Here is a 144,179-nt window from a genome sequence, read left to right as displayed (position 1 = left end):
TTGCCTACTGGCATTTGAAGCTAACTAGCTTTGTGGAATTTTCCATTGGCAATGTGCCAGGCCACTTGACAATGGCCTGCCACTTGCTGGAGAGTTGCCTGCCAGCAAGTGGTAAGCAAATCTCATCACTTCTCATAGTTTATAAGCTGATGTATAATACCCGGACAACGCCAGGAGGCACAGCTAGTATAAATCTATTTACAACATTATTCTATATCATATACCATTATTCCATTTCTATTACTTTATATACAAGTGTACATTCCCCATATACTTTCCACTCAGATCATTCCTAACATTTTTCTATACTTACACTTTTAAAATAGAACTCTTTTACCTTTATATATCTATTTATATTAAAATACCAAATACAACTGTAATATCAACAATTAACCAATTACTCATATACCTGGTTTCAACCCAACTTTACCTCCAAAATAAATTGTTAGTTTCACCTTTTTGGAGTTGTGCTTCCTCAAATTTATTTTATATCATCTCGAACAACTCTCATTTACACTACACTCTGTCAATTCCTGCTAACAACTACTTTTTCAACAACCAGCACTACCCTTTCTTTTTTCCATTATCACTTTGGTCGTGGGCTGTATGACAGAATTTCTAGTATTATTATTAATACTATCAAGCACCATTTCAAATCATAAATGTTATATTAAGCAACTTTTCATTTGGTAAACAGCCAAGAACTAATGAAAAATGAAGAAAAAGACATAAAAATGGTTCAACATTATACAATTGAATATCTATTAAACAGAAAGCAGAAATCTGTAATTTACGGAGGAGTTCAGGAGGTGCCTCGTAATCAAGATTTTCAGGTAGAGTTCAGGACCAATTGCAACCAAATGCTTTTTTCTAACAATCATATTAGATCTCATGAATAGTGATTTCGCATGCTACAACACCCCCCCCCTCAAAACATGCTAGTTATTTTAGCAAGTACAGCATATATCAACCTATATATAGCATACAGATAAGCATTTAACCTGCTGAAGAACAACACGTTACGAATCAGATTTTAAATAGATCTGTTAAAAAATGTTTGTATTATATATACCATAGCCAAATTCCGACATTGCATAAGTAGTAAAATAATTACCTAATAAATTTGAGTAATTTACCTCGTAAGCTAGTAACTTGAGCTAGTCTAAATCTTTACCAAAACAATAGCTGTGTTTGAAGCCAGCCTAATAAATGTTAGTTACTAGTACTAGTTAGCTGTAGTAGTTAATAACCCCAAGCGCTTTAAGGGTTAGTATTGTAACTGATTTTAATCACAATCTTCATCGGTACGGTGAGTTGAACCAATGATATACAGCCCCCCCCCCCCCCCCAAGAATAGCCGACGGCTCTCATATGGGTGGGTTTTAATGATGGAGCTCTGTTGGGATGAACCCAAACACGGCACCCGAACAAACAAATATGCTGAATAAAGCCCTTTGTAAATTTACAAATATTATGAACTATAGCGGTTATCTTACTTATCTGTTGAATTCATGTTGTTGTCAAATAAATATAGTATCCCAATATTGTCACCATTATGATCAGTCAGTTGCCATTCGCAAGCATTCGTGATATTAATAGTCACAATCATAAAATAGCCCAAATTCGGCTTTGTATTTAGATTTTTAGTATGAAAACGACACTGCACAACTTTGCCTGCTGTCCCATATTATTGGCCAGGTCAAACAATGTGACAACGATAAAAGACTTTGTCATTCTATATTAGGGGTGGCAAAATATTAATCAAAACTAGGAAAAAAGGCCGTTGTTCGGGTAATTTCGGGTAAATCATATTCAACTTTAAGCACATACTACGACTTTTACCAATTTTAAAATTACTTAAAGTAGGTAATTTAAAATGTTCTATATTGCATGGATCCATTATTTTGGTTAGGTATCACTCCTACTTTGTAGAAATTCAAGGTTTGCTATTGTGAACTGCGGGGTCTACTAACTGAATGAGCTAATGAAACGATAACAGCGAGTCATGTTTTCCAAAACCTAACCAGGCAACGCGACCGCCCCGCGAGAGTTGTGTTTGCTCCGAAACCCAGACTAGCACAATCCTGACAGAGCTCCATCATTAAACCCCGTCCTTATGATAGCCGTCGGCTATCCTTGGGGGCTGTATATCATTGGTTGAACGAATGCTGGGCTTCAGACCTGGAGGTTTCGAGATCAAATCCTCCGCAGAGCGGATTTTTTATTGTTAGATTTTTATATCTATATTTGAACACATGAACGACAGACCAACAAACAAAAGACAAATATTGAGATTTATATATAGATATATATACGAGGTAAAGAGATTTATATATATATATAGATTATGAATTTTTATGACAACTTAGAACTTAGATGAAATTGTTTTAGATTACATGAGTTACATAAGTTACAACAGCTATTTAAGTCTATGACATAGTTGAAAGACATTTAAATTTTTTTACTAACAAAAGCACAAAACAAAGCATGAGAACAAACAGGCCAAATGAAATTATTCTTATTAATTGCCTTTTTATAACAAACTTTATAGAGAGAACAACTCCAAAACAAATACAAACTGGTACTTTTGATTGCCAGTTCAACATGCACGAGGTAAAGCCAACACATTGAAATCAGTGTATTATGCACGCATTTTGCTTCAATTAATACATAGACTGAGTTTTAACCTATAGGAACTACACAATGAATCAAATGTTTGTACAATGGTGTCTACTTACCTTCCTATGGTTAAGGATGGCTCTACCCAGACTACTCATCGAGTTCTTCTTTGAAAAACTTTGCTTTTTGCTTGCTTCAGTTTCTGGAGACTTCTTCCTGGACCTGTTGTTTGTCATTAATTATTAAAAAGGTTTCAAAATATAACTATTATAGCTCTATGGACTGAAGCTAGTGGTGTGCTTACAACTCTATGGGCTAAAGCTGGTGATGTGTTCACAACACTATGGACTGAAGCGGGTGGTGCGCTTACAACTCTATGAACTGAAGCTAGTGGTGTGCTTATAACTCTATTGACTGAAGCAAGTGGTGTGCTTATAACTCTATGCACTGAAGCTAGTGGTGTGCTTACAACTCTATGGGCTAAAGCTAGGGATGTTTTCACAACTCTATGAACTGAAGCGGGTGGTGCGCTTACAACTCTATAGACTAAAGCTAGTGGTGTGCTTACAACTCTATGGACTCAACAGTTTAACATGTTTCATGTTACAGCTGATATTAAACTGTATGTAAGCCTAGCAAAAACCTGCTAGCATGCAGACTGTCACGTCTCACTAGATCTCTAGCAACAACCTGCTAGCAAACTTTCATGTCTCACTAGATCTCTAGCAACAACCTGCTAGCAGACTGTCACGTCTTACTAGATCTCTAGCAACAACCTGCTAGCAGACTGTCACGTCTCACTAGATCTCTCCAATCACAAAATAATAGGTTTTATAAATATTCTAAAATGCAGACCTTTTGTTAAGGTTAGACCTCATGACCTTGATGCTTCTGCCTTGCTTGCCCATAAGTGCCTCCATCATGTTCAGTTTAGATTGTACTCCAGGCATAACCAAGGCTCCTAATCCTGAAGCCTTGCCGGAGGAATTGAACAACTGCATATATATAAAAGATCTGCTACTATTTAAACTCAATATTTCAAAGAGACTGCTTTATCGTGTTTGGACCATAGAAGTTGAAGAAAGGTGTTTCACCCAAAGTAATACTGATGATAGTTTTGATAACTGAAATTAATGAAGAAATTTAATGAAGAAACCATGAAAATTACTCCAGCCTTTGATAAAACTTCATATTTAATAATAGTAAAATATGTTTATATTACTTTTTTCCATAATTCAAACCTGTATAATTTAAATTTTTTTGAATAAAAAAGTTAAAATTGAAAAGTGCAACCCTTTTTGAAAAAGACTGAATACTTCTGTTAATTGTTAATTTATAGTAATGCCCTCATGGAAAATATCTTTTATAATTTAACAGCTGTCCTATATTTTTATATATAAACTTTGCATAAAAACCTTAAAGCGTTGAAATATCAAAAGCTGTTTGTGTTACCTTAGAAAATTGATAATAATATTATAAAATGTCAAAAGGTTTTTTGATTTATAATTTCAGTGTCATGCTCTTATCGCAGCATTACGCCTAATCGATTACTTTATTTTGTAGAAGGTAATAAGAAATTATTCATATTTTTGAAACCACAAGAAAGTAGGTAGAGATACGAGTAGACTAAGGAAAGACTATAGGTTAATATTGACTGAGCTATAGTTTCATCTGTGGGTTACCTGCTAAGCACAGATTGTGCAAAAACAGTAGCTGCTAAACAGTAGCTGCAAAAACTCTACCAACTGTAGTAAACTAAGCCTATTGCTAATATGAAAAAAAAAACAAATTGAATGTATTGAATCAAAGCATGTTGAGTAAAGACAACATTTGTGCTGATGCATTTTAATAAATAATTATATCAGCAGCCATAGTTAAAAATAGAGAAACAGGCAAGAATCAGTACTGCTACTGTCTCAACTTTTAGAACTTGTTAGCACCTACTGACAGCCATTATATTCTGTGAAGGCTGTCAGCAGCTACACTAAAGTTTATGGAATTTCAATTAGTGGTGACAAACAACTTGCCACAGAAATAACATCATTTTTCTGGCTTGTTAAATTAACCCAGACTTGTAAAAATCCTAGTAGAGAAACGAAACAAGTTGGTTGAAAAATGATCATTTAGTAAGCCAGAAGATTTAACTAAAGTAGTTGTTGTGCTGATAAACTAAATACCGGTAGAATGAAAAGTATTTCGTTTTGTTTTTGTAGCAGATACAACACAAACATACTATTTTAAGTTGAGTGTACGGCTGTTTTCAGTCAAAACACCAGCCATGAAAAAGATAAGGCATTTTAATCAAAGCATAGTAAAAACTAATAAATGCATTAAAATGCACTTTAATGGCAGTTTCTATGAAAAACACATTATAGTCATGAATTAATTCGCAGTGAACTGGATTAAAATGCATGAACTAGTCATGTGCATGAGTGAACAACTCCTAAACTATGACTTGAAACACTCATTCCCAGCTCGTTTCTACAGATTTCCTATTTGAATTTTTTTGCAAAGCATGGAATTTGGTGTAATTTTTACATTGACAAGTTACCATGGTGACATTATTAAACTGCTCACGTTAACTACACGTATTACTGCGCTTTCTAACCAAAATAAGTCTATTTAGTAAGTGATATAACTTACCCCATTTAACTTACCAAGGAAATAATATTATTAAAATGTTAAGTTATAAAAATTTTAATAAAGATGCTATTTAAATTATTAACAGTTAATATTTAAATAATCATTTGGTGGAATTATGAAGCCTAGAGAAACCACTTACATCGGTGTAGCAAATCTATGTATTTGCTATTAGAATGTTTAGTTATGGAAATACAAAGTGTAACCAAGGAAAATAGCCTGTAGTTTTATAGATAGCAGCCTTTAGTCCATGTCTGATACATCATTGGGTAGAAACCTAAAGAGATGTAAGGTGAACATCAGATTCTGTTCATGTATGTTTATGGATATAGAGAAGACAACTACAAAAGGTTATACTATAAATTTACAGGCAGTAGCTTGAGGGTACGGCTAAAGCTTCACGGTGTGGCTGTTTACTTGCTTGGTGGCGATTTCTAAGGTAACCGATTTAGAAATTCCCATTTAAAGAGATGTGTGCTAATTGTATAATCAATATAAGTATGTAATGGCAATTTGTCACCAATTTGTCACACACCTGCGATTTTTAGAGTGAACCAATCTGGAACTAAAGTGCACTAGCGTTCTAGTTTTACGATAAGCTCACTCCACAACGTTCCATGCACACAGGAATTGATGAAATAGATGTTTCTGACAATCACAACTATAAAATACTTTTTTTTTAAATTTAAAACATACAAAAAATTACCAATAATTCACAAGTCTTTTTCCATAGAAATATTGCAATATATCCCGACATTCTGCAAATCATCTGTTTGCAATATCCAATTCTTTGGTGATTTTTGAAAGTTTCGAAGCCCTAGTTAACACTTGGTAGCATTGCACTGTATTCATATATAAATTGCATAACTGCATACCGAGTTATTCAACCAAATTGAACATGTTGATGTGGATAAAAAACAATGATATCTAAATGATCTTGCAATGAAGATTCAAGCAGAAATAACTTTACTATATGCTGTGGTTGCTTATGCAACCAGACAACATTATTTAAAGCGCCATATAACAGAGACGGATAGAAAATTAAGAAAAGAGGTAACATTTTGGCTCATACCATATTTAATTCATCTCTAGAGGATGCCAGCAGCGCATCTCTTCTCAGTTGATAGCCATCCTCGTCATTCAGCCTACTATCAGACCTCACTACAATTATAATGAGGTCATAGCCAGCTGCCATGGTCTGATGGAAATTTTTGTTTTTTCATCTTAAAAGTATAGCATTCTAAATTTTGCTTAGTGGTTTTAAGCTGAACTGCTTATGGAATGAGCTAACCTTTCATATTTCAGTTACTGCAAGGTCAAGGATAATTATAAGCATTCTAAATCTTTTTTTTATGTTTTCTGTCAATCTGATTTTCAGGTTGAATTAAAAAATGTTGTAGCTTATAAAATTAATGGTAAATGTTCATAGAATTTTAATGTTGCAAGCATGGCATGTAAAACATGTGATCTTTATCAAAAGCTTGAAGGCAATATTCTAGGTAACGGATTACAAAACTAAATGAAATTTACTTATAATTTTAGTAAATTTTATCAGAAAGCAACAGTATTTTTCTACCATCTGTGATTTTTTTTTTGATGTTTGACTGCTAAGATGTTTTAAGAATAAAATCGGCCAAATCTAATTACACCCAAAAGGTTTAGATTCAAAAAAGTGCAATTATGACACACATAGTGCTGTAATTTAACGCAACACCCAATAGTAATAACAAAAAAGACAGGCATCCATATTTTTCTTTTCAGCATTTTAATCGCATTCAAATTTTTGATTTAATTTTAAAACATTCTGGCAGTCAAATAACTTCAAACACCAAAAATTATAAGAGATGAAAAAAGAATATCGATACTTCACGATAAAGTCTTCTAAAATTATTATATGCAATCTTTAAAAAAGGTTTTGGAAACTCTACAGAGAGTTGGAAAAGTTGTTTCTTTAGAAGTAAGAATTTATTTGTGTGGCGTCATTATTGTTAAGTTATTTCTACTGTAGATTGTCACTGATGCTACTTGGCCATCCTTGATCTAAAATAATTCATCTTTTATATTAATATAAGCGTAAATATTTTTATGTTGCATATTATATTATCACTTTAAATTACAAGCATTATATTAAAGACAACTCACACGTATCTTCCTCAGGCCTGAGAGAAGAGCGGGGTGTGGCACCAATAACATGTATTGCTACGTCCCTGAAAAAAATCATACAAGCTTTATAAAATTGCCAGCTTTTCGGTGATTAACATAATACGAAGGTTTGAATCAAAAAAATACAAAAAGTACAAAAAATGAGCACAAAAATTGTCTTTTGACACAAACTGCCCATCTCGCTAAAATACTAGGTCAGCAAATACACTTTGTTGTAAAATTTTTAAAACAATCGCAACGGCAATTAACTCCTAGCTGACTAATTTTGACAATTGCATATAGCAAAATCATGTATGATGTTATGATGTTATGATGTTATGATGTTATCATGTTATGATGTTATCATGTTATGATGTTATCATGTTATGATGTTATCATGTTATGATGTTATGATGTTATCATGTTATGATGTTATCATGTTATGATGTTATGATGTTATCATGTTATGATGTTATCATGTTATGATGTTATCATGTTATGATGTTATGATGTTATTATGTTATCATGTTATGATGTTATGATGTTATGATGTTATGACAAAAAAATTCTTATTTGCTAACAATTAATTTTGTGGATTTAACTTTATTACAGCTACATACAACATTATGTAGCAATTTCTAAATATTGTAAATATTTAGTGACGGTAAATAATAATATTATACTAGTATATATTAAAAACTAGTAATAAATAGTATATTAACCTTAATAACTATATTTAACTTATAGTTAACGTAGTAACTCTAGCTTCATTGCCATGGTAATCATTTTTTTGCTTCTGCTGTTAACGCTATTATCAATCTTAGAACGCATGGCTAACAACTGAAAGTTATAGATATAGTTACATAGTTATATACTTATAATGAATTAAACTTTACAGTAAATATTATATTAAACTCAAAAAAGCACGATAAATTTTTACTTTTGTTTACTTTTTTCCAATTTCCACAATATTCTAATTTATAATTATTATTAATATAAATTGTAATATTCTAATTCACGCAATATCAAGCATTTACAAAACACACAGAATGCTGAGAGAGAGCAAGGATCATATCTCCTTTAGGTGTTGCAAGAGAGATTTCAGCAAATAGCACATCAGCATCTTCGTGATTTTGACAAATTCAGCACATCGACTGCCAAATTTGAAATCTTAGAGAAATTTTGTTGATTTCGTGTGACCAAAAAATGCCTTACGAGAGAATAAAAAACATGGTGTTCCACATCGTTCGATGGAAAAAAACAGCATAGCATGGTAGTGCACTCTATTTGATTATATTCAAGTTGTCTACTCTTTGATTAATTCATTAGGTTGATACTTTTCGCTATGTTAGAGTGAAAAAGAATTAAAAGACAATAAAATTCCTATGTAAAATCTTTTTGTTGATAACCATGCATTGACAACATTTAAATGCCTAGCCAATGTCATTATACGGTATACCACATATATTATATATATATATATATATATATATATATATATATATATATATATATATATATATATATATATATGGTGTTCAGCAGCGGCTTAGGTCATGAACTTCATGCCTCTCCCATATAGCATTAATTTTTCTGATAAAAAGGGCTTATATATTGTATTCTGTGATAACATAAAACTGCATCAGCCAATAATTCTAAAAAGCATAACTGCTTCGAAAATATGGATTTTAAATAACCTATAATAGTGTTATATTTTAGTAAAGCGTGATCCGATAATACTATAACATATTTTTAAATAATCTATAAGATTACATTATTATAAATGTCAAAATTGTTGATAACGATAACTGAAGGTGGAATATCCTAGGTACAAATTGAGTTAATTAAGAATAGGCCCTATATAACATTTTTGAAGAACCTATTTCAATATTTCCCACAAATCTAAAAGTATAATAAAAATAATAATATTGATAATAAAAATAATGATGTGATTAAAAAAGCAAGCAGCTCTCCTTTTTGAATCCATCATTAGTTAGGAAAACAACCACCTAACGCAACAATCTTAGCCAAACATCTAAGGTTACACAGAGTTGACAATGAGCTTATATAGTGTATTTATTATCATCCGATGAAACTAATCAATAAAACAGCTCACAATGTTAAAAAGATGGTTGATATTGGTCAGAAGAACATCTCCCTGTATAGATGTTTAACATACATCTTTTATTCATTTCTAAAGCTATAGAAATAATGCAAAAAGGATTACAACATATTATAGAATTTTGAATGTTTTTGTCGTAAATAGATCATCGTAAATGGGGACCAGGCCATAGCTTTAATTAATTATTATTTGTTCTTCCTCTTTCTTAGGGGCTTAAAACTTCAATTATTTTTTTCAGAGCCATAGGATTCCAAAAAATAAAACCTGCGATATTTAAATAAAATATAGTCATTTTCAAACTTACTTTACATCATTAGTATGATAGTTTAATATGATACCAAATAACAATATAGTTTAATTATATTTATATTACTCTCAAATACTATCACTTCTCATTATATTATATTATACTCTACCCTAGGACACTTATATTTTGCTAGTATTTAGTTTCGTGAGTAGCATACAGAGTAAAATTTCACTGCAACTTAATTTCGCAGCGCTGATGAGTGCTGATGAGTGCGAAAATATAGTGATGTGAAAATAAATGCAGTGGAACAAATATAATTAGACTCCTCAGGTCCAGTTCACTGGTCAGAAAAAAAATCTTATTTGGGACTAGCTTGTAATTGTGAACCGCAGGTGAAATTGTGTGGGCGAGATCAATAATGCAATTCGATCGCTTGCTGCCAATTTTTTCTTGGACTATCAATGAACAAAGCTAATTAATTTCGCGTTTTTGCTCGTTCGTTATAATAGTTTAGTTTCGCTCAAGAATTTTTCACGAGAGGATGACTCCACGAAAACACGAAGGTTAAATGAGGCGAATATTTAAGTGTCGTAGGGTATTAGGAGCTGGAAAATGTCATAGTATTCTATATAATACTTACTTTTATTATATTATGCTTGTTATACTAATATAGCATATTCTATTAAATTACACTATTTTATGTTGCCATATTTATAACTAGATAAGGTATATAAAATAAACTAATAAACTCACGGAATATTTCTAAATACCTCGTGTATTATCATACAGCAGCACAATAGATTGACTGTATTAAAATAACAAAATACAATATTTAGATATTGAGACGTACGCCTGTTCAGAATCATTCTTAGCTCTCATATTCATCAGCTTGTTTTTGACAGCCATAGGAGAGAACAGCTTCATAACTTGCAGCATACTGCGCATCTTGTTGAAATTGCTAGCAGAACTTGACTGTAAAGTTCCATCCTGGGGTCTGAAGTATTAGAGACACACATGTTTATAGTTCTGTTATGTAGTCTAAATTATCAAAAACAGACATCTTTTTAGTTCTGTTATGGAGTCTGAAGTATCAGAGACAGACATGTTTATAGTTCTGTTATGGAGTCTGAAGTATCAGATACAGACATGTTTACAGTTCTGTTATGGAGTCTGAAGTATCAGAGACAGACATGTTTACAGTTATGTTATGAGGTCTGAAGTATTAGAGACAGACATGTTTATAGTTTGTTATGGGATCTGAAGTATCAGAGACACACATGCTTATAGTTCTGTTATGGGATCTGAAGTACCAGAAACAGACATATTTATAGTTCTGTCATGGAGCATACTCCATGACAGAACTATAAATATGTCATGTAGCAGAGGTCGACATGTTTGAACAAAACACGAATATCTGAGTACTAGTGCTAGGCGTATAATTAGCTTCTAGCAATGCTAAATGTATCTACTTTCTATAGCTAGACAACATAAACAAGCCTGAAACGTTCAAGGGACACAGATATGACATACTTATCTATAGAGTGTCCTGACAGATATGATGTACTTACGTTTATTATGTACATAATTATATGATGTAGGCCTACACTTGTAATGATGGGGCATGAGAAACATTTAAAGTGATAGAATCATCACCCTGAATACTCTATGTATAAATAAAACCTGTTCCTTTCAGCTTCCATAATACGGAGTTGCCTTCTCAAGAGTCATTAACTGAACACTCTCACCCTCTGTGTATTTTGTAGCAGTAAGCTATCATCTAAACAAGACTTATAGAACAAACATAGCCGATAGTATGACTTTGCAGTTTTTAATGTATGAAGTCGTTTAATCAAGGATTACAAGCTAACACCGTAGACCCAAAGTTTGTTCCACACAGTCCTCAAGGTTCACAGGCTAAACTCAGCCAAATTAAAGTTTTTCTATACAACTTTGAATGTAGCAGTTGTCCTATCAATAGTCACTACACTCACTACGTGATGTTTGTTTTGGTTACAGCTTTTAATTTTTTCTTGTTTTGTCAAAAGTGTCTGTCTTATTAAGCTCTTCCCATATAACTGTCTGGCAGCACATAGAGACACTAGCTTGTTGATTCATTACTCTCTTTAGGCAACTTTAAGGATGCATAAAAAGGAGCTTAAAAACTTAAACAGATAAAAAACATACCTCAAACTCTTCGATGAATCCACACTACCTCTTTTCTTGAGAGGGCGATAAGAAGAAGCGCGATCTGAGAATGTCACATCAAAAATGGGAGAGCTTTGTTCTTTGATATTTGATTGACTTGATCCGCTCGGTGCTACAAATACGTATAGTGGTTTAATGTAGTCAATTACCTTTCCACGGTCAAAATTAATAGGACAACTCTCCACATTTAAAGCCGCATGGCGGGAAACTATGCTAAGTAAATACTAAGTCAATGCTAATTAAATTCTTGTAATTATCATCTCCTGACACAAGTTACGCAAACTAAAACATAGCAGGTTACATATGAACGGGTTGCTGATTGGCTAGGCTTGTTTATTGGTTGCCTGCATTTTTATTAAATAGCAAAACATCAATCTCTTTCTTATTGATAGGCTTAAAGAATTCTTATTGGTTATTTACAAAAAGATGCAAGCACACATGCCTTTTTTGGTAAAAACATACAAGCACACATGCCTTTTTTGGTAAAAACATGCAAGCACACATGCCTTTTTTGGTAAAAACATGCAAGCACACATGCCTTTTTTGGTAAAAACATGCAAGCACACATGCCTTTTTGGTAAAAACATGCAAGCACACATGCCTTTTTTGGTAAAAACATGCAAGCACACATGCCTTTTTTGGTAAAAACATGAAATTGCTGGCTTGTTTCTTCACCAACTCTTTAAAGACATTTTTTCACATAACTAGAAGTCATTAAAATCAGTTTCTAGATATGACTTTTTGTTGGAGTTGTTAGAATTTGTGTTCAGAGTCAAAGTTCACATGTTTTGAAAGCTTTCACTAAGTTTGTTTCCTAGTTGTAGCTCATGGAATATTTACACTAACTATGGTGAAACACGTCGACAAGTGTGGGTATATTTGACACAAGCTGATAGGTGTGGATTGCGTATTTGACACAAGTCAACAGGTGTCAGTATATTTGACACAAGCTGACAGGTGCGGGCATGTTTGTTATCTATTAAATGAGAACTTTATGAATGAGAAGATAATCGTTACTAATTGACATTCAGTTCAACCAATCTGTCGTTTTTCATAACTTTATAACGCAACGCTAAAAACTCAACTATTCTTATCGTACACAACATTTTTATTAAAATTTTATTCAAAAGCCTACAAGAACACACGCACACGTGCTGATAACATTTTAAATAAATATCTAAAGTTCATCGAGTAGCAAGACAAGCGCTTTTTAATTATTTACCTTGCATTAACTATTTCTCTGTTGGGCACCTCCATGAATAAACTATTTTCTTACTGGATGACGACACACCCAAACTATTTTGCTATTGGACACTAACATACATAAACTATTTTCCTATTGGACGCATACATGCATAAGTTGCTTTCCTATTGGTTGGCTCATGCATAAACCATTTCCCTATTGGACACGTACATGCGTAAACTATATTCCTATTGGGTGGCACATGCATAAACTATTTCCCTATTGGACGCTTACATTCATAAGTTGTTTTCTTTTTGGACTCACACGCATAAACAATTTCTTTATTAGACTTTTTACATACATAAATTGTTTCTCTATTGGGTGCATACATGGAACAACTTTTTCCCTATTGGAAGCATACCTGCGAAAAACCATTTTTCTATTGAATGCCAAAATGCATAAACTATGCTCTTATTGGACACCTACATGCCTAAACTGTTTTTCTATTGGATGCCAACATCCATAAATGTTTTCTATATTTGTCGCTTACATGAGGCAAGGGAGAGAGTGTGTCATCAACTAACTTACTAAGTATCGAAGGCAGTATCAGGTTAAGGGTAGTCGGCTGTCCTTTATCAATGCTGCCGATAAGAGGGTTGGGTGAGCTCTCGGAGAGCAAGATACCGGAAGGTTCCAGAGGGGATGACTGACTCTCTGTAGAAGGTGTGACATTTTCCCTAAAATATCAATATTACGTTAAATATTAAATTAGTGCGATTTTAGTGTGTTATTCAGTCTTCAACCTAAAGTTTCATTGACACGTCCGTGTCAATGAAATTTTAGGTTCTCAAGATCACAGACCACTTTTTACAATGTCTGTCAGCACAAGTATTACAAAGGGTACACTAGTACACGAACCAGTCGAGCAACAATATTTTATTCTCTTTCATTTTTAGTAAAGGGTTTGAGCGTTTGTTATGTATCCTGAAATACATACAAACTGCACAAAAAAGTTTTTAATCCAGTTGTGAGAACTTTGTCAGCAACCGTCATTCGATTGTAATGAATAATTAAAATACATCTTCAGTTGTTTACTTACAGTTTTTGTTTGTCTTCTTCTCTATCTTTCGTCTTTGCATTATTATTTTTGTCTTTACTTTTGCTGATTTCTTGGCTTCAATAACAATAATGACATCAATAATAACAATAATAATAACAATAATAATGGAGTTGAAGAAGATGTTGGATCCTTTGGCCTTTTGTTAAGACCCAGACTCAACACGGACTACAACAAGTCACTTACCACCACACGACTGTGAAGAAAAAATTTTACAACAATAATAATAAAACATAGTTCAACCAAATTCTATCCTTCTCACCTAAAAGTTACGACTAAATTCAGACCACTGAACTACTGCATACTGTTAAAAGTGTTCTATGTATCATGATCATGATACGTAATGCCTTTCCTAACAACTTATATAATTTCATATACTGAACGATAGAGAGGGATGCAAAGGAAATGCTATATCAAAGATTTATGAATTTGAAAAGATTTACCAATTATTTAATGGCGAAACAATTTTTCTTTTAAATTTAAGAAAAATAATATACAATCTTTGAGGAGTGTCAAGTTGCAAGAAAATTCAAACATTTATTATGTCAAAGAAAAAATAGATCGTCTGGGAAACTTGGCATAAAACATTAAAACATATTACGAAAAGCATTTTTATTTGACTTCAACATCGTTGGCAAGCAGCTATTTCTTATTTCCTATTGCTGACTTACCTATCTGGAATTTTATCAGGCGTAAGTATCTTGTTGCTGACTTACCTCTCTGACTTTCTACCCGGTGTATGTGTCTCATTTCTGACTTACCTCTCTGACTTTCTACCCGGTGTAAGTGTCTCATTGCTGACTTGCCTCTCTGACTTTCTACCAGGTATACATGTTTCACTGCGGACTTGCCTCTCCATTTTTCTACCCGGTGTAAGTGTCTCGCTGCGTTCAATGTTGAGCTGCAGACCACTCTTTTCATTCCTTGAACTTCGTTTCATTCTTGCTCCAGCTTCCAGGTACTGTTCTGGCTTTTTCTCAGAGTATTTGGTAAAAAAGGTGCTCGCTTCTCTTTCCTGTATATTCCAGTCTGGGTAAATGGATGATTCATTGCTGTTCCTGAGTCTACTCAATGTGGATGGATGAGTAAGTTTCAGTGACAAGGCTTGATTCTTTTTCATCTGCCTACAACAAGTAAAAAAGAAAGATAATTTGTGATTGTGTCTCTAGTTTTACAATCATAAATGTTTTTTTGTTGAATGAGTATGATTTTAAAGTATAAGTGCTTAATATAGACGTAAAGACAACAACTAGGTACATAGGTATAGACAGCAACTTACATGACTCAGGTACTTAGGTACAGACTTGACACTTACAAGGTATAGGTACATGGCATAGGCATAAAAACTTACATGTAATAGGCACTTTGATGCATGTACACAGACTTACATGACTTGAATACTTAGACACAGACCTGACAACTTACATGACTTAGTTACAGACTTGACACTTACAAGGTATAGGGATTTAATCTAGGCATAAAAACTCACAGGTAATGAGTACTTTGGTGCATGTACACAGACTTACATGACTTGGGTATTTAGACATAGACTTGACAGCTTACATGACTTAGGTACTTAGGTACAAACTTGACACTTACAAGGTATAGGTAACTATTATAGGCATAAAAGCTCACATGCAATACGCACTTTGGTGCTTAGACACAGATTTACATGACTTGGGTACTTAGACACATACTTGAGACTTTAAAGATGAAATAACTAGTAAGTATAGATGTAAAAAAGGGAAATGTATTTAAAGACAGGCATAGAAACTTACATGGTATAGGTACTTAGGTTTAGACAGCGACATACATGATTTGGTGGTAGACCCAGAGACTTACAAGGTATAAATAGTTTCATGTACTGTAAGTAAAAGTATAGATACACGCAAGTCATAGATACTAGAACACTGTGGTAGAGCTATAAAAGGTATAGCTGGTCATAACAGACAAAGAATCTTACGATCCAAAGGTGCTCTTTTCACTGCTCAAGTTCTGCTCCTCTGTTATCACAGAGTGATCCAACTTAGAATGCCACTTGCTGTAAAACTTGACTCCGTCCTCAGTATTTGCACTGTCTACCGACCTGTCAGAAGAGAGATTACTCCAGCTCTAATAGTCTGTGTAACATTACAGTTTTAACGTCAGAAGAACCTTTCATTATGAAATTATTTTATTCCGGAAGCCGGTTGATAAGCAAAAAATTTTATAAGTAAAAACTGGTTTTAATATATAAATGTCAGAATTTATTTCAGCCTCCTCAGAACTTAGAATCATTAAATTGTATGAATTATAAATTTGCGTAAATTATAAACTTGCGTAATGGTTAAAATCTGTAAGAAATACATGTTAGAATATCACTAGTACTTTTTTAATCAATTAAAAGATATTACATAGAAAGAAGAAAAAACATATAAGTAACAAAAAATATGAATGGTATAATTGTATTTTTACCTTTTGCGTTTGCCACGAAAGGCAAACATGCCAAAAATACAAAACAAAGGCACAAAAATATGACAAAGCCTTTTGGATCTAGAAACATCTTTCAAAAGTGGAAAGAAATTTCTACCAAAGGATGTTTCGTAACTTGAAAACTTCATATGTAAACTTTTTTATAAGTAATAGTTTCGATGTACTTTTTAGATTCCTGGCTCAGTTTAACAAACATTTTCAGGGTTGCTTGAAGTGGCTCATAAAGTTACAGAAATTACCAGATCAAATAGACTCACAACTTAAAAGATTTGGTTGGCAGTTGTCTTCCTTTTCTCCATCCTGATTTATGCATGAGATCCTCACTTTTCGAGATTAGTCTTAAGATGGTCTTCACTGCGAGTAAAAACAACTGCTTTGATGTAATATATATGAGTTCTAACCCTGTATATTGATAGTCGGTGTATTAGGTACGTGTCATAACTGTCCCACCATACTGATAAACATGAATTTATACAAAATTTTAGTAAGTTTTATCAAAAAGTATTAGCATTTCTTAATCATTGCTTTTTTGGTGTTTGTGGTGATTTGACTGCCAGGATGTTTCAAGATTAATGTCACAAAACCTGATCATAGTTAAAATGTTTTAGCTTATATGTTTAAAATTAATATACGTTTAACCATGATCAGCCATGATCAGATTTGGTTGATTTCAATCTTGAAGCATCTTAGTAGTCAGATCATCTCAAACTTCAAAAACAATTGCAAATTATTGAAAATACTGATATTTTTTGATGGAATCTACTAAAATTTAGTTTATTTTTAAAAACAAGAGCAAAAGCAAGTTCATCTTTAAGAACACAGCGATTGTAGTAAGCGATGTATTATGTATTATTAGTTTTTATTCATCGATCCCACTTTGTCATCATGTGTGTGTCTGTCTGTTAGTGTGCATGAAATCTACGCAGTTCCACATTTTTGTTTGATTTTGTCAAGTAAATGTAAATGTCTACTTCACATGTACATGCTCTGCTCCTTCTGCTAGGTCACTAAAATATTTGGTCTCGACAAAACCTCAGATTTCTTAGAACCAGCCTCTCAAGCACTTATTTCGAGATATCTGATCAAAAATTGAAAAAGATTCAATGCGGGTTTAAAGTAAGTAGCAGTTAGTAAAATTAACAAGCTAAAAATAGCATGAATAGGAGTAAGTGAAATGGGATACACCTGAGTGCGCAGTGTCCGTCTTTAGATAATTCAATGATCAACCAGCAGATTTTAAATAGAGCCAGAACTTCATTTGCCTGCAGACAGACAGACAGACAGACAGACAGACAGACAGACAGAGCATATCCAAGCCAAATGCCCTTTCTACCACCTACTACCTTCTCAGAAATATCATCCACCTACATATACTTTTAAACTATGATAGCTTTTTAATTTGTCAGATATCAGTAATGATTGCTCTGTTATTTGATGTTAGCAGTAGTCACTACAGATAGCTACAGTAATCACTACAGATAGCTACAGTAGTCACTACAGATAGCTATATTAATCGCTACAGATAGCTACAGTAATCACTACAGATAGCTACAGTAATCACTACAGATAGCTACAGTAGTCACTACAGCTAGCTACAGATAGCTACAGCTAGTTGTTAAACCTATGTTTTCACTAGCGCCATACTTACCGTGACGTCTCTCTCGAGGAGCCATGCTAGAGGAATTTATGCGAAGATCAATCCATCTTTGGTCTGAATATTCTGAAGCGAGTGTATCTATAAAATTTGAGCGCACATACAGACCATTATTGTAGCAGAAAGAAGACAAATTTTAGTATATTTATCAGAGTTAGTGATCATGTTATCTGCCTTCTTCACCATCCCAGCGTTATAAAACATCAACAAAAGACTTTCTCTAACCGATTTTTAATGTGGTGAAATCTCTAGAGTTCATTCATATGTCTCATATATTATATTATATATTAAATTGAGTTGTATTGTATATTTTATCATATTGCAAAGGGTATTACTTAATATAATTTTTGCTAAATTGAGGTAAAATTTATTATGTCATATTATATTCCATTTTAATATACATTGCATTATATCTTGATGTTTCTATTCTATTGCATAATATTGTCTTGTATTCTAATAAACTATATTGTAGAATTCTGTTATAGTACATAGAACTGTGTTATATTATGTCACCTAATATTGTAGGTTATAACATTTTACAATGCTATCTAATGTAACAGTAACATTACATTAGAGTACATGATATTTTCGATCAGGATATTTTGTATTATATCATTTAATATTATAGTTTATTACACAACAATACTTTATATGGTATTTAATTTCAATATATTGTGTACCAGCATAAATATTATAAGATATTATACTGTCTAGCATTATTGTATGTGACTATTTATCATAACATATAACGTTTTTCTATCATATTAGATTATAATTTATCTGTTCCGTTCCGTTGATTATATTTCTTAAGAGCACTTTAGTCATTTCAGCATAACTTTTTAGTCATTTCAGCATAACTTTTGGTAACTTCTGACTAAAAATGAGAAGACAACTCTCAAACTGTTATTACGTATTTTTAGCTTACATTGGCTAGGAGAAGGTGAATGTTTAGTAGCTGCTGAGAGTACACTCTGAGATAGCTTCTTGTCCTGAAACCTCTAAAAATAATAATGTTATTATATTATTATTGATTTTTATATCATTTTATATGGATATTATTATATTTTGCATCTGAATAGATGGAAAATAAAAATAATTAAATTGAACAAAAATAATACTTCAAAAGTAACTAATAACCTAATCTACAGTTTAATTATTGTATGATTCTACATTATTACTATTATTATTATTATTAGTATTATTCAACGCATAAAGTGCTGTTAACTGTAGATCATTAGGGCTAACTATTAAATTTTTATTCATTACATGAATAAAATAAATTTAAAAACACAACAACACATACCGCCTGGCATGTGATGAGTCTACCTATGCCTACTGTCTTGTCCTTACACTATCAAAGACCAATGAAATGTCTGAAATGTTACTTTGACTCGGCTGCTTACAGTGACATGGGTTACAGTTTCAGTCAACAGCACGGTCAGCTAGTTATTTAAGAATTAATGGAAATGATTGGTTGTAGCCACAGCACCATTTAGGTAGTCAGCATTGTTTAATTGCTCCTTTGTGACTGGCTCTATATTTACAATTAGTTTGAAAAATTACTAAAAATTAATTAATAATAAAATCACAATGTTTTTAAATAATTAAAATAAAATATTTTGAGATATAAATTGCTTTAAAACAAAATAATAACATATATAAAAAAGGTTTTTTGTTTTAGTTTGGGTTGTATTGCTGTGGCCATAGCACAGACATTATTTGCTCCATTTTAAAATCTTACACTTCATTTTAGTGATCTTCTGTAACAGTAGTTGTCATGTACATATATTTATATTTAGCCATTTATTATATCATTTTCTTTGTGTAGTAAATAGCATCTCACCACAACTCATGTTATTGCTATCACAAGTTTGACCATGCTATCTTATGTAACATGTTGCTGTTGTCATAGGCCAACCATATAAAAAGCTGGCACTTTTTTGAGATTGCAAAGTAGCCTTTGGCTGCGTTTGTGCCTGTTATATGTAAATATACACTAAAGCACTCTACTGTCATGCGTGATTATTTCTGAGCCTGAAAAAGGGTAATTAGCAAGTGTGCTGAGGAAGACCGCGCAGAATCTTTTACAATACTACAAAAGCAAACGTCAACAAAAAATATATAAAACGTACTTTTATAGCAACAAAACTTTTAATGGGCAAATCACAATAAATCTAGCACTTGAAACGGAGCTGTCGTTTGCGACGGTGCAGGAATAAATTTTTACTTCTTCTCTTCATCAAAAATAAATATCGTAGCATTGTCTGCCTTAAAGATAATTTGCATGTTCTATTTGTTGTATTATTAGGAGTCGTCTACCCCCCCCCCCCATTTATATTGCTGTCAACTACACCCACAGTGACTGTTCTGGAAGTTTCTAGTGACTCATGTTCATTCGTGTGTGACTTATAAAAGACACTCATTAAATGTTGACTGTCAGACAAGCTGTGTTGTTTATCTAACTGTAATAATTGAACACTATTCATCCAAAATAAATAATTGATAGATAATTGATAATAGTAGATAATTGCAGAGAAGAGGAAGAAAGACAGTCTAAAAACATAAAGCGAGCTGTTTTTATAAGTTGACACCATGTAAAAATGTTAGACTCTTTGTTAAATAACCTTGCAATAACATATTGTTTTCATATATTCCAAGTATTTTTAATTTCAAATGTTTTTATTGTGTTTTGAGCCTTTTTGTTTCATTCAGAGCAAAGAGTGTGAGATTTTCATTGTCAGTTGTACGGAGTATGACAATAAAATAAAACAAATAAAAAAACACTGGGTTGTACGATATGAAATTGGTTAGGCTGGTGCCAATCCTCAGATTTGGAGTCGTCTTCTACGCGTCACTTTTAATGATTTGCATTCAACATAGTTATAACCAATAGGGAAGCACTGACTTTAGCCAATCATAGTCTTTGTTTAAACAAAACTAAAAAATATTGATACTCACCCAAACTGGCTTGCCTGTCTCTGATTCTGCTGGTAAGAGATGCAGAAGGCTGCTGAGCTGCCGTGACATCCTGGGGGTGATGGCAGGGTGGGAATCTAAATAGCAGATAGTTGCAACTAAATATGTGTAAATGAATATGAGATACTTGGGACAGTTTTCCAAAAATCATAGAACTCGCATTAGCCTCTGTACCACAGCACAGGCACAACCAATAGCTAATCAATGGTAATGTTTAAAGGAAAGGCAGTTTTAAAAAGATACTCCTTGAGCGCGTGCAAATACTTACTTATATTTTCAAATGCGTTCAAACTATTTCAATTACTCTCCTTGCTAGTAGGTGTGTCATAGGCTCTATCTACTAGCTACACAGTCATAGCAACAAGACAAATATACCAAGATTGCTTTTAAACAATGATAAGTACGACTGGCTTAGCAAAGGCAGCGGTCACATGATCAATGGATTATAACAAGCAGCTCAACCCAGCAGATCACAGAACATAACATTTACTCTGAGTGTTGTGATCACATGACTTATTGTTTTACTATTTTTGTTTTCACTTCATATGTTTTTATATAAAGTTAGCAGACTCTATTTGTCCAACAAAATATTTATGTCATTTATTTGTTTTAAAACATGCTTCAATAATTGTAATATATTTTCTATTACTATAGTTGCAGGCTTTTGCATGGCAGGTTGAAAAGACAGCGAATGAGTTAATGATTAGCTTAATTTCTACGCTCTTTCTGTCTTCCTTACATGAAGTGCAAATGTGGAGTTGCTCGCTCATCGCTACTCCTCATCTAATGCCCTCATTCGGGTTTTCCCAAGCGTGTGGCTGGCATTTTAGTTTGTGTTAAAAGCCAGTCAAGCAACCACGTTATTTACTATTTATTGGAAAATAAGAAAAAACATTTTTGATACAAAAGCAATGCTTTTCAGCATTTTGCTCATCATTAAATAGCAAAATAAAAGATAGAATTTCCAGTTTTTTGTTGGTTGTATTCAGTCATTGGCACTGCAATTTGTCCAGGTGTGTGGCCAGGCTTTACAGTATAGACTACTTTGCTATACTGTTCAGAATGACCGATAGCCATCTGCTATCTCCTCAACCTTCGTTGTAAAAGTCTGCATTTATAGTAATAAAAATTCCGCATTACACCCATATTCAGTCACATTTGTGTTTCATTCTAAAAGTTTCAACTTACGGCTTGAAGTTTGGAGGTCAGAAAGACTTTTTCTTCTCTTTTCTTTTTGTGAGTGCGCTGAGTTCTAAAAAATCAGATATGCATTAATTTTATGATCGGAAAAGATTCATCGAAGACAAGATGCCTGTAAAAATCGAAAGCGCTTCTTTCGCTAAAACTAGATTTTACTAGTACCCTGACAGTCTAGTGCCCAGTCAAGTGTAATAACTCTACACTTATTCCTAAACACTGCAAGGTAGTGGATTGGTGCTGGTAGTAAAGCGCTTGAATGCGCAGCCATAAGGCGTGAGTTCAAATCCTGTTGTATGCATTTTTTTATTGATGCCCACGAGTGGTTTCATCCGGACAGATGGAGACAGTAAGGATTTGGTGCTTGCTCTAGTTAATGAGACATAACTAAGCTTTGTGTCTCTGTTAGGCAATAGTTGAATTCTCAAACATAGGTAGCATATTGAAGTACACAAAAATCCTCACAAGTGAGCAGATTCATGTGTCAAATGGTAAGGGGTACAAGATACAAGACCCAAGATACATACAAGTAGTTTTAAATATGGACACTTTTACTCAAAATACAAGACTCCACATACTGAGCTAATCCATCAATTTTCACTAAAAAACACCTGCTCCAGATACCGACGCAGATCATTTCCAGGGCACATAATTTATTATTTGTTACAAAAAATATGTAAAAGAATGCACATTCTTCTTATTTTTTAGTAATTCAGAAAAAAATACAATAATTTTAGTTTATTTTGTATTGCTAATAAACAAAAATAATATACCACTTTTTCAGTCTGTGATTGGTCTGTCTGATTCAGTCTGTGATTGGTCTGTCTGATTCAGTCTGTGATTGGTTGTAACAACTTTCATTACTGCGAACAGTACAGTAGGAAATGACCAATATTATTTATATTACTACTAAAGCAACACAAATTATTAACTGAGTATATCAGATGTGTTATTAAAGGATTAATAGCAAATTTGTAGAAAATAATTGAAATTTTTGAATGATTTAGGAAAAGATTAGTCAGTAACAACCCGTATAATTTTAAATAGTTCAAAACTAAAAATTAGTTCAAATTTTAAACTATTCATATAAATTTTATATCGATTTTAATACCAGACTATAGCTCATTTTAAAAAACACAACATTTTAAAAACAAATAGTTTGTTTTCTTTGACTAGCTTTTTCTGTGAAATCTCCTAGCAACATCATCAATATGTGGATGTTGATCAATGTATATCAATGTAAGTACTATTATATTGATTGTATTGATATAATATTTTGATATTAAAATGTTTTTTATCAACATATTAATAGCGTATCAACTTATATATTGTTGCATTATTATATTGATATATTATACTATTATATTAACAAGTAATATCAATATAATGGCTACCTATATTATAGTGGGTTTATAACAGCTCAAAAATCAACAGAGCTTAATTTTAGCAAGCAAGATTTTCTTTGTTAGCAAACTTGATTAAATATTATGAAACTTCCAATGTTTAGTGTTGATTAAAAAGGATCCAATGCGAAATCTTTTGCAACAATTTTGAGGTATTGAGTGATCAGCAAGTCAAATGCGATGCTGTCACAGTTCACCGAGCACAAAATACATGTAATTTTTTAATATGTAATATATATTTATATTAAATGTTTAGTACTTAATACAAATACCTACTATATTACTATTAAATTTTAGAAATAATATATAATATGTAGTATTTTGAAATATTTAAATATATCGAATATTTATATTTAATATATTAAATACTTATATTTAATATTAATATTTAAAAATAGTTTAAAATATATTCCAACAATCCAAAGGGCAGACCAAAGAAGGCTGACCGATAACTTGTCATGGCATAAACGCAAGCACTTGAAATATTACTCTATAAAGTTGCCATGACTCTCATATTGCACCTTCTTACCTACAGTCTCCTCACTGACACCATCATTCACATATTATTAAATCAGTACCTTGAAACCGAAGATGTGGTCTGCAAAACTCTGGCGAGCCACATCAGAGCTGGGGACGCTGGGTAAGGAATATGAAGTAGATTTGAGTACTATGCCATCATCCTCACCTACAAACAGCCAGCGTTAGGAGTTTTTCAAAATACATGACAGTGACTTAAAAAGCTTATAATAAAAATTTCTTTATCTTTTAGCTACTGATTGTTTCTGCTTTTAATTTTTTTTTGTTTACCATTATGAAATGTTTGATAGACCAACAACTCTATGTGTACAATGGCCTTTAGCTAAGATGACAGTCGTATATCAAATAACATAATATTTACTGGATTGTTCTCAAATAAGCAAACTGTTATATTAATAATAAAACAATTATTCTAATTGTTTTTAGGTTTACTTAGGTGCAAATGTTAGGATTCTGTATAAAATTTGCTTGTATCAAAAGGGAAAAAATCATCACATCACAGCCCGCCATCTCAACGAACTTATGTGATATGTAGTATACACTAGCGGAACGTCTGACTTCGTGCAGGTATTAAAAATCAGCTTATAAACAGTATAAACATTGGCAGGTAATGTATTGCTTGCCACTTGCCATTAGCCTGACGCATTGCCAATGGCTAAGTTGAGTAAGCTAATTATATATGGCGCTTACTAATAAAAGTCGTGAGAGCAAGCATACAATGACGTTGTGTCACCCAAGGCAGTATGCGTATTTTAACCCACATAGGAACATATATCGCCTCAGAATGCAATGCATCTTGTGTGGCTTAATTGCTGAAATATTTGCCTGGTAAACGGGAGGTTCTGAGATCAGATCTGGCATGAAATGGATACTTCGTTCCTGAATATTAATAGCAATAGCTAGACAAACCAAAACACACACACAAACTATGAGATTTATATTTATAGATACAAGTTATATAATTTATATGGTTTTCCTAAAATTAATTTACTTTAACATTTTTGGACTATTACTGATAAAAATGTTTGTTGCTGATACAACAAACTATTTTTAAACCAGTAAATGAATATTTGCGAAAACTTAATTGCAATTACAGTAACACTTTTGGCAGATTCCTATTCAAAGTGGCCACAGAACAGTAAACTGGTGCCATCCTTTGGAGCACCCATGACCAACCTGTTGTTTTGTCGTCTGGTGCTACTTTCCAAGGAAACAGCACACTGTGTAAACTACATTGTAGATATGAATGAAATCAAACGGTAAGATAGTAAACCTGTGATCTCTTCGGAGAGTTGTGTAACAAAAGGCGTGCGAGTTACATAGATCTGGTCCCCGAGCTCCACAATTTCCTTGCTCATCTCCCTTATTACCTCTGCACTCTCTAGTTCTTCCTCAAGCTGAAAGCGAAAATGTGATATGAAAATTTATACACCTATTTTTATATTTGATAGCTTGAAGGCATCAATAATAGTTTCCAATATTAAAAATATTGTAAACTAAATGGAAATACGTACTGTATTCTAAATATTGGAAATAAAAATATTGGCTGGAACTGTTTCACAATCATGCTTGATAATTGGGCTTGCACGAGATGAATGAGCAAGTGAACATTGATCACAAAAGTTAAAGGAAATATTTTGTTATTTTTGGATGTTTAAATTCAAAAATACAACAAATACAAAAACAAAAGCTCACTTTGGAATTTTTGGTTAAATTGCTAAACAAAAAAACCATTAACACAAACAATTTCTCTATTATTCTAACAGCTAATGTTGTTTAATTTTCTATTGTGTTCTATTATTCTAGTGTTCTATTTTGCTCATCTTTTTTGCTTTTTTTAAGAACCTTTGTTCAATGTTGTCAGTTGTTTATACATTGTGTATGAAACCTTCATTACCAACAACATATGATAGCTAGTGCTAATAAAAACCTTATGTAGCCATTTTTGTCAGACAACGCTACTCTACAACAATGGTTTCTAAGTTACCAAACTAACTATACCAAAAATATTGCTTTTTCTTTACCTTACTGCGCAAACGCTGAAAGTTGGTAATGAGCAGAGCTGGAAAGAGGTTTCCAAGCAGGAAGGCTGAGAGAAAGACCCAGGTGAAGATAAAGATTGAGGACATATAGACATCATGCACTTCTATGAAGCTTTTATAGAAATTGTACCAGCCATCCAATGTGAACAGCCGAAATATTGTGATTATCGAATGACCCAAACCTAAAATCAATAAAAAAAACAGTGTGTTTCAATCCATCTATATATTTTCGAGTCAGACAAACAGCAAAAAATGCATAACTATAAAGCGTGTAAACTTTGCTGCCAGGTGTGATGTAAAAACAATGTTACACAATCATAGACAGCATATGTTACGTATTGGCTATAAGGTTATTGAATGTACAAAGGAACCGCTACCTACGGAATTAATTCTAGAAGCCGGTTCATAAGTAAAAGATTTCATAAGTATGAATTGATTTTATTATAGAAATACTGTGATAATATCGAGCCTGTAGGCTAATATAAAAAATAAACACACACTAATAAAAAACATACATAATAAATTTAAAATAAACACACATACAGTAAAATTAAAATTTCTTTTTATTCGTTTGCTGTTTGCTGTTTGCTGTTTTGCTTCTTTGCTATCTATTGCTTTTAGATTTACTGACTTTGGCTAAAAATGAAATTGAATGAGATTGATTGCACTTGACCACGAGAAACAAAAATACCAAAATACAAAAGGACTCTGGTACAAAAGGCAGTGTGTATCTATAGTAGAAGCAACTTTCTTATGTAAGTTGGAGTAATACCTCTATGCAAAGATGTTTTATAGCTTGAAAATTGTGTATGTAGAGTCTTTAGTAAGTAGATTCCATTGTACTATCTAAATTATTGTTAGGTTAGAGGACATACCTCCCCACAATACAAATTATACTGGAAACTAGGCAGCAAGGCTATATAAAAAACATGTTAACAAGCCCTGGCTTTATAATAGGCTGAGTTCTTTAGCAATCTTTAAAAAGTCGGCTGCTAACAACTGCCTTCAATCTAAGAATACTTGATCAACCATAGCCTAGCTCTAACTAAAAAGTATATTTTTAGGTTTTGTCAGCAAATCATATTACACATAATTTCGAATTTTGTCACATTTACTATAACACAATTAACTATTATAATATTTTTTAGCAAGCTCGGTATGATAATACATGATAGTCTAGCCATAAAAGTAAAAATAATAATATTAATAATAATAGTAATAATAAGAATAACAATAATTACAATAATAATAGTAAAAATAATAGTAATAATATGTTGAAAGAGACCAAGGAGGAAGAGGATTAATGAGTGTTGAGGAAACTGTGAATTACGAATGTCACAGTCTGAAAAAGTACACAGAAGGCAGCCCAGTCGAATTTATAAGAACAGCCGGTAAGATCATAAATACCAACAGTGAAGATGGACGACAAGAGTATAGAAACCATCAGAAAACTGAACGAAAGCAAAACTGGCATGATAAGCCAATAAACGGACAACATCTAAGACAGGCAGAAGATCAAGCAGCAAAGGAAACATGGCAATGGATGAAGAGGGGGTGTCTCAAACGAGAGACTGAAAGCCTGATCATTGCTGCCCAGGATCAAGCATTAAGAACCAACTATAGGAAGGCCAAGATAGAAAAGTCAACAAACGATCCGAAATGCAGATTGTGCAAACAGAAAGATGAAACAGTGTCCCACATAGTCAGCGAATGCAGTAAGATTACACAGACAGAATATAAAAGGCGGCATGACAAAGTGGCAAGTGCAGTGCACTGGAGCATATGCAAGAAACATGAGTTGCCCCACACAGAAAAATGGTACGACCACCGTGCAGAAGCTGTATTGGAGAACGAGAAAGTGAAGCTGCTATGGGACTTCAATGTGCAGACAGACAAGGTTATTGAAGCTAGAAGACCAGACCTGGTACTAATAAATAAAGAAACCAAACAGTGTCAGGTCATAGACATAGCAATACCTGGAGACACAAGGGTAGTACAGAAGGAAGGTGAGAAGATTGGTAAATACAAAGAGCTTGGGTTCGAGATAAACAGACTGCGGAAGGTGAAGACCGGCGTGATACCAATAGTAATTGGTGCACTCAAAACAATATCAATTAGGCATATAGCATACTTGGCGGAGGTGGGTATGAATATGTCTTTTGAGACTATACAGAAGACGGCCATCTTAGGAACAGCTCACATTTTGAGGAAGGTCCTCTCTTAGTGGAGTTGAGGAAGATGTTGGATCCTTTGGCCTTTTGTTAAGACCCGGACTCAACATGGACAACAACCAGTCACCTACCACCACACGACTGTGAAGAAAAACTTTTATAACAATAGTAATAATAATAATGACAATAATAATAGTAAAAATAATAGTAATAATAATAATTACAATAATAGTAATAATAGTAGTAACAGTAATAGTAATAGTAATAATAATAATAGTAATAATTATAATAATAATAATAGTAACAGAAATAATAGGAAAAATAATAATAATAATACTGATAAAACAAGAGAACAATACCGAAGCTGAAGGCATAAGGTGGTTCCCATCTCAAGGGATGTGTCATCTCCGTGCTGCTCGAGGAGCTGTTCAAATACACTAGTGAAGTGCCAAAGAGGGAGGCTCCAATAAGGCTGCACAGGTAAGTCAGTATGATTATGAATATGACTACATAGACCTGTAGAAACATGAGACCAGAACTTGATGGAACTGTGAAGTACAGGTAAATGTTTATGTCTGAGCTGAATCAAACACCATTCGTAGTTGTCATGACACAGGATATACTGTGGTGTAGTTAAACGTAAAGCTTTCTCAGTATAAAAACAAACATTAGGAACAAGTTTGGTGAACATTTTGGGTTTTCCAACTCTTTCACCACCAAGAATTGTATAGCACGCTTTGATAAAATCGTTTGCGTATGTATGCTGCGGCTTTACCAGATTTTGTAAGAATCCTTTATGATTAATGAGCAATTAAATAATTAGTCTATTGTATTTGTACATAAATGTATATGAAATGAGACTATTTTTTAGTTTTCGCATGTTTGAGCCAATACAAAAAAAAACATTTACAACCTATTTTGAGCGAATTTTTCTTTCCCAAATACTCCATTTTATTTCACAATTTTTTTCTAGCAATGACCAGTCGTGTCAGACACTTACAGCTACAAAGGTTTCACTAATTTTAGATCTAAAAACATTAGGTGATTTTTATTTTTATTGACCAATCATATTACTGAGAGTTATAGTTTTAACAGTAATAATAATAACAATGTCGTAAGCTGTAATAAGATTGATAAATTATCCAATTTAGGTATGTCCACAGTCATAGCATAAAAATCAAAAACAAGTGTCCAATTGTCTGAGCAACTTCTCGGAGATGAGTAGGATGTCTATATAGCTTACTGCAAGCAGGGGCTGTGCATGTTTTTAAGAACATTGTTACACAAACAAAGGCTCTGTGATCTTGGATGGACATCTCCGAGTCCAGTTACAAAGGAACCTTGAGACTGGAAACATGCCCAGTTGCAGAGAGCAATTTAAGGTTGGCTGTCATTTTTATCACCACAAGAGACCTGTTTGGGGAAATGAACCACATTGTCTTTGTTGGTGCCTGTTGTTTGCAGGTCAGGTGACTTAGACCGCTATCAGGTGGGTAAGGTCTCAACCTGTCGTAAGCCATTAGACTCTCTAGTCTCAGACTTAATTTATTTGCTTTGTAGCAAACCTTTTTGCCTTGCTCTTATTGTTTAGAAAAAAACGGTGGTGACTTAGTTTTTAGATGGCTTGCTGCTACCTTACAAAACAGGTTTGCAGTGCCCAATCCATGATTGCATAAGCAGCAGAAAATTTGACTGTGTCAGACAAGCAATTTAACAAAGACCTCTGCGACCTTGCAGGGCAGATTGTCTATTTAACCCATAAAAAACGGCTATACGCTACTGGCAGAGTGAGAGCTGCAAGTTTACATCAACCGGCATCTGTTTACAGGTGCTATAAAGATAGACTCTTGTGTGAAATTCATAAACAATATTTATTTATTCCGGCATAAATGACACTTGGACCGCCTATTGTTAAACCGGAAACAGCCATTTTTTGAGCTTGTTACCGGTAGGAAATGATCACAATATGATTTTCTGATTTAATTACTCTTCATTACTGTTGTGAAATAAAAAAGTTACAGAAAGAATAATATAATTGAAACAATGAAAAGCAGTGTTGCTTTTTGTATCAAGGAATACTAAAATGCAGTATCATAACTTAAATGTTTGATCATGTTTACTGATTAATCTACATAATATTATTATATATTATGTTATCATATTATTGATTATCAGTTGTAACAGTGATGTCAGACTTTTTGCCCTACAGCCCATGAGATCGGGTCGCTTGTGGTTAAGATGGCAAATGACGTTGACTTGATTAAGTTGTGGTAATCTGAAATTGGCTGCGAAATTGACAATGCCCTGAGATTGGCTGCTGAAATAGATTGTTTTTTAATTTCACCAGACTCTCGTTTAATGACATGGGGTGGGGTTGCCCTCGACGAAATTGACTTTTTGTCAAAGTCGTTCCCTATCAGAATTGTCAGTTCCCGGATTGGCTTACTGCGCCGCAATCTACCTTGCCAGGTCATCACGAATATGCAAGGTACAACGACCACCAAAACTTCCAAGGATACGTTGAGCATTTGAATACTCTGGGCTGACCGGCACCCCGAGTGGAAATCCCTCAAGCTGGCCCGAATGTGACCGTTCGCCTGCCACGCCGGTGTTTGGGGAGAGTGCAATGAACACCTGCAAGACCGTCGTGCAGTAAAGATACTACACTTTGATTTTAGCCAATAGGCTGAGAAGCGGTCTACGGCGCTATAAAGATAGTCTAAGCTTTAAACTCATGATCAAGTGTCATGGAGGTAAAGTGATTAACAGGTAAATTGATAGGGTAATATATTTAAGGGTCATTATCTAACAGGTGCTGTAAGGTGTAAAGGCTATGCTTAGACTCACCATACTCGCAACAGTAAGGGCAAGCAGCTCAAATACTGCCTTCATAGCGTTCAACTCGTGGATTAGTTTCAAGGCTACTAATGTTCTGCAGGCCTGTATTGCGGTCTCTCCAAAGTCCAACGTATACCAGCCATAAAAGGTGCCCACTAAAAATTATATATATATTTATTGGTTAACTTATGATCAATACATTCAATATTAGAATTGTATCATGTCTAAAAATAAGCTCTGTGATTAGGTCTTGAACAAATACCATTAACATAGCACCACGTATTCTGTTAAAACAGAGGTGAGCATACTGTTCACACCCTCTATGTTTTCCAAAACGTGTCAGACAGCAGTCTTTACAGATAGCATTCTTTACAACAAAGTTGCATCAGTCGACGACATGAAACCATCCTATAGAGTTGGAAGACTTAGCGCCAATTAGCTATGCTAATATTACTAACTAGCAAATGTATATTCTGAGACGCCGTGCTAAAGTACAAACTAATTTGATACATACGTTGTATATCTACTCTCTGTTTCTTGCCTTTTAAATAGTATACCATAGAAGTATACCATAAAAGTATACTATAAAAGTGTACCATAAAAGAATATCATAAAAGTGTACCATAAAAGTGTACTATAAAAGTATACCATAAAAGAATATCATGAAAGTGTACCATGAAAGTGTGCCATAAAGGGGTACCATAAAAGTATACCATAGAAATATACCATAAAAATGTAATATAAAAGTATGCCATAAAAGTATATCATAAAAGTGCCCCATGAAAGTGTACTATAAAAGTATACCATAAAAGTGTACCATAAAAGTGTACTATAAAAGTAAACCATAAAAACGTACTATAAAAGTATACCATAAAAGGATATCATAAAAGTGTACCATAAAAGTGTACTATAAAAGTATACCATAAAAGGATATCATAAAAGTGTACCATGAAAGTTTACTATAAAAGTATAACATGAAAGGATATCATAAAAGTGTACCATAAAAGTGTGCCATAAAGGTGTACCATAAAAGTATACCATAAGAATATACCATAAAAATGTACTATAAAAGTATACCATGAAAGTATACCATAAAAATGTAATATAAAAGTATACCATGAAAGTATACTATAAAAGTATATCATAAAAGTGTACAATAAAAATGTACCATAAAAGTATACCATAAAAATATACCAAAAAGGTAGACCATAAACGTATATCATAAAGTGTACCATAAAACTAAACCATAAAAGTGTACCATAAAAATATACCAAAAAAGTATATCATAAAAGTGTACCATAAAAGTGTACTATAAAAGTATACCATAAAAATGTACAATAAAAGTATACCACGAAGATATAGCAAAAAGGTATACCATAAAAGTATATCATAAAAATGTACCATAAAAGTATACCATAAAAATATACCAAAAAGGTAGACCATAAACGTATATCATAAAGTGTACCATAAAACTAAACCATAAAAGTGTACCATAAAAATATACCAAAAAAGTATATTATAAAAGTATACCATAAAAATGTACAATAAAAGTATACCACGAAGATATAGCAAAAAGGTATACCATAAAAGTATATCATAAAAGTGTACCATAAAAGTATAACATAAAAATATACCGAAAAAAGGTATACCATAAAAGTATATCATAGACGTGTACCATAAAAGTGTACCATAAAAGTATACCATAAAAATATACCAAAAAGGTAGACCATAAACGTATATCATAAAGTGTACCATAAAAGTATACCATAAATGTGTACCATAAAAATATACCAAAAAATTATATCATAAAAGTTTACCATAAAGGTGTACTATAAAAGTATACCATAAAAATGTAATATAAAAGTATACCATGAAAATATAGCAAAAAGGTATAGGGGTAACGGGGGCACAGTGGGCCGTTTTTTACCTTACTCAAAATTTCCCTGCTCATAGTCGATCAACTAAGTTTAAATTGATATGAAAGCAAAAGAAATATGTTCTCTAACATATCTGAAAGCCTTCTGGCTCTATGCCAATCCTTGTAAAAAATATTGCGTATTACATAAGATAAAAATTGTGGACCACTGTGCCCCATGGCTGGGGTACAGTGGTCCATGACACGGGGCACGCTGGACATCACTTATATTCCGTCATAATGTTATCAAATCACAATGATTTTAATGTGATTATTTATCTTTGTGAGTTATATGAAACTTTATCTATTTTTACTGGATAACAAGCAAGCATGAGACAAGAAAAATCAATGTATTCAGCTAAATGTCACTCTTTGTGTCTTTTCATGTACCCGTTTATTCGGTCTTCCCCGGCACATTTGTTCTCATCCCATCTGGGAGGATAGCTACAATGGTTTTGTTTAGCATAGTTCCGTGCTAACTTTCTTAGTTGTTTCTCTGTCAGCCCTCAATGATGCCTTAAAGCTGTGAGCAGGTATTCTTTCAGTAAAAATTCTTGATGAACTGTAAAAACTGTTCTATTTGCTTCTTTTTGGAAATGGACTCAACATTATTTATTCCTTTGCATTTTGCCTTATTTACATAACGAGTCATAATAATTCTCAAGATCTTCAGGTTCTCAGCGACCCTGTGCGCTGCTAGGCCTTCCTCAAGCACCATCTTTATGGCAGTCCTAATTTCAGCAGCAAGGGTTCAATTTTTATCATGGCTGTCAGCCATTTTCTTATATGTATGCACTATCTCTCTCTTTTTTCAATAGCACTATCAATCTTGATGCTTTTATTTAAAAATAACATATATAAACAAATGCCTTTTAAAGCCTGTCTCAAATATGAGGGCAAGTAAGTTTGAGCAACTAAACTTAGTGGGTTGAGGAGATTATTATTGGTACAAATAGCGTTGGAGATCTGAGGCGAAAGCGTTTCAAAGTTAGCCTATTTGTACTTTAGCTTAAAATTGCCTTTTTATTACCCTTGTTTTGGTGTAGGAGCATTGAGAATAAAGCGGGGTATAGTAAACCATGTTCACTGTGCCCCATTTCAAATTGTTCACTGTGCCCCAACCATACCATGTGAGAAAAATTGAGCTGAAATTTTCACAGCTTCCATCCATTGTTTATGTTGAATATTGAAAAAAGAAGAGAACATTTATGCCTATCTCTGTTCACATTAAGAGATACATACCTATGACGGTGTAATGCATATGTTCATTTTTAGCTTGCATGTCATACATTACTTTTACTATGAAAAATTACATTTTGCTTACCTGAGATTTTCCTTTTTTAGCTATCTATTACCAAATAATAATAGTAAACCCCTGCCATCATTTCCTATTAACTATAATTGGTGTGACAACACTCAACTAATTGTATCTCTGAAAAAAGAGGGGTGTTCACTGTGCCCCTATGTCCACTGTGCCCCCGTTACCCCTACCATAAATGTATATCATAAAACTGTACCATAAATGTATAACATAAAAATATACCAAAAAAGAATATCATAAAAGTATATCATAGACGTGTACCATAAAAGTTTACCATAAAAGTGTATCATGCAAGTGTACCATAAAAGTGTACCATAAAAGTATACCATAAAAGGATACCATAAAAATATACCAAAAAAGTGTACTATAAAAGTATACCATAAAAACGTACTATAAAAGTATACCATGAAAATATACCAAAAAGGTATACCATAAAAGTATATCATGAAAGTGTACCACAAAAGTATACCATAAAAGTATATCATAAACATATACCAAAAAAATATATCATAAAAGTTTACCATAAAAGTTTACTATAAAAGTAAACCATAAAAGGATATCATAAAAGTGTACCATGAAAGTGTGCCATAAAGGTGTACCATAAAAGTGTACCATAAAAGTGTACCATAAAAGTATGCCATAAAAACTTACTATAAACGTATGCCATAAAAGTATGCCATGAAAGTGTACTATAAAAGTATACCACAAAAATGTACTATAAAAGTATGCCATAAAAGTATGCCATAAAAGTGTACCATAAAAGTGTACTATAAAAGTAAACCATAAAAGTATATCATAAAGGTTTACCATAATAGTGTACTATAAAAGTAAACCATAGAAGGATATCATAAAGGTGTACCATGCAAGTGTGCCATTAAGGTGTACCATAAAAGTGTACCATAAAAGTTGCCATAAAAGTATACAATAAAAATATACTATTAAAGTATGCCCTAAAAGTATGCCATGAAAGTGTACCATAAAAGTATACCATAACAGTTAACCATAAAAGTATACTATAAAAGTAAACCATGAAGGGATATCATAAAAGTGTACCATGAAAGTGTACCATAAAGGTGTACCATAAAAGTATACCATAAAAATGTACTATAAAAGTATGCCATAAAAGTGCGCCATGAAAGTGTACCCTAAAGGTATACCATAAAAGTTTACCATAAAAGTGAGCTATAGAAGTAAACCATAAAAGGATATCATAAAAGTATACCATGAAAGTGTGCCATAAAGGTGTACCATAAAAGTGTACCATAAAAGTATACCATAAAAGTATGCCATAAAAGTATGCCATAAAAGTATGCCATAAAAGTATGCCATAAAATTATGCCATAAAAGAATACCAAAAAACCAAGAACTACTTCTTTTTGACTAACAGATTGGCTGTCATGTTGAAGTGAGACGATCAGAAACAATTGGAGACTATTTAGGTACAGAGTGGTGAGTGTCAAGTCATAGAGGTCTTGTTGACAGTGGATACGCATAGGTCTCTATGATGTGTTGTTGAAACATTTGGCAGGTGATCTTCAACAACATTGATTATTTGTAGACTGTTGAAGAATCTTTTATCAAAATAAGACAACTTTAACCGATGCGTATACTACTGTTAACAGGATATTAGTCAGGAGTTTCTTTCTCTATCACGGAAAGTAATGCTCATTTCTATTGGCTATTGTTGAAGGTGAATTGTAGAGTATAAATCCTTGTTTAATTGAACCATGGGCCTAAAAAGTTAATTATTGCCCTTGGTAAAAGGTTTTTACTTTCACTTAAAAAGAAACTAAAAATATGTGATTATGGAAAATATCAAAAAGCTACCTTTTTAAATAAAACAACTAGTTTTTTTGACAAAATGCCATATTGAAAAATTGTCACTTTTTCAACAGTTGTTGTATGAACAATATCCTCTTGATGACTACCATAGTCGATAATAAGTTATACATGCAACAGGCAAAAGCAACCTAGCTAGCTCCCAATGACTCAAGTCAAAGAAAACACATAAAAGGCTTGAATGAGCACATACGAAATGGTGTAGTAGTGATTACGACAAAAAAGTCCACATAGTTCCAGAATCTCTTCCAGTAGCCCTGCAATAGAACTAAGCTTGTTACATGGGTTCTAATTGAATTCACTATGTTTCCATGAAGGGCATGATCCGATTTTAATAAATTATCATATGGTATGTAAGAATGTTTGTAGAAGCCTGGTATAATCACAAAAATGTTAATAGACCCATGTCTAAATGGTTAATAGACCTATGTCTAAATGGTTAATAGACCCATGTTTAAATGGTTAATAGACCCATGTCTAAATGGTTATTAGACCCATGTTTAAATAGTTAATAGACCCATGTTTAAAATGATTAATAGACCCATGTTTAAAATGGTTAATAGACCCATGTTTAAAATGGTTAATAGACCTATGTTTAAATGGTTAATAGACCCATGTTTAAATGGTTAATAGACCTATGTTTAAATGGTTAATAGACCCATGTTTAAAATGGTTAATAGACCCATGTTTAAATGGGTAATAGACCCGTGTTTAAATGGTAATAGACCCATTTTTAAATGGGTAATAGACCCATGTTTAAATTCTCAATGGACCTATATTTAAATGGTTAATAGACCCGTGTTTAAAATGGTTAATAGACCCTCTTTTGTTTAAACAAAATTATTCTTTTATAGAACTAGACCAGTAGCACCTGGTTAGAAAATTCATGCTAAATTGCACCAATAAACTTTCATTCAAAGTGGTTGCCATTAAATTTTCGAAGTTAGTGTTCTTATCAAAACTCATAAAGAAAGTGATTAAATTCAATAATATCTCTATTCTTTTGCTTGAAATAGGAAAATGTTTTATGGCATACACTGTCTACAGTTTTTAATGTAAAACATCCTCTTAGTTTCATTAATAACTAACCTGGGTTTTTATGACTATTTGACTGCTAACGCAGAGACAAAAACTGTTTACCATAAATATTAAAGTTTTGCACACGGTAACTATAAGCATTTCATATTGTGTGTATTACTTGCCTTTGTACACTCAGTAAAATATTTAGACTTATAACCTCTGCGTAGAGTCTTCCAGCCTTCATCAAATTGCTTCAAACAGTGATAAAGATGTTTCAAAGTGTTTTTCTAGAAGCGCGATTGCAGTTAAAAGAAGTTCTGTTGAGATTATTCGAGATAAGACGCATTAGAGTCTCTTCATTAATTTCTTTACAATGATGAAATACGCTTCTTTACCCTATCGTTTGTGCACTACCTATTTTTGCATAATGTATGCTTGACTTAGAAACTCGCAATAAATACCCAGAAGTCAAGAATCCATTTGAAGATGAGTTCAAGAAGAAGGAGAACACCGAGGGTGCTCTGGGCAATGGCTAGGTTCCACCTGACACCTGTCACAGAGATCAACCAATCAGTCATGCTTCCATCAAAGGCTCGACCATATTCCACATCTAACACTACAAAACCGTGATTCAAAAATGTAGTGTCCAAAAACTGACTCTAGTCTATAATAATATTCTACAAGAATCATGAACATTCGTTATGCCAACCAAAACTTTTTTTAAATCAGTATAAACTTGTGTGCATGTCTGTATAACTCATTGACACATGTTATACAAAATCCTTGAAAAAATATATATACTATTTGACACCTGGTTACAGCATTCATATTTTATATGACACCTGGTATAACTGTCATATTCTGTATGACACTTGTCTGCAGTTATCATATGCTATATTACACTTGCCCCCAGTACTCATAGTCTATATGGCACTTGCCTACAGTCATCATATTCTAAATAAAACTAGCCTACAGAAACCAAGTTTTATATGACACTTTCCTGCAGTCATCATAGTAAATATGACACTTGCCCACAGTCATCATATTCTATAGGATACTTGATCACTGTCATCATATTCTATATGTTACTTGCCTATAGTCATAATATTCTAAATGACACTTGCCCTCAGTCATCATATTCTAAATTACCCTGGCCTTCAGTCAAAATATTCTCTATGACACCGGTCTACAACAATCATAATCTACATGTATTTGACACTTGCCTACAGTCATCATATTTTAAATGATAGCAGCCTATAGTCATAATATTCTATATGACACCGGCCTAGCCTATAGCAACCATAATATATATGACACTTGCCTACAGCAACCATGTTCCAAATGACAACGACATAGAATATCCTCATAAAATATTTAGTAGCCAGCAGCCATCTCATCCAGTCTCTAAGCACGTTGGAGGAGGAGCTAAACTTGTTAGCAGCTCGATTCTTCCAAACACGGTTCTTTCGAAATGTTTTGGTGTGCATAGTTCGACTTCTGTTCTTTTTTAGCGAATATTTCACCTTTTAGATACAAAAGAAACAAACAACAATTACATAAATGTGTGTGAGCTGTCGGTTATTAGAATTAACATACTTTTTTAGTTTCTGAAGTCGATACATCTATATATATATATATATATATATATGTATATATATATATATATATATATATATATAGCAACTCGTAAACTGCTGACCATGCATGGAGCACTCTACCTAAAATCTGATACTACTAGATTGTATCTTGATAGGAAATATGGCGGTAGGGGACTCAAAAGTGTACAGCAGACAGTGAAAGAGGAGGAGCAAAGCATCAAAGCATATGCAGCCTCCATGGCCATCTCAGATAAGTTGCTAGCTGAATTTCAATCAGCTGCTCTTACAACGGACCTACGCCCTGATGATGAGGAAATTGACTGGCACACGAAACCTCTTCATGGTGCTTACCACCAACAAATATCTAAGGTTGGCGATCTTCATCAGACATATATGTGGCTGAACAAAGGAAACCTAACGGCCAATACAGAGTCGCTAATCATGGCAGCCCAGGAGCAAGTTCTCCCAACAAGGCAACTCCAAACGAAAATCTATCACACTAGAGACGATCCTAGATGCAGACTGTGCAAAGATGCACCTGAGACCATCCAACACATCATCAGTGGATGCAAGCAGCTAGCAGGGAACGCATACACCGAGCGACATAATCATGTCGCAGGTGTTGTGTATAGAAGCCTATGTGATGAGTATGGCCTAAATAAACCACAACACTGGTGGGAAGCTCCTGGTAAGGTCAATGAAAATGACCGCGCTAAGATCCTCTGGGACTTCTATATCCGAACTGACAAGCATGTCCTAGCAAACCAACCAGATATAGTGGTGGTAGACAAGGAGAACAAGAGGGCTACTATAATAGATATAGCAGTACCCAATGACTACAATATAGCCAGCAAAGAAAAAGAAAAGGTAGAGAAATATCTCCCTCTCGGAGAAGAAATTGAAAAATGCTGGAATGTAAGGTAAGAACAACTGTAATCCCAGTAGTCATTGGGGCCCTGGGCGCAATAACACCGGCGCATAAAATGTGGCTTCCCCAAATACCAACAACAATCAACTCAGGTGAGTTGCAGAAAAGTGCGCTATTGGGAACCGCTAAGATCTTGAGGCGAGTGCTCAAACTCTCAGGTCTCTGGTAGGAGACCAGAGCTAGAGCAGAATTTACCACCCATACGGGGTATCCGGGGTGAGGAAACAATTTTATACATATATATATACTGAATTTAAACCCAGCGCTAACTGTCCAGGAGACAGGCAAGCTAACCCACTACACCACCCTGTCCTTACCATACTATGGAATAATATTGCACATGCTTATGCAATGCTTGTGAAAATACTAGCAAACTTTAAGCCTATGATTGTGTGAGAGATCAATATGAGTGACGTAACATTACAAGCTGGCTTCCGATGTAGGACATGGCTCTTTTTATAGTAGGTACTAACTTTACTAGCTTATGTTACTCAAATTTACTGGGTTTTCATTTTATAACTGTGAAACGTTGAGCATTTAGCGAAAATATACCGGATTGTCTGTTTTAGAGTTAGGCCAATCGGATTAAAGCGAAAGTAGTTTCATTTTAGAAAATCGATCAATCATAAGAAAAAAGAAAATTTTTACATAGATCCTCATTTACAAATACAGGCAAATTTTAAACGTGGTACATTCAGCGCACCCATAATATAGCAGAACAAAAATCCTTCAGTGTTTGTGGTGTAGTCTCTAATTACCTTGATATCCTACACCTATTGCCTACATGAACAGCTTAGTGACATGCCTAATATAGCCTAAATGCTTTGCAGCTAGCAGAGTTAATGAAGAATTAATCCAGAGTTCAGAGTTCAATATCTCGCCAGCTTTAGCCACCTGTAATGCAAGACTTCCTAAAATTAAACCTTTTGAAATTTAGGAATTAACTTTCAAAAAGTTGCGGTAAGTTTGAAATAGCCAGTAGATTCTAGTACCCAATTGAAATATATTAAGCACACACCAAAAATAGTTTATGGTGGGACTTATTAATTTACTGTGATTAAGCTCTTTTCTTCATTCCTTTCTCGCTTACAAGAATAAGTAGTTAGAAGTACTAACTTTGGCATCTGGACTTTCTCGCATCAATTCATCGAGCAGGGCGGTGTTCTCTACAAGGTCACTGCAGGTCGCTTTGCTAATAAGTATCTTACTGCCAATCTTGTCAGCAAGCCTAAACTTGGAGATGAGTACATTCTGTAAAACGATTAACTATTGTTAATGGTATCATGATTATTTTTAACTTAAAGGAGCAACTGTAAGTGTTGTAATATCTCAAAACTTGCTGCAACTCATGTGGTTTTGGAACCAAATTTTAAATTAATTTTTGTTTATTTCTTTTATTTGAATTTTATTTATTTTATTTATTTATTTTATCCAACTTTCTTAGTTCGATACACATTGTTTTTGGAGGCATAGAATCACAGTTGTTTGAGACTACATTTAAACCAAATGTAGTCTCAAACCAAATGTAGATGTTGGTAAGTGTAATATAATGTCCAAACAATGCATATCATAGCTTTAGCACCTCGGATTTACTACCCAAAGACCTTTACGAATAATCAAATCAAGGCTTTAGAGTTATCTTCCTACATATATGAGTCGATAGGATACCTTAGAGTAGAGCTGTCATAAAGGGTATATGCAGCAAACCGTTGTAGAACGTTTTTATTGGTAGGCACGAGCTCTCGAGAAATTTATATGCACACATTGCATGTGTAAAAGGAGAAATATCAATGTATTTTGCAGAGGTGGTTGCCTCTTTCTGTTTGCCCGTTGCTAGTATTAGCTCGAGTGTCAACGGTAAACTCTATTTTTTACGCGTGACAGATAAAACCTGCAGAGCGATCGCATAAGGTTAATTATATTTTAGTCGATACTCGTCATTCATGTTTTTAAATTCACCTTCACTAACATTCTAGCCCGAAGTTTTGAGAAAAAGCGAAGGACTGATACAATACGCTGGTGTAATATATGTAATTATTTTTAAACCCAGGACAATACAATACAGTAACAATAAATAGTTTGTCTTTTGTTAAAGAACTACTGCTAAGTTCTATTTTTAGTCACTTTTAGAAACACCTTTAATTGTGATTAAAAAGCCTTGTTTAACACTCCAATAGGTCAATAGGTCAAACATGACTTGAAGTGATTCAATGTTTTTCTGAGTTATAAGAAATCCTTAAACCATCACAATAATCGTTATGCAAGACGCTAACAAATACAATGAGAATAAGCTATATATTGTATTGATTTGCATTTGTATAGAACGTTTAGATAATAGTTAGACAGATAGCAATTTTCAAACCATCTACATGTGCACAGTAGTGTATTATAGTGTATTTGTGTACCGTAGCAATATTGAAGCGTGTAGTGTATTATAGTGTATTTGTGTACCGTAGCAATACTGTAGTGTGTGGTGTATTATAGTGTATTCGTGTACCATAGCAATACCGTAGTGTGTGGTGTATTATAGTGTATTCGTGTACCATAGCAATACCATAGCGTGTGGTGCATTATAGTGTATTCATGTACCGTAGTAATACCATAGCATGTGATGTAATATAGTGTATTCCTGTACCGTAGCAATACCATAGCGTGTGGTGTATTATAGTGTATTCGTGTACCGTAGCAATATCGTAGCGTGTAGTGTATTATAGCGTATTCGTGTACCGTAGTAACACCATAGCATGTGATGTATTATAGTGTATTCGTGTACCGTAGCAATACCGTAGCGTGTTAATGTAAAAAACTACTGGTTAAATGCAAAATGGTACCAGTAGTGCAAAATATTTATTATAGGATTAACGACCTCATCATGTGACCTGCCATATTTCTATTGTACCATACAATTTCTACCTTTATTTTGGTATACAATATGTTTATTAAAAAATGTTGTCTATACAGTAGTAAAGAAACATTTTGAAATGATCCAATGCAAGCGCTCCATAGTAAAAATCATCAAAATGTTGAATAGCAATTTTACATATTAAAAACTAGTAATAGTATAGTATGTTAACCATAAAAGCAATAGTTAGCTACAGTATATTCAGTGTATTGATCGTATTAATTGGTTATGATCTGCAATAAAATGCAACGTTACAAATTACTTTGATGTAGGGCCGTAGCGCCATATGGAGTTCTTACTTTTGATGCAGCTGTGCCCCATAAATATTGAACTTAAAGTTTTATCATTTTTGCTTATTAAACACATACTTGAAGCTATGTTTCACCATGAATTATACTAAATTTCAACTTTGTCATAAGTTAAAATTTTATCTCTCACATGTACTTGTTTTCGATTTCATTTTTATTCCATCTAACAACGAATAATTCTAAAATAAAAAGGTTTTATGTGAGAGAAGTTTGACCTTTGTTGTAATCATCTCTTATAACTTATAATATATATATTGTCATATAATTATTATATTAATTAATTAATCTATAATTCTAAAATGGCATTTTACGCATCAACGAGCTTAGATATCTAAAATTGGTATAGCATGTGACATTGACTAAACTCAAATGTCATCATCAAAAGCGAAACTATTTGTCATGTTTATTCAATAAGAAATACAACCAATTATAGTAAATAACATAATTTGGCAGTGTGTACAATATGTTTAGCTGAGGTCAACATTAAAAGTAGTTTATCAGCATCTAAGAGGGATGTCTGAATTGCAAAATTCTGGTTACAATTTAAATTACTTTTGTCACAACATTGTTTTACATACATTTAGTTGCTGCACTGTTGGCCACTGTTAGAGGATGACGGATTTTTTTAATGAGAACGAAATGATGACCTTCACAAAAAACTGCAGGTAAAATTATTATTATTATTATTATTATTATTACGATCCGCTCAGCCGGCTTGCACATTAATGAATTTGTGAAACATCGGAGCACTGTGATCAGAGCTGTAGCGATAGACCTCCTGGCCACCGTGATTGTAGGAGGTACCAAAGAAGGCTCGGCCTCTGTTAAGAACTCGGACTAACAAGGGGAAAGCACAGGGAGAGAGAAGACCAAGATGAAACCTAAACAGAAAACAAAGAAAAATAGCGGAGCCTAGGCTGTAAACAAAAATATAAAAGGAAAAGAAATCGTTCAAAGAAGGAGAGTCGTACTGCGCGCATGCTCTTGGTTGATTACATGTCATGCATGTATACTTATATATTTATTCAGTTAATACATATTTAATCGGTGTTTTTGTTTGATTGCCTTGTGGAGAGTAAAGGGAACCGGCAGTTTCCTTTACACTTGCACAAGTTATAATCTTATTTGTTGATACATGCTAATTATAATCATAACAGTATACCAAGTTGCCTACTGCAATTGTATATGAATATACGAATATTCATATAATATATATTGATATGTATACTATATTAATTTAAAATATTCTATTAATTAATATCTGCTAACATTTTTATTAAATATAATATTTATATAAATATAATATAAATAGCCTATATTAAATTTATATGTAATATAAAATTAATATATTTACATCATATATAAACATATACAGTGTATTTATATACAATGTATATATAAATAAAATATATAATTTAATTTGTATATATGTTATATATAATATATAGTAAACAAATTATATAATATATTTGCATATTTTATGATGTATTTATATAATGTACAAATATAGTTCACAGTAGTCTGTTTTTGCATATTGATCATCGTATGTCTCCACATTTTGGTATATAGACTTACATTGTGACGCTATTGCGACTCAATCTTTGTGACGGTGGGTAACATCCATGAAAAATAGTGATACCAGAACATTTTTTGCAAATGTTGTATACCTTTTGCCAACAAAAATGTTTTTATATTTTTGTAAATTTAGTATGTGTTAATAGTGCGTAACATAGAAAGGTGTTCAAAATTTCATTGCAATCCATTGAATAGCACAAAAGCCACAGGGTAAACTAGGTGACCAAGCATGATAAAAAAAGTCACGCAACTTTTGAACGTTTGATTATATAATATTATATATATATATAATATTATAATATATTAATATATAATAATATTATATATTATTATATATCAATAATATAAATTATAATAATATATATAGTATAGTATTATAATATAATATTAATATATTATATATATATATAAATTATATAATTATTAGCATTTAGTTGTTATGAGATTATATAAGAACATAAATTATAACACACGTATTATTCCTAACTTTCTTATGTTTAGAATTAAAAGTTAGCAGTTTAATAAAAGCCAATAAAGCAGAGAGATTACCGATGCTCCTTCTGTTCTATTGTGTCAATAATTTTTACCAGTTTGCTCATTGATATACAATAATATATTATACACATTGTTTTCAGATCTATAGGTGTTTCCATCTTTGCTTCTATTGCATCTCTGGTCTTAAGAACCATCGTTCTCAATTTTGTTGTTTGAACTCGGTCAATGAAATGTTGCTACATGGATAAGTAAGTTATCCGCCGTAGATCGGTAGTGCTCCACATCTTCTGGGGACCAGCTTGTATTTGAAGACGACAGAGATGGTTTTCTGAACTGCCAACATGTGCTCAAAAAATTGGAATATCTGGCGAACAGGATTCATGGAGATCTCTCATTTACCTCTTTGCTCATTTGAAAGGAATGGATAGATGCGTGCTGTTATAAATCTGACCAGTGGGTAGTAACCATGTAAGTACATTAACACAGAAACGCAGAAGGAATTGTCTGCCCTCTAATAAAAAGGTTGAAATACTGATTGATGAGTTCCTTACCAACAGCTGAGCAGTGCCCGAGTCATATGTATGATAACCATGACACTTGCCAATCACGTGTCATGATAACCATGACACATGTCAATCATGTGTCATGATAACCATAAAACTTGTCCATATTGTTACATTATATCAAAAGCTACAAGAAATGCAAAAGCATAAAATATGCCATATGCATTGCATATTATTGACAGGAAAATGGCGTTAGCAACATTTGATCTAGTTTTCCAGTGACTGCTATTTGTCGGCATTGGGTAAACCTTATGGTTGACAGCCATTTGCTTTCTAAGTATTCCGACACCAAGGTCCAGCATCTACCATTCGTTAGAATTGCCAAAAACAGTAATTAAATTAATGTTATTGTTATTTGTGCAATTGATAAAAAATTGATTTTGTTTAATTGGCAGAATTGAATAGAACTCATTCATTGAGGTTATGATAACTAAAGAATTGAAAAATGAATTGTGATGTTTTTGCATCAAATTGTAAATTGAATCGATTTTTACACGACTGATTAGGCAAAATAACTGGGATTTGAATTATTCCTTTTTGGATTAAAATTGAATTAAGACACTTTCGAAGCTTTAAAACACATTTAGTCTTAGATAAAAACTATCATAAAGCCGGCCTAGATCTTCTTTTGACAAAGTATGTTTTACTTCATTTAGCGAGATGAAACAAACCAAAAAACTATTTCTAAGTAGAGGAATTCAATTATTATTTACCTTAAATATGGCAGCACGTTTGTTTATCAAGTCTGCATCTTGCACGTCATCATCAAGATCCATTTTTAAGCCTTGAACACAATTATTACTTCCGAGCTACGTTAGATATCTGAAAGCATTTACGTTGTGTTGATGACGCGCTGATGACGCATTGCGTAAGGTCTCTTACAAGCAGTCCCATTTTCGTATTTCACAACTCTTTTTCATTGCATCATGCAGAAACATGATGTTAGCTGTTATCTGTAGGTGAACAGAATCAGCAACTTTCAAGTTTTTATTAAATTTCAATTCCTAAAAACTTATGCCAATTTATATTAGCAAGTGATAGATATTTGGACAGAAGCCTGAATCAAATATAAATTCTATATCAGATGCAATCGTAAGCTAAGTGGCGTTATGTTGCCCATAGAAGTTCAAAAGCCAGGCTGAAAACATTGCTTCGTCTAAATTGACTATCAAGCAAATATTCTACGTAAATTAAATTTTTTAATTAAGAGTAAGTTTAATTCAATTTTAAATTAGAACTTTTAAATTAGAATGTTGCTTAGCAAGTTGTAAGTGGGTCTGTAGGACACTCGCATAAAATGGGCATCACAAATAAAATAATTTGGGAGTTTCAAGTCTTTTCACAGATGCAGATAACTCTGAATAATGTACACATATCAAGATAATCGCATTAATTTTTATTTCATACACAAAAATAAAGGTTAAAATTTTGCCGTATTTACATTTAAGGTGCGACAGTGAATACAGTTTATTTGATATAGAGAAATGCGCTTGCTGATGAGTTTTTATCTGATCGGCTCAGCATTTTATGATGCACAGAAACATATTTTTGTAGTTTAGCTTCAGTTGGTTGGGTTTATTTTTTTTAGGGGCAGATATAATTTTTAGAATAGTAAATTTTACATGATGTAGAAACCTATATATGGGTTGCCATCTGTTTCGCATGGTTTTTTTTATCATGGTTTTCCTTATAGTGGATGACCAATGTGAAGAGAGTTGTTATCTGTAAAAAGAGAATTTTGTACTATTTAATGTTATATTTTGTCTAATAATCAAATCTTTACATTTTTTATTTTTTTAAAAGTTTATAATTTTATTGTTCTGCCAAATTAAGTTGAAAACGCAGTATCCCAAGCGCAGTATCTTTGTTTTTTATATATTATATATAAAGAAATTTTATTATATAATATTACAACTATATTATTAAAATAATATATCATTATATTACAATTATATATATTATATTATCATATAGGCAATATTGTTACAATATATTATATATGCTGCAGTTGATTATATATGTTGTGAATAAAGACATTTTTTATCTTGTATACTTTTGCACTATATCTTGTACATGATACTGTGCAAAAGTATACAATATATACCATTAAAAGTATAAAGCAGATTTTCTAGTTGAACCAACACAAGGGGATAGATAAACAACTGGGCGGTTTGTTTTGGAAGATCAGTTAGCTTGTAAGCCATGGTAAGGTAGATTGAATATTGATCTTATTGATCTTATATTGAAGGGAAGTAGAGTAGAAATTCAGCTCCTATCTTTACATCAGTGTACATATTATAAATATATATTGTATATAATATATATTTTATATATAATTTATATATTATACTATATTATATATTTAATCAGTAATATTTAATTATTACAACAGTGTACATATTATAAACTGTATACTTATAATAGATATTGCAATATCAACAAATAACCAATTACTCATATACCTGGTTTCAACCCAACTTTACCTCCAAAATAAATTGTTAGTTGCACTCTTTTAGAGTCGTGCTCCCTCAAATTTATTTTATATCATCTCAAACAAGTCTCATTTACACTATACTCTGTCAATTCCTGCTGAGAACTACTTTTTCAACAACCAACAGTACCCTTTCTTTTTTCCATTATCACTTTGGTCGTGGTCTGTACGACAGTGGAATTTCTAGTATATAATATATATTTTATATATAATTTATATATTATACTATATTATATATTTAATTAGGAAGTCTGACAGAGTCCTCTAAGACAACATAGAGGCAAAAAATCAGAACTATATTAACATTGAGTTTATTTCACAAGTTTAGTAACACTCTAATTCACCCTGTTAAATTGATTCAAGCTAATATATATATTATAAATAATAGAGAAAAACATTTTTAAAGAATGTTAAAATTTGACATTGTTAACTAACGTAGAATTTAATCTATGCACTTTTTTGTTGTGGCTTCACAAGCCATTCATTTCCTAAAGAACCATGGCTGAACAAGAAGCAGACCTGCAAGCTGGGCTAGAAGCTGAACAACAAGATGGGCAACAAGCTGAACAACAAGATGGGCTAGAAGCTGAACAACAAGATGGGCAACAAGATGGGCAACAAGCAGAACAACAACCTGAACAATTTAACTTAGACTTCGAGCTCCGGGACTTCATGAAAAATGTCAGTAAATATTTTATAAGAGCTGAATGCCGAATTGGAGACACCATTCAATACCTAGTCTACAGAGAAAACTTTCATGACGAGTATCGAGACGGGCGCGTAATGTTTGGTGTAGTAGTTCACGAATCCTGTGAGGAAATACGTTTCTCTATAACTGAAACAGCGAATTTGATAGCTCGAGGTGGTGTTGATCCTGCAAAATCAACTATGAATTTATACAATCCATGCACTGGTGAAAATATCGCCACTATCAATGCCCAAACTCTCAAGTACTTTTTCATGAATGCACCTGAAATAGTTTTGGAGTGTACTTTGAGGCACGCTCAGCATCCTCACAGTGATGTTATAATAAACCGTCCCGATGATGATCCTGACAAAAATTCAGGTAGAATAGCGCTATTACCAAGGTCTCTCGCTATCATGGTTGGTATAAAAGGCTCGTTTAATAACTACGAAAGGCTTTTAATATTTGCACAAGCATTCAGAACACTCCATTGTCGGTTTATGCTACAGGGAGCTCCAATAGCTAATGGTCTGATTAAAAATCTGCCACCAGGAGTGCCGTGCAAGTATATATTCGAGTATGCCCAATTTAGTAAAAGTTTAAGCATTCGGCCATCCTACAGTACCTTCGACACCGGCCATTACTGGGCTGAACTACTCGACAACCAAACTTCACAGCCTGTGATGCTTCTAGAGTACTCTGTGCAGTCGGACCAGACATGGATGGTTACTCTTCGAGATATTTACGGCGATGGCTTATACACAATGGCACACGACTATGGGGGTATGAAGTGTGTGCTACGTGATAAGCTGTCAGGCATCCAAGGAACGTATTGGTTAATCGGAGGTACATTTGCAATTGGATCGGAACTGCTCCCAAATGTAATGATTCGGAAGAAATTTTCACAAACCAACACCAAGTATAATAGTAACTATGACGTCTCCAGCATATTTTACACGAATGAACACTGTACCACCTTTGAACCCGCGGCTACCTATTTCATGGATCCTCACTGGCCCATATATACTATTGAACTCCAACCCAGCGTTATTGATCTCATACACAGAGCACTCATTATAGCTCAAGGAGCCCTTTGCGCAGAGTTAGACTTTCAGGTTATAAGCAGTAGTTTCAACATGCCATTCATACAAAAGTACCCCGTCAGACCAACTCTTGATCCATTTGAAGCCGCTGATCAGTAGTTAGAAAGCAAAAACTATTCGTCTAGTTTTTTTGTTCAGCATCTAAATTTTCGATTAATTAAGTCGATTAATAAATTAGTCGATTTTCGACTTTTTCCCATCATGCCTTTGGTAATTGGTAAACTCGCTTCGCTCTTTCAGACTATCACCATATTGTGCTAGACTGTATGCATTGGATTCCAAGGGTACACAAACCTTAACCTGGTAAATATATTTGAACCCAATAACTTACTTTGCCTCAAGATACTTATATTTACATTTCTGATACTCTTGCCTATCTATGGCACCTCTACAGCTCTCATCTATGATCCTTTTACTTATGACTTATGTCTATGCTAACCATATCTGCCATGATAACTTAACCATACATCTATCAGACTAAAGTTCATGATACTTATACCAGAATCTCTGGTATGTGCACTGAACATTCCACAGACAAGTGAAGCTGTAATATATTTGATTATTGGTTTCTCTGGCATAACCGGCAAATAGTAGGAAAATAGAGAATAAGTATACAAATCGGGTACCCATGATATGAATATATGAACACAAACTATTCTCTGCAATATAATTATACAACTATAATTCCTTGCAACTATAATTCACTGCAATAGTCTTGCAAACGGCATGAAGCGAAAGCATATCACATGTGCAAGGCATATACAGACCATTTTTGCATTTACCATTATATTATAACGAGACAATATTTGTTATGCAAAGTTCAAACCAGTACATCATAGTACATCATAACAGAGTCATGCAACATACATTTAATTACTGTTGGGGCCATACCATATGACTACTTTTAAATAATACAAAACGAAGACCCACTGGTTGGTGTGATCTTCTATGCTATTGTGCACGCAGAAGCGAACAGCGACGGCTGGTTAGTGAATCTAGTATGAAAATTAATTCGTCGGACATGACTACTGGTCATATGCGGCCATACATAGCATTGCTCAGGAATAGTGAGCGGAGTGAGCGAAGAGTCATACAATAATTCATTGACAAACATTGAGGTTTATTCTATTACATCAAATAACAATTTAAGCATGAGTCTATGAACTATGAAGTCTATGAGTCTATATTGAACATCTACTTGATAAAAAGCGCACAATGCCTAACATGTCCTTAGCAAATAACAGCCAAATATATAGGCTTATTGTTATACATAGTTTATAGCCCCGACTGTCACCTGCTATACTAAAGAGAGCGCAACTACAGTCATCTATTTAACCTAGCTTCACGACACTTGCTGGAATCTGTCAACTGCTGCTGTTACTTAAGGGAAAAGTAAAACTCTGAACACGGAGTAAATTCGAAGCACGTGCTACCCCCTGTCAACAGCTTTTGCGAGTGTCAATGGTCTGAGAAGAATGGATGTCATCAGAAGGTATAAAGTCTAGTTACAGAGGTGTGGTACAACGCTGAGCTCATCCATAGCGATGTCCCCATAAGGCCCACTTCTAAAGACTGCATCAAACGCAATCTAAAAATAGGAAAGTAACATAAATTTTTTCCGGCTTGAAAAAAAAAATAAATTTTACAAAAAACAAATTCATATGTAAGAAAAACTATAAATATATTGAACTATTGTTATATGTATAAGCTGTTATATTTAGTAAAAACCTTACCGACGACTTTGGTTTAGGTGGAGATTCATAACGCATTAGCCAATAATATGCTATTATATTTTCTAGGTCAGTAATTTAGGCATGTAAGCAACCAATCAGACAAGCAATAAGCTTTATCTACATGGTTCAGTATTCGAATCTTATTGGCTATAAGATTGCAGCAGACTAACAATAATTCTAGTTTAAAATAAGTATTTTTATTATGATGTTTAACAGATTTATGATATTAAGATAGAACCCTAACCTTTCATGTAAGCCTTGGTATGATTGTTGCTAAGGAAACATATTTTACAACCCTTGATATGATTGTTACTATGGAGACATTTTTACAACCCATGATATGATTGTCGCTATAAAGACATATTTTACAACCCTTGATATGATTGTTACTATGGAGACATCCTTTACATCAGTAATATGATTGTTGCTATGGAGACATCTTTTACAACCATGATATGATTGTTGCTATGAAGACATCTTTTACAACCCATGATATGATTGTTACTATGGAAACATTTTTTACAACCCTTGATATGATTTTTACTATGGAAACATATTTTACATCAGTAATATGATTGTTGCTATGGAAACATCTTTTACATCAGTAATATGATTGTTGCTATGAAGACATCTTTTACAACCCATGATATGATTGTTACTATGGAAACATTTTTTACAACCCATGATATGATTGTTGCTATGGAAACATAATTTACATCAGTAATATGATTGTTGCTATGGAGACATCTTTTACAACCATGATATGATTGTTGCTATGAAGACATCTTTTACAACTCATGATATGATTGTTACTATGGAAACATTTTTTACAACCCTTGATATGATTTTTACTATGGAAACATATTTTACATCAGTAATATGATTGTTGCTATGGAAACATCTTTTACATCAGTAATATGATTGTTGCTATGCAGACATATTTTACAACCCATGATATGATTGTTGCTATGGAAACATATTTTACAACCCATGATATGATTGTTGCTATGGAAACATATTTTACAACAGTGATATGATTGTTGCTATAGAGACACCTTTTACAACTGATGATATGATTGTTGCTATGGAAACTTATTTTACAACCCGTGATATGATTGTTGCTGTGGAGAAATCTTTTACAACCGTGATATGATGTTTGCTACGGAGACATCTTTTACAACCTCTTCCTGACTGTTTCTTTATATTCTTATGTATTATTGTATGTTCTTTTCTTTATATCTTAACATTAGCCGGTTTGAAGCAATAAAAACAATGTTTAAAACAGCGCAAGTCTTTGTAGATCAAAGGCTGCCTATGTGTGCAAATATATTATAATCAGAGTTTTATTATTTTAGTTTCCAATCTGTAGCAAAAATATCATAAAATACCTATTATTTGTCAGCATCATAAGACAAATTAACACAATTATTTTATTTTTGTTATTTAGTGTCAACAACTTGTATCAATTTTCGTTTTTAGTAAAAACCGTAAAAAATGATAGAAAATGAGGCCTGTAAAACTACACATGTCATAGTTACATTTATCCCTTGTAAACAGTATACAAACAGAGCTCATAATAGCAATACATTTAAATACAAAGAGCAAAGGCTAAGAACGCTAATCCAAAAGTGCTGCTCTACCAAGGCTGACTATGTATAGACATAAAAGGGCAACTCATTACCTGCACATTTTGGAGATCTGTTGTAGGCCCAACAAGATTATTGGCAACAGATATTTTGGCTTCCTTCCATCTGTTATCACCATTTCTATAGGTGTTTACGCCCTGCTTAGACCAGAGAGGTGAGGGCTTTCTCACGCCATCAACCATCATAAACACTTTCAATCTGCCGATGCTACAATATAACATATTTTATATACAGTAACAATATTATATAAAATAATATGCATGTCTACACTTACAGTGTGAACAATACTACAGCACAGACCTTCCTTCTTATCAGTTTCTTACAAAAATAAATATATCATATTATATATAAGATATATGATATTATATATAATATTATATACACATCGGTATCTCTTTCTAAGAAACATAAGAAAGCTTGTCCTATTTTGTAGTGGTGTTTACACTGTGGGAATGGACAAACTATATACTACGTATGTCCATTCTTAACAATAGTGCCTAAGTTTACCTCTACTACCAAACAATAAGATATTTAATACTGTTAGAAAACATACAACTTGAGAATTGTAATGATATCCAAAATATGGTAATACGCATGTGTATACTTATAATAACCTTCTGAAAGCAATAAAGAAAATTTTTACTACAACTGACTCTGAATGTTACAGGAAGTAAATAGTAATTTAAGTTATTTAATTCTGAACACAAGTAGTAATTTATTTCAATACAAATAAGAACTAAAATAAATATAACATAAATCAGTAAATAATAATAAATAAAATGACAGATTGCAGTAAGGAGAATATAAGAATCAGATGCAACAGAACGTTAGCTTGAGCACCCAATACCTGGAGAACAAAGCTGAGACATGACTATGGTGTCAAAGCTTAAAGGTTGACTTGCAACAAAATTCACCTTACAGTTATTTGGTATCAAAAGATTCACCATGTCTTACTCTGTTGTGTTGTAGGTGCAAAATATGTGGAAATGTGATTACAAGCTCTTAAAATCTAAAAAACGAGCAGTTAGTCGCAGCCATCACAAAACTGCCGTAGATTGGAACCAATTTGGAATCAATTGGAAAATTTGGGGTGGCTTAGCCAGCTAAGCCGCCCTAAATTTTTAGTGATTTTCGGTTAATAATTGCAGTCTAAGTTCATTCAATTGGAAATTCCAGCAACTAACTAGCTAGCAACTAGCGTTCTATATTGTTTTCGTGGTGATCTCGCCAAATGAGTGATCTTGTGAGACTTCATTTAGATTTGGAAACTGAACTTTATTGCTTATAGTAGGGGTGTGAAGGAAACCCCTTGCATATTCCTAATCATAACATAACCGAATCAAAACATCGATGACCAGCGCTATGGGGCAGGCTCGTCTAAATAATCTTCTAATATTACACATATATAAAAATGCTGAAATAGATACAGAATCAATTGTGAAAGATTTCTGTCATGGACACATTAACAGAACAAGAGCTATTGCAATAAAGAAGTAATAGCTCTTGTTCTGTCGATGTCTCTTACAGAAATCTGTAGTGTCATGAGTTTTATATCGTAATTTTATTATCGTTTGTTAAATAAAGAAGTTTTTTCTATCATGAACCACAAACAATATATTTATGCAGATTTTAATATTTACAATTATTGCGTCTATGCATACTTTGAGGGTTGTTGATGCTTAAGAGGTCCAGAGCTTCAGGGCACTGCCCCAAACCTCATTGGAGGGCTTACACCGCCCCCAACCACCAGGTGTTCATAACTAGTCACCTAATATTTGCCGCCCCAACTTGCAACCAGGAAATACAGGCCTGAGTCCAGTTCTGCTTTGTGGCACCACTCACACAAAAAATACACCTATTTCGGAAACATCGTTTCGGCTTCTATCTAGCAAACCCCTAAGAGACAAGGGGGTCAGCACGCCCCCCTAATGTCAGCATGCCATATCTCATGTTCTCATAATACATTGTATAGCTGACCTTTCCATAGAACAGTTGATACCAAAAAATACCTAACTTAATGTAAGTAAATAGGCCAATGAGAAAACCAACAATAGACTTACTCGGAGCCATACATATGATACATGAATGTAATACAGAAGTCTGTGCCACCCTTAAGAGGCTGAGTTAACATGGTAGCAGTGCCTCCATAATTAGATGAAGCCTCAGCATAGATGTAGTCATCTCCTTCGTAGCCATTGTTGGGACCTGACAAAACGACCATCGAATTGAAAGGTTAAATCTTAGAATATGTAAGCAACAAAAATCGAATTCCTTTATCTATAAAACATTCTTTCATAAACACTTCATGGTTATGTGTAATCTGACAGACCACCCAACGCTTAAACCAAATGCATTAAATATGAACTTATACAAAATTCTACAGTATAACTTTTTATCAGAGAGTATCAGTATTTTTCTATCAATTGCTATTGTGTTTGACGTGATCTGACTGCCAGGATGTTTGAAGATTAAAATAGACAAAACTTGATTGGAGTTAAAACGCTCATATGAATTTTAAGTGCGATTATGTCGTCTATAGATGCAAAGTGATCAACAGAACAGAGACTCATAACGCTGTAACTTAACACAATAGCCTATACCAACTATAGCAACCATAGCAACTAGTGATGTCATTCAGCACATATTTTTCTTCTGAGCATTTTAATCACAATCAAGTTGTGTCGATACTTTCTGATTGAATCTATTAAAGTTTGTATAAGTTTTTCTTTAAGCATAGACATATATGTCTACATATGTATATGTCTACATATATGTATACATATACATATGTCTACATATATGTCTACATATGTATATGTCTACATATATGTATACATATGTATATGTCTACATATATGTATACATATACATATGTCTACATATATGTCTACATATGTATATGTCTACATATGTATATGTCTACATATATGTATACATATACATATGTCTACATATATGTCTACATATGTATATGTCTACATATGTATATGTCTACATATATGTATACATATACATATGTCTACATATATGTCTACATATGTATATGTCTACATATGTATATGTCTACATATATGTCTACATATGTATATGTCTACATATATGTATACATATACATATGTCTACATATATTGTATACATAGTACTTAGTGTAAACTGCATGCTAGAATTATTTAGCTCATCGCAAATAGTATGTTTAGTAGTAAACTCTGTGAGTGTAGATGCAGCACAGTCAGTCGTCACAATATTGCAATCGCTGTAGAGCAAGGCTAGATCATTGTCTCACCAGTGTATGCAGTTGGAGTTGTCCCCCTGTTAGGAAACCAGCGAGCCGTAGCGCCAGGCTGGAGGCTAATATCAACCTGTGGAGAGGCACGAAAACAGTCTTCGGCGAAAGTACAGTTCACGTGATCATCTCGCATCAGACAGCGAGGTCTGCCTGAGCCCGTAGGAGAGCATTCAAGTGTACCGCAAGGAAAATTGGTGCACTCCCCTAATAACACACGAGTCATATACATGTACATTACGTAAAATTAGCAAAAAATGTATGTGATAATATCTATATATATATGCAGATCGTTATTTTTAACCATTAAAAATAAATTGTTCAAAAATTAGACAACATAATTATTCAATAATATAATTTTGTAGATGTTTGGTTCAAATGTCTGCAATTGGGTCAAAATGAGGATTAATTTAATACATAATTTATGACTATTGGCTAAATTCACACTGAGTAACAATGTTAATGAGGATTTTTTAGTTTTCCAGCAAATGGGTCCAGTTTATTAGACACACAGCTGTATAGAAAGTCGTGTAAATATCTATATACACGTATATATCTATATATACGTGTATATAGATATATAGATATATATCTATATACACAACTCTCAGTCTCCGTCAGTCCAGTTATACAGATTGAAATCTAGCAACACAAAATCTGCCCCGCAGAGAATTTCAACTGAGATCTTTCAGATCTGGAGGTGTCAAGCTTATCCATTAGACTACATAGTTCAATAGAACACATTGATCAATAACGGTGAATATATTCATTACATCGGCTAACAGACGCATAACGAAGTTGTCCATGTAACGATTAGCAACTGGCCTCATTAGGTAAATGCCTTGCATTGCACAGGTAATGTAAAAAGCTTGTCAACAACTGCAGGTAATGTAGTGTGAAGGTAATGTAATAGGTGCCGTGATGTGATGTTTATAAGCTGTTTTTATATCACCCGCGCAGCGCAGGGCATTCACCTAGTTTAACATATAAATAATGTACTTATAATAAGCAATTTGTGTCACGACTGTCCCTAAGTAACAATGGTAATAATAACTAGTGTTGCAACATATGCCATGCAATCAGTTACAATAGTAACATGAAACCATGGCTGAGCCAGCCAGATGAATATAGCAATCAAGATACAAGCGGATTCTGAATGAACCAAGGTCTCCCAGCGTGTTATCATCTTCCGCTAATAATTACGTTTGGCTGGTAATATTCTTTGAAATGTCTTTTTCAGACATTTGGTCAAGCCTAAGTGTGACTGTGACTGATTTCAGTATACCAAGGACATTGCGTCCACAGCTAGTCCACAGCTAGTCCACAGCTAGTCCACAGCTAGTCCACACAGCTAGCACAACACTATCAGCTGCATAAGGCTTCTCTAATATATCATCTTTTATGGGCTTTTTAACAAAGCTTCTGTCGGGTGCCTTTACCAACTCTATGAGGTTGGCCATCTTCCAGCACCGCGACTGGTCTCATATCCATAGACACACCGATTCAGTTATACTAATATAAAAAGAAACACAACAATTTTCTTGCTATAGCAATGACCAAAGAATGAGGTGTATTTTAAGTTGGAGGAAGAGGGTGGCAGTGATACTGCTGTTGTAATCCGTCGAAGAGAACGTAACCTCAGCATGGCTATGATCATCTTTGTGCATCCTTTTCGGCTACTGACCCGAGTAAAAGGGTCCTTGTTTTAAAAATGGCATTAGAGTAGTGATAATTCAGTTTTTGCTTACAAAGTGTACAACATGCTAGACAACTGCTTCCGTCTTAGTCCAATGAAAACATTTCACTCACTAACGACTTATTCCGCATGGCAGCCATCTTGAGAGAACCTCAAACCAAAACCATGCGATTTTTTATTGGATTTTCTAATTTCGACTCAAAGGTTTGAACCTAACAAATAAAGGAAACTTGTAAGCTTAGTAAGATTAGCGTTAATCCATTTTATTTCTAAAAAACTAATTTGATAATAATTGTTTTTGTTTAATTCACTTAAGCAAACGGAAGCTCTGGTTGTTAGCCTAGCCGACTTGAGCCAATCAAGATGCGACTAATAGAGTGGTTACCTGTTGGGCAGCTGTCGGAGATCAAGTGTACCTCATGAACGTATATTGGAGTATTATAAGCGAATGGTTTAGAGTTATAAAACTCAAACACAATCTAAAAATAAAGGAAATCTTTTATTCTCAACTGAATATGCATGATAAAACGGAACGTAAATCAGCAGGATAAGTTTCTGAAATTTCCTTTAAACATTGAGAGATGAATAATTTATGACTAAAACTGCACAAGAAATATAAATATTTAAAGGCTTTGCACCCAATCTCAAGCAGTCAGCTAGAAATGGAACTCTGGGACACTGACTTGACAAGCAAAGGCTTAAAAAAATTGACAAGAGAGGTAAATGAAACTGTTGGAATTTACAAAACAATGACTTTCACCTGTAAGGTCCAAAACTATTTAGGAATAACCAGTTAAGAAGATTAATGTATCGGCCAGCATTTAATAAAATGCAGCAGTTTGAGAATCGCCTATGCATAAAAAGTGCAAAAAACTCTGTGCTGGGGACTCAGGCTATTAGTGCACTACTTATTTATCCCCATCAGTTTAAAACTCTGTGCTGGGGGACTCAGGCTATTAGTGCACTACTTATTTATCCCCATCAGTTTAAAACCCACCCTAAAATATTTTTTCAAACTAGCTATGATTTCTAACTCCGGGAACTGGACCTTTTTTGTATCTAACAGGATTTGTGACAAAAAAGCACCAGATATTAAAAACAAAGTGTAAGACACGCACCTCAGTGAGGTCTCTGTTTGAGGCAGTAAAAGGAACTTGCACGAACCCAGAACCGGCAGCAGCTGTGTGGGTTCTGAGAGTTGTGACATTTTCACCATCCCGGTACTGGTGGACCTTGAGAACCCCGGTATCGGCATCGGTAAGGTCATACCGGTAACCGACGCAGCCGACATCTGTAATCGCATGAAAAACTTAATAACGTGAGTCGCTACAACAAGTGTTACATCAAAGCTTTTTTGAGATAACATTGATAACACTTAGATGATTAACGATGAACCTGCCCTAAACTGGATTTAATTTTTCAAAAAGTATCAGTATTTTTTCATCATTTGTGATTGTTTTTGATGCTTTAGGCGACCTGACTGCCAAAATGTTTGTAGATTATAATCGACCAAACTTGATGCGATTAAAATGTTCAGATCAGGCAAAAGTGTGATTATGATATCTATAGTTGCGAAGAGACCAGCAGAATAGAGACGTGTAACGCTACAACTCCAATGCAATAGTCAATATCAACTGTAGCTACGATAGCAATTAGTGACATCATATCATACATTGTTTTCTGAGCATTTTAATTGATCATTTTCTGATCAATTTTCATAGATTTTAATCTTGAAACATCCTGGCAATCAGATCACCTCAAACACCAAGAGCAATCGCAAATGATAGAAAAATACTGATATTTTCTGATAAAATTTATTAAAATTTTGTGCAGGTTCATCTTTAACACAGATGTATAGACAACAAGCAGCGAGTCAAAGCAAGTCCTCACTTTAAACCATATCCCTCAGGTAATGCTGCCACTGCTGTATCCGCTGCCTTCATAAACATAATAAAAACATTCTAAATACATCTCAGGTGTATACTTTGCCCAGATCAGTCATATTACTGAGTAAAACCCGACTTTCACAGTGAATCTGATCCACATAGTAAAATCCCATTTTATTACCAATTAAATACATTAACTAGAAATTCTGTACATAATGAGACAAAATTTCAGTTTGTGATATATTAGCGAAGCCTGGATAAATATTCAGAAATTTTAATTTTAATCTTGGTGAGATTTGTTTCAAGAGTTACCCTCTCCTTCATCTCAGTAGATCCTTGAATCAAATGCAACAAAGAAGGTGACATTGGAAACAACCAAAGCCCATATACAACTGAATATTAATTAAATGAATGAACAATAGTTTTGACTTTAGAAACTGCTTCCAAAAATAAAACAAGCGCTGTGGAATCATTGAAAGTGATTGGGAGCATAACTCCAACAACTGTTAACTATTCAATAGTGATTATGGGCAACTTGAGTGAATTAGCAAAAAGAGAAGAAGTTCTATTTCTATATCACCTGAAAACATCTAAACCTTCATCCGATAAAGGTTTAGATGTCATTGATTAGTGTTACCCCAACCTCTAAAAGTGTCTGCCATTATCAAAAGTATCAAAATTACATGATAATTTTGATAACTTGTTCAGTTCAGCAAAGGTTTTTTATCTGTCATCTGTACAAGTTTCTAAGGTCCACTATAATACCATTGATAAGATTGTAGCAATGGAAAAAGCTGTTAGATGATAATAGGTCATCCTTTGTTAAAAATTCTATTACCTTAACTGATGCCAGAAAACGGCATTTTATGACCGCGCGGGGAGGGACAACAGCATAAAAACAAATTAATATTGAAAATGTGCAGCCTTTTCATATTGCTAGATAAGATGCGCTGTTCAAACATTTTAAAAATTTATTTCAATAATACACCAGACGACAGCGTCAGCAAATGATTGCGTCAGCAAATGATTGCGTCAGCAAATGATTGCGTCAGCAAAAAATAGCGCCAGCACATGATAGCGTCAGCAAATGATTGCATCCGCAAACGACAGCGTTAAAAAATCCGAGCAATGGTGTGCCAACTAGAGCCATTGATAGACTTACTTCTGATCTTTTTGCCAGCAGTTTTCATGGCACCGACTTTAACTTGACGACTCCAGTCGGGGAGGGCCCTGACCCCACCCTCGATGAGAGAGAGTGGAAATGGAGTCGTAGAACCATCAAATGTAATATTGTTCAGTTGAATGTCTGAGCATGGTCCTGCAAGGCCGTGCTCGAACAGGCAATGGACCTCAGCTACAATAGCACAATTCAGAGAACTGATTTCTTCTTTGATAACATTGAAGCGATTCAATGTTTTAAAGTGATTGAAGTGATTCAATCATCTTTTTTAAACAAGCTCTAAAATTTCAGAATTACATTATCACGACTAGGTGAACAACTAGTACATCATGGAGAAGCACATGATTTGGTTGCAAAATGCCTGACACCAAAATGTGCATTTCCGAATAGCACACAATTCCTTTTGCCCACCATGTAAGATTCAGATTCCACCAAATAAGTTTTGTGCAATTGTAGGTATTAGTTGGGATTATGCAAATGCAGTCTCTGCCACCAGGAGCAGATAACTCTATAACTTTGCTGCCCTTGTTTAGAGATTGTTTGTAACCTGAGATTAAGCATATGTGACCACATAAAAAATCCCATTTTTATGCTTTTTACAGACTTCTAAAATAAGCTGAATTATGAACATGGCCTAATTCTCCATTTCACAGTTTGATCATAAAATTAAAAATACTGGCTATTTGAGAAGAAAGGCAATATGAGACAATAACTGATTATAGCTTTAGGACCAATTGTACTACTTAAAGCAGCAGTACTAAATTATAAACAATGGGTTGTTAAGTTAGGGCCACAAGCTACAGTAATGCTACAGGCTTCCAACAATTGGTCAGTTCATCATAGTATTTCACTAGTACATTATTAAAAATTAAAAAAACACATGGTGGCTTGACTACTCCTATTGCGTCGATATAATACAGTAAGTCTTTCAGCCACCTTGACCTTCAAGGGAAAGGGCTTTGATAGGGCCATTCGTCATAAATGTATAAACAATCTTGGAATAACTGATGAAAAAAAAAATAATTTCTAAAATTAGTGCAAATAGGAAAACAAAAACAAGAAACGTCTTACCTGTACGTCTACATTTGAATGTGCTTTCACCAGGAAATGACTTGCAGAATGCACCGAGGCATGGATTCCCCACACAGCCATCGTAGTCTGTTTCAACAGTGAGGCTAAACCCTTTAACTGCCTGTTGAGCGCTGCTGGTGTCCAGCAAAACGAGCATTAGGTTGCTCTCTCTATAACGGCGTGTTGATATGGGCGGTGGCGCCACGTCTCCATAGTACACCCTGCAAGTAGTAAATACCATCAGTTCACTAGCTATTTTTCACACCATTTAATAATGCCAGACACTTATTTGTTGCTTTTACAATAAAGAAAGCTTAGCAAGGTAACTTTGAAATCCAATCACTGCCAACAAACAAGTTAAACAGCAAGTTTTCGAATAAGATTAGCTGGGCACTCAACAATATCTGAAGAGTTGCATCGAGTAGACAACTTCTCATTCAAGAAGTCAACGGATTGAGCTGACTTTTTTACTTGCAAATATCATAACCGCAAATTGCAATAACAAAGATGTCATGATTCTTTTATTTATTTAAAACTAATAATAATCGTTAAAATGCTTAGAATGTACTTTTTTGTGATGTTATTGCATAGCTTGCGAGTTAAAATTTATTCCCCCATTATATAGTACTCTCACGCGTCGCGATCTGCTCTGCATTAATGAAACACTGATAGATGGCAATTCTTTCTTTCAAGCCATTATGTTAAATTCTTTGACGTTTTCTCAGATGTTTGACATTTCTACTTCCCTAGCAGTATAAATTCAGTCATTGTTTAAGCACTTGTTTCTCAAAATAGCATTTAATAAAATATATCCACATTTAACACTGTTAGCAACATAACAGCCAAAGTGTTGTTTTTGAAGACTAGTAAGTAATAGAAACAGATGTTGCAATATTAGCAGTCAAATGGCACTGCAGTGCAATAGGATAACTGCAATGGTAGCTGTAATGTACTGGGTGTGAGTGTTATTATATACAACAAACAGCAATAATGAAAGGAAAAGATTATATGTTTATATCTCTCCCCCTGCATTAGGAGAAATGCAATATTGGCCAATATTAGAAGTAAATGCACTGATATTATTAGAATAACCAATATTATTAATATAGTAATAATAGAAAACCAATGCAAAATTTTGTTTACATTTCAAAACGTCATAGCCAACAATATCAAGAAGCTGTAATAGGTATATTTATATGGACTTTTAGAAAATCTATTTAACAAAACTATTTAAAAAAATAATAACAGTAACATATTGCCCATCATCGATGTTGTTAGTGTGACTATAACACTTCAATAGTCATCCCAATTTATAATTAAATATTGTAATAATCTCATAATCGTTAGAAAAAAATATCATCGTCATTCCCTTTACTTTCACTGCTTTGGACATCAGTTAGAATACCAAAGTACTCAAAAGTTTCCAAAATGCCAGTTACTTTGAAACCGGCAAAAAAAACGATTTCAGTACTGCTATGTTAATTACAGAAACCTTCGGCAATTCGCCAATGTCATAGACTGGTGAAATGTGCACGTTAATCTTTCATGAAATGCGCACGACTTAATCGTTCTATTCTTTGCCGCTCGGCGTTTCAATTGCCGGTCTTAATTTTGATAAAAGGCTTAGCAAGTTTTAATAACGATTTTCGGCCAAATTAATCTGTCTATTTATGTATGATCCGTTCAGATGGGTAAGTTTTAAGAATATGTCGACACTTTTCAAAGACTTGATAAAATATTTAAATAGGTTTATATGTGTTTTGTGTCGTTATTGCATTTAAACGACTCCACAGAAAAATGGTTAAATTTGTTGATGAGATTTCGATACAAGGGTTTGCGACGTTGATGAATAATTTTCGTGAGTTGTGTGCACATGCATTTATCATAAAAACTCTCAAACATTCGCTCCGCTCGTTTGGTCGTGGAATTATTGTGGGAGGTCCTAGACTATTGCGCATGACTGTGGGCACTAAAAAAAGTGTCAGCAAACGAACATCAGTCCAGAGAAATCGGTAAGAGACTCACGAGAAGTAGAGACAACCAAGTGATGAAAGACAACAAATAATGACGGAGTCCCAGAGGGATTAGCCGGTCAACTGAACTCATAAGCTCGTGTAAAGCATACAAATAATCCCAGATTACACTGATCCCTTACAAGAGATAATTACCGAGAAACAAATTAAATATGAGGATTAGTGGATTGTAATTGAATGATGAAACGAAAAGTAAATGACACCGTGACAGTTCGTATCACAATTGATATACCATCTATACTCAGTAGATATCTTTCAAATGACTCATGAATATGAGTCATCGATTTTTGTACAAAGTATTTTCTTTGTAATATGTGAGTTTCAGAAAGTCAGTCACCAAGCTAGGAGACATGATAATGGTGTTAAATAACATAAGAAATTATAAAACAGCTTTTATACTATTTACAGTACTCTCTCATAACCGAGATTTGGAATTACCGATTTGCTGCTAAAAATTTAAAATAAGCCATTCATAATTAACAGCTTTTACCCAGCAATTTGTAATGAGGAATGAGGAATTAGCAATTAGTAATAAAATAATTTATAATTGGCAACTTGTAATCAGCAACTTGTAATTACTAATTAGTTACTAGCAGCTGGTAACTAGCAGCTGGTAACTAGCAGCTGGTAACTAGCAGCTGGTAACTAGCAGCTGGTAACTAGCAACTGGTAACTAGCAACTGGTAACTAGCAGCTGGTAACTAGCAACTGGTAACTAGCAACTGGTAACTAGCAACTGGTAACTAGCAACTGGTAACTAGCAGCTGGTAACTAGCAACTGGTAACTAGCAACTGGTAACTAGCAGCTGGTAACTAGCAGCTGGTAACTAGCAGCTGGTAACTAGCAGCTGGTAACTAGCAACTGGTAACTAGCAGCTGGTAACTAGCAGCTGGTAACTAGCAACTGGTAACTAGCAACTGGTAACTAGCAGCTGGTAACTAGCAACTGGTAACTAGCAACTGGTAACTAGCAACTGGTAACTAGCAACTGGTAACTAGCAGCTGGTAACTAGCAACTGGTAACTAGCAACTGGTAACTAGCAGCTGGTAACTAGCAACTGGTAACTAGCAGCTGGTAACTAGCAACTGGTAACTAGCAACTGGTAACTAGCAGCTGGTAACTAGCAGCTGGTAACTAGCAACTGGTAACTAGCAGCTGGTAACTAGCAACTGGTAACTAGCAACTGGTAACTAGCAGCTGGTAACTAGCAGCTGGTAACTAGCAACTGGTAACTAGCAGCTGGTAACTAGCAGCTGGTAACTAGCAGCTGGTAACTAGCAACTTGCAACTAGCAATCTGCAACTAACAAGTTGAATTTAGTTGTTACCACTCATGATTCACTATACCCCACAGACTTGACTTTAGTAGCAGGCAATTCAAAGTGCAAAAATTGCTTGTCGAATCGCCTAGTACATTTTGTATTTATTTAACACGCTATCAACCCTTGCACTAGACATCTATGAGGTTGTAGCTGGCAGGCTTAAAGGATCGCAAAGATTTTTCACCAATTTTTAACTGCAAAAAATCATCAATCAAATCTTGTTTTCAGCTCAAAGCAGCATGGCGGCAACCAGGCTGTAATGTTAAAAATAGAAGGTACAATATGGTATGTCAGTATGTATACAAATATAACACTTTAATCTAAGACATGGGGCTGTTCACGTTTAGCGTAGCCTGAGTTTCTAGACTACAAAGACAACTTATGAGCTAAGGTATATGAGTTAATAAAAAGTCAACAACTTCTCACGTACTGAGAGGCTAACTGCTGTATATGATTGGCTCGTATCTCCAGCTCCACGTCAGTGCGCAGCTCAAACTCCTCTCCAAAAGAGGCTTTCAAAGGCTTCCCTTCCGCCTCCTCAAATAACCAGACGCATTTGACCCCAAGGGGGATGTTCCCAGTTCTGACAGAGTTGGGGGTAGACAAGGTGTGGGGTGAGCGTTCATTTATGGAAATAATTCCTCCGCATGGATACTTAGCTCTATCTATCTGTCTGCAGTCGCTTCCACCTACAGGGTACAGTGATAGCTTGAGAGCTGAATATAAAACATGAATGAAAGGATATTGATTAAATGGATTATATTCAACATAAATAATATCATAATTATATCATAATTATGATATTAGTTCAAAATAAAATAATTGTGATAAATAATTGTGATAAAATAACATCACAATGATATAATAACACATACATTTGAATATGATATTATACTAATCAGTTCTGAACAATTGGTCTAGTAGTGATGATTTGTTCAATCCCAATCAGTCCATATATATTACTTTATTGGCAATAATTTCATTTCAAATAGAAATATTTTTGTAAATATAATATACAACCATAAAAAAGAAAACAAAAAAGGCAACAGTTAGCCACTAAAATCAAATAAATGGTTTGATATAAAGTTCAAAGCTAATTAGTCTAAAATCAACTAGTCTAATGGTAAAATTGGCCCAATGACACAGTTCACCTAAAAACAACTCATCAAAATATATGATTGATCTAATTGCCATTAGGAATGGTTTGTGCCGAAATGTAGTCTGCCCTGCGAAACTGGTGAAACTGTGTTATTCAAGAGGAAAGGAGAAGCTTGTTTCAGATGGCTATCTGTTTACATTACGCAAAAAAATGATGCAAAAGACAAGATGCGAAGAAAAATTTTACTGGATATGTGAAAACCAGTAACATTTCTATTCTTGTCTTAACATATATTTTAGACTAATCGTAGTTAGACCAAATGGTATATTTGCTGATTTGATTTTAGACTAAATGTCTTTAGACTAGTTGGCAATTAGACCAATGGATTTGAACCAAATGGTGTTTAACCAATTGTATTTGGATCAATAGTACAAAATCAAATATTAATATCCTTAAAATTTAAGATAAGTGTGCAAAACCATCAGTGAAAGTTTACATCATTTTTTTTCAAATCAGTACTTTAGGCAGATCAGCCAGGATATGACACTAGTAGCTGGATTAAATACATCTGAGCTTACAAACAGTAAAACAACAGATTAAACTAATAATGATAAGACAGCCCATGCCTGACCCCACACAGTGACTATTAATATCTAGAGACGGTACATCAGCTTACCAAGACCCTCAGGGCAGACACATTGGCAAGTGCCACCGAGTTTAGTCAGGTACCCTCCGTAATGACAGGTCCTTCTTGGACAGCCAGCTGAGCACTCGTACATGTGGTTTATGGTGAGGTAGTCGAAGAATGATGCCCCTACGTATGACCCCATCAACCCATCCAACTCAGGTTGCTTGGCTGTCATGGTCTTGTAAGAATTGGCAGTGAAGGCCTATCAGAAGGTACAAGAACATCGAGTTGGGTGACAATATCAGAGTCATGTCAGAACAAGCAAGCACCTGCAATTACGTGTCAATAATTCAGTTTTCCACTACTCCTGCTAATTGTGCATTCACAACACATGTCATAGATTGATCTGAAAAACGTACCATTAACCATAGAGTTACATTAGCATCAAAAATTACCTAAAAAGCTATTTGCACATTTTCAAACAAAAGCAAATTATCAAATACTGATAAATTAACAGGTCCTATCAATATTTACACAATTAACTCATTACACATATTAACAAATTATATTTTAATCTGATGGGTTCCAGTCTGCATAGAATCACATCAAATATGGCAAATTTTACTGCAGCTCTACAGCCAATAGCAGCCTTCACTACGTGCATACACTAATGACCTCTACATATGTATCAAGACTTACAAGAGAGCTGTAGTGCATCACACTGGAGACATCATAGGGGGTAACTATTGAGGTATCACTTGCAGAGTAAACGCTGAATGGCTGATGGTCTCTCGCATTTTCAGGGTGGTAGTAGATATACCGACTACTGTCGACTCTTGTCTGTTCGTGTTCAATACCTATGGCATGTGCCATCTCATGTTGTATCAGGCCAAACTAGAAAAGAGAACGACTGCTTAAGTTTTCTATGGCCATGTCAAAATGCTTGTATTTCGTGACAAAAACTACAGTAACAATGAATAATTAAAATAAGGTAAACACATGAAAAGAATTTAAAAAATTTAAATTTCCAGCGGCAAGAAATTTGGAAGAAATAAACAGTATGACAAATAAGTTTGTAAGGAAATTCTAAGGAATAAGAACAAATCATAAATAAAAAATAAAAATAAGATTTGACCTATAATAATTGTTATCTGTAGCGGACATGCAAATAGCGTGGCTACTACAAATACTCATGAGATAGAATACAAAGATATACTGCAGAGGTTAAACTTTAGAACAACAAATAGATCAGAGTCACATATATTCATTTACTACAAAAAGTTTCCGGTTCAACAGAAGTCTATGACAGCAGTTCAAACACAAGCTGCCACTAAGTAAACAATGAAACAGCAAAAGTTAAATGACTATGATTCAGACAGAGGTTGACGAATTACTACTCAGTCTAAACGTGTTTGTGACTCCGCAAGTTTCGAGAATAAAACCAGAAGGGATTGATAAACGTTGAGCAGTAAAAGGTGTCCCAGCATGCCAAACAAAATCATGAACCCGATGTGTCCTAATACAGTGCAGCCAAAATGAAAATTAGAAACTAATGTTAAGAAGTTGTCTGCTTTTCATGTTAAGCCATGTTGAGCAGACAAATCTAACATATAACTAGATAGCTTAGGCACGCATGTATATTGCTACTATTACATCTACTCTCGAAATAGAAATGTTTATACAAAAACACGTAATGCTAAGATTCGTCACACGGCAAATGTTTTCTCTTTTTTAAAAATCTTGATATCTAACAAGTGAACGGTTTAATTTACAAAAAAAACCAAACCTTACCATCAAAAGTTACTGAGTATACCTCGAGTGACTGATCCGAACACAGGATGTTGTTCCAGACCAACGAGCAGCAGACAGGATCATCAAAATTAAAACTACACACTTTACAGTTGTCTGTGCACTTACCCCTAAACAGAGTGATTTACCTCGAGACAAAGTGACTTACCCCTAGACAGAGTGACCTTTCACTGAGATTCACTATTTGATATTCCTGAGCGTCTTGATATCCAACATTTGCCCAGCAACCAGATCGATGACCTTGAACTATGATGTGATAATTGGTTGGCCGTGTCAAGCTAACAGAAAACCTTAGACAGGAGTTGTCTGTAAATCCCTTAAGAGCGGCTCTAACCTTGGTCATCGCGTTAGCTGAGTCGGCTGTAGAAATGGGATAAGCATAGCCTGAGAAGGTAAGTGACAGGTAGAAATAACTCCAACTTGCTCCACAAATAATAAATACATATGCATTCTCAACTCAACTTGCAGTATCGTGAAAACTGAAAATAATTCAAATTTAAGAGGCCATAGATTCTTTGTAGCTGTGTACAAGTACCTCATCCAACCAATAAACTAACACCTTCGAAGTAGTGGATCTACAGACAGTTTCCTATTCATAATATTCAAACAGAGTTTATCTTTGATAATTTTTTTATCGAAAAGCTATCAAGTTAGCTTATGAATTGCAAATATATGAACAAAATGTGGCCGTCGGTACACCCAAACCAGTGAGTTGTCACGTGAAAGGAGATGGTATTTACAGAGGAAAATTTTAGTACCATAAAGAGTTTAGCTAGCAAAGAGGAAACAGGCCTACAGAAACATTTACAAGAACACATCATTGTGTCTAGTAGACTTAATAAGAAAAGGTTGTAAAACACATAGAAACAGTTCTATTGATTTATAGCAAGTTGCCTGAAAGGAGAAACTGTGTTCTCGAATAGCAAAAATCGCTAGATTTCTAGAAGGAATGTAAAATAGCCACGTAAGGTCCTACAAAAGAGTCCTTTCCACTGTTTCTCTAATATGCCACGGTGCTGTTATAATGTTGCAATACAACTGGAAGCTATGTGGCTACAAATTCTTTATGCCTATGTTTAAATATGGCGTATGATTTCTGAATTTGATAAAAATTTATACCAAAACATGCTGAATATTACCTCCCAGTTAACCTGGGCACAAAATTAAGGTCAAACTATAAGTATAACATATGATGCTAGAATATTTAAATGTCAAGCAATCAGGAGCGTGTAATACTTCTATGCAACTATTCTGTTAGCCAGCTGGCTTGTCACTTCAAAAAAGGTATTTGAAATCTAACATCATCATTATATTTATATTATAATAATATATTAAAAATTATTTATTATATATATTACAAATATATTAATATATATTACTAAAATTTCAATATTAATAATATATTATAATATTATATTTATATTATTATAATCATTATGAATTAAATTATACGGGAGAATTATATTTACGAGCACTGATGGCTGACTTGAGACACTTTCATAACTCAAGTCTGTTTAGAAGCTTTGCATGATCTTTCCGTGATGCTAAAATTTAATTTCATCATTTCTTAACAAACTAACTATTTCAAATCACTGTACAACAATAGGAGAAAATAAATGCTTGATAATAATAGCAATCAACGAATGCACATCCACCACAGCAAAGAGTTATAAATTACAATAACAACAAAAAAATAGATGAATGGTGATAGCAAAAATGAATGCTTGACAATAGCATGAAGGAATGAATACAACGATAGGAAATAATGAAAGCACCATAATAACATCAAGAAATAAATGCATGAGAATAACATAAAGGAAGAAATACATAGTAATAATGTCAAAGTATGGATGCATATGCGTGAGAATAACAGGAAGGGTTAAATGTAACTTACCAAAGGAGGAGCCATTAATCCAAACAGGGATAACCTCATTAAAAGGCCAAAGATCATCATGAGCATAGCCTCGCTTCTGCCTTCGCCCGCCTTGTCTCACTTTCGGGCGTCTCCCAATATCCCCCTCAACAATAAGCTCATTGTCTCCTGGATTCTTCAGAGCCTCCTCCACAAAACGAAATGACTCTCTGGGGTCATCGAGATAACTAGATGCATCCTGGGATATAGCATAGACAAACATGGAGACATAAAGATCCCTGAGAAGGCTACACTATCAGTTATCCCAGACATTTACAGAGTCAGTGAGAAACTTAGCAAGAGATAAGGTCTCAAAATTGATATCAGAGAAGATATTCTGACGCCTTGCTAGAATAACCAGCAAAAGAGTATTGTGAGGACTTGACGCGTTTGAAAGCACCGAGGCATATGATATTCCTCCTCTGCGATTTCTAAAAGGTGTTAAGACAGCCAAACCTCAAGCCACAATTACGTACGTTAAAATATCAGTTTGACATGCCATATAAAAGAGAAATTTTTTTTTCCTGACATGGGATGTAATCTCCAACATGAAAGGTGAAAATTTTTCCAAATATTACATTTTGTAATTACAAGTAGAAAAGCTGATAGAAATTAAGAATAAACCAAAAAAATAATAAAACATATACAATTTAAACTAATTTCAATGATAATTAGTGTAAGTTAGAGTAACTACACTTACATGTACAACCACTTACATGTACAACCCACTTACATGAACAACTACTTACATGTACAACCACAATCACTGCAGCTCTATACATGTTTACTGAGGAGCAATCATTAGCGCTGCTCTATTCTTATGTTGAACACTAGCTCTATCCCTGCACGTCATGCCCAGCATTCCGTTACAAATGGCTTCTTCAACTCTAACAAAAAACTATTTACACAGACACCTTAACTTTAGACTCTGAAGCTACCGTTGAAGGTTAAAATAAAAAATTGCTTTGTACAAGTGTTGAACTCATTACAATCAGCATACTAGCCAGACACGCTAACATCCGCGCTAATCAGCAGACTTCAGGGAAATAGAACTACTTCAGGGAATTAGAATTACTATGCATACACTTATTACCTATGCTTTATCAGCACACCTGACCATTTCTCACAGTGCATAAAACTGCCAGGGTACCAGTGTAAAACATAAATAAATATTTATATAATATTATAATACTTATATTATATTATAGACACCTATTGATTTATATATAAAATATAAATCAATAGGTGTTTATAAAATGCATTGTGATTTTATGAATAACAAAGATGAAATGCAAAAACATGAAACATCATAAAAAAGCTGCATGAAGAAAAAATTTGATGAGAAGCAAGGAAGCTGTGAGACTTGTCAACAATGATCGACGCATATGTACAGTAGCAATAGGAGTTATACCTCCAGATAAGCACGAGGTACAACATATCAGAGCCCCTCTAAGGTGATATAGCTAGGATAAACATGGCTAATCTAATGGCTATAAACTGTAATCTCTCAACTCCCAGATTATATTCATCAACTGGATTACTACAATTAAAAAGAGCAACTGTGACAGCTACTCAATATATTATGACAGAATGCCACTGAAGGTCATGAGTTGAACGACCTCTAGTTAATGAAAGTCGAGACTTGATCGATGACTCATCGCTTTCCCTCTACAGTTTAAATACCATCATATTGTAACTATATACCGAGGCAAGTATCAACATATCATTTGATAGTGGGGGAGGAGACAACTCCAGTGGACTCAAATAAATCCTGAATATTGAACCAGGTACTTATAACTTGTGTTTTTAAAGGTATTTGTATGAAGGAATCCTGTTTGATACAAATGACATAAAATGAGGAAAATATCAAAAACTATGAATTTGCTTACCTGTTCTATTATTATAGTAATTTAGTTTTTAATTGAGTACATTATTATAACTCTTCAATATAAACCACATCAGATGAAATTAGGCTACATGTAAAAATAAATTACATGAAAAAACTTTACTAAACAATTTCATTCAACCCAATTCAAACAAAAATCTTTTGACATAATTTTGATGAATTTAAATGGCTATTATTTGTTTGTTTATTCAATAACAAAGATCACCTTGTAGTAAGTCTATCTTGAAGAGCTCATACAATTGGTTTCATCATCGTTGGGTTCACTAGGATATGACGCTCTAAAACATCGTTAGTGTGGAAAATTTTAAGAGTTTATTCTATAAACATTTTTCTTTCAATATTCACTTCACTCCATATGGCAAATATTTTATATTTTATAAGTTAGCTGCTACTATGAGCCTTACTAGCTTTATACCAACTAGCGGTATGCACGTTCCATTAAATTTCTTTTATATTTAATCATGATATTTACTCATTTTGAATCAGGTAGCCTGCAGGTGGGTGTTTAAAAGGCTAGTTCTCCGGAACCAGACGAAGTTTTGAAACCAAATATTTTTAGCGACGGAGTAAATACGAGTGAAGTTTGGATAAAATCGGCCAAAGAATGTGGAAACGCAGTGTTTATACAGACTAACAGACAGACACAATAACAAAATGGGATTTATTACTAAATATTTGTAGACTGAATATAATAAAATTTCCTTTAAGCCCAATTTTTAAAAAAAATTTACAAAACCATTTACGAACTTCTCCTTCCAATGTTTATATATCTTGAAAAATGTTCACACTTGCATGTATAAACATAGCTTCTTAATCAATTCAAAAAGGAAACCTTACAATATTTTATAATATTTATCAAGCCAATGCTAGCCAGTTTTGTGAAGCCGTACATTAAACAAATCTGGTATAGAAAGGATTATATTTGCTAGACTATATGAAGCGGTCACCCTTTGTAATGTCGCAAATGCCCATAACGCTGTCCGAGGCACTATTTATGGCACTGAAAAGAAGGATACACACTATGATTGATGGGCATTAGAGCAGACTCCATGGGTCTGGCTCATAGCAATGCACCCATCAGCCAACATTAGACACTCAATTACCTCCCCTTAATCCCGTACATATTTCATTGTAATATATCTAATGGCAGGAAGGAGTATATCTTACATGTCCTGACGAGTCGTCATTATCCCTGTATAGATACCTCCGTCTGCTCTCCCTCACTGCCCCCTCATAGTCATGCTGCAGCTGTCAAGGTAGACAAGTAGCGACAGGTTGTCAACAAACAACAAATCTTATTTTATGCACATATAACCACTGTTGTGGCAGATTATTTCTAGGAAGCAATAGATAAAAGAGTTTTTATAAATATATCTGTCAACATTTTCATTAAAAAACACAAAAAATATTGTTTACAAATATATCTGGTTTTCTAATTAACATCTGAAATATGAAGAGGGATCTGACCCCAATTAAACAAATAAAGAGAAATACACCTCATGCAAGGTAGACACGTGTTGTCGCACCGACATAAATCACAGTGTCTCACATACTCTGATCACATAGCAAGATCCGATAAATGTCTTCAACAAACTTTCAGCCCTAATTTTGAGTTAATATTTACATAGAAATTGACTGAAGTATTGTTGATGTTCATACGGGCATACAGATATACAAAATATGAGTTTCATTAAAATTTTGTTTTTGTGGCACATAACAAATACAAAATGAGATTAAACATAATAACTTGCTTTGTTTATGCAAAATTTCGGTGTTATATTGCACCGAAACCAGAGAAATGAAAGAATTTTGAAATGCATTGTAAGTAGAGGGAGGAAAAACAACTTACCATATCCACATCAACACTCACAACATCTCCTTGCCTATCCTTTATGAGATACTTGTTAGGAATATTCTAGAACAAAGATTGTCTTTTAAAGAAGCACACTGTCAGGTTATTGTGTGGACAATAAAAAAACTAAACCTGTTTAACTTAATAATCTAACCAATAAAAAGTTATGCAATGTACCTCATGGTTCCAAAATCTCTGATTGCCATTGGATGGCCTTCGGCTATTCCTCTGACGGTCGGTTTGATGCGAATTGTTGTTAAGCTAAAAATAAAATTTCAGCATTTATTTTTATAGTAACATTTTGACATCTATTTGTAGTTAAACATCTCTACTATGTTCATAACCATAACCAACCTCAGAGCTCTCGACTAAAGAGTTAAAAAGTATTTGGAAATACAAAATGCAAATTCCAAATACAAAATGTATTTGGAAATATGTGGAGTACCCAGCATACAAATAAAGCAGTTACTAACATTCAGAGAAAAACAGGATACATGTCTTATAATTTCACAGCCCACATTGGCTATAAAATCTAAAAAATTGCTGTTCTTTCCCAAACTGCATCAAAACCTAAGCAGCTAGTTCCTAAAAGTGATATGTCCAGCCTTTTCAAAATTTTGTTTCGAATATAGACTATTCATTAGTCCTTTCAAAAAAAGGTGAAATCATATTAAGTACAAGAGAACAGCTTAACCAACATTGATTCCATTTAACAGCCTCATTAACCATTATAAATGCTTTAAAATAACTTTACTAAATTTCTTACTTGATTTCTGCTCAAACAAAAACATTGTTCTTGCCTGTCAAAACATCTAAGATGGCACCATTAAGGTAGTTACACTATTTGTTAATAGTCAATGATATAGCAGATTAGTATACTTGCTTACTGTGTCAGTGTCGATGACAAATTAGTTTGACTCTGTAACACCTATGATTGGTTCTCCACATTCTCATTTTGAATGCTTTAGAGAGCGACACGAAAGTTTTAGCAACTCATTGAAGCCTGGATTTATGCCAAACCAAATTATAGATTTGCCTCCCTTGATCTGCCCTTTACGCGATAAGATTTTAAAATTCTAATGACTATATATTTTAATCGCTTTGTACGTAATGTTTCATATGCACATGTATAGGGTAAAATTGATTGATTTCCACAACTCTACTACAGCTAAAAATTGTAGACTTGGTATGTGCTGATTTTAATATTCAAATGCATTTGATAAAAGCCAAACAAAATTTCAGCTAGTAATTAATTTTGATAGACAGCAACACACAAGGTCTACTGTTAGTAGACCTTGTATTTATATTCTTAATATATTATATTATTATATTGTTAAGGAATGTAACATTCCTTAACAATGCATACTTAGAGAACTAGGCAATATGTTTATGATAACATTGTTTTTTGTGACAAACATTAGGCTGTCCTATCTTAACGAATAGGTCAGTTGTCTCTTCATCCTATCGTTGTCTCTTCATAGGCTTTAGATCAAAGACAACGCCGAGGTAATATTGCATGGCCAAAAACCCTAATTTTTTTCAGTTAGCCGAGTATATAGTCTGCTACATAACTTAACAGAAAGACTTCATGTCTGTCATTAAGCTGAATAACTCTCAACTCACGTGCTGAACAATTGTAATGTTTTTCATGAGGGAACTATTCTTGATTAATTTAGAGTTGTCTACTCATAAAAAATTTTTGTACAATTCATAAACTTTGCCACTGTCAAACCTCCTTGTAAAAGCTATTACTGATTGTGTTCAACCTGTAGTTGTATAAAGATATATGAATGAAATACATCGAAAAGTTGTCGCTGTTAAAGCTCAAAAACTTTCAAAAATAGAGCTATCTGTGTTAACTTTTACATACTGTATTCCCTCTGCCAGCTGGTCTGCTTCTGACATTACATCCATTTCTTTGAGAGTTGTTGCATCTCCTTGCTGCTGGCGAGTTGGAATTCCTCCCTCTCTACAAACACGCAAGCTCACAGTTATATCACCTGCTTAAACAAAAACCACTTCAAATTAAGTTTTTAAAACAAGCAATAACCATGTTTGAAGCTTAATTTGTAGTTTAAACATTTAAAAATAATTTTATTCAATTTTTACATGTCGATAATAATATAACCAAGTTTTTTCTACCACCTGTGACACCCCAGATCATGGCAGAATCAATCACCATTATATAAAAAACATACGTTGTACGTTTCAATACCAAGATATATCATTTCGTGATTTCCTCAGCAGTCAATGAGCAATGCATGAGAAGACAACAAAACTTGTATCGATCTTACAACAAATTTTAACTCTAGTAATTGAGATCAAAAAGTAAGAGTGAGCCTTGATAGAATTTGATGTTTTCCACCTCATTTCACTCTTAGTGCTCATTGACTGGTAAACAAAAAATAATGTAGGATCTTTGCTCAAATGTTTACGCATATCATTATACAGGTGTCTTACATTTTCTTCTCTTGTAAAAAACCATCCGTAAATGTGAAATTGAACCCACCAAAGACACTGAACAAACTATTTGTGACTATAGGAGGAATGTGAAATGCAGCACAGAATTGCTTTATGTGTAGCATAGTCAAACTTCTACTTAACGTCAACTGAACAGATGAATATGGCAACTTATGATGTAAAATTTGGGAAAATATTTATTCATTTCAAAAGTAATTTCCAACACACAACATTTGAAGTCTCTCGAAATGTTGCAGCTTAGTAAGTGAAAGATAAGAAACAAATGAATATTTAAAATAATTTATAACAATATAAGAATCTGAAGCAATTCAAACTTCACTAAGTTTATGTTAAAATTTAATAAGGGTTTTAAAAATGAAAATCAAAAAATCTGTTGAAAAATATTTAGCTTTTATCAAAAACAAAAGTAATTTTAGAACTGACGAAGAAACAATGTACAATTCTCGCACATAATTTATTCTGCACCAGAAAAATTTCCATTACACAATGTTTGAATTTTTTCAAAGACTCATGGTCTCAAAGGTAAAATGAAGAAACTGGTAAAGACGAAAAAAATATTTAAAGAAATTCAGAAATAATGAAAATTTGCAAGCTATGCTAGTAATGACTTCATCCAGTTCAATCAGAGAAAATTACACAGAATGTTTCTATAACCACCTCCAGACCTATGCATTGTTAATACTAAACTTGCTGTCGCGTCTCAAAGGTCCAGTAACGCTAAAGGCTTTATTATTAATTATTACTGTTTCATTTTGGTTTTTTCAAGTTTAGTTGTTATATTGTTGCATTTAATACCTCTGTTGCTACGCATAATTATCTGCAGTATTTATATTCTAAGGAGTTATTGTAGCTTTTTGGGCTGTAACACAAGTCTTGGTGTATTTTGATAGGAATATCTCCTCTAACTTACTATTACTTAAACATATAAAGCAGATCTTGGAATGAATCAACCTCACGAACTATTCAGCTGTTGTATTAGGGAAAAAACACCCTGCCAACACTACAGGAACTGTTAATTTCCGACGCTATTAGAGCACTAGAGATATACTTAAATTTGAGTGGGAATACTATTGATTTTTAGGTTTGCTAGCTGTCATATAAAATATTTTTTAGAAAAAAAGCATTTGAATAAATAAATGAAAAGTTGAACAATAATGGTGAAATCGACCTAAAGAATTTTTTTCTGCTCGGTTTATAGCATTGGTAACATGTTCCATCTTCAACATAAACATTAGTAAGTTGATTCAGTGTAAATTTGAAGCATTTTAAGTTTTTTTAGCAGCGCGTATAATCAAAAAATTTATATTTACTGCCACCATTTGACTCAAAAATTTCGAAAGTTATAAATAACCAGACCCCATAGGTTGGCCATTTAGATCTTAAGTAAGTCGCACAAACTTTCATTATCATGTACTTACAGCATTTGAGCGTCGCCTGGATTCTATGCAGGTGCTAGCAATCAAAACACAAAGCACAATAATCACAGGCTTCATTCTAAAGCGATCTGATAGCTGCAGAAAAAATAGCCTGGTTATTCTCTTTACTCTTGACCAGTAGTTTATATAGGTGACCAGTGGTCAACAGATTTACCAACAGGATGTTTTAAATCTCATAAAATCCGCTCAAGATAATCCCTTTGACCAACTACTGACCACTGGTCAAGAATTGTAGTAGAATGACCATAGCCTGTTTTCCATGCAGCTCAGCAGGGTGGGCATATCTTTTACCGTCCATTCTTTATTAGAGGAAAAATGTAAGGGAAAGTACAGCAATCCATGCGTCATGCAGAATGTCTTTGTGTTGGCACTAATGCAAATGTGACAGTGATAGATGGAAGAATGATACATGGGATAACAACGACAATGACAACCAAACCCGATCAGGTTTGCACGCAATCACCTATTGCTGACACACTAAGCACCTCAGCTATTTCTATAAAGGATTAGATCTTAAGCCATGGTATTGGCAGTTTCCACAAAAATAATCATTTAATACAAATAAAACTAAGCTATTTGAAGTACGATATTACATTATCTGAAATGTCATCGTGAGATGGCTATCAATGACGTTTTCAAATTCCCTACATATAGGGATATTCATATGGCATTTAGAATACAATTGCGAACACCCCTCAATCGCAGAATTATTGAAGTTATTGATCTGAGGAGCATCGAAGGTAGATACCTCATTGTGATCTTCATCAATACTATTTATTGTTTATAGGCGACAGTAACCAACTACTTGCTATATAACAAACCTGTTTGGTAAATTTTGAAAGTGTTGTTATTAGAATCGTCTAAGAATTTTTAAAAAGAGTAATTACTATGTTGATGATATATTATTAAAAGTGGCTGATTGAAGTCAACTCCAAATTTATGGGTATCTATAGAATTCAATCAACGTTTGATCATCAGACAACCCTTACCAATAACAGATTTTTTATCACACCTACTCTGAAAGCTAAAATGAAACTTTAAACAGGAATAATAATAGAATGTAAATTTAAACCATTCTATTTAACGAAGGTCTCTTTTTTATTATAATGTTGCAACATGTGCAGTGCAAGGAATGACAAAATGTAAGTAGTAACTAGGATATGCTAACTAAAACAAGAAATAGGTACTTCCCCTAAGTTTCTTTAGATAGTGAAAACACCAAAAAAAAACAATAGTGAAAACAAATAACATGATATACATGTGTTTTTATTTTAACATATTAGTAGCCTCAGGTTCTTTAGAATATTCCCGAGAGTTGATCCATCACAATACCAACCCATAATGGTAAGCAGATTGAAACTAATTGACTTTTATACGGAATTAAAATGTTGCCTTTTCTAAGAAGAAAACTTAAATATTTAACTCAATATCCAAATCACCAACATGTGACATTCGAAGCTTCTTGAAACATTGCAGCTTCATAAATAAAATTAAAAGGATAATACAATTTTTAAATAAATGCAGTAAAATATATCCACAAAGGAAAATTTATAGACTGGTAGTTTAAATGTTCCATAGTTCAAATTAGATGCAGTTACGAGGCGTTCTTATTAAAACTTCCAACGTTCCATTTACTAAAACTTCTGCTTTCCAACCTATGCATCGTCAAACCTACACTTCCATCTACATGTCTCTAAGCTGAAGTAACAACAAAAGTTTTTTTAGTTACTATTTTTTTAATTGTCTTTTAAATGGTTGCTCAAAGCACTTATTTTGGGCTGTAGAAAATTGAGCACTGTTTAGTTGGTTAAACTTTTCGCATTTAGTTTTTTACAGTTTCATTTATATGAAGCATTTATTTTAATATTCTGTGTGATTATTTGATAAATGTCTTGAAGGGTTGGGTGTTTGGAATAAAATTACAGCATATTTTATAGGAATTTTGGCTTTACCATACGACCGTTACTATATGAATCACATCTTGGAATGAATTAACTTTGTGAGAAAAAGGATGACTGTATTCAACTTGATAATATAAGTCTCATAATATAATTAATTAATTATTATGAGAGTATTAGAGGTCTGCTAAAACAATCAATCACATTTAGAACTATCAAACTTGAGCTCTTATGAGCTGCTCCATATAGGTATATATAAATTATACAGTCAAACATGGATAACTCGTCCACGGATAGCTCGAACACATGGTTAATTCGAACATTTCCTTTGGTCCGTTCCCACGTAATGATAAATTGCTATAGATAACTCGAACTCAACACTGTTAATTCGAACTGTTTTTTTGCCCAACGGCTACCGAAACGGTTGTTATCGCTTTAGAAAATCACTTTATTCAAAGCCATAGAGGTAAACTTCATCTTTTCGTAATTCATAAGCGTCGTTATTACCACCATCGGCAAAATATTTTTGTCAACGACTTTTCTAAAAGTTTGGTGAAATTTGATTTATACTGCGATACGATGAATAGCACGGACTAGCCGGGTCACGCGCAAGGATTTTCGCCACGCACATACAAAACAAAAATCACATGTTGTTTTGTATGTGCGTGGCGAAAATCCTTGAGTGCGTGACCCGGCTAGCCCGTGATGAATAGTTTTCCGACGTTGATTCCGTGTTGAATCAACGTCGGAATGTTGAATGTTTAAAACGTCTTAAAAAATGTTGTAATTAAACGTATACGTTGTCTGAGCTACAAAAAACTATTCATCGTTTGACCTAAACACAGAATACGTGTGTACATTCAATAAGTATCTATTAAAAAAGCGTGAGTGATATAGAATGTACCGTAAAACCTCGTAAAACTTCTAATTGAACTGCCTCGGAGTGTTGCTCTTAACGAATCCCAGGTAAAGTAAGGTAATCTGCATGAACTTCAAGAAAAAACGGCAAAATTGATCGTGGGTAAAACCCCAAAAGAAAAAAATGTCTTTTCTTTTGAGCATTTCAACAACGATCAAGTTTTGCCAATGTCAATCTGAAAAACGTCCTGGCAATAACATCACCTCAAACAACAAACCAATCTCAAGTGATAGAAAAATCTCTATACTTTTTCATGAAAATGTTTTAAACTTTACATTAGAAGCATTTAATTTGAAACAAGCCATTTGTGCTTTTGATTTATATTATAGTTTGTATATGTACATGTATCTACTAATAAATAAGTAAATATATGGACTTGTGACAGTGCTCTGATAACTTGAACGCTCTGATAATTCGAACACTTTTGCTCGGTCCCTTGAAGTTCGAGTTATCCATGTTTGACTGTATTTGTAGCATATCCACAAAAATAAAGAACTGGCCATATAGGTGGCTAGACAGGCATAACACACACGTACGGACGCATGCACACACACTTATGTTGTCTTTCCGACGCTTTTTACCAAAACTTTATTTTTCACAAAGATGATCTCTGGTTGCACATTCGCAAATAAATGCTTTGGCTTATTTTCAATAACTGATTGTTATGTATATCAATTTTAAACACAACTATTGTAATGCTATGACCATGGTTTTAAACCGAAAAAGTGTGTTCATTGCAAATCAAAGTAACCAATGAGACAATAGCCTTTCAAAAGCAATTAAAGCAACACCACCATGCTGAATCTAACGTTGATGCTTTCAGAGGAATGGAGCACACAAATGAGTGTCTACAGCTGTGTGAAACATTATCTTGTGAAATTGTCTTTAGTACAATATTCTCAACAGCCTAGTCTGGTAAGGCATATACTTTTAATTAGAGGAGTACTTTTGCTCAATTATTCTTGCCTCACACCCCAACTAGCATGGATTGGCTTGGCAATGGCTGAAGACCAATAACTATCAAGGAAAATTTGAGAAGACTTAAACGGAGGAAATGAGTTCGGGGAAACAGGCCAAGCACTGACCGCTGTACCATAATTTAACTAACTAAACAATTATCAATTTTTTACAGCCCAAAATAAGTGCTTCAAACATACATTTAAACACATATTTTGCTTGAATCGTTTTGAAGGATGAACAGTTTTTAGCAGTGATGAACTTTTCGCCAAGTTTCTATTTCCTATTAGCTCTAGGCAATTAAAGAGCTAAACTTGTTAAGTTATTAAAATATTATTGCTTGTTGTTTTTCATCAAAGCATAACTGACAGTAAGCAAGATTTTGTTTGCAAAATCATTAATAGGTATTGTCCTTCGTGTTGTCTAGAAGGCACTGTCTGAAGTACCATTTATGGGAATGAAATAAAATATAAACTGTTAACGACTAGCTATAAGGACTTCATCTTTCTGGCTTAGAGCATTGAACTTATCAGACAATACAAATGTTTCAGCCCAAACGAATAGATACTACTTGAAAAAATACATATTTACACATGGTTTCATTAGTTGACTCTCATTAAAGTTTAACAGCTTGCAAGTACTGCTTAGGCTAAATGTATACAATATGTTCATATAGGTCATTTTAAAACGAACAAAATTAGGCTGCATATACAGGTGTCTGCAAATACATGAGCTACAAAATAAAGTTCTATATTTTTTAAACAAAACGGGTGTAACCAGAAGTTAAAATCATGTTATGATATTTTATAATTAGTGCTACTTTTGATAAAATCAAAAGTATCAATCACTATTAATATGTAAAGTCTTTGGCTAAGCATGGTTTACAAAGACATTGGAGTTGCTTAATCATGATTACTCTAAACAAAGTTCACAACTCCAAGATGATACACAAAGCCACGGTGCTGGTTTCCTATTATAACGATACACCAAACTTGTAATGCATGTGTCTCACTAATAGACTTGATGTACAACAAGGTTTCTTTACACCACGTTTATTCTATTACCTTTTGTGGTGTAGTTTGATCGTTTTAAATGCAACTTCTGCCGATTACGTGCGTATTTTTCTATGTATCAAATACAGATATTGTTTTGTTACTCTAACAAACTTGATAAAAAATTTTCTTGTATTGATCTGGCTGAGGCAAACACCTACAGGCTTCACATATCGTGCATAAATCAATGTTTTTAGACTGGTTGCATAAATACTGAAAGTTATTGAGCAAGAAATGTCAGCAGTCGTTTTATATAATCTATGAATAGGTATACTGTAACAGTAGTGACAAATTAGTTTTAACTTTCTTTTGGCAATCTCACTTTGGCTTTATTTAAATTTTTTACCAACATAACTAAGTTGTAACTAACAGAAGACCGTATTATAATAATAAATCTATCTTTTTTTTACAATATTGCGTCAAAAAGTATATATTTACTTCAGCATAAATGTCTAACTCTTCATTTAATCGGCCGTTTGTCTTGAACAATTTGTCGATTTTGAAGATTATTTTAGAACGATACTAATAAAATTAATTAACTAACACTGTACGCATTTTTAATAGCAGTTCGCTCAGACAGCGACTACAATAATAGTAGCACCGGAAACAAATAAAAGCACGTGTAAAGTGGGCTGTGCTGATAGCCTGTGTTTTAACTATAACTGATATTATTCTATAGATTAAATCACCGTCTAGTTGCAACAATTATACTATAGGCTATCATCAAGCGTTACTTTTCTAGGGTCGTAGTAGTTTATTCTCCGTTGTGACAACATGTGGATACAACGATTTTGCAGTTGCAGAGCGGCAGCAATTTAACATGTAATGTATTGCCTTTAGTTTAAAAAAAACTACTCGATTAGAAGCAAATCGGCAAATAATATTACATTCGGTAAATTGTTTTAAGCATGATTGATATATCATGCACTTTGTTCGACGTATTACTCTTCCTTTTTTAGTACGTACTAGAGCTTGTGGCAAGGGGTACGTTTAAGTGTTTTAAGTTCTTAACCAGCACTGATTACGATTTTGTAGCTATATTGGCAAGTAGTTTGCTATATGAAGCCTGGATTTTAATTCATGGGCAGTTTTTGATGAAAAGCTGTTACAAAAGGTTGAAGTCTTTGCATATATACTGTGGGTGGGTCACCGCTAGTTGTAGCTCTGGTGTTTTGGGTGTTTTCAGTTTCACTGTTCATCAGTTCATTGGATGAGCTGATAAGTGGAAAATGATTTTCTTCCTTTGCTAAAGGTTTTTGCAGAAGGTTGTGTTTAATGTTGTTGCGCTTTGATTCTAGAGTTTCTAGATTTAGCTCTTCACAAGTGTTGGTTATGTTTTGTCTTTCTCTTATATTTCTCTTATCTTTCTATTATTATACAGCTGTATTTTGCACTATTTTTATGCTGTTCACTTGATATTGTTGACATGGGTCCCACATTGCTGCACTATACTCTAAATGCGGCTTGCACAGATTTGTGCAGGCTATGGCTGTGATGCTGAATTATCCATGTTGAAGTTCTGTGAAGTTTGCTGCTAATTTAAATTTGTGTTTTTTTAAACAGTAGTGGAAAAAGATTGAGTCTAAAGATGCATCGTTAAATATGTGTTGTTCGTTATTTATTTCATAAATTAGAGTTCACCTAGTTTATACCTTTTAGAAAATGAAATATTTTCTCTAAAATGAAGTGGTTAAGTAATTAGACAGTTTTTTGTTGTTATTTTTATAAATAAACTATCAGTACTGAATATGACACATTAGTTGCTGCATTACCATGTTAGGAAAGTTATAATCCTTTTGGTTCTGTGTTTGGGTATTACTCTGGGTTTTGCAGTTGAAGATGAGTTATATGAAGGATCATAGACTAGTGTTTGTTGTCTCGTCTGGCAAGCGTAAAGTCTTGTTTACGTTTCAATCCTATTACAGCAACGAGTTAGTAATAAAAAGAATCAGCATATTTGTTATTAAAATTTGAATTTTTGATCATGATCACTAAAACATAAAACTATGTGTACCAATTTTGCATATCACATAGATGCTGGTACCAAACTTTAAAAATTGCCGAAAATAGAATATTTTAACAACCTTTTAGGTAATTTAAATGTCATTTGTTCCAGTTTCTATGGAGAGCGATACAGTTCCTATAAAAGTACTTTGCCGTGTACGGCCTTTGAACGCGCAAGAATTTGAACTGCCATTTTTACCAGTGCTACACAATGATAGAGCATCGATATCTTTGTTGGTGAGTGATATAAAGTGCCCCTTTCGCATTACTTCTATGTTCAAGTTGAAACGCGTGCTGGTATATCTGAAACTACTTACACATTTTGTAGGAACGTCATTTTACATTTGATAAGGTATTTGGGCCAGAGGCCACGCAAGAAGAAGTGTACATCGACGGTGTGTCAGCCATTGTCAATGGTAAATAATATACTTCTCATTGGGATGTTATTGGCTTTCTTATAATACCCTATTGTTGTTTTGTGTACATTGCATATGATTTAGTTTCTTTCATATATTAATCCTCTTTGCTATGTGTGATTAGCTACTTGAGTAGAATGGTTACAATACATTCCATCTCATGAGTCAATGAACGTCACTATACACCTTCAACTACAACTTGTTTACCGTGTGGTTGGTGTCACTCACTTAAAACACCTGTAACACCTGTCGGCTGGAACATAAATTAGAAAAAGAGTCTGATTGTCATTCCATTAATTTTTTTAAGCTGAAGGCAGCATCCTGATCATGTTGAGCTTTATATTGGTGTCTGAAAACAGCTTTGCTTGAGTTTTGAGAGCTCAAAGTTTTGCTAAGGTTTGGAGATATTATCTATTTTTATAGATCTACAAATCACGTTTCATAGATTTGCTCATCACCTTACAAAGATGTGCTTATTTCCTTGCATAGACCTACTCATCACCTTTCATAGACCTACACATCACCTTTCATAGATTTACTCATCACCATTCGTAGATCTACTTATCTTATTTCATAGATCTACTCTCTCCTTTTTATGGATTTACGCATTACCTTTGATAGATCTGCTCATCACTTTTCATAGATTTACTCATATTAAAACTTTTTCATTAACTGACATCAGGTTTTTTTCTTATGTTCCCCGCCTTTTTCACCATATATGTATCCCTTTTATGTCAATCAATCATTTTTTTTAATTTTGAATCCATATACATGTATTACCCTATGATAGTCGCTTCATTAGCTTCATCTAAATCCTGTTTTGTGTTCTTTTCCCTGTCATAAGCATATTTCTAACCCTACAGGCAACTGTCAGAGTTAATCCGCTGACCCTACTAGGAATAAGGCTCTTGTCTTCTAATACATATTACCATAAGACATATTAGTTACCTAAAACCAATTTACTGCTGCACCATAACTAAGGTATTTATCCTTCTCCACAGATGTGCTGACCGGCTACAACGGAACTATATTTGCCTATGGTCAGACTGCCAGTGGGAAAACTCACACAATGGAGGTGAGATTTAGTACGCCTCTTCCTTGTTGCCTAGCAATTAGTGAGATTCTCACTCATCACTACTGCCACTGGATATCTGCCAGGACTAGGAAGGGAAACTGGTTCTATATTTACAGGCATTGCTGCAGAGCTGATTAATCTAGAATGGCCCGCCTCTTTCCGAGAGAGTTTAATTGCTCTGGCATTTGTCTAATGACATGTTACGGCCATAAAATGATAGTAAGCGTTTGCAGGTACATGGGAGAGTAATTCATTGCTGATAAGAAATGTTGCATGTTAGACAGTCCAGTTTGTCACAGGGGAATAGTACCTCTGATGCCATGTATACTGTCAGGTGCTTATCTTTGCTTGTGTAGCAATGAGATACAAACACCCTTATCGTTAGTCAGCTCGGTTGATCAGTTGATGGAATAATACAGCGCTGGCTGTCGGTATGTGCGACGATGGTTAGGAATGTGGCTGATAGAGGAAGTCAGTAGGAAAGGAAAAGCGTGAAGTCTACACTAGTCAGGGGTGTGATGACGAGCAATATTATTCCAGTATAGAGCTTTTCTCCAGTGTAGAGCTTTTCTCCAGTATAGAGCTTTTCTCCAGTATAGAGCTTTTCTCCAGTATAGAGCTTTTCTCCAGTATAGAGCTTTTCTCCAGTGTAGAGCTTTTCTCCAGTATAGAGCTTTTCTCCAGTATAGAGCTTTTCTCCAGTGTAGAGCTTTTCTCCAGTATAGAGCTTTTCTCCAGTATAGAGCTTTTCTCCAGTATAGAGCTTTTCTCCAGTATAGAGCTTTTCTCCAGTGTAGAGCTTTTCTCCAGTATAGAGCTTTTCTCCAGTATAGAGCTTTTCTCCAGTATAGAGCTTTTCTCCAGTATAGAGCTTTTCTCCAGTATAGAGCTTTTCTCCAGTATAGAGTTTTTCTCCAGTATAGAGCTTTTCTCCAGTATAGAGCTTTTCTCCAGTATAGAGCTTTTCTCCAGTATAGAGCTTTTCTCCAGTGTAGAGCTTTTTTATTCAACTTGCTGACTGTGGCCACTGGCCAAAAACTATTCTGATTTCAAGATAGTAGTTGGTACATGCAATGTAGATTATCTTTGACAGCTCATATAGAAGTGTCTAAGGGGCAGTTTAAAAGTTACTAGGCATAGCTCATATCAGCTGACAGAAACACCACAAACTAATTGCGAGATTCCTAATATTGCTCTTTTGTCTTTGATTGGTTCATTGCTGTCTTGTCTTTTGTTGGTCCGGTGCTGTTTTACCTCTGGTCGGTTCATTACTGTCTTGTATTTAATGGGTTCATTACTATCTGCTCTCTGGCTAGTTCATTGCTGTCTTGCCTTTGATTGGTCCGTTTCTGTCTTACCTCTGTTTGGTTCATTGTTGCCTTGTATTTGATTTGTGTGCAGCTGTCTCTGCTCTGTTTGGTTCATTCTCGTCTAGCTATGATCTGTGTGCTGCTGTTTTGTCTTTGGTTGGTTCAATGCTGACTTGTCTTGAATTGATACATTTCTGTCAGGTCTCTGATTGGTGTAATACAAATGTTAGACGAATTATCAACTAAAGAGTATGTCAAACATATAAATTTAAAGTAAGTGGTCTGCCAGGCAGGGTGGAATTTTCAGTCATCACAAAGCTATCCAGACCTCGCTTATATATAGGCTTTTGTCTGTGCCAACTGTCCATGAACCTCTGAACCTCTTCATCTTTCCCTGATTATATACCAGCTGCATCAAACTAGTACCAAACTTTTTTAATTTCATTTCCAAATTTTATTCCCTCTCTGCTCTGCTGCATGTATGGCACTATTTTAAGCCAAAACCATCCTGAAACTGAGTATACCGTTGCCGTGTACGGGATTTAGCATAGGAGCAATTGTGGCTGGATGCCCTTTCTAAAGGTAGGGCCACACGAGACAAAATTCTCACGAAATCGGCGAAATTTGGACGAAACGATTCGAACGAATTGACATTTGGACGAATTCGTCCATCGTTGGTTGCGCACGATGAACGAATCCTGAATTGGACGAAACGTCAGAAATTCCTACGAATCGTTGTTTGATTGGTCGGTTGAAAAGGTTTGTTGAATGTTGAAGGTCGTTTTATTTGGCGCATATTCAGAAAAAAATAAGAGTGAGAGATTTTGGCGTTCTGATTGGCTAGTTGAAAGTTAGTTTCGTACGAATCCGTGGTGGGGAAACTCCGTGTGGCAGGTCAGAAATTTTGTACGAATGGAATTTCCCAGATTAGTTGAAATTATACGATACGTGTGGCCCTACCTTAACACGGCTAATGTTCGTTCTGTGATTCGAACCACTGACCTAGTGATTAAAAGCTGGTGCACTAACCACTGAACCACAGGTGCTCAGCATGAACCAATGTCATACACTGTGAACAGTTGTGATATATCAGACATGAAGTTTGGCTGTTCCGTAGGCTGTGCAACATACAACTAATAATATTCTGTAGAAGTATAAAACTAATGCGCTGAGGGCTGATTACACTCGGCAAGGCATCTCGCTAATGTCGATGCTCTTGTGTTCTATTTACTCTTCTTATGGTATCGACACTAGACTCAGCGTGTTGGTGTTTGGATAAATGTATTTCTATTGCTTATGTCTGATTGGCTAAGTTCATTAGTAACCAACACACTTTTTGCATTTTTGCATGCTGCATTACTTCTAAAAGAAACGGAGCATTTATTGGCAAATGTATAATTTGGTATGAACCATCGAGAAGACAGCATCAGCATGTGTGTTATCTGTATAGCCACCTGTATGGCCACTTCATTCCGCTACTGAAAATAGTATTTGTTCGTTCTCATATACGTATGATGCATCCATTGTGGTGGGTTTTGTTCTGCTAGAACTTCTATGTTACACCGGCACTATGAATGTCAGAAGATTCTATGGCACTCAAGGCGTGACAGCAGAGATCATTGCATCTGGCTATGTTTTTAGTTGCAAGCACTCTATAACCTGATTGTAACAGCAATGGAATTAGAAGAAGCTATTTGTAAATCCACCATAGGGAATTGACAGCTTGCGTGTCTGCGCTGAAGCATTGCCCTGGTTAGAATCCTTGTCGCTGACCTTAGTATTGATGATTTGCTTTGGACTTATCTTTGCAGAAGCTTGGTATACCTTTGACCTCTTGTGAACCTTCACCTTTTTCCAATATCGATCTCTTTTGACCTTAAGCTTTCAGTCAACTTCTGCCTTTTTTGAAAGAGTCATCAACAATCTAGTCATCAACAATGATAAGAAACTACATTGTTTGGTGTTGATCAAATAAAAAATTGTTACACATTTATAACCATCAAAAGAAAATCCATCATAGTATCCATTTAATTGTGAAATACACAAGTTTCTTTTGGTGTAGAAAATTTTGTTTCAAGCATTGGAATTTTTTCAAGCATTGGAATTTGTAAGGTCTTCCAATGCTTAGCATTGTCGAAGTTGTTTATGGCGCCCGAGAGATTCACAATTTTGTGCAATTATGTGAAGTAGTTAAAATATTGTAGGAAATAGGGTACATATTTTTATGAATTGGCAGGCGCAGAGGTTTGGCGTGATGAGCCTTTAATAGTTTGCTGGGTTGAAATGAATTGTCAGTTGACCTATAGCGATTCCGCAATTGCACATTTCACCTATACTCGTCATATAGCACTACCATTCTTGGTCACTCTTATTTAGCTGTTAATAATAGTTTCATTATTTTAGTAGTGACAGTATGCCATTTCAATTTTTGTCACCATATTTTTGCTTTGCGACCTGCAACTAGGTCTTTTCAACATTTGGATGCATGTCTCAATTCCAATTTTCTTCCAGAACTAACATTTTTCATCCTTTTTCTGTGTCTCACACGCGCAATGACCGAAGATCTATCAATCTTTGCTGGTGTGTTATGACTCCATGGCTATTTGTATTGTAACCATATTAACTCGTTTAAATCACACTTCTTTGATTCAGCTCTCCTTGCTGTTTACCTATATTTCCACATTTTACAGGGTGACATGCGTGCGAGCTCTTGTTCTCAAAGCGGCATAACTCCGAGAATCATTGCTGACATATTTAAACATGTTGGTAAGCTGTCCAGTCACATCCAAGCAAACCTGAAGGTTGGTGAATTGTCCCTGTGAACATTGTTCTTTTAGGAATTGTAGCTGAACTACAGTAGTTTATATGATGAATAGGGGATATGATGATGCATGCTACTCAAGTCGTAGAAGTCTAGTTGGCTGCGGGTACTCTTCAACCTTTAAGTTGTGTTGGGGAAATATGTAGCTTGAGATCTTCGTCAATACAGGCAGTTCTTAACTTAATGAGGGGCTGGCTTAATTACAACTCAGAGTAATAACTTGTTAAAAATTGGGAATGTTTTCAAAAAATATGCTTAAAGATTGACTTGCAACGAAATTCTCATTACAGTTATTTAGTATCAAAAAATTCACCATGTCTTACTCTGTTGTGTTGTAGAAGCAAAATATGTGGAAATGTGATTACAAGCACGTAAAAGCTCAAAAATGAACAGTTAATCGCCGCCGTTAAAGATGTAGTTGCGTCAAAATTTAAGTTGATCTTAAAAGAAAGCATTTTTTTTTCTCTATTAGTTGATATGTTGTTTGTTGTGTTACGCGATCGCATTGCCAAGATATTTGAAGATTAAAACCGAAAAAATCTGATCGCCGTAAAAACGCTCAGGCCACAAAAACGTGCCCAGCCTCGCCAAAAATGATGTCACGCGTTTGGCAACCTGTCTATATCCCTCGTATTCACATCGGCTATTTGCGATAAAAGTCTAGTCTTACGCGGCTCTATTGGCATATATCTTATTTTGTATTTGCTCATGTTAGCTAGAATAAAATTTTAAATCCTGCTACAGATGCATTATTATGAATGTTTCAAAGGCCTCAAATAACGAAAATTGAAAATTTGTTCTACTCACTTTCTCCAAATGTTGTTTAAACATTTGGGTACCGACTACCAATTCTACCGGTCTACGGTAATTCTGTCAAGTCACTTTATGTAGGACGCGGTCTTTGTATCAGCAGTTTTGCAGCTACCCTATACAGCCTCCCATAAGCCCCGCCCACATTATGTCGCCTATTACATATTGCCTACGTACTAGTTTCTTGCTAGTAGCAATGATATACATTGCTGTATATCATTGCTAGTAGTATTCTTACCGAATACTAAATTAATGAAATAAGCAAGCCACCTCTTTGAAAAGAATATAGACAGGGATAGAGTTTTAAGGATGAGAAGTCTGCTGCAAACTGGATTTGAACTCACATTCTTCAGTTCTGCGGACACCCATATACCATATCCGATTCACTACAATATTCTGCAAATCATGTTTTGCATTATCTTTAACAATATTATTTTATTATATAATTTTTACAAGCAAAAATATTTTCATCTCGGCATAAAGCTTTTATTAAAGATATTCATCAAGTCGTGGCCACTCACATAGTATTAGCTGATACAATAAGACAAATTCATCTACTGCAACAAACTCAACAAAACATCATCCAGCACGAATTCAATTCTCGCTTTCTCCTTTATGGCAGTTTCCACACTGACAAAGCTTCTTCGGCTGGTGGGACGACATAAACATTCTGTAATCAGTAAAACAAGTAAATGTAAACAAAGTAGATGCAATAAATATGTCATTCATAGATATGTCATTCTAAAGCGTATCTATTGACAGCTTCCAAATTGGGAGTTGAATAGATTGCGAGTGTAATTTTAAAAACGAATAAACATTTAATAAAGGCGCAAGTACGCCAAGCCAACGATTCGAAGCTTTGGTTCTGGAAATTAAAGATTTGCAATGATCAATCGATTTTACCCACTTCCTACGAGTGAAAATAATTTGTAATCATGACTCTAATTTACCAAAGAAAATTCGAAAAAAATATTATAGCTAGGTAAAACGGCAGATAAGCTATGAAACGATGATTGGAGATAGCAAAGAATTATCATTTTATTAATTAGTACATGTATTTATGACTATAAAAAATATTACATTTACTAAAGTATAGAAGACTCTAAGTTAATTTACCTCCATTCTGTCTTCTTCTGCAGCAAAACGCTGCTGACGCCTGTCAGCTTTGGCCATAGGCTGTCTACTCTAATATTTTACTTAAAGTTGCTCAGAAAACTCTGAGTAGCGGTCGCTCGAACTTGAAGCCATTTTAAAACTATGTATAACTTAGTAATTGTTGAAACGCGTTGAATCAGAAACAACGATGAGAATCTTCGAGACCACAGACAACGCGTTTTACGAGTGATAACCTTTATTACGGCCTATATAAAAATTTCGCACGCATGATTGGCTAACGAATCGACCTCATTTTTATCGCTCGTGGTTTCGTTTCAGATAACAAGCTTGTTACGTCACGAAATTGGCACCCGCTGGAACGTGAGCTTTTTAACAGAGGGCCTCATTCAAACGCATATATCTCTGGACAGGGTTGGTCTACAAAGACAAAAATGGCATCAAATTGTAGCTGATGTTTTAGCCTTTTATGGGTCCTAATTTCATTTTTGACGCAACTACATCTTTAAGAAAACGCGGTAATTTGGAATCAGTTTATTTCTCTGACATAATCAAGCAGTCTGGTTATTGTTTTGACACATGGTGTTATCACATGAGTTGAAAGGCCAATAAAAGGCTCAATATAAAACTTCTCGTAGCACTAGTTTATGACAAACACTTCGGGTTTTACCGAAGACCCCGTATCAAATATAGATGCTCGATACTTTAGTTTTGTTTCGGCTTGGTCTAATCGTCTAGTCGTAATCTGATCATGTGACCCATACTTCCTGCCAAACATCGAGAATAATTTTTGCAGCATTTTTCAACTATCACAAGTGACCAACAGGCAAGTCATGTTTATCAGAGGATGATATGCACTCCTTCGAGCTAAGGTTAAAAAATTAAACGAATTTTTACAGTGGGTTTTGAGATATCAGTGCTCAAAATGACAGCATTACAATAATGATGAAATAGACGCGTAAGGACAATAGACATGGTTTTGTTGAATGCGTGAAGTATAATTTGTGAATTTATTTCGACGAATGAGGTTGCATGAAAGGGTAAACAGAAGCCATCTGGCACAGCTACATCCCATTTGAGCCATTTTGGAAAGGGATTCCAACGTACGGCGTTTTCGTGACGGCTGCAATTGACTGTTCGTTTTTGAGCTTTGAAGAGTCTGCTATCATATTTCCACCTATTTTGCACCTACAACACAACAGAGTAAGACATGGTGAACCTTTTGATACCAAATAACTGTAATGTGAATTTTGTTGCAAGTCAACCTTTAATTACGACTCAGAGTAATGATGACTTGTTAAAAACTGTGAATGTTTTCAAAAATATGCTTAAAGAAGCTAAATTAAAAAAGAAAGAAAATGTATTTTTTTTAAGTATTAAATTAACCACGAGTGTATAGATATTATACACGTACAGTAGCCTGACATTGTTTTATCCGGCATATGTTATTATATGGTGTTGGAATAATATCTACCATAGTTGAAACATTATAAAGATATTTATGGTACAAATGCTAAATGAAAAAAATGTCAAGAAAATAAACAGAAAGAATAAGTAAAACTATGTAATATCTACCACAAAGGATTTTGCGTTAGCCTAACATTTGTGTGCATGTTCATGAGCCTACAAAAACTAAATTTTTTCCAGAAAAAAGGTTAAATGTTTAAATTTAATGCACTTACTAAAAGTTTACACTTATTAAAAATTCAATAGAAAGTAGAGAAAGGTAAAGTACATTGTAAATAGTCAGTATGTATATAAGGGAGGCTCGAAGGAAGGGGGTTCATTTACCGACGTAATCGCTGAATGACGGTGTTCAGAAGGTAGCCCCGTCGAGGGCCATCTGTATTTAAGGTTTGTAGGCTAAAATAGCCAACCACTGCATCAGACACATTCAGTCACTGCTTAAAATAATGTTATTGAATTCATCCACAGGTTTTGCTCATCCCAATCCCATTGCCCATCGCACATCTCTAGTCGATAACATATATATATTGTCCATCTCTGGTCGATAACATATATCGGTCACGCGCACTTAAGAGGGGTTCGCTTAACGAGTCTCAATGATTTCATTAACGTTGACTCCACTTTTGTTGGAACGATATGGAATTCTCTTAGCTCCATTTGTTTTCTTTGTTCACTACGACTAAACAATAATATTGTTATTAATTTTTCAATCAATATTATAGATTAAGATAACTGTATTAGACAATGTTCATTATGGCATATGTATTGTACCAAAACTCACTGTTTGTATAACCCTATGCATCGTGATAGCCAGTCGGAGTTTCTAAAGGCCCGATATTCCTCCGGCCATGCTTTGGTTTGTCTACGGGTTTTTAATGAATTATATTTTTAAAATCTCTGGGATTTTCTCAAAGTTTGAAGGGCACTAAAGCATAAAAACGTTCAATACAAAAATCTTCAGCATTTCTAATACTTCTATACGTTCGGTTTTTCTTGCAGTCGATCGTTTCGACAATGACCGTCTTATGGTTTAATCACTGGCTTCCATGCAGCCCTGTTTTTCACCTTTTTTTCCATCTATTTGTGTCTAGTTCCCTCAACTTCATGTTACCCTTGGCTACATTTTTGTATCTCAGCCTGGGTCTGCCCTGATTTCTCTGTCCCTCAAAAAGTTGTGAATGTAATAGTTGTTATATTAATACGTTCAGTTGTCTATGGTAAAAGCTGCTTGTGTGGGCTGGCTATTAATTACCGTATCTCGTGCTAGCATTTCACTGTATAGGCCTACATATTAGGCCTACATGTTTTAGTATGCCATTTGGTATGCTATATTTATACATACTGTAACAAGAAATACTATAGCGACCTCAGCAGGCACCCGAAACCATTACGCATTACGCAAATCTGTTTTATTACATCCAGTAAATCTTTGATTGTTTATTATTAACTCAAAATATATGCCAAACACTGAAGCTCAGCAGAGTTAGTGGAGATATTTTGGATAGCCAATCATAGCCGGCGATAATTTAAATGGCCAATCATAGCCGGCGATAATTTAAATGGCCAATCATAGCCGGCGATAATTTAAATGGCCAATCATAGCCGGCGATAATTTAAATGGCCAATCATAGCCGGCGATAATTTAAATGTTTCAAAAAAAATTATTCAGAAAGTGCTACATGTGGGCGTTTACCTAGCCTGTCTTGACAAGCTGTTGTTTTTGCGTAGTTGTCCCCCCGTCGAGCGGCGAGCAACAACAGCTTGTCACAAGACGTACTGCACCTGATGCATCAGCTGCACTTATAAGGAGTTATTCTCTTCCGTCTATGCGGCTTGGTTGCGATGTTATGCCGGTCGCTCCATTGGTAATCATAACGAATTTTGCGCAAAAATTTATGTAGAAAAAATAAGATTATAACGTTTAACCAGCGACCAGTCTCTGCGGTAAACTTTAGTAGAACTTGAGAACTTAGGTAACAACAGCGACTAAACATGTCGTTATTTGTGCGCTCAGTCAGTTTTATTTATATTTTTGTATCAGTCAGTTTTATTTGTTCTAATGGATTTTATTTTAAGTTTATTTTATTCTTAAGTTCTACTAAAGTTTATCACAAAAACTGGTCTTTGGTTAAACGTTGTAATCTTGTTTTTTTTCTACATAAATTTTTTGCGTGAAATTCGTTATGATTACCAATGGAGCGACCGACATAACATCGCGGCCAAGCCGCGTAGACGGAAGAGAACAACTCCCTATAAGTGCAGCTGATGCATCGGGTGCAGTACGTCTTGTGACAAGCTGTTGTTGCTCGCCGCTCGACGGGGGGACAACTACGCAAAAACAACAGCTTGTCAAGACAGGCTAGCGTTTACCATTAGTTGAAGGACTACATCGTTATGCAGCATTTCACACTTGCATTAATAACTCTAATTCATGTTATGAAGGTTTTCTTTAATGTTCTTGAGTTTCTCTTTTGTTTCATGTTGGCTAACATATATATATATATATATATATATATATATATATATATATATATATATATATAGACAAAGTGGACGCTGCACAGTTCGTTACAGAGTGCTCAATGATAATATATATATATATATATATAATGATATAATGATATATAATGATATATATATATATATATATATATATATACAGGCCCGTATTTTCTGGGGCGGCTGGCCGGCTGAGCCGCCCCAACTTTTTAGGAATTTTTGGCGGCTAAGTACAGTCAAACTCGCAATCGGATAAAATGTAAAATTTTATCTCGAAGACAAGGTTAGTAACTCGAACGGATTTGTTTGGTCCGTTTCCACGCAATGATAAATTGCTTTAGATAACTCGACTTCAACATCATTTACTCGAACAGTTATTTGCCCAACGGCTACGGAGACGGTTTTTATTGCTATAGAATATCACTTTATTCCAAGCCATAGAGATAAACATCAACTTTTAGTAGTTCATAGGCGTCATTATTATTATCATCGGCAAAATATTGTTGTTAACGACTTTTATAAAGGTTTGCAAAAGGTCAAGTTTTACCAAACATCCGCTTGGCAATGGCCCATCGAAAATGTAGAAACCTTAGGATGAACTTAAAATAAAATCGGCAAAATTGATCTTTGTTAAAACGCTCGAAAGAAAAAGGTGTCTTTTTCTGAGCATTTTAACTGCGGTCAAGTTTGCCTATTTGAATCTGAAAATGTTCTGGCAGTCACATCACCTAAAACAAACAAATCTCAAATAATAGAAAAATATTTGTTCTTTCCGATAAAACTTCACATGAGAGACCCGGTTGAGGCCCTTCATGAGAGAAACCTGTTGGGGGGCTTGCACCGCCCCCTCCAAACCTCCAGGTGTTCATAACTAGTCGCCTAACATTTGCCGCCCCAACTTGCAACCAGGAAATACAGGCCTGTATATATATATATACACACATATATATATACAGTCAGAAATGGATAACTCGCCCTCGGATAGCTCGAACACATGGTTAACTCGAACGGTTTCTTTGGTCCATTCCCATGTCATGATAAATTGCTTTAGATAACTCGACCTCAACTTGGTTAACTCGAACAGTTTTTTGCCCAACGGCTACTGAAACGGTTGTTATCGCTTTAGAAAATCACTTTATTCCAAGCCATAGAGGTAAACCTCAACTTTTCGTAATGCATAGGCGTCGTTATTACCACCATCGGCAAAATATTTTTGTCAACGACTTTTCTAAAGGTTTGGTAAAATTTGATTTTTAACAAACATCCGCTTAGCGATGGTCCTTCGGAAGCAAGGAAAAGTGAGGTAACCTTCGCATCAACTTCAAAAAAAGTCGGCAAAATTGATCTTGGTTAAAACGCTCAAAAGAAAAAGATGTCTTTTTTTCTGAGCATTTCAACAACGATCAAGTTTTGCCAATTTTAATCTAAAAAATGTCCTGGCAATAACATCACCAATCTCAAGTGATAGAAAAATCTCTATACTTTTTAATAAGAAAAAGTTTTAAACTTTACATTAGAAGAATTTAATTTGAAACAAGCCATTTATGCTTTGGATTTATATTATAGTTTGTATATGTACATGTATCTACTAATAAATACATGGACTTGTGACAGTGCTCTGATAACTTGAACGCTCTGATAACTCGAACACTTTCGCTCAGTCCCGTGAAGTTCGAGTTATCCATGTTTGACTGTATATATATACTGATGAAGAAGAAGGTTGCAGATAGAGCATTTATATAAAATATATTAAGAACTGAAAACTTTAAAAACTGTTTACTACCCAAAGTTCCATGGTTATTGCCATTCATCAGGTAAAACTAAAAAAAATTTTTGTTAGTTATGTATAATTGAGAGCAAATCGTATGCGTATAATTGAGAGCAAATCACGAATAATTTATAAAATCCAACTTTCCTCTGCCTCCTGCTGTGGTCGGAAGTACGAAGTCTGTTACTTACCGGTGACATGGTATCTTTTTTGTATTAAAATTAACTGTAGATTTGTTGTTATTATGTATGGGCCGTATCATCAACCACTCTCTATTATACTAGCTTTTATTCTAGGGTTTCAGAGGCTAGCTATCTTTTTCCTCAAATTAAAGCTTCAATAAGTTAGATTGTGTGAGTTAGAGTTTCACAAGCTGATAAATGTAGTTATCTGGGAGCTTGTCTCTAATGCTTTCATCATATGCCTATTTGTTATGCTTACTTGCTATGCCTTGTCAGGCGTCAGATACTGTTTTAGTATAGTTACACCAGTGAGTACTTATCACTGCTGTTCCATGGACTGTTGTGAGGTTAAGATTGACTCACAACACTAAGTATTCCACACGACAAAATTTTCTCTCGATTGCTCCCAGAGCCGTTCGACCAGGTTTGCGTTAGACAAGGATAAGCTGAAAAGGAATAAAGCTGCATCGCAAAACTAGCAAATCGGAAGATTTAGTCTAGCCAATGGACTAAAAGACTTTATCCGTGACAAAAAGAATTAGCGCTTTCTTTCATACTTTCCAGCGAGGATAGTTCTATGTCATTCACAAGGCTAGCTTACAATTTAATAGTGGCTTGTGCCATATGTGATTTTTGTAATTGGTGTTATGACACGATATCTATCAGTTGGTGCGCCACCCGCATTGCAGGTATGCTGACACGAATTTTTTTTTAATAGCCAAGGGTTTTTTTCCATATGCATCTTTCTATTGTTGCATGAGGTTACAGTGGATGCTCCTCCTGAATAATCTGTTCCGAGAACGTTTACATTATATGAACAGTAAAATACATGTAAATTGCCTAATCTTTTCCAAGATCTTTTCAAACTCCATCCTTTTGGCTATTCAAATATACAAACAAAACTGACGATCTCTCACCACACACTACACTGTGATGGTACTAGTGTATTTAAAGATACCCCTATACTTGTTTTCTCTCCCAAGTGCAGCAAAAGAGAAAATCAGATTTTAAAGGCCAACTATGGGACTCTCGTTAGTCTAATCATTTATGTTACATAGAATTTTTACGTATTACAAAGAAAAACTTTATATAAAAGCATAAATTTTTACGTTAAGTAGCGTTTATATTGCAAGAGATTTACTTTATATGAGCATCTACTGTTTTGCTAGCTATAACTCGTCCCATGTTCTGATCCTGTACATGACACGCAATCACAAGTGACTATGGTCTAGTATGCTTCTGTCAGCCAATCAATGATGGACACTCCAAGCCTTTCCTTCTTCTATTCATCTCTCTTTCATCGCTAAAATATGCATGGAAACATATCAGCTTGTCTGAATTCTCTTCCGTTCTATTATCATATACCCATAACTGTGAGCTGAATCCGAGTGTGTCATCATTTGTTCATCACCGTCAGCGCCTACTAATTATGCAGTAGGCTAATCCTTGCCTTTCATTCCCCTTCTCTAGATATACTCTGCATGTGTATTCATTGCATTTGCCGTGTATTTGTTTGACCTTTAGTCGACCTCAACCATACCTATGGAGGTTATATTGATTTTAGGCTATTATTATATTGTATTATTATATTATTACTATTGGCAAAGTATCAATGAGAAATAAGCATTTACTTGTGTTAGCTAGTGTTTATGTGCACAATGCTTTGGGAGCTTGTCAGGCCTGCATGCTGTATAATTTCCACTCTGGTAGCCTAAGTTTTATGCCTCGAGGTGATTTTCAGGAGTAAAAGACTCATTAGCTGTCAGGCGTTGCCTGCTGGGAGTTATGATTAACTGATTGTGTTGAAATTACTTTGAGTTGCAATCGAGTCTCCGCGTACAATTCCCTAACATGGGAACTTTCAAACATCTGACAAAACGTTCAAGAAAAGATTCGACTTTGCGACTGAAGTAATTTTTCAGAAATTTCCAACTAATAAAAAGTTTTATTATTACAAACTATTGTATTATTGCGATATTCTCAATTAATATTCATAAAGTTGGCACATTTATACCTCCTTATTCTGAGTAGGTACAAACAGAAACTCATTGTTCAATTTTTGCTGATTAATTGCGATATGTTATATTTTTCAATAAGTGAATTTTATTGTTTACTGTGTTGACAGTAAAAATCATAATAACATTGAGTAGAACTTTACGCAGTACAGGTCAGGGGAGGCAAATCACATTGTTTGTCGAGTAGTAGATGAAGGTTTTTTAAATCCTGAAAATATTGAAATATTCTTGGTTATAAAACATTAGTTGAGGTTCTCTTTTAAGACACAGATCAGTAGAACAGCGGAGACCTGTAGAATGGTTTAGTTTAATGAGTGGCTGTTGATGTTGATAGGAATAACTTATAATCATAACCAAGTCTCTCATATTGAGAGAAATTCTGTCACATTTCATTAATTAACCTCTACTGAAGGTTTGCCTCAGGCATTCCCAACTTTCTTGAAGTTTTTTACTGCACTTAGGCTAGAATCGGCAGAGATTGCAATGGCCAGGGGTTGACTCTATGCCTACCATTAGCGTTGTTTGATAACCCACAATATCTGCTTTGCCTGCCATAAATCTTCTCTGCTAGTACAAACGAGTTATGGATAATGGTCTGTGGTATTGCACAAGGTTCATTAAACTCAATTTCTATTTGAAAGGCTTCCAATAGATCATGTTTTAAATTCACTTAATGCTTTCATCTACTCTCAATCACTTTAAATCCCAGTTAAACATGCTTTGCATGTGCTTTAAGTCTTGGCTAAACGACATCCCCTAGTAAAACCGCTATTTGAACGATTCTGTAATAGAACGCCGCTATAGTGAAAAGGTTGAAAATTGTAGCGCCATGGCGCTCAAATGAGGTTTTACAGTAACTCGGCTGAGCGGCGATCGAGTAGTTCCTAGTGAGGCGTGTCATATTTGTGACAAGGTACAGGCACCAGCATGAGTCATACTATTGGCTGTCTCCTATAGCTTATCATTTGTCAATGTGACTCACTTTCATTTCGATTTTAGATGTCAAATATGGATCACATTGGTGATTACATTCATAAGACATATGATTACATTCATATAGATAACACAAATGTGGCTAGTTATTCTCTATAATGCAGCGGTTGTTAAACAGTTTTTTATAATCGAGTCAGTTGCAACTTTTTAAACACATATTCAGGGCTGTTGACTATTGTACAGTAGTGATAGTTGAGTCCTTAAATCATTGTGACTCTATTTAGAGCTGTTTCTATCTGCTGGGCTGCCCTAGAATGAAAACTATTAAAGCCACTCTCTATGGCAAAAATTTGATTGGTAAAATGTCAATACATTAAAAGATCGATAAGGATATCAATGGACTGACATGGCACCAGCAAAGATTGATAGGGATTGGTTCGATGCGATTTCTGCGATAAATTTAAAGCTTGGTTCTGTTGAGGTAATATATCAGCCCTCACAAACTAAAAAATAACCATATCATTGCAAAGCAGTACATATAGCAGATGGCTCGTAGACACAAAGCTTTCAACTATTTATTGTTTGAGGCATTCGACAAGGAATATGACCGCTGGACTGTCAGTGAGTCGTTCAAACTACTTGATAAAATTCAGATGGTTCTGGAAGAAAAAACGCATTAAATTTATATATTAAAATGTTATAATATCTGTATTGAATATGATATATTTGACAATTTCTCAATAATTAAACAACTGCTTGTGCTGCCTTTGGCAGTCTTAGAAGCTAAAAGGCCAAAATAATCAAAAAGAGGCAGTCAAGTAACTTCATATTAATAAACCGAGAAGTTTTGATTAAGAAAATGTTACAATAAAACTTAAAAAATAACAGTGTACATTATTTGAAGTGTGTGATCCATTCTACCAGCCTTAACACAGCTTTCACTGAAGTTATTACTCGGGCGGTCATCAATGCATAGAATGATACATCCTCATTTCGATTGCAAGCTACAATAGATTACAATTTGTCTATTGGTCGATTGTAAACTGCAATTGACCAATAAACAAATGCTGTAGTTATTGTTTCAGCGAGATCGGTCTTTTAAAAGATCATCAAGTCTTGGTCAAGGACGGGTCCCTCATATTTTTAATCTTTAAAACGTCTCAACTCACCTTCAGCTGTAGCTACTGTATCCAGCTGATGGAATAATTAGAATAGCTTGTGCTCCAATACTGGTGCTTTCTACTTTGTAGGTCTCATACTTTGAAGTGTATATGGATAGAGTGAAAGACCTACTGGATGGTTAGTGTCACGTTAACCATGCTTCATTTAATCTAGCTATTCCATTTTTTTATCCATGTCATGCATGATTTTTAGTATTTGATTTTCATCAGTCATTTTTGGAGTTGTCTATTCTATGAAAAGTCTGTTCGAGTCCTACTGTGTGTGAGATCTATGAAGGCCACATGAGCTTCACATTCTCAAAAGTAGCTACGTCGACAAAACTGCCTTATCACCTAAAGAGTCAAGTTGTGTAGTCTGTACTAGGACCCGCCAAGAGCCAATCAGACAATTTCTTTACATACAGTCAAACATGGATAAATCGCCCACGGATAGCTCGAACACATGGTTAACTCGAATGGTTTCTCTGGTCCAATCCCACGTAATAATAAATTGCTTTTGATAACTCGAACTCAACTCTGTTAACTCGAACCATTTTTTTGCCCAACGGCTACCGAGACGGTTGTTATCGCTTTAGAATATCACTTTATTCCAAGCCATAGAGGTAAACCTCAACTTTTCGTAGTTCATAGGCTTCGTTATTACCATCATCGGCTAAATATTTTTGTCAACGACTTTTATAAAGGTTCTGTGAAATTTGATTTTTACCAAACATCCGCTTAGCGATGGCCCTTCGGAAGCGAGGAAAAGTGCGGTAACCTTCGCATAAACTTCAAGAAAAATTGGCAAAATTGGTCTTGGTTAAAACGCTCTTAGAAAAAAACTGTCTTTTCTTCTGAGCATTTCAACAGCGATCAAGTTTTGCCGATTTTAATATAAAAAACGTCCCGGCAATAACATATTAACATTTAAGATAATATTTAGCCTTTATACAAATCTACAAAATTATGTTTGGGCCTCAAGAATACACCCTTAGGACCTAATTTGATTTATCTATTTAATTCACAGTTTGATATTTATCTGCTCTTTGCCTGCAATGCTTAGTATCACTAAAAATCTATAGATAAGCGGTTATGTTGTAGTGTTTTTTTTCTTTGACAGCTACATTTGTCTCATGATAATATTACCTTTCTATAATTATTGCAGTGAGTAAAGTCAACCTACCAGTGCATGAAGACAAAAATAAAATTCCATATGTCAAGGTCAGTATAGTCATGGAGTCATTGGTACCTCCCCCCCCCCTGCGCTGCATGATATGATATACCTTTGTTTAATAATTGATATCTGTTTCATTTAACTGCTAAATATTCCTAAATGTAGGAGTTATGGTACCGTGCAAAAACAATTTGACACCCTGTGTTGGAAAGTTAGTGGTTGTTATGATAACCTCATGGTCTCGCTATAGTTCCATGCTCCAATCTTCAACCATCTCGATATCGAGCGCATATGGTTCTGAAGCGTCCAGCGTTTCAAGGCAATTAATAGCGCAATTTGGATCTGAAACAGGGCTGCAAAAAGTTGCTATAACTCACCGCCAAATTGTCATAGATTCGTGAATAAATGTGTAAACCTGGGAATGTGCTCTACAACCTGGTATTCTTTGTTTGCTGGTAAATTTTGAAGATCTTATAAATTGAGTTGCGATTTGTTAAAGCCATAAATTTCTGTGCAATGTTATAAATCTGAGTGCATTTCTGGATTTTATAAATATATGTAGCAGTGTTGTATACAAACTCATTGCGCTGATTGGTATGTTCGCTACAGTTTGCAGCAAAAACTGGCTTTTCAAGTGCAATAAAAGATGAGTTATAAGCCTCGATTTCTCACAATGCCAATTTAGATTACGGAAATTAGAGAGTTATCAAAGGGTATGCTGCAGATTTATTCATAAATTGTGTATCAGTAATAATAATCTATCAAATGTTACAAGTATATATTCAAGGACAATGCCATAAACAAGCAATGTTTATAATACAAGCATTTAAAAAACATAATAAAAAAGCATAATAAAAAGATTTTAAGAAATTATTGAGCGTCATTAGCTTCTTGACCTCAGCAACGTTTCGCGATCTGGCTGGCTTTCATTTGGACTCATTTCAGTTTCTTCTGGCTTTTTAATTTCTCCTTTGTAGTTTTCTAACTTGAAATCTTTTTCACTGTTGAACGAGTCGATATCAGCATCCAAACGAACTTTTTAGCAGACCATAACTTTTATGTTTAGTCTGCTTTTCACAAAATGGAAGAGGCACAAATATCTGCTTTACAATAGTAGTGCAAATCATATCATAATGACCACAGTTGATAATTAGTTGTTATATAACAAATTGGTAAATAAAAGGATTTTAAAATGGTCTTTTTAAAAGTGAATCTGCGGGTATGGTTGGTACACTGTGCACTGTTGCTTCACCCGATATACATGTAGTTGGTATTCTTCGTTTTGTCGTGACGTCATTTTATCGTTGTCGGCCATTTTGATAGACAATTATATCGTTGAAAGCACGAAGCTTTTGCAATAAATTTTTGAAAATGATGCTTTTGTTTGCAATTTTTTTATAGTATCAAAACCACACTTTAAAGTACTATTAAATAAAAGAAAGACGATCGTTTTCTACAAATATGGCAGCTTTTTCATGAATGAGCGCATGGTCAAATGTCTGGATGACGTCAAAAAAAAACGATGTATTGGTACGCTAAGATTAGTAGCTGTTATTGCTTTTGAACAATCACGCAGTGGGTTCATAATTGTATGCTTTCACTGCTCAGTCAGTTTGCCTTAATAGGCTGCTGAATTTACAGTCAGCGCAATACTCATCGCAGCAATCTTCGTAGTGTTTTAATTTTTTTGATGTGAGAAAATCATATGTTTGGACCATGCTATGAAATTATTATCTTTAGATAATAGTTTTTTATTTTTTGTGTCTCAAATAATTGATGCATTCTGATACTGGGCAAGAACTGGGCAAATTTTTTTCAAACGTTGTAAGTAGGTTTTATGTTATAATGAGACACTGTAGGCAGGTGTCATGCCATAATGAGACACTGTAGGCAAGTGTCATGCCATAATGAGACGCATAGGCAGGTGTCATGATAGAATGACACCGTGTAAGCAGGTGTCATGCCATAATGAGTCACTGTAGGTAGGTGTCATGCCATAATGAGACACTGTGGGAAAATGTCTGCCATAGTTAAATACAGTAGGAAGGTGCCATGCCATAATGAGATGCTGTAAGTACGCTAATAAAACACCTTGGTAAAGATCCAAAAAAAACACCATTATAAGCTACTTTTGTTCAAATTTTTTCTCTGTGCTAATGAAGTTTGTTTAATTCTATTCATTGTAGGGTGTAACAGAAATAGAAGTTGAGTCAATGGAGCAAGTATTTAAAATACTAAACTTAGGAAAATCAAACCGGAGTGTTTCCGTCACAAACATGAATGAACACAGCTCAAGGTCTCACAGCATCTTCTCAATTCAACTTCGACAAGTCAATGTCCAATCAGAGAAAACACTTCACGGAAAACTGTACCTAGTTGACCTTGCTGGATCAGAGAAAGTAAGTGTGTGAGCATTGATGTACAAGAGTTGTCTGCCCTTTTCTATATAATGAATGCAAGGGTAAATAACTCTTGTTCTCAAATTTGCATTCAAGCTTTGTATGCCTCCCTAGTCATCGACTGATTGACAACTGCCTGCAGAGAGAGGTATGGTGCACAGTTAATAAATAATAGCTTTGATTGATCAAAGCATGAGATCTTTTTACGAGGGGCAACAACTTTAACTATTTTACTGATTTCATTTATTTCACACGCTATCATGTTAAGGAAAACTGAATCAGATAAGTATCATCGACTCAAATTTTATGGATAGAATTGAAAGAAAATGTCCATGCTATCATGCATATTCAATGTCATTTGTCCTAGCAGGGGTAGCAGTCATAAAAATGCTGACCCTCATGAACTTATGACACCATGTTATAAGTTCTGCTTTCGGCATGGGTTAAGTGTATGCTGACATACAGTCAGCTGAACCTGGGTTGCTCTCATTTTCATAGATTTATTTTTGTCATGACATCAGCGCTGTATGAATCGTATGATGGCATACTTTAGGGTCATAGTTGTTGCTCGCTGACAAGCGTGTTGCTAGTACACCACTGATTGTACAATAGATATTCAACTTTGCTTTATGGTAGGCAGTTAAGTTTATGTTTCCCATAGATGAGCAGATATGTATATGCAGGCTAAGTTGCTTCTCTCTTAAATTTATAGTGTTACTGTTATCATAAGTTCATATTACTATTAACTCTAATATTATCATTATTATTACTAATATCACATTAGTCACTATTATTGTTATCATCAATTGGATAAAGTAGACGTTCAGACGAAACTATTTGTAAACAGTTCAGTTCTATAAGTTCACCTACGTAGTCTTATTACTGTTATACCATTAGGTGCGGCTATTTTGGACAAAGTTATAATTTTTTTCCCTTTTCCTTTTTTATTAAAAAATAGCTGTTTCAATATTTTAAAATTCAACATTATATATTAAATTTTAAAACATTGTAAAAAAGCCATTTTGAACTTTAAAATGTGGTTTAAAATAGCCCTTTCAGTTCTGAGTAGCCATACTTGATGATATTTCAATCATGTGGTAGAACTGTTGTCTAAAATTTTGAATGATGAGACGATATTATAACAATTATTTTTATATTATAATAATGTTATAATATGTATATTATAACAAAGAAAGCAGCCAGAGTTTAAACATGTCAATTTTTTATTTGAAAACAGGTTTGTCGAACTTTTTGTTTTTGCATCAGCCATTTGTTTTTTAGCAAGATTAACTATGAAACATGTTTGCTATCTGTGCCAAGAGCACTAATGGTTTTTTAAAGAGTTGCAGGGTTTTTACACTTTTCACTTTATTACACAATATTATCACTTCAGGAAACAGTCGTTTTAGGAATGTTTCCGCAAGTCATTCATCGAAGGCAAAACGAAATTGACAACGATTTATTTTGTGTTGTCAATTTGTTCAGCACGTTTCAAGGTTTATTTGTGTTCAGGATCAAGTCATACCTTTAGCCAGAAAACATAGAGGAATCATGTGTAATAGCACATATATTAATGTGTGGCTTTAGGTAAGCAAATCCGGTGCTGAAGGAATCACTCTGAGGGAAGCCAAAAAGATCAATAAATCCCTGTCAGCTCTAGGAAATGTCATCTCAGCCTTGTCAGAGGGAAATGTAAGTTTCCGTGCTTCTATATTTAGAGTGAGAAGCTTCTATATTTAGAGTGAGAAGCTTCTATATTTAGAGTGAGAAGCTTCTATATTTAGAGTGAGAAGCTTCTATATTTAGAGTGAGAAGCTTCTATATTTAGAGTGAGAAGCTTCTATATTTAGAGTGAGAAGCTTCTATATTTAGAGTGAGAAGCTTCTATATTTAGAGTGAGAAGCTTCTATATTTAGAGTGAGAAGCTTCTATATTTAGAGTTGTTGACTGAGAAATTTTTGTTTTGCTACTTTGATCTCTCTTCCTATTCTAACCAGTGCAAATCTATTAAACACCGGAAATAATATTTTCTGTACATGTTTTTTGGAGTCGTCCACTTTTGGTAACAAACTCGTTACACCCATGTGATCAATATTATAGGAGGGGATTGATTAACTGTAGAAATGCAAACTGAACATACGAATGGTGAAGCTTCAGTTTTTTCATGGCTAATGCTGTCATCGAATCGAAATTCTGCTAAATATACCCTCTGAATGTTCCAGAAACTTTTGGCTTACTGCCTTTTCAGTTATTGTCTAGCCTTGTCAAAAAGCGCTAACTTCATAGACAATAGGCTACTAGTAGGGCCACTAAAATAAGAGAATAATGAATATTATGGGCTTGTGGAGTTATTCCAGTTTTATTTCAAGCTGCTTGTCAAATACTTGATGATGAACCAGCACTCAGTTGGTGTAGTTTTTATGTTACGTTGCGTCTCAGAGCCTGTCCGTCATTATTATATATAAGTCAACTAACAAACTTTTGTTAGTTGTGATCAGAAATCTTCTAACTTCACACTTAAAAGAAGTCTAGTCTGCTGTTACCTGGTGTTAACCTCTACATTTCTGTAGTTCAATGATATTCTTCTCAGGAGTTGTAATTCCTTTGAGGAATCACCATAGGACACACAGTTTTTCATGGAGTTGTAGATGATCGTGTTTAACAAAATTTATGATTTGCTGATCCATGCATTCTTTAGAATAAAAAAGTCATATTCAGTATATGACTTAAAATTAGCAAATAAACAAGTTTGTTTTACATATTTAAAATCAGGGAAAAATGAGGATTAATTTATTATATAATTTATGTCTATTGAATAAATTCACAATAAGTAGCAATGTTGCAAATGAGAATTTTAGTTTTTAAACAAAGAGATGTAGTTTATTTCACACACCACGCTTCATGAAAATGAAGCTATGTAAAAAAGAAAATGTTAAAACTTGAAAAAACCTAAACATAAGTTATGTAATAACCAAGTAAACAATGTACTAATTAGTGAGAAAAGGTTTTTATCATTGATTTACCTTAGATATATTTTAATGAAAATGTAAGCTTAAAATGTGTAGGTTCAGGGGTAGTAAGTGATAGCATGTGATTCATAACTTACCTTAAAGGTTGACTTGCAATAAAATTCACATCACAGTTATTTGGTATCAAAAGATTCACCATGTCTTACTCTATTGTGTTGTAGGTGCCAAATATGTGGAAATGTGATTACAAGCTGTTAAAAGCTCAAAAACGAAAAGCCGCCGTAGATTGGAATCTCTTTATTTCGATGACGTAGCCATGAAATTTGGTTATTGTCTTGTCACGTGATGTTCTCACGTGAATTGAAAGGCCAATAAAAAGCTCAATATAAAACTTATCGTAGCACTAGTTTATGACAAACACTTCGGGTTTTACCGTAGACCTCGTATCAAATATAGATGCTCGCTACTTTACAGTTTTGTTTCGGTTTGGTCTAATCGGCAAGTCGTAATCTAATCAAGTGACCCAATACTTCGCAAATAATTTCTGCAGCTCTTTTCGATTATCACAAGTGACCAACAGGCTCGTCATGATTATCAGACAATGATATGTACTCCTTCAAGCTAAGGCTAAAAAATTAAACGAGTTTTTACGTTAAGTTATAAGCTATCACTGCTAAAAGTGACAGCATTGTGATGATGATAAAATAGACGTGTAAGAACAATAGACATAGTTTTATTGAATGCGTGAAGTATATTTGTGAAAATATTTCGTTGAATAAGGTTGCGTGAAAGTGTAAACAGAAACCATCTCTCACAACTACATCACATTTGAGCCGTTTTGAAAAGAGCATTCAAACTACGGCGGTCTCGTGTGGCTGCGATTTTATGTTCGTTTTTGAGCTTTTAAGAGCTTGTAATCACCTTTCCACATATTTGGCACCTACAAAACAGCAGAGTAAGACATGGTGAATCTTTTCATATCAAATAACTGTAATGTGAATTTTGTTGCAAGTCAATCTTTAACTTACATTAGATATAGTCTAGATTTACTTCATGTATTCAGTTTTTATATTTTTGGTGTTTATTTTTAATTTCTGACATCGGTCTCACTTTCACTTCTACGTGCAATGTTTTAATAAGTTTCGAGAACTTTTGTTGAAAATTATCAGATATATTGAAGTTGACAGGATTTGACAACGTAAAAAGCTCTATAATGTACTCATTCCGCCGGTATGCTCCCACCCCATTTCTCCTGCCTCCACCCCATTCCTTATACCCTCCCCTGTTCCTTTTAGCCTTCCACCCAGTTTTTCTTAAACTCTCCATCCTACCCTTTGGCTTATTTATTATGGAATTCGAAAACTGTCTTCTTGTTCCAGGTGCGTGCTGTACATTCACAGCATGTTTGTGTTACTGGAATGGCTACTATAATCAGCTACCGTATATAATGCTGTTTACTCCTGATTGTCACGATAACAAGTTAACTTGAGCAGTAAAGGTCAGAAAGGCGAGATTGTTTTTCCTTGTTGTGATTCACTTGAAAGAAATCCAAGTATGAACAGAAAACATCTGCTTTCAGTTTACAGCTCGATGATAAAATTATAATCATACAAACATGCATGTATTGAGTCTCTGGTCTGAAACTTGCTGTGGTTCTAGGGAATGTATGTGTATGGTTGGTGTCACCAGAATGATATGATGAACATCAATCTATCTTTGCACTACAACTAAGTTTGCTCTGAGTATAGTGTCTCAGCAGAACACTCTCAGTTCAAAAGTTAATCAATCAATATTCTGATTGATTAACTTCTGAACTAGGATTGATTCTTACTGAATAGCCCTGTCTGCTGAGAAACAAAACTTCTAGATTATTCTTGATTGGGCATGCGCATTCCACATCCATTGCACAATCTTCAGTCATGTATGATGAGTCATGCAGTGTCATGTACGGAGCATGTATTGAAATAAACAATGTATGTAGTAGTCACAGCAAACCATGCTATATGTTCACAAACAATACTAAGTGTAGCCACATGCAATAATATTATTAGAAACAAGAAAATGTGAGCGATTGTAAAACTACATTTACATGTACCAGACTTGTACAATTAAGGGTAGAATTTGTGACAGTTGGTTTGTCACTCTGCGTGCAGGAGTACTAATTCTAATGAGTTACAATCTATACTCCTGCAGGGAATATAGCGCTTATATTACAGAATATTAGACTGCGATGATTTTAAAATTGCCCCTGATGGAACTACCAGAGGGGCAGTGTCAATAGGAAGTCATGTTTTGACTTTCGACTTCGGTTTTGCTGCTAGTCGAAATGTAAGACAACTTTTTCTAGCATCTTACCCAACGATTACTCTTGTGATCGAATAATTTTGCTCTCAGATAAATATTCTGTCCTTTAATACTTATCGGTGTATTTATGTTGTCTCCATGTGTATGTTGTAAGAAAACCACTGGGTGTATTCAGGTAGGGGCAGTCGTATAAGCATACTATTTATGATTAATTTTACCTTGAGTGTCATTCTAGATGTAAAACCTGTTGTTTACAGGTCTTGAACTAGTTGGTCCTATCACAATAGCTCAATCGTATCAGTATAGATTGGGTTGGATGGGTTGTATAAAGGGCGTCTTTTTAGTGTTGCACTGCACACTTGGGTAGGGGTGACAACTACCAGATTTTCAGCTATGCCACTATTTAGAAGAATCTCACACGGCTTAGGCCATTATTAAAGGTTGACTTGCAACAAAATTCACATAACAATTATTTAGTATCAAAAGATTCACCATGTCTTACTCTGCTGTGTTGTAGGTGCAAAATATGTGGAAATGTGATTACCAGCTCTTAAAAGCTCAAAAACGAACAGTTAATTGCAGCCATCACGAAAATGTCGTAGGTTGGGATCCCTTTATTTTGATGACAGACTCAACTCCATGTGGTTATTGTTTTGACACGTGATGTTGTCATGTGAAATAAAAGGCAAATAAAAGGCTCAATATAACACTTCTCATGGCACTAGTTTATGAAAACACTCCGGGTTCTATCGGAAACCCAGTATCAAATATGGACGCTCGCTACTTTACAGTTTCGTTTCAGCCTGGTCTAATCATCTAGTCATAATCTGATCATGTGACCCATGCTATATGGTCATAGTGTTGCTGTTGCTGTTGCTATTTTTCCTACTTATTTCATCCTTTACAAGTCTGGTCTGGTATACTTGTGAACACAACTGGCATAAACACTCTTATAAAAACAAAAGATTAACAGCGCATACCAATTTTTTGTTCTCACGTGGAGCAGCCCGCTAATGCTACGTCCGGAATGTTTCAGAAAAAGTTCTCCTGCTAGTTATTATGTACCTCAGGCTGTGATTGATTTTTTAACAAGCACAACCACGTCAGAATTTTCGTAACTTCACTGAGTGGAGAGCAAGATGAACCTGTAATCTTAAGGGTTAAAGAGACACTTAAGTGGGTAGTTTTAAATGTTGTAAAATCAGCAGGAAACACTTAGTAGTATGCTACAATCCGACTTGCCCTAAGAATTTCCATGTAACAAAAGACTATTAAGGGTGTGGCATCTTGGCCTACTCAGCAGGGGTCTATGAAGCCACAAACATTACTGCTTACCATCCATATAGACTTCAAAATGAGTTTTTTGTTAAGCATAGACCTCATTGGTTCTCAGGTTCCCTTCGTTTTATACCGAAGGTCATCCTTAGAAGATGTAAAGAGGTGTAGCCTAACACAGTGTAGTGTCTGTTTTCAAACCATGCTCAAACAGGGCATATCATGTTGACCAAAGGCTAAAGTTAGCGTAGTGTTGATACTCAAACATATAGGAGACAGACAACAGTCTCATTAGTCACCCAGCAGAATGTCAGGAATCCTTACTGGTTATATAGGTTTAGACGCGCTAGCCCTTATTTCAACTGAAAATCCCACTTTGGAGTTGTACCTTCTCCGCTCATCTGTTTGAACTTCTCTGTCATCATTTTATACAGTATACAGTAACAGCATCTGTTACTTCAGATACTTCCTACTGACCAACAGATAATAAACTGAATGACACCTTTATCACTCAGATATAAATATCTTATGGATTCTGATTCTCGTAAATTACTTTTATTCACACCTTGTACATCGCAGCTGATAAATTCATTGAACAGTTATTTTGTTTTAGTCAGTATGTAAGTAGTATGCGGCACTGTTTTTATTTCCAAATAATTATACAGATTAGTAGAACCAATCGCTATCCAAAGGTATTACTGCACACCAAATCTCTCTCGCTCAATCTCTTTCTCACTCGTTAACATGTTCCTTCTACTGACCCCTTGCTATCAGGGGTTGACCCTTATTAGTGTTCATATTTAGCATCTGTCAGCTGATACACATCTGTACTGAATGTTTGTGCGCTCCTAGCAGTAAATAAGGTTTCATCATGCCTTAATCAGAAAGTGACTGTGCGTTATTCTTTCTCTCGTCGGGGAGGTTTTTAGTCATGCATTGTTCATTTCATTGATTCAACTCAGACACCAGGATATTTTTATTGTGTCATAGAACAAGGAAAACAAGATCATGCAGTTGTGAGACACATTTGATGCAATTACACGTATGTTGTTGCATTAGTACAATGAGTAACACGTGTGCATCAACTTGAGCTATGAGCACAATCACTTCTGTTGTCTCGGGAATTCTATTCAAATGTTGCTGGCGCCATGCCAAAGATAGCTGATATTTAGCCAATTACAAGTGCGCAGTTTTGTGAGAACTGATCAGGCAGCGCTTGGACTCGACTACATCGTGTTAGGTGGCTATAGTTGTATCACGCGTCTGTGAGTACATGTAAGTGCTATTTTGGTGTAGCTGATATTTTTAGATGTTGAGACCTAGTCTATCAGTTGACTGATATAATGGGTGCTATTTCTTTTTCTTGTAATGCTATTAGTCGCAAATTGTTTAAATCAGAATTTTATTTTACAATTTGTATAATGTATACTCTATTATAAGTGTGTTAGTTATTATGAACCTCGGGCTGTGATAGATTTTCTAACGACCATAATCATGTCAACATTTTGTAACTTTAATAAATGAGGTCAAGATAAATTTGTGACCTTTAGAGCTGAAGTGACACTTATGTGGTTGATTTTCAAATGTTATAAAACTAAAGCAATGTATTGGTCTTTATTTTGTACTGCAAATGTATTTATATGTTTTATCTTTAATTAATATTATATGTATGTTTTTGTCTAACACTTAAGTTTCCAGTTTCTCTTAATATTAGCCATTTGTTATTTTGTACAGAAAAACCACGTGCCGTATCGGGACAGCAAGTTAACAAGAATCCTGCAGCAGAGTCTTGGTGGTAACTCAAGAACGTCTATTTTCATTTGCTGCTCCCCTTCTGTGTTGAACGAGGCAGAAACGAGATCTTCACTAATGTTTGGTCAAAGGTATCAAATTTTAACTTTCCAACCATGTTTGTGTTCCTATAGACATAAGACATTCTACTAAATTGCACGAAACAGGTTTTTGGATTTTTATAGGCTTTATTGTAATTTATCATTGTAGCTAATTGCAAACTATATTTGAAGGTTGTTGGTAGTTAGCCTCGATTTGGCCTTTTTATAGGTGGGTTACGGTCAGTCAATTCTACCTAAAAATTCAAAAAGGGAGATCTATGATTACGTTAGATGACATTACATGATGTCTCGATTTGATGTTATTGATGTGTTTCTAATCTCTGGCAGCACGCTATCGACAGCATGCTGCTGCAAGTAACATCAGTGTAAAGGATTACTGATTTTAAGCAGCTTCATATACTTTTGAATGTTACCGTAAAACCTCTATTTGAATGCCATGGCACTTGTTTTTCAACCCTTCCCTTATAGTGGTACTTTATTAGAAGTGACGATCAAATAGAGGCTGGCCTCGTATTTTTTAAATAGCTCGTCAGTATTTCAGGAAGATAAATTTAACTCTTCTACGGCAAAGCAAATGTTGCCTATATTTTGCACTCTCCTTCGGGCGAAGCGACATTAACCCTTTTGAATGCAAAGCTGCAATAACTTACCTCCAACTTGTCGTAACTCTCTAAATAGGCATTGGGAAAGGGATAAGTATCTCTACCAGTTGATATCTATTGCTTGCGATCAACCTATGGTGATCTTATTTTTTTGTGAGCAATTTGTTGGAGCTTTCAATTTTTTATTTCATTCTAAATTTGAAGTCATTTTTTTATTTTACAGCTATATTTGATAATGTTGCATAAAAGCTCATTGCAGTCATTGATATGTTTGCTACAGTTTGCAGCCAAAACTGGCTTTTTATGTGCAATGGAAGAGGAGTTATGAGCTCCGATCCATTGTAAGATCAGATTACCGCAAGGATGCTATTAAGTAAAATGTCATAAACCTGCAAATTTATAAGCTATATAATAATAATCTATCAAATGCTATAAATATATATTTAAGAACAACTGACATAAACTAACCATATTTATAATACATGCAGAAACAAAAACTAACATTTTTGAATTAAAAATATTCGCATCATTTGTGCAGCCAGTGCATTCTGATCGGTGCTTTTGTTTGAATGCATTTCATCTTCTGGTTGTTCAATACTTTTCACAGTGTCTTCTAGCCTCAACTCTTTTTCTGCACTGATGAACTAGTCAATATTAGCATTCAAATAATTTTTTAGCCAATCAAAACTTTTACTTGTTGCCATTTAGAATACACTGTTCACGCAATTAAAGAGGGCTTCGTGTAATCTTGTGTAATCTTGCACATGCGTGCTAAGCATTTTTAGCTTCAAAATATTAGTAAATATTTTGGCGTAGTTGCTAAAACGTTTTTCACGTATATGGAAATATCAAAATGGAATTAAACAAGGAACTACTATTAGCCCAGTACAGTTATTAATTATTTTTATGGTATTACTTTCAAAGCTTTTAACGGAAAACCATAAAGCTTTCGAGTTAGAAAATGCACATTCATTATGAACAGCAACAACGAAAGACATTATTGTTAATGATGCAACTGAGTCATTATTAGTACTATTTTGTGGATACTTTTCTACCCAATCACTTATGGGTTCGTGAAGAGTAAAAAATGTCAAAGTGGCGGTCAATTAGAGGTGGTGTTCAATTAAAGGGTGGCAGTCAAATAGAGGTGGTGTTCAATTAAAGGGTGGCGCTCTATGTTTCAACCCTTCTCCTATGGTGGCGTTCAAGTAGATGTAGTTCAAGTAGATGTAGCGTTCAAATAAAGGTGGCCCTCAAATAGAGGTATTACGCTCAAATAGAGGTTTTACGGTATGTCTGTTGTTGTTTATCAATTATTTTACCGCAAGTCACATGGTTGTTACATAAGATGGTTACATCACGCTACATCATCTAGTCATCATTGAATAGTCTGCAGTCTGGTTAGCAGCTGCTGCATATCTGACAGTATTTAGCGGCCCAGTATATGGGTAGAAATCAGTGATGGGTGCAAAGGGTTATTTCACTTGATGAGAAGATGACTCTCACTATTGTCTAGGGCAAAGACAATCAAGAACCAAATTCAGGTGAATGAGGAGTTGACAGCGGATGAGTGGAGGAAGAGATATGAAAAAGAAAAAGAAAAGACAGCACGTCTTCGTACAAAACTAGCTCAGTATGAGATAGCCCCTGGACCTCCTTCAGGTAATGCTTAATGGGTCAGTATGAGATAGCCCCTGGACCTTCAGGTAATGTTTACTGGGTCAGTATAAGATAGCCCTTGGACCCCCTTCAGGTAATGTTTACTGGGTCAGTATGAGATAGCCCCTGGACCCCCTTCAGGTAATGTTTACTGGGTCATTATGAGATAGCCCCTGGACCCCCTTCAGGTAATGTTTACTGGGTCATTATGAGATAGCCCCTGGACCCCTTCAGGTAATGTTTACTGGGTCATTATGAGATAGCCCCGGGACCTCCTTCATGTAATGCTTACTGGGTCAGTGTGAGATAGTCCCTGGACCCCCTTCAGGTAATCTTTCATAGCTTATCAGGTTTGGCTTGCTATTACACTGTATTCAGTCATTCGAACAGAACAGGATGCAGCTTTCAATGATGAAAATCTCAAATATATGTCTCACAGTACTTTATGCACCTGTTCATGAACATTTTAGATTTTTCAGTCTTTCGATTCTCTCTTTAGAGTCGAATTATTTTGTTTTACTAAAATGCTAAGTTTGCTAAGCAAAGTTATAACAAGATTTCCTTTATTAATGTTGTGAGAAACTACTGAAATGTGAAAATCTTTGCTTTTTTATCATACTAGCCAACTCGTAACCTCCTTCAATGGCTGAGCAGCTCATAACTGTTGATCCAGGGACCAAAGCTGGGTCAGCCATAGGCAAGGTAAGGAGGAAAGGGTTATTATAAACAGCGTTGATGTTTATCAAGGTGAAGAGGTGAGTTTACAAAAACATCCATGTTGCTAAGTATCTAGCTACCATGTTTTTCAGAATATTATTATAAGAAACTAGTAAGTAGGTGGCCAATCAACAAATCGCCATTTCTGTTGACTTGGGTTGATGTAGTAATAGTGAATATGTCTTACACTTTCTGGATATAGTACCATCTTATCATGGAACTGCCATGACAAGTGTCAACAAGTGCAATGAATAGTTATCCCTCTGTTGCAGACTTATCACCGGATATTATACCAAAGTCTCTGCCTTCATCAGCACCGCAATCACCTGCTCTCACTAGTCATTCGTCCATGCCATCTTTGTCAGCCCACCAGTTGACTGACATGTGTCAGGAATGCCTTCGATATCAACATGACATATCCCGCCTCTGCCAGCAACTCGATGATAAGGTGGGTGTGATAATGGGTCCTTCTCAACAGGTATTACCGGAGTTATGAGGCTATGATTGTAAAGCAATGAAAGTGTATATTACATAAATATAGCCTATACATGCTATTTATGGAGATTATACTGTGTAATGGTTTTACAGCTGATTGTTGCCAGCCAGTTATCCATATAATGCTATCAACTGCTTAGTGAATAGAATCTGTATGACTATAGAAAACAGGTTTATTGCACCCCTAGACATAATATTATGCAGTTCAAGTATTACGCAGATTTATAGACTTGCAATTGCGCCGTCGTTTCACAGAATGAAGGAATACAGTGGTGTGCAAAATAAACTGGACCCCTTTGTTGAAAAACTAAAATTCTCATTTACAACACTGTCACTCATTGTGAATTTAGTCAATAATCATGAATTATATATTAACTTAATCCTCATTTTGTCCTGATTTCAAATATGTTAACCAAACAGCTGTAAAGTTATGTTTATATTTTTCATTATGTAGTCTAAATTCTGAATATTTCTTTTAAAGGTTAAAGATAACAATTTTTACAGATGATTACAGAATGATTACACCACACACATTTATATTTACTTATTTCAATTACATATACATATATGTAATTGATGGCCATTTACTAAATTCACAATGAGGAACAATGTTGTCATGAAAATTTCAGTTTTTCAGCAAAGGGGTCCAGGTTATTTCACACGCCGCTGTACACCGACCTCTTCACGCTGTTTGCAATCATCTGCTGATTGCTTTAAAAAGAAGAAAAGTCAAAGACTCGATTATTGAAACTTATTTAGGGATATTTAATTCATATCATTTTATAAATTTAATTTAAACTAAATATGTTAATTTTTTTTAGAGAGACTATATTCTTTGTTTGAAAGATGCTGCTCAAAGGGGCCTGTCATTATTCTTTTCTCTCTCTTGCAGTTAGTTATTTTGATTGCGCTGTCTCATGGTTTCGTCTCGAGTGTAGACTTCTAGGTTTAGTAATATTTATCTCAGTTGGTTTATGATAGCTCTCAGTATAAATTACATACGCAGTGTGTGTGCTTTTTGTCAGGATGATGAGCTGGGAGAGAGGAGTCGCGACATCTTGTCTCTTGAACATGAGCTGGCCAATGAGAGGCAGCGGATGAAAGCTTTGTCTCAAGATAATACCGTACTGATTGATGAACACAAGGCAATAGAAAGCAAATACATCAATGGGCAGGTATGTTGTACCCATTTCTCTATAGCGGCTGTCATACTTCAAAGTGGAGGAAACCACAAGGTTCATCATAAAAGTTTTATAAATAATCGCTGAGTAATTAACACAGTTCAGAAGAATAGGAGAATGCCTTTGCTCACAGTGCTTATCGTTTAAAATACCTCTCGACTTCTTTTAGAGAAAGCTCAGGCCTTTAGGCCGGATACCCCTTGGCCAGTATTCCTATCCGCCTAACAGCTTCTTGTTTTTAACGGCATCCTCCCTAACTGACTTATTGCAGTTTTTGCAGAAACAATTGCGCATGTGTTGAAAAATTGAAGCAGATGCCTGTCGGCAACTCACAGATGTTCTCTCGTCCAAGTTTTCTTCTTGCACCATTCTCAATAGCTGTCACAGGCAATTGCCACGATCTCAGCTTTCAATATATTGTTAACCCGTGCCAAGCACGTAATAGTAATGTTTGACCATTGACTATTGACTATTCGTGCAAGCAGTTCTTTTCGAAGATTAAATATTGTAAGAACATGCATTAGTCTCATCTCATAGATGAACATCTAAATGACATTCTGTTATTGAGCGCTTCCTGATTTGCTTCCATCTCGAAGAAACATGTTTCCAATCGATCGTATCGTATATTTTAATAACTTTATCTTCTGTTGAAGACCTTGTTTCCTCCAGCCTAGTGCACCTTCTTGACTCCTCAAAATGGTCTAGCAGTCTAGAATCCTTGCCAACACCTGTTCTAGAGTGGCCACTAGCTACAGATGCGGAGTTGCCTTCTTTATTCTTGCAGGAGGAAGTAAGAGCCATAATTGCTGCTCTTGAAGAACTGACAGGAACTTATCAGGATATGGAGGTGAAGCATAGATTAAAGACTGAGGAGTGTGATGTCAAGTGTCATCAGGTGTCACGCTTAGAGGTAAAGTTACTTACGAGTGTGATGTCAAGTGTCATTAGGTGTCACGCTTAGAGGTAATGTTGCCTCCTCTAGAGACTGTAATGATTATGGTCTAATGCTGTCCTGTTTTGGTCCGGACTAAAATTACGATAGCTTTGCTTGAGCCATTTGTTCTGAGCTGATGAAACAATTTAAACATTCTATTAGTTTCTTATAAAATAATTTGTATGTAATAACTAAGCAGTCCAGTTACACCATTTGTTACAATATTTGCTTCATATGTTAAACTTATAGTATGTTGGAGCAATATAATGTGATCGGTTGATTCCGTTCTACAGTCCAAACACTTGCGGCAACTTAATAAATTTTGCAGGTAAATTGCCTTTAGCACTAAAATGAATTCATTGTATAAAACTATATAAATATAGATTTTATGTAAGTAACTACATGTAAAATAATAATAATAATAATACAATGTTTTACGTTTACATCATTTCGAGACATACAAACGAAGTGATGATTCCGCGATACTTAAATGATGATATGGAGGTCATAAAGATCTCAAGAGTAACTATAGATGATATAAAGTTTGCTGTAACATAAATTGTATAGTTTATATTATTTTTGCTCGTTCTTTAATTTTAGCCATCCTTTTTACCTTCACATATAAAACTCCAATGTTTTGAAAACCTTAAAACGTCGCTTGTTGTAAATACTTTTGGGTATTGAGTCACTGGAAGTTTACATCGTATTTTAGAGTATTTAAATATTATATTTATAAATTAAGGCGGAGATGTAGGCTTGGACCGAAGTTGGTACGCGGGAAATACGGAGACCGTTTCAAGGTTAACCAATGCATAAGGGAAAGGGAGAAGGCCTGGCAATGTTAACATTTGCTAAATAAACCAGGAAGCCCTACAAACTAGATTGCTGCGCCGATCAAATACAGTAATTCACCCTTAGTAGTAGTACTTAACCTACTTAACTACTTAACCCTTCGTACTTAACTACTTAACCCTTTGTACTTAACTTTGTAGTAAAATCTTAATAGTAGTTGAGTAAAGACTTGTTTTTCTATTCCATCTTAGCTATGGATGGTTTGCCCAAGGCGTCATCGTGAGGTAAAAAACATGGTGGCAAATCTCTAGTGGTAAAAACGTTACAGTCCTATTGCGCTAGTTTTGGGTAAAACACCATGTTTTTAAGCAGAGTTTTTTGTGTAGATTCACCAAATTTTAGGTCATTTGAGGCATGTCGTCTAGTAATCGGTTGTAATGTACCTGCATATTTGGCCTCTGCTTCAAAAAAACTGTGATTTCGACCAGTCATTTGATGACGGAAAAACAATTTATTGTTCAGCTGCTCTGAACAATAAAGCACAATGCTATTTACACATAATATAATGACTGTTTGAGACCATAGTTGTTTGAGACCAAGGCCGAATATGCTTGTATGTTTGCCAGTTACATGAAAGTTGATGCTCGAAATAACCTGAATTCGATAGACAGATGCACCTGATGCAGCGGTATGAGTAGAGATGTTCTTATTGTGATATCGGTAATGGCAATGATTTGGAAACGAAGTATTTGGAATAGTATCAGCGGATTATTTCTTAAATCATTCGCGAACTTTAGCTATTTTTCGAAATTCACTGTTGAGCATAATAGTATCATTATAGCTTACCACTCCAACTCCAACCAATCAACTTAAATTTTTACCATACATATACATCGATATATATGTATCATATATCAACATTAGATATCAACATTATATATCAAAATTATTTATCAATATTATATATCAATATCATATGTCAATATTATATATCAATATAAGCATATTTATTAATATAAATTGTTTGAGCTTGTATGTAAATAACATATGCTCCTATTTACAATGATGAAAATTATTACAATCAATCAGAGGCTCGGAATGTAGTGTAATACAGTATTTCTATTTACTAGCTTTACAAAATTGAATTAAATTTTAATATATTCTGTAAACACTAACAAATAAATAGATGTTTACGTTATTTACTAATATTTTCTCTAGCAGAGCACATAATCAACTAGGTACGGTGAAAAAAGTGCCCGTATGGAGGGGACGAAAAAATATCATGGTAAGGCAGAAAAACCAACGTAACACAAAGACGTCGCAACTGGGGGGTGCGCTGTACATAATTCGTCCCATTACTTCCAATTAGTTTAGACTTTCATTGTTTTACAGGAGGCTTTGGCAGCGACAGAGGACGAGCTGGCAAAGCTAAAGGTAAAATTGGATGAGAATAAATCGAGGACTGTTGGCATGTTTCTAGATCTCTTCAATGATTTCAGTCATGTGACGCTCAATGATAAGCTAAAGGCAGCAGCGGACATCTATAAAAGTACGTCTGGTCTCAATCTTCCGCCAACTGCAACTCCCAAACAGAATTTAGTGTTGAGTGCCAGTGAGAACAGCTCACTGAGTAGTCGACTTCAATCGGACTCGGACAGCCCAAACAGTGCCACCACCAGTAGTCTCTATTCCAGTCAGTCGGTTTTGGATTTGTCTCCTACCAGTCCTTCTAAAAACCTAATGACTCAGAGTTTGTGTGACCTTCGACTTGATACTGACACTGTGACCCCCACAGGCTACCACGGTAGTCAAGCTTTTCAGGAGAGAGTGGGCGGTCTGAGAGATCGACTTTCTCTCCTACTGGAGAGCAACTATAGGGGTGTTGTAACCCACCCTGACAGTAGTAGTTCTTATATCAGAAACATCAGGCAACGAAGGCTGAAACCCAACAGTGGTGGACGAGTCTTCACAGTGTTTTCTAGAGCAGCACGTAAAGGCAAATTTGGTTCAGCAGACGAGATTTTGCCAATGCAACTGGGTCGCCATTTTTAGGCGAACGCATCATATCACACGTATCTCTTATGGCTTGTAATAATTAAGTATATCTACTTCAGGAAATGCTCACCAATCTCTCGCTTCACGTTTTATTAAAGTATAATTGATCATGTATTTTTGTATATTCTTTCTACTTGTTGCAAAATAGCTTTGTTACTATGTTTTTATTTCTAAAGGATTTTAAATGATGCATTCGAATTCATAAGGTGCTTCTCAAATTTTCCTACTGCATTAGTGTATTGTTCTTGCTAGCAATTATGTTGTTGACACTCTTTGCTCAATATATTAAGCCAAAATTTATTTATTTTAGATAATTAATATATGCAGTCTTGTATTAACTTTTACAGTATTTCTTTGACCAGCTGACTTAATGGCCAACAAATTATTCTAAAAGGACAATTAAGGGAAATAAAGAAGGAAATGAAATTGATCCAAGACATTGCATCTGCACCCATAATTGGTATTTATTGGCTAGTCGTGGTGCATGTCCTTCACTGTGTTAGAGAGCAGTATGACTCTTACCTGGTTCTCATGCTAATCTTGCCTCAACAATCTGCTAGATAGGCTCACTACATCAAATATAATTGGCCCGTCATTAAAACAAAACTATAAAAAAATACAATAACTTGAACTGTTATTATTAATAACATTTGTTAAACTCAAAAAACCCAATGCATGCAGTTTTTAAGAGGCCTTGTATTGCAAATACATACCACTGTTTAGATCAATGTTCAGAGCCAAGTTTGGACGATGTAAACAGCACCTACTTGTGATTTAGCATTGTCCACATGCAATACAAAACCATGGTTTGTACCTTCTTTTTTACGACTGGTTGTCATGTATTGAGGGTTTACCAAAAGTCCAGCGATTAAAATATTTTATAAAACCAGGGCATACAGAACATTCACACAATATGTGAAGCTGTTATCTGGTAGCCTGGAGAAAATCATGAGGCTGTTGCAGCAAAGCTAAACGTATGGCTGCCGATCATTCCTTACCAGTGTACTTCTTTGATCAGGAAAAGGATGAAGGACTTGAAGATGTTTGTCTGAGACATTTTTTCATAATTTGCGTCTCACTGTCAATTTTGTGATACCCTAGGACACTTATATTTCGCTAGTATTTAGTTTCGTGAGTAGCACACAGAGTAAAATTTCGCTGCAACTTAATTTCGTGGCTCTGATGATTGCGAAAATATAGTGGTGTGAAAATAAATGCAGTGGAAAAAACATTACATTCCTCAGGTCCAGTTCACTAATAAGAAAAAAATTCGATTTGGGAATAGTTCGTATTTGTAAACCACAGGTTGAAATGTGTGGGTGAGATCGACAATTCAATTTGATCACTTGCTGCCATTTGTTTCTTAGACTATCAATGACGTCTAGGTCCCTCCTGCCGTGACTTTCACACTCTAATCCCAAGAAGAAGAAAATAGATAGGTAACAACCAACTTCACAACCAAAACTGTATAACCCTTACGTTGCCATAAACGCATTTATGCGTTTTCTAGTGGTCACTGACATAAACGCATTTTCTGACTTTCTCAGCAATCGTCTGGTAACCTGATTTTATTATTTGTTGACCACATAACCCACGGTCTTCAAGTGTTTTATGAAATTGACTGTGTTGTCCGAAAATTTCTCTATAAAATCAGCCTAAAACAACGAAGCAATTTTAAACTTTTGTTTGAGAATTTCTAATCTAAAAACGAACATTTTTCTGTGAGTTCATTAACTACCCCGCGCGAGTCATAAAACAGGTAATTAGTTGTTGATGGCATAATAGCCAGTTTAGATTTTCGTGATTATACAAATAATTAAAGTAGAACTTGAAAAATACGGTATACGTATCATGAAGCAATATCGGCAATTTCGGTAAAATGGCTGGCACTAGGCCGGTAACGAATTTGTACATGGTTGGCAGTGAAAGAGATAATGTGGTTGGACCTGGTGAGGGTTGTTATTGTTTTTGGATGGTAATAAAATTCATCACTGCAATAATTATTTTTCAATTTTACGACTTTTATATTACCAGACTTTCATTCTCATCAGTTACAAATTCGGTGACTAAACTGATATTGCTTTGCCATGCTGCTCAGTCGGTGTATTAGCTATAATGAGTTTACCAGAATTTTCCCATTTATCCTAACCACAGACGAAAGTTGCCTGCATTTCTAATATTACGATTTTATTGTGGATATCAATGAACAAAGCTATTTAACTTCGCGTTTTCGCTCGTCCGTTATGATAGTTTAGTTTCGCTCATTAAATTTTCGCGAAAGGATTACATCGCGAAAACGCGAAAGTTAGATGCCGCGAATACATAAGTGTCCTAGGGTAGACAAGAGTGGTTTATTATTGCCATTAACGGATGTTAATGTCTTTTCGGATGTAAAAAATATTATTAAAAATCTCTTTGTGCATTACGAAAAGCATAGCATTAAAAGCATTAAAGTAGTGGTTATGTAGTGTTGTGAAATTGTGAAAAAATTTTCACTCATCTACGCGGCCTATTCAAGTGCACGCATGACCGCCATTCTGAACACTGATGCTATAAGACATCGGCCATAGTATTATATGTGCCTTACTTTGTGGAGTAAGAGAGTTAATACTGTAAAGGCAAACCAAAGTTTCAGCTAACAAATTACAAAACAAATCAGCATCATCTACTCGTAGGATACCATGGCATCCTGTCTGATCAGCCTGCTAAATCCAACGCAGCCAAAGATCAATGTAAAGCTATTATAGGTTTTTATTGATTACTTAATTTTCTATTCAACTGTCGATTGTAGGAAAATGGATATCCAAAAATAGTGCAGCAAAGCAAAAAAGGTGAATTAGGTAGAAAGACATAAGCTAAAAGCTTTTAATTATGATGTTATAACAGCCTTCCCAAATTTTAACTATCATAATAACATAACTGCATTGTAAACGTATAGCACACACAAACAAGAACAGCCTCACTAGAGCTCCGTAGTTATAGGTAATGGTATAGGAGGAACACTCGGCGGTTTTGGCTTCTTGAGTTTGAACAGGTTGATTACCAAATCTTTTTCGGCCTCAGTCATCTCTGGGTGCCACATATCGATGAGGAGCACTCCCCGCGCCTCCCCGTTCTCGTCTTCATGATGAACTTCATGCAAAAAAGAGTCATCAAATAGCAGACATTTTCCCATTTTCCATGAGCACCTCTCTCCATCAACAGTCATATACGATAACTCTGAGTCCGGTACTTTCAGTCCAAGATGACATCGAATTCTCACATTAGTCGGCCCGTAGTGTGCAGAAATATGCGTACCAGACTGCACGACTGAAAAGCTTGCATTCGCGAAAAGGTTTAGACTTGTACTCATGGCAGAGATAAGTTTGTTTAGGACTTTGCAGGTTTTTGGACATTTTTCACAGTTCGCTTTGACAAACGAACCCTGACTAATGAGATGGAACACTGCCCACTCGCCACTAGGCGTCGCATTGACGAGCCAGCCATTTGGCCAAAGGTTGTTGTACGCATTCTCAAACTCATCGACGATGTCGCCAGTCTCCGACTCGAGTATGGTGATGTCACTAACAAAATCATCCTCAGACCAAAGAGGCGTGGCCTGTAGTCCTGGAACGTAGAGTATATTAGGTTGTTGTCTGTCATCTGTCTGGTAAGTCATGTCTTCCTGAAGGGTTGAGATGGCATGAGTCATTCTGTCACCCGAATTGGTAACTGCAGTTCGTAACGCTATGTCTGACTTGTAGCGATTAGATGCATTTTTTCTCACAGACTTGTACTTTTTACACCTGAATATGTGAAAGAAATAATTATAGTTTTATAATATACTAGCGTGTTAGAACTTTTCAACAAATCAAGCACGAATAACGGCACAGAAAACACCAGCATTACTTCATATTAGGAAGTTCCTGATATTGACCTCTTCAGTTTTTGAATGACCTTACGGCATATACGCGTAACTCGAAGGAAACAATGCATATAAAAATGGCATTCAACAGTTTTCTTTATAAAGATTTACTTGGAAAAGTAATCAAAAATATTTAATATTTTTACAAATTTCGTTAAAACCAAAGTTTTGCTGAGACAACTTGTTGATTGAGTTTGAATCGGAGTTAGCACTGTTCTAGAAGAACATTTCACCAAGTTTCATTTTTTAGGTTTGCAGTAACTCTAATGGGAAAACGAAACTTTATAAACACCGCATCAAAATTCATTAAAAGAAATTAGATAACTCATCATGTCCTATACCACAATGAGAGCAACTTGATTGATAATGTACGTATAAGCTTACAGCTTTCACAGGAATTCTTTCAAAATAAATGATTTCATCAACAATCATAAAAAACTTTTCAACAGTTGGAAATGACAAATCTTTCAAATGTTCACTAACGGACATAAGAAAGTGGCTAAATATAATTGTTCCAAAAAGGAATAAGTGGTAGAGTAAAAACTAAAATATTAAAATAGGAATTATATTAACTCTCCCTCGACCTTTTAGGTGAGCACAGGCTATGCATACCTAACACAATGTTCTGAAGCGCATTTGTCAATGTTGATGTTGAGATTGTGGTTGACATTACGAATGCTCTCATCTCGTCTCCCAAACAGAGTATAGAGCAATAATGTGAACATGACAGACAGCACTGGGTAGATGAGTACCTCCATGGTGATCATCATTTCAGAACTGGCGGATATAGATACCAGCATCATCAATCAACTTGGCAACAGGGCCTAAAAATTACCAACAATGCTGACTTGCTTTCAAAGTGTGACAACGATTCGATTATATTTTATATCTGTTCAAAGAAAATTTAGATTTTTATCTTTTCATTCTACCCTTTATACAGTTGCATTAAAATGATGCCCCTTTAAATCTAGGTATTTAAAGAGTGGACTAATAATCATGTCGATTGAAGCTATTTTTGACAAGGATTAACAAGGTTTGACCAAATTTAGAGAATTTTCATAGACTTAGTAGCCTATCTCGAACAAAGTTTTAGAAAAGCTACAAATAAAAAAATAACTCAACAATGACACATTTCCCATAGCGCATTTCCCATTGTAATATGATATTATCAGCTTCTTGTCTATAACAATAACAATGTGTGTTTGTCATTGACCCACCCTCCTACTCATGCACAAGTGTGTTAAGTAATTATCAAATAAAAATTACTCTGTATCAAAATAAAGTTGTCTTTACTGTATGTACTCTTTAGAAAATATGTAGTCTTGGCTGCTGTCCCAAACCCTTTAACCACAGATATTTTATATTCTGAAGTCACTTGAATGCATTTAGACATTTTAACTATACCAATTACACTTTTAATCATTTTAACAATGATCCAAGCCTTTTCTCAACTCAACTTGGATGCGATCTTGCAAAACAAAAAAATTGGACGATTTAGTCAGGCCAATGGAGTATCTATCCAACAAGATGTCGTACTGGGTGAGGAGCATGATGCTTAAACTGCAATTTAAAGCGTTGATAAGACAATTCTAAATATCAAGTAGTTTGAATTGGAGAGTATCCAAGAACTTTTCACCGTTGTTTTCACTACTTTCAAAGTTATGAGCATGAAATGGAAATTTGAAAGTTTGAATAAAGAACAACATTGTTATCAGATTTTTAAAGCATTGGAAAAGCTGCTATTCACAAACAGAAGTGCATGTAGTTTGAAAGGAAGACTTTTCGAGGACGTTTTGCTGTAGTCTTCAATAATCTAAGAGACATAAGTATGAAATGGAGGTTTTGAGTCACAATAAAAACATTTTTATCAGATTTAGGTTAAGATGTTTGATTGGTAATACTTGACTTGCTTTTTGATAAATGTTAACAAATGCCATTACACTCTTCTCATGCCCTTCATGCAATACTCTATAAAGAGGCATGCAAGGTACATATTATAGTATATCAAGGCACATATTAAAGTGCTATATAAAGATGCTGCAAGAAAATGTGATACAAAATGAGAAAAACTGACTGAAATGAATAATTATTATTAATTAATAATTATTAATAGTTAGTATTAATCACAAATAAGGTATAGTCAACCGTACTATATCACATTAAACTAGAATATTACTGGTAAAGGTGAAGCCATCTATATGCTGTTGTCTATGTCACCATGATATATCTGATATCAGCCATGCACAGACAGACGTAAAGGGAATAACAAGTTACATCACCATTGCAAATTTTGTAACAGATTCCTACAGTTATGGGCATCTGCAAATTCTAGAGATGGGATAATCACAATTACAAGCCAACTTCCAAATTTCAACCTACCCATTTTACAACTAGAACATTGAGAACTTTGCATAAAAAATGTCAGATAATCGATAAAAGGTTGTAATTAGAGCCCAGATTAAAACGATCGATTAACTCCTAAAGAGTGCAATTTAGGATCCAACCTTAACCTGACCCTTTATCAGCGACAGTGCTGGATGATAACAACTTGCGTTAAGCGCTATATCAAGATGCGCATCTGGTACCAGTCTACACCACACCAGCGATTATAATTAGAGATTACATATGATAAAATCTCCGCTGCCGTAAAACAACAAGAAGTAGCCAAGAACTCCCAAAAACTACATGATTTACAATTGAAGCCCTGAAACATATAGTTTCACTCCTGGACACTAAGGCTCCTAGACGCTTAGTCAATATAAAAAGACGAATATTCACTCATACTCTCCACTTTTTTTAGCACAACTTCATCATGGCGGGGATACGTTTCAGCAGAACAAGCCGAAGAGTCAATTATCAAGAGAACAAGAGGGTGCCTATACTTTAAATTTTTGACATTTACTTTTCTTATAATTTCGTCTAAAGGCATAACTTATTATTTCTGTTTCTTGTTTTAAAATAAACATAGGGTCTTGGGAAAGCCCCTTGACATTTCCTTAAAGAATTCCTCTTTGGGACTGTAGTTTTAAATTGCATCATCTAAAAATGTCAACTGTAAGATCACATTACTGGTTACATTAATCAACAAGGTACATCGATTGAAATGTGTCTAAAATCAGACCTTATCTAGGTACAGTCATACTTCGACTTACGAGCTTAATGCGTTCCGAGACTGAGCTCGTATGTCAATTTACTCGCATGTTGGTGCAATTTATTTATATATAGAACAATTAAATATATATTGATTGGTTTCCATACTCTAAAAATGCAAATAAAACACTCAAAACAATATATTGTAACAGAAAGAACATGTTGTTTATTGTCCTAACTTACCCCATGCTTTCAAAAAGCAACAAATAAAAATAATGCAAGGAAATGTGATTAATTAAAATGTAAAATTAAATACATACAATAGCAGCTAACGCTAACATTTGTCAGGGAGGAATATATAAGTTATCCTTCATTACAACAGTTGACGTTGATAAATTTGGATTTTATTAGTCTTAAAAGACACACTTAGAAACAAACCTAAAAGCAAACTTTCATTTTTAACTTGACGTATTTAAAAAAATTTCGGCGTTAATAGTTTGAAGTTTCTCGCTGGTTAGCTAATTTTTCCTTTGTTTCGCTTTCACGACTAGCCGGCCGTTTTAAGATAAACATATCTAAGGACGTTTGCTTTTGTCGCCCCTTCAACATGTTGCGATTAGTACAAAAACAGGTGTCGTCACAAAGGGTTAATGCACGACCACTAACCAACTTGTCCAAATGTCTATTTGTATAGTTTTCATAGATAGCACCGGCTCTTTTCATTGTTTCAGTCACGCTGTCACCGGCCAATTGTTTATCTTTTATCCAATGCCTGAGCAGTCTCTCCATCAGCGGTCATGAAGATCGCTGCGCCGTTTAGAAACTATGGTTATTTCTTTTGCGAACTAAATACCCTGAATATAATCTTTCTGTTTGATAATTGTGGATGTATTTTTGTCATATTGCTGAGCTAGCTCAATCACGCATATTTTTCAATCACTTTCCGTTTAATATCAACTGTTATCACTCGCTTTTTCTTTGCTTTATCTTTCATTTTACTGGCAAACTTTTGGTCAACGCACAGTACTTTTAATTCACATAACTCTGCCCTTAAAATCGCGCACATAAAAACACGGTACAAAAGTATAACCTGAGCAGTTGAAAAATACAGAGTGATGCTGTTCTCATAAAACACCTCCGGCATACTTGGCAACTGACTCACGTGCTCGTATCTCAAACATGGCTCGTATGTTAGTGCTAAAACTTGCTTAAAAGCTGACTCGTATCTCAAGTTGCTCGTGCGTTGGAGCACTCGTAAGTTGAAGTATCACTGTACTGCATTTCAGTAGATATTAACAATAACTATTTAAAGCAGCCCATCTGCGTTCGATAATAACCTGAGCCATTCCCAAAACGCTGTAGAGTAATTGGTAGGATAGACTTGATAATCCGGTTCTATTAATCACCAACACAACTTGATGAATGAATGTAACAAAACCTTAACCTAGCCCTTATCAACAAAAAAGTAGCAAACTGATAGTTCTGTCAAAGCTTGACATTGGTCATATCTAGAATATGTATTAATATTACGCTAAAACTTTTCTAAAAGAGCATTAAGTAGAATGACTCTGTAAATAGAAATACCTACTAGTGACTCGCGAGCAAACGTTTGAAGACATAGTTTCTATACGCATTTAGAAAGAAGATAAATACAAAGAGTGGCAAAAACGTATAAATAAAAATCCTACCATATAAACCTGACGCAATAAAAGTTTGAACAGAGGTGTGAGATATTTCTCCAAAGTGACTATCTGACGTCAACAAAAACGCATTTGTGTTAGTAATTTATCGAAGGCCATTTTAAGATGTAAAATCAAAGTTCGTTCAATGATATTGAGTGTATTTAGTGTTTGGTTAAATTTATGCTCCTGTGAGCTTCTATAAACTTCTTTATAGAAGTTGTGGTGACGAACGCAAACTACCGTGAAAACTGGAAAATTCCTTCTAGCCGATCATTCATTCATCTTTTTGACAGTGCGTGTGACGGTTAGGCCGCCCGCAAAGATTATAAATAACGTTTCTAACGAGTTTGGAAACGGTGCTTCCGCTCTGTTGGTGGTAAACTAGACGTTACATTAGTGCCCTACGATTTCAACTAGCGCGTGCGCGATGATAGAAACACCAGATGACTGCATAGAAAAATATCCGCTTCGACTAGCCTTGCATTACACGAATCGTGCAACACACCCCCAACTCAGTCACCATAGCTGAAAAGACAGAAAAGAGAAAAAAGACGCGGCCAACTCAACCCAACTGCATAAAGAAGTTAATGAAGACAAAAACACATGTTACCAATAAAGCTCAAACTGACAAAAGCAGTTGAATGCGAGTGCCTTAATTAAGACTTTTATAGTACTCGTGGTTACGGGCCTCAATTACATTGCTTGAAGTTTGTTCGTTTTATAGGTGCACACAAATCGAAAATTCACAGCTAAATAGGCAGTTTTACTTTTGTGCAATAGAAATGGAAAAGATGAAGCGCCTATGAAGACATAGCTTCTTAATGCAGTTAGGCTTCTTGTAAAGGTATAAAAGCTCATTAGGTCAGTTGACAATTTTATTTTTTATATTTGCAGGCTTATGCCAATTAAGAGCTAAAAAGTTTCTTTTACCGTATGAATAAATATACTGTTTAGACATATATATATATATTGCATATATCTATATATTATGTGTACATACACTGTATACATACTGCATATACATGTATATAACCTACTGTATATACTGAAATGGAATTGGTTATATATCTCAAATAAATATCATTCCAAATCAAAAACACGGGTCCTTTGTCTAGTGAGTATTTACTTTATTACAAATGAATACTATCTGGGTTGTACAACAAGTTGTAGAATCAACCCAGATTCAAAACATACAATACAACGATACAATACAATTTACAATTACAATTACAAATACGACAAGGAAAATTAACAATTCCGATGGAATTCTATTTACCTCTAACACACTCTTCTTAAAACACGTCCGAATTGACTGAATGATCATCAAAAAGAGAGTGAGTTAAACGCAAAACAAAAAGCTATCTCATTTAAAAGTAAAGCTAGCCATCTGATCACAAAAGAAAAATCACACAATACAAAAAAAAATAATTCTAGGAACATAAGCTATAAAAATTAGTATCATTGGACTCGCCAAAATGTAATTTCATAACATTCTCCGCCCCTAGATGCGACACAGTATCAACATGATCTTAGCATCGATTGCCAACAAAAAGAAATTACATATAAGTTTGTTCTTCGACAATTCGTCGAAACTTATTAATAGGAGAAGTTGTTAAGTTTTACCCCAATTCAACATTGGAAACTCGTACAACTTTAATTCCCTATAAATTTGTGAATCAAATCTCTAGCCATTCCCAGGTGTCTCCCAATTTGCTGGATTTGGGAAAGGTGCTCTTGTACAGTTCCAATCGTCTGTCGAGCGCCTTGGTTTTCCACTCGCAGAGCAATGTTCTCTTCGCGGAGGCGATCACGTTCTGCAGTAACCCTCTTTAACTCCTCTCGAAGTACCAAAACTTCAGCATTGCAGTGTACATTGGTAGTAGCCGTATTTAGCGTAGTTGGTCGGGGAACCGCTGTGAAAGGAGTCGAGGGTCTAACAACACTACCGCTCATTGTTCGTTTCAGGGCAGGTCGGAGGGCAGCAACACATGCCGAGGATGGTTTATGGGATTGTTGTTGCTTTTGTTCCCGACCAGCACGAATGCTTGCTGCGGCAGCAGTCGACTCCTCTTCATTCATAAGTAGCCGAACATCCCGATTCCGTTTGTTGAAAGTCACACTGAGGGATGACGCATCATTAGAAGTGGTGGCTGGGGCAGTTACTGTTTCCACTTTGATGCTGCGAGCACCATCCTTCCTGTGCACCAGTTCTCCAAACGCTGTAGAATCTGGTAACCCCACAAACTGTAGGAAATTCTGGGAAAGCGTTCGGTCCACTTCATAACAACTCGTTATGTCCTGGTGATCGGCGGCCAAGTTCCTCTTCTGCTGTTGAATATGCATGCCGATCAACGATCTGATATTTTCCGACACACCACAGGAGCAGAAAAACCTTGTGAAGTGGGTGCGGATATGCTCCGTAAGTTTGTCAGGGATAGATATGGTAAACGAACACAGTTTGCATCCATTAGGGTGAAGGCGGGCATTCTTGACTTCCACGGATGTTTGTTCATCGACAAACTTTACAGTGCGCAGTCGCTTTCTGACGGGGCCCGTGGTCGTAAGCTGAGTTTCGGGCTCCTCTACATTGACCACCGGTTCTTCAGGTTCCGGTGATACCGTTAAATTTTCGTCTTCATTATTATCCAGCACAATCTGTTCCTCCTCTACGTCTACTTCAATTTGGAGTGGGACCGATTCCGCCATCTGTAGTAAGAGACGTAACCAACTTCAGAATTGGAAGCAAGGAAGAGTTGCTGGTGCCATAAGTAGTTGTAGGTGCAGCATGCTGGTGTGTGCAATGATAGACAGAAAGTCCTTCACCTCGTGCATAGGGAAATAAACCAAACAGTCTATGTTAACAATTACATATGAAAAGAGAATTAGATCTACATGCTCATAATTATCACAACTGACACTACCAAAGAAGTCAATCTACTTAGTTTAGTTTTGCACCGCTACTCAAAACTAATACAATGTGTAATCAAATAAATGCCTCGGTCGGCGTCGAGTCCTTCCTAACCTTCCCGTAGGCAACACAGGTTCTGGAACAACAGGATCACCAGCCAAGTCTGAGTGAACAGACCTGTTGTCAGGTTCATCTGTGTACTCTAGAATAGACTGATGGGTGGTTTGTCCTAAATGAGGAGTTTGTCGACCGTCCGCGTCAGCACAAGGAACAAATAATTTCAATCGACATTCGTTGACTACTCCTCGGCCGTCTATTTTATAGGTGCCATTATTAAATGACTTGCGAATAAAAAAAGGACCCTCGAACTTTGGCAGAAGCTTAGGGTTAACTCCTTTTTTCTTTCGCTTGCGTTGTACCAAAACCAACTCGCCGGGTTTAAATAAGGGTTCCTCGTCAGAGTCAGGCCATCTCATGAGTAAACTCTGTTGGGACCTCAACAGATCATGAGCTGACTCTAGACGCTCCTTTAGTCTTTGGGCATACTCTAGCCTTGTGTTCAGCTCACATGAATACGTACCACCAATCAACTGATCTGGCAGGCGACATTCCCGTCCAAACATGAGAAAGTTGCTAGTTTCCTCAGTTTTTGAATGCGGAGTAGCTCGCAGAGCTCGCATAATTTGAGGTAGCAAACAATCCCAGTTATTCTGTTCTTGTCCGGAACTGAGGAGCATGGATCGAAGTGAGTCACCAAGAGTTCGATTACCCCGTTCCACCACTCCATTAGACTGAGGGTGGTACGGTGTAGTACGTGTTTTAGTTATTCGCCAAAAACGACATAGTTCGGTCATAAGTTCACCTTCAAACTGCGAACCACGATCGCTATGAAGTTCTTCAGGGAGACCAAAATAACAAAAAACTCGACTATCTAAAGCTTCGGCAACAACGGGTGCGGTTGCATCCGAAAGAGGCAACGCATCTTGCCACCGAGTAAAGTGATCGGTAAGAACTAAGACCCACTTATTTCCTCTCAAGGTTTCTGGCAACGGTCCCACTAAATCAATAGCAACTTTTTGCCATGGTCGACCAACCCAGAGTGGCCCAGCCCTGGAAGAGGGAAGAAGGCCCCCGGACTTAGCACGTTGACAAATTTCACAAGTACGTAACAGCCTACGTACATCAGCGGTCATGCCCGGCCAATACCAGGTTAGCCTCAACCTTTTTAAGGTCTTTGTCCGACCGGAATGAGAGAGGGTATGGGTGGACCATATTAAATCCTTTCGCAATGTCTTAGGACAGACAATGACCTCTTTAGTTTTTTGGCCATTGAGAATTCGAACAACCAGGACACCATCGTCTCGAATTCTCATTAATGACATCATTGAATTGAGTTTTCGTAGTTCCCAACTTCCCAAATTGACGATAGATGCATCAATAGCTACCTGGTCATCAACAGCCTTATATACCGTTGAAACTTCTCCTTGTTCCTTCTGAGCGCCACTCAGTACAAGGTTGGTTTCGGTAGAATCAGGCGTTGGTAGCGGTAGAGATACTTGTTCTTCCCCGCTGTCTTGCAGATTGTCTCCATTAACTGGACACACAAGAGAACCATCTCTGGCTTTTTCCTGCAAGACACTATGGCACTCATTAGAGGGATTATCATAGTGACTAACAAAGTCAGAAGCACCATACAGTTGCTCGCCAATAATATCGGTGACAACCGTATCTTCCTGGGTTCTCATGTCTGAGAGTTCTTTACGAATATCAGGTAAACTAGGGCCCCCACCAGTGCGATCCATTCTGTCACACTGTGAACAGTCGCGGCATGGGCGGCGTGACAGGCCATCTGCATTACTGTGGACTCCGCCGGGCCTATGCTCTATACCAAAATTGAATTCACTTAGAATTTCTAGCCATCTAGCCACTTGTGCTGAAGGAGTTGTCTTCCGGCACAGCCAGAGCAGAGAAGCATGATCGGTGCGAATTCTAAATCTTCGACCGTATAGATAAGGTCTGAAATGGATTACCGCCTTCACAATAGCTAGGAGCTCACGACGTGTGACACAGTAATTGCGTTCTGCCGATGAAAGAGCTTTGCTGTAATACGATATCACTTTTTCCTCACCCTTTTGAATTTGGGATAACACTGCGCCCACACCATTTAGAGAGGCATCCGTGTCTAAGATATACTCCAACTGAGGATTAGGATAAGACAGGACAGGTGCGGTCATCAAAGATTGTCGAAGAAAATCAAACGCTTTTTGGCATTCCTCTGACCACTGGAAACGTGTATTTTTCCCAGTTAATTTAGTTAAAGGGCGGGCTTTACATGCAAAGTTGTCGACAAAACGACGATAGTACCCCACGAACCCGAGGAACGATTGCAGCTCTGTCAAGTTCTCTGGAACTGGCCACTCCTGCACAGCGGCTATCTTATCCGGGTCGGTAGACACTCCTGCATCACTAACCACATGACCCAAATATTTCACTTTTTGTTGAAAAATGTGACATTTCGATGGTTTGAGCTTTAACCCGGCAGCGCGAAGACGTGATAGGACCTCTTCTAGATGCAAACATTGTTGCTCAAAGGTTTTACCAATGACAATGATATCGTCTAGATAGAGTAACACTGACTTCCAATGAAGACCGTGAGGAACCTGCCAATATCCACTCATTAAATCAAGAGTAGAAAAATATTGACTATCAGCTAAAGCTTCTAAACTTTCGTCGATTCTGGGAAGTGGGTAAGCATCATGTACCGTGACGGCATTAAGTCGTCGATAATCGATACAAAATCTCCAGCTTCCGTCTTTCTTTTTAACCAGCACCACTGGAGAACTCCACGCCCCCTGTGCTGGTTCAATAAGATCTTGCTCGATCAACTTCTTAACCTGCTTATCGACCTCCACCTCTTTCTCCGCCCCTAGACGACGAGGTGCCTGTTTAATGGGTCTAGTTCCCGGTTCGATAGGAATCGAATGTTGAACCAGAGTTGTGCACCCCATATCGTGATCTCCGGCAGAGAAAACATCTCCAAACCGGTCTAGTAGGCCGGCAATCACTTTCTGTTGTGATGTCAGTGTACAAATGCTACTGGCTTCTCTGTATAAATTTTCCAAGTGTTCTGGTACGGGTTTATCAGATAGCAATTCCCCTTGCTTTGAATTCTGACCTGTGTCACACTCGACTGGCGTTTCGACAAGCTGGTCACTTTCCACACTAAAACATTGACCAATAATTGACCCAGACGGAATGAATACCGTCTTATTTTGTGGATTCAAACATCTGACCACAAACCTATCTCCCTTGGTGCATGCTACAACACAAGAAGCCAAAGCTAAACCTCTGGAAACTGTCGCTCTACTCATTTCTACCATTCCAACAGAAGAATTGATAACTCTTGATAATTGGCAATCCAACAGTTTTTCAGATTGCGGAGGAACATCTACGTCAGACACTACCTGCACAGAGCTAGTGTAGTCCACTCCATGGCGGTCAGAACATCGTAGAGTTTTACCATTCATTACTAATGTGAAATTACTACAGAAAAGTTGACAATTATTACCTAGCAGAAAAGGCATACCTAAAATGGCGTCAGGTTCAATGTTGGCTACTACCCAAGACACATTGATCATTTCTGATCTAAGTCTACTATCCAACTCTACCTGACCCTCAATTGGCAACCCTGACCCATCTGCCAAGGTTCCAGTATTGCAATGAAAAGGCTTCATACTCTTCTTAGTAACCTGAGGAAGTTTATTAAATATTCTTTTGGAGAGAATGTTGAGGGTACATCCGCTATCCAATAGATAGCGAACTGCTATACGCCCAACTCTTCCAGGCAAATATAACGCAGGTGTGCATGATGCCATGTTCACGGAAAAGTTTTCCGATATTGTGCAAGCAGTGGTTTGGTTCGAAGTAGTCGTAACTGAAGAACCGTACGTTGACGCAGGTAACCTGTTGGTGAGTAGGTGATCAGGCACCTCAACTGGCTCTTTTACCACGTCTCGGCTATCAATGTTAACTACTGTTTCCTCCCCACCACTGTTTATGCGGAAATATGATTCCGGTCTACCACCAGCCTCCGCAGTGTTCTGTGCAGACCTACTTAGTTTTCCGAATTGCTAGAATTTTTAGATTTAGCACTGGTTAATTGTGGACACTCTCGCTTAAAATGCGATGTACTGCCACACTGGTAACAGGCCCGACTATTCTTTTCTGCATTAACACGATTTGAAGAAGAATTAGGCCTCAACAAATTGTCAGTCTGACGTCGGTTACCTTGCTCGTAGAGAGCAAGACGACGTGACTGTTCCTCAATTTGCTTAGTCTGTGCATCCAACTTCTGGGAGAATGAAGCTAACAGTGTTTCAAATTTGTCGGGTTTCGGGCAACCGGCTTTGAATCTTGAAGTTTCGTCAGGTGTGGAGTCCACTACAGCCACTCTAGCACTTCGCTCCAGTCGTGGAGCAGGTTTAGGAGGTACTTGTGCAAGCATTACATAGCGCTCTGCAGCTTTAACAGCTTCATCCAATGTATTGACTTTGGCTAGGGATATATATTGCCTTAATGCTGGGTCGTCTAGCGCTCGATCAAACGCTTCCACAGCAAGAGTACTTTCCACCTCTGAACCAAGACCCCCATAACTAAGACGAGCCAGTCTTCCTACCCGGTTTCCCAAGTTCATATAGCTTTCACCAGGCTCACGTCGGGTTTGATGAAGTTTCTCACGTGCTTCCTCTGGTAAAAGACCAAACATGTATAACAACCGTCGAAACACCTCTTTAACACTATCAGCTCTGCCGGCTTCTTTTGCTCCTTTATCGAGAGCACCTCTCAGCTGTGCTAAAGCCACCCTTTCCTCCCAACCACTCAATGCGCATACATCATTATACTGTTGTATAAACAGATGTACATCTCCTGTACCATCAAAGCGAGGGGTTTTCAATGTTGATTTGACTACATTTGAAGTTGACCTTTCCTCTATAGCGTGGGTGAACTCGTTGACCAAAGTCCGCAACATATCTTCGGTATTACTATTAATTTGAGCTGAGGTTGAAGAATGCAACGGCTTTGGAGCCGACTCAGCAGCACTGGGTTTATGTAACACAGGCAGCCCTGTACTTGCGTAGGCGTCGGAAACACAAGGAGTCGTTTCAAACTTATTTACAGTTTGGTTAGGCCTACTCAATCTCTTCCCTAAAGAATCAGGATATTGATTTATCCTCACTAATTTTGACCTAGCAGTGGGCACCGGAGAAATGTTTAGGCCTATCTGTGGCTCTGAGCTGGGAAAGCACCTATTATAGGCATCATCTATCACAGTCTCAGCAGATAACGTTTCTCTGGGGGTGACAGAAGGATAAGATGACCCAACTACTACGGTAGATCTAGGCCTAGGTGTAGGAGGAATAGTTCTCTGTGGAATAAATGAAGGTATAGTAGGTAAACCTACAGTGGTAGATTGGAAAGTGTCTTCCCTACTGTCATAAAATATGTCATCTCCATCAATATACCCAGCCTCAACAGAGTCATCATGGTTTGACATAATTGCAATTAGCTACTGCTAACACAGACTGACAAATTCACTAGACAAATAAACTCAAAGTTAAGAATCTTAAATCCCAACTCTAAATTTAAATATCCCGGACAAGCCCCCAATGAAATGGAATTGGTTATATATCTCAAATAAATATCATTCCAAATCAAAAACACGGGTCCTTTGTCTAGTGAGTATTTACTTTATTACAAATGAATACTATCTGGGTTGTACAACAAGTTGTAGAATCAACCCAGATTCAAAACATACAATACAACGATACAATACAATACAATTTACAATTACAATTACAAATACGACAAGGAAAATTAACAATTCCGATGGAATTCTATTTACCTCTAACACACTCTTCTTAAAACACGTCCGAATTGACTGAATGATCATCAAAAATAGAGTGAGTTAAACGCAAAACAAAAAGCTATCTCATTTAAAAGTAAAGCTAGCCATCTGATCACAAAAGAAAAATCACACAATACAAAAAAAAATAATTCTAGGAACATAAGCTATAAAAATTAGTATCATTGGACTCGCCAAAATGTAATTTCATAACAATACTCATGCTACAGACAATACTGTTTCGGCTATTGAAGCCTCATCAGTGCAGCTCAGAGCTCAGGCAAGAAACACAAATCCCATTATCAATGAGAGTTGACTTCCTGCCATGAAACAACTAAGTTACCTCATAGACATTAAGAGAGTCAATGCGCTGACACCAGAGCGCTCAAATCACAAAAGTGATGAGCTATGCACAAAGGCAAATAGTGTCGCACTTCTCCCAGCGGGCTGAACCAAACTGAAGTGGGGGAGCATATACTCATGCCCACAGTATATATACTGTGTATATAATGTATATATATATATAAATGCTGCATTTATGTTTAAAAGCAGTTCTATGATTAAATATAAATAAGATGAAGTAAAATTCAAAGCTAAAAAAGAACTCTACAATAATATTAATAAATGTAGTGACATTTTATGCTAAAATCTTTCTGAAAAGTCATTTTTTCTTCAATACCAATCTGTGTTGTGTGTCACTCATCAGGTGTTTTTGTATGAAATCAAAGAGATTTTGAACAAAAGCATCTGACAAGCGACGCTGTGAAACAGATTTGTAGGGAAGAAAAATTCAATTTTTCAGGTAAGTTAATAAATATATATTTCAATATGCGGCCTATCAAATCTTATTATTACTAATAGGCCTATTAGATACACAGCAATAAAATGCATTTTTAATACAACATTCCAGTAAGTAGATAGTAATATGAAGTCTTCAAACTAGTCAAGTAAAACATAAGTTGAAGTTTACATAGTATAATGTGGGTGTGCAAATGTATTTTAAGGAAGACAGGAGACAAGGCTTTCAAGATTTTTGTCTTTAGATGACATCTGCATTGCTAGAATAGGCTAAGCTACTTTTTCAGAAAATGTATGCAATAATGTATATGTTTTAGTACAATTACTTTTGGATAGCAAAAAATCTGTATTATAAATTTTATTGTGTTGCAAGTATTTGAACAATCATATTGACTTTTCCATTGCAGCTCTGTCCTTCGCTTTTTCATTCTCTCTTTTTCATATATGTACATTACTTCATTAAAATCAAGGGACAGATTTAAAATAGAGACGTAAAACTAAAGGTGACATCAAAAACTATGCAGATGCCCTTTTTAGGACTTGGCTTTTTTCTAATAACTGTGTATGTTTCTAGTAAGCAAGCATCTCTTCGCAACTGATAAGCAACCTTGAACATTAGTAGTCTCGATAAGGTTGTAGGGTACTGTATAATATTAATAGCCATATGAAAATTACAGTGCAACACTCTGACAGGAAACTCATTCATCGCTTGAATTGTCTGTCAAGAGAGCGACGTATCAATCAAAATTGTCATTTTAACAGACAAGGCCACACCAGACAATCGTCTAGAGCCTGGACGTTGTTTGGACATTCAAAAATCCGAATAAGTGAAATCTGAAAAAGCGGGGGTCAACTGTATTTTGAAATTATTCTCTACATATCATTTGTTCAAATATGTCGACTGCATGACAAAGGTATACAGTAGGGAATGGGAATCTGCAGTCAAGAAGCAATATTCAGATATTTTATATTTCTGATATTCCAGAGCCAGTAGTACAAGTACGACATGAACAATACACATTTTTGATACTTACAAGACAGTGCAGAAGCAGCAACTGTAGGATGAAGGTCAGTTACGACAATAGTTACTCTACCACTAAACGTTATCATTAGTAATACCACCTATCATCATTATAAACATAATTCTACCAGATCAACATCTATATATAGTTCCACCTGATGAATAATTGTGTTATAGCTCAAGTATTTCTTACATCATTCTGCTTCGGTACAAAAACGTTAGTTAATGACATGAAACCATTTTTAACATCCTTGCGTTTTTTATGAAAAGTTAAAAAAAATATGGGGTAGCTTGTGATTCAATATACCTAAGGTTTGGCTCAGTGGCATTAGCATAGCATAATAATAGTTGATTTGCTTATAAAAGTTATTTGGTAGTGAAACTTGTAAAGTCAAAACCTGTGACTGCACTAACTTCTACTGTTGAGCATGGCCTCCATTTTGTGAAGTGTCTTTTACAAAACAAAAATATGGTCTTTCAAGGGTGATCTATAATTGGGGTATTGCTTTTTACATCATTCCTCTGAACAAAAGTTTGTCAATGGAATAGGAATGTGTAAATATTACTTTTTATCCCTTAGGCAAGCTAAAACTGAACCCAGAAAAAAATGATTCAAAAGATCACAAATAACAAAATAATACTTGTACAATTGTAGAACATTGCCACGTATAGTGAAATCACACACATACATGTATGCTTGTATAATATTTACAGGAGAAGTGCGGTGACCAAGCTGGAGTTGTTTTCTCACAAAGTTTTTTCAGTCAATTTAGATAAACAAGGTT

General features: G+C 35.0%; 3 protein-coding genes and 1 long non-coding RNA gene across 4 annotated transcripts; 1 reads left to right on the top strand and 3 right to left on the bottom strand.

Moving 5' to 3' along the window:
• Positions 1 to 51,147: 51,147 nt before the first annotated feature.
• Positions 51,148 to 75,401, bottom strand: LOC137391475 (uncharacterized). The gene is made up of 15 exons (XM_068077963.1): positions 75,362 to 75,401; positions 74,680 to 74,760; positions 71,589 to 71,805; positions 69,843 to 70,054; positions 68,585 to 68,779; positions 67,934 to 68,147; positions 66,589 to 66,847; positions 62,804 to 63,024; positions 61,715 to 61,906; positions 59,785 to 59,957; positions 59,052 to 59,145; positions 56,971 to 57,177; positions 55,748 to 55,892; positions 53,723 to 53,894; positions 51,148 to 51,896 (listed from the first exon to the last, which is right to left on the bottom strand). The coding sequence occupies exons 1-15, from the start codon at positions 75,362 to 75,364 to the stop codon at positions 51,810 to 51,812; spliced, it is 2,472 nt and encodes an 823-aa protein (XP_067934064.1). The 5' UTR covers positions 75,365 to 75,401; the 3' UTR covers positions 51,148 to 51,809.
• Positions 75,402 to 75,550: 149 nt separating this feature from the next.
• On the bottom strand, positions 75,551 to 84,673 carry LOC137389891 (uncharacterized). The gene is made up of 3 exons (XR_010978084.1): positions 84,546 to 84,673; positions 77,235 to 77,333; positions 75,551 to 75,625 (listed from the first exon to the last, which is right to left on the bottom strand). It is a non-coding gene; the product is annotated as an uncharacterized lncRNA (long non-coding RNA).
• Positions 84,674 to 86,226: 1,553 nt separating this feature from the next.
• On the top strand, positions 86,227 to 124,519 carry LOC137390357 (kinesin heavy chain-like). Its single transcript, XM_068076690.1, has 14 exons — positions 86,227 to 86,348; positions 86,440 to 86,527; positions 87,529 to 87,602; positions 91,603 to 91,713; positions 103,771 to 103,819; positions 104,846 to 104,901; positions 107,041 to 107,253; positions 108,841 to 108,945; positions 115,536 to 115,684; positions 117,773 to 117,918; positions 118,905 to 119,080; positions 120,153 to 120,302; positions 121,093 to 121,218; positions 123,427 to 124,519. The coding sequence occupies exons 1-14, from the start codon at positions 86,229 to 86,231 to the stop codon at positions 124,084 to 124,086; spliced, it is 2,223 nt and encodes a 740-aa protein (XP_067932791.1). The 5' UTR covers positions 86,227 to 86,228; the 3' UTR covers positions 124,087 to 124,519.
• Positions 124,520 to 126,822: 2,303 nt separating this feature from the next.
• On the bottom strand, positions 126,823 to 133,011 carry LOC137391138 (aspartate beta-hydroxylase domain-containing protein 2-like). The gene is made up of 3 exons (XM_068077502.1): positions 132,772 to 133,011; positions 128,606 to 128,817; positions 126,823 to 127,874 (listed from the first exon to the last, which is right to left on the bottom strand). The coding sequence occupies exons 2-3, from the start codon at positions 128,794 to 128,796 to the stop codon at positions 127,052 to 127,054; spliced, it is 1,014 nt and encodes a 337-aa protein (XP_067933603.1). The 5' UTR covers positions 128,797 to 128,817; positions 132,772 to 133,011; the 3' UTR covers positions 126,823 to 127,051.
• Positions 133,012 to 144,179: the final 11,168 nt, after the last annotated feature.

This window comes from Watersipora subatra, chromosome 3, assembly GCF_963576615.1.
Source record: "Watersipora subatra chromosome 3, tzWatSuba1.1, whole genome shotgun sequence".
NCBI classification, from domain to species: domain Eukaryota; kingdom Metazoa; phylum Bryozoa; class Gymnolaemata; order Cheilostomatida; family Watersiporidae; genus Watersipora; species Watersipora subatra.
This window is presented reverse-complemented; position numbering and strand designations above follow the sequence as displayed.

Excerpts from the sequence above, each read along its gene's own strand:
- LOC137391138 (XM_068077502.1), bottom strand. The coding sequence starts at position 128,796 with ATGATGCTGGTATCTATATCCGCCAGTTCTGAAATGATGATCACCATG. Across the intron at positions 127,875-128,605 it reads GCTTCAGAACATTGTGTTAG|GTGTAAAAAGTACAAGTCTG; the intron begins GTATGCATAGCC and ends TCACATATTCAG.
- LOC137390357 (XM_068076690.1), top strand. The coding sequence starts at position 86,229 with ATGGAGAGCGATACAGTTCCTATAAAAGTACTTTGCCGTGTACGGCCT. Across the intron at positions 107,254-108,840 it reads ACCTTGCTGGATCAGAGAAA|GTAAGCAAATCCGGTGCTGA; the intron begins GTAAGTGTGTGA and ends GTGTGGCTTTAG. Across the intron at positions 117,919-118,904 it reads AGCCCCTGGACCTCCTTCAG|ACTTATCACCGGATATTATA; the intron begins GTAATGCTTAAT and ends CCTCTGTTGCAG.
- LOC137391475 (XM_068077963.1), bottom strand. Across the intron at positions 59,146-59,784 it reads CAAACAGAGACCTCACTGAG|ATTGTGTTTGAGTTTTATAA; the intron begins GTGCGTGTCTTA and ends CTTTATTTTTAG. Across the intron at positions 57,178-59,051 it reads CTCCGACAGCTGCCCAACAG|GGGAGTGCACCAATTTTCCT; the intron begins GTAACCACTCTA and ends GTGTGTTATTAG.